This window comes from Bos taurus, chromosome 2 (assembly GCF_002263795.3).
Source record: "Bos taurus isolate L1 Dominette 01449 registration number 42190680 breed Hereford chromosome 2, ARS-UCD2.0, whole genome shotgun sequence".
Taxonomy (NCBI): Eukaryota; Metazoa; Chordata; class Mammalia; order Artiodactyla; family Bovidae; genus Bos; species Bos taurus.
In genome coordinates, this window is record NC_037329.1 from 86,225,296 (window position 1) to 86,369,474 (window position 144,179).

Below are 144,179 nucleotides of genomic sequence, written 5' to 3' on the forward strand. Positions count from 1 at the left end.
TGATTAGCTTCTCAAAATGAAGCTAAATTCTAAGAAAATCTATATGTGTGAATTATATGCATGTATATATATAGAGAAAACGTATGTGTATATGCTTTTTATGTATATACGTGTGTGCATACATACAACCTACATTGCTCTGAAAAAACACATCTAGGTATGCATAATTATAAAAATTCCTTATCCAATAATGCATCATTAATTTTTATTAACAATCCAGGATTTGTTTAGCATCATGTTTAACATTTTGAAAGTCAAAACATTAACTTTTTTTGTTCTCAAGGACAGTACTATTAAAAGAAGACCTCTAATACCAGTAGTTAGTACTTTTTACTTACAGAACGAAAAACTTTGAAATTTCATTGTGGGACTTAAGTCTTTTTACATTTCTAAAACCTGACAGAAATTAATGTACATGGAATTCTCATATGCTAGTATATATTTCATATGGTCATGCTGTCTTCATGAAACCATTTGACTGGCAAGCATATTAATTATGGTTTCAAAAGAAACTCCCTATTTGACTCACCAGGAGAAACTTTAAGGTCCTTGTCTTATTATTTCTGCTGCTGAGCACGGAATATATTTGTAGATGGAATAAGAAAGGAAAACAGATTTATTTGGGTAATGCCAATATTTATGGCTTTACCTTCTTGTCTAAAATTAGGAGGTCAGGGAAAGAATTACAAATGGATTGAAGGTGGTTGTCTTCATACTAAAAATAAATTTTTTTCATACTAAAAATAAAAAAAAATAAAAATAAAAGCACGATTTATTCTATAACTTTTGAATAACAGCTTTTTCTCCTCACTTATTTTCCAATTATATAATAAGAATTGGCTTTATAATTATAATTTAATGTTTTTCTTTGGAGTAGGAAATAGATTTGCTTTTTATGGAAATAATTGTCCTTTTAAGAACACATATATAATTGAAAATATTGGTAAAATGTAAGAAGAGGTCAAAAGATTAAAGCATTAAAAGAGCACCAAAATACAGAAGAATATCAATGTAATAAGATGTCAGAGGTAAGCCCTTCTTTTAATCAAAACAATTCTACTAAGTGATCCATATTATATAAAGTTTGGTACCAAATGGCTTATGTTATAGGGATACTGGAGCATTATCTCAAATGTTAGGAGAAAAAATTTAATATAGTCAAATTAATCACATGAAAAGGCAAAAATACTGATCATGTTGATGGTATTTCTAACGTTTGGAAATGTTTTTAAAAATGCATATAAATACTATTAAAATTCTGAAAACCATGGTAGAAGCAAAATTAAAGAGCAGTAGTAACAAGAAATTAGACAAAAATGACAAAATTGCCAAGCAGTAGAACTGATTCATTAAGATTAACTATATGATAAAAGGCATTAGAATTAGAAATGACTCTTATCCTAAATATTAAAATAAATACCAAAGAACATGAAACATAAACTTCTAAAAGATTGAGAGGAAAAGAAATAACACAAAGCAGAGAAAATGAAAGACACCTCACTATTCCCAATGTGGTTATTATTTATGGAATGGATAAAACACGTTGTAGAAAATGTCACTACAGTTAGATAAACACATTAAAAAATCAACATGCCACATTTACCTAAATAATTTTGTAGAACAGCTGAAAAAGCAAATTTCATCAAATTTAGACAGCTTATAGTGGAATAAATAAGTATGGTGAGGTATTAACTAACCCTAAGTTTCACAATGGGCAGCTTCTAGCCGGTTCATTGAAGCTGGATCTCGGCTACACAAGGATCACTGGATAAGAAATCAGTTGAGCTGGACTAGAGCTGCCCAAATTGTCTTAATAATGAATGCTCCACACTGTCTGTTAAGTAAAGAGAAGGAGAATATAGATCAGAAACCCTGAATGAGGAAAAAAAAAAAAAGATAAGTTAGAACAGATACGTGTAGAACATCCATGAACATTTAATAAATACTCACAGAACATGTGGTACTAATTATACAATAGTGTTTAAGTAGAGATTAGGAGGGGTCAGAACTCAGGAAAGGCCTGCTTCCTGCTCTCTGAGAGCTTACAATCTACTTCACACAATCTTTAGTCTAGCATTATATTAATAGTATAAATGTTTCATATATGAAATGAGAAAGAGGTCAACAGAGAAACAAATGAATTACATTCCTTCTATTTTGAAAATATTATTAGGTAGTTTTAAAAACATATTTTTAAAAAAGGAAGTAGAGGTTGCCAGAAGTCTATTTAGAAAGTTGTCTAAAACCTCCAAAGTACTGTTCAAGTTAGCACTGGTAGAACAGGCACTTAAGATATCTAAGTCATATAACACAGAGTAATTCTGTGTATCTGTGTTATCCTGAGAATGTTTTTGTGTTAATATCAATTTGGGCCAAAGAAACAACCTAGTTCCTACTACCATTTTTTTTTGGCACTTTGAGCAAAAGTCTTTTCTTAATTTAGGGAACCAAGCTGTCCTATGACATATTTCTACATTGTGGATAGGCTCAAGTTTCCATATTCCAATTTCTTTAGAGCAGTACTACCTGACTGAAATTTCTATGTTGATGGAAACATTCTGTATCTACACTGTCAAATATGGTAGTCACTAACCATGTGGGGCTATTTAGCACTTTAAATGTGGTTTCAGCAAGTGGTGCTCGGAAAACTGGACAGGCACATGTAAAACAGTGAGATTAGAACATTACATCACATCACATACAAAAATAAACTCAAAATGGTTTAAAGATCTAAATGTAAAATATGAAACCCTAAAACTTCTGTTAAGAGAACACAGGTGAAACACTCTTTGACATAAATCACAGCAATATTTTCTTGGATCAGTCTTCTAAAGCAAAATCAAAGAAAAAATAAACAAATAAGGTCTAATTAAAGACTTCTGCATAGCAAAGGAAACCATAAACAAAACGAAAAGACAACCTACAGGATGGGAAGAATATATGGGAAGGATATATTTGTAAACACACAGCAGATAAGGGGTTAATATCCAAAATATACAAACAGCTCATATAATTCAACATCAAAAACAATCTAATAAAAACAAGTAGAAGACTTGAACAGACATTTTTACAAAGAAGGCATACAGATGGCTAATATGTACACGAAAAGATGCTCAGCATCACTAATTATTAGAGAAAACCTGTGGTGGATTCATTTTGATATTTGTCAAAACTAATACAATTATGTAAAGTTTAAAAATAAAAAAAAAAAAAAAAAAAAAAAAAAAAAAAAAAAAAAAAAAAAAAAAAACCACAATGAGATATCAACTAACACTTGTCAGTGAATGGTCATTATCAACAAGTCTACAAATAAATGTTGGCAAGGGTGTGCAGAAAAGGGAACCTTCCTACACTGCTGGTGGGTTGTAAACTGGTGCAGCCACTATTGAAAACAGTATGGAAGTTCCTTAGGAAACTAAGACTAGAACTACTACATGATCCAGCAATTCTACTCCTGGGTATGTATCTGGAAAAAAAAAAAGAAGATGCTAATTTGAAAAGATAAATGTACCCCAATGTTCGTAGCAGCACTATTTACAACAGCCGAAAAACAATCCAAATGCCATTCAATAGAAAACCAGATTAATACACACAATGGAATATTATTCAGCCACAAAAAAGAATGAAATATTGCCAGTTGCAGCAACATAGATTGACCTAGAGAATATTATTATGCTTAATGAGATGAGTCAAGACAGAAAAAAGACAAACACAATATAATACCTCTTATATGTGGAATCTAAAAAAAATACAAATGTATATATACAAAACAGAAACAGACCCACAGACACAGAAAACAAACTTGTGGTTACCCAAGGGGTGAGGGAAGGAATGACAAATCAGGGGTATGGAATTAACAGATATGAACTACTATATATAAAATGGATATGCAATAAGGATTTATTGTACAGCACAAGGAATTATAGCTATTATAATAAGCTATAATGGAAAATCTGCAAAAGTACTGAATCAGTATGCTGTATAACCTGAAACTAACACAATACTATAAATTAACTATACCTCAATTAAAAATAGAAATGTGGCTAGTTGCAACTGAGGAACTGAATTTTAAACTTAATTCTAATTATTTAAGATTGAAATTAGAATCTTGTGGCTAGTGGTGACCAGGTTGGGAACAGCATGATTCTAGGGGTTCAAACCTGTCTGGTTTGCTAAACTATAGACAGGCCAGGTTTTCTCTGGCCTGTTCAATAGTGTCTAATACCACTTAATATCATTCACTGCTATATTATCAGTGTCTAGAATATTGGTTAGCACATGAAAGATGCTCAACAAATATTTGGTAAATGAATGAAATATACTGTGGTAATATATAGCTATTCATACCTAAGCTACTACTCATAGCTTACTGGTAATATGTCCTGGTTCTTTCATAAAAAATAGAGAAGTGAAGTTAAACTGTTCTCTGTATATGGAATTGCTTGATTGAAGGCTCAATATGCCTAGAGAGAACAAGAGTGGTGCTAATTCATTACAGCTCAAAGAAAAAATATAAGTAGTTATATATGAATAACATGTTGATTATTATGGGAATATTGAAGGAAGACTGCAATGGCAGGAATTTGGTAAGGATACAGATAAGAGTTGATGAGAATAAAAACAGGGAAAAAACCCACCTCAGATTAAAAAAACTAAATTCAGATTTTATGCATGACTAAAGGATGGAAACTGAAGATAGAGAAGCCTTGAATAAATATACAGTAATCTGGTTAGGCAATAATAGAGCTTAGAAAAGGGATGTGGCAGTGGAAAGAGAAATGAGTATATCATTTTTAGCAAGTTAGTGAACTGAAAAAGGGATACATAACAGTATAAATAGATTGTGTGGCTTAAAACAGGTCAGAAAAATAACAAGCATTGTTTTGATTTCAGGGGATAAGTAAGATGGGCAAGCTAACACAAAAGAGGTGAGGATCCTGAAAATAAAATGTAAGAAATTATATATTCATGATTTTCAGTTTGAGGAGGTAGTGAACATTCATCCAGGTGGTGGTGTTTTAGAGTTAAAATAGGAAAAGAATCAAAGGACTAGGATCAGAGTCACTTAAAAACTACCAAAATGCAGAATAAAATTGAAAACTCCCTTAGAAGACAACTTAGAGGGCAAAGAGAATCATGCCATGATTAGTTGGTAAAGAGGAATATATTTTTTTTTTAAAGAGACACTGAAATATCAAATACAGTGGAAAGAAAGAGAGCCACATATAAGAATGAGTAAAATCTGAGCACAGGCTAGTTGACAGTACTGAATTAGAATCTAAGAGGACAAGAACTACGACAAAATCCTTGAGGTTTGGCTGCTGCTGCTGCTAAGGTGCTTCAGTCGTGTCCGACTCTGTGCATCCCCAGAGACGGCAGCCCACCAGGCTTCTCCATCCCTGGGATTCTCCAGGCAAGAACACTGGAGTGGGTTCAGCAAATCTTGACAGTATATCTTAGATAAGTGCTTTGGCTAGATCTCAGTAATGAAGGAACAGTAATCTCATGAGTGAAAAAGATACCCCTATATTCCTCCTTCATGCCTTTCCAAAACAGACACATTTAAAATATTGTTAGTGAAGTGTGGAATACAAAATCTATTGCTCATTATCCTGTGTCCTCAAAGTAGGGAAAGATGTCATCAAAAAAAGCTCAGGAAACAATTCTGTACTAAGGTTTGATAAATTGAATCTTATGTTATGAAAAGTAAGATGCCCATGTTCTGTTTTTGATGCCATGTTTTACATCTTCATGTTTATCCTTTCACTGTTTAATGTAATTATAAGTTGACTTTTACAATTTTTTGTCTTTTACTCTTAGTACTAGCTTATTTAAGTGGTTACTCCACCGTGTTTAATACATATTTGCCTTTACTGGTGGACTTTTTCTTTCCTATAGATTCTTACTTCTTGTGACCCTTTCCACTTAAAAAAGACCCTTTAACATTCCTTCAAGGTTAGGTTTGCTATTGCTGAATTCTTTTAGTTTTTGGTTGTCTGGAAAATTACATATCTCTTAGCTCAGTTGGTAAAGACTCTGCCTGCAGTGCAGGAAACCTGGGTTTGATCCCTGGGTCAGGAAGATCCCCTGGAAAAGGAAATGGCAATCCACTCCAGTATTCTTGCCTGGAGAATCCCATAGACAGAGGAGCCTGGCAGGCTACAGTCCAAGGGGTCACAAGAGTGGACATGACTTAGCAACTAACCCCTCCTGCAATCCTGCTCCCCTTCTATTCTAAATGATAATCTTGCTTGGTTGAATGTCCTAGGTTGCAGGTTTTCCCCTTTCAGTACTTTGAATGTATTATGCCACTCCTTCTGGCCTGCAAAATTTCTGCAGAGAAATCAGCTGATAGCCTTATGGGGGTTCCCTTGAACTGAATGTTTTATTACTTCCTTTGGAATCATCTCAGTATCTTTGACTTTTGCCATTTTAATTATGATATACCTTGGTGTGGGTCTGTTTAGGTTCATTTTATTTGGGATCCTCTGTGGTTCCTGTACCTGGACATCTGTTTCCTTCTTTAGATTTGTTAAGTTTCCAGCCATAATTTCATGTACTATGTTTTCAACTCCTCTCTCTCATCTCCCTATAATGTTCCCTATAATGTGAATGTTTTCATACTTGATGTTATCCTAGAAGTCCCTTAAACTGTTCTCATTTTTAAAATTTGTTTCTTTTTGCTGTTAAGATCGAAGGATTTCCATTATTCTACCTTCTAGATCACTTAGGCATCACCTAGTCTGCTGTTAATTCCCTCTAGTTGTTTTTCATTTGTCATATTCAGTTCTGATTCTTTTTTATATTTTCTAGTTCTTTGTTAAAACTGGCACTGTGCTAATCAATTCTTTCCTCTAATGCAGTTAGCATTCTTATTACTAATGCTCAAACTCGAATTCTGAGTTTGTCTTCTTAGTGCCAGACTCCAGGGGTGGGGAAACCCAAAATGGGGACTGAACCTCACTCTCCAGGGAGTAAGTCTGTATACTTCCTCTGAGCCTGTGTAATCCCTCTCCTTTTCCATCTTCCCCTCCCAGGTGTGCAGGTCCTGACCTGATCATTTCTCTTCTCTTCCTACCTGATTTCATCTGGATCTTGGATTTTTCTTACAAACTTAGTTGTATTAATATAGCTGTCTTTCTGCCAGATGACTTACAGTTTGTTTTCAGTGAGAACTGCTCCACACGTAGATGTATCTTTGAGGTGTTTGTGGTGGGAGGTGAGCTCCACATTTTCCTACTCCACCATTTTGATCTCTCTTTGGGCTCTTTTAATCCAGAAACTCCTGTCATTAATTTCCTAGGGAATTTTCTTCTATTAATTTTTTTGCTAATTTTCTCCAAGCCATTTTCTCTTTTTCCAGAATTAATATTTGGCTTCTTGAATTATCTTCTGACTTTATTCTTTTCTCTATTGTTACTCGCCTCTGTCTTTAGAAAAATTTATTTACAACTTTTCTATAAATCTGAAATTATCAATATTTCAAAATACAAATCTAAAAAATTAAAAAGACTAAGAGGTTTAGAAAAAAAAGTATTTTCTGGGATGACTATGCATGGACCACATGTCATAAATTTTTCCTTATCTCTGAGAGGATATTATTATGCTTCTTTGATTTTTTTTTTGCTCCCTGAATTATATGTTTCTTCTGAATTCCTTTTTTCCCCCTGTTTTGGTCTCTCATTCTGAAGGCTTTCTTCTTCATTTATTTATTTTTGGCTGTGCTGGGTCTTTGTTGTTGTGTGTGGGCTTTCATAGTTGTGGCTCACCGGCTTAAGATCTGCATGTGGAATCTTTCCTGACCAGGGACTAAACTGGTATCCCCTGCATTAGCAGGCAGATTCTTATCCATTGTACTACCAGGGAAGTCCCTGAATGCTTCCTTCTAATGTGACTGCACATCCATATTTAATAAGGCAGACTAAAATCCTAATGGGAAGTTCTTTGTGAATGATGGGTTTGTCATTGAGCTTCACAGTAGGTATTTCAGAGGGCCAGTCAACTATTTCTCAGTGGTAACAAGCATGCAGTAACAAACAACTTCTAATTCTTTCCACTGTATTAACAGCTTCATATAGTGTTTATTTTTACACTGGCTAGCAGCTACTTCATTATTCCTGTTTTTTAGCTTGTAATTATTGGGAACACGGGATATATTTTTAAAAATTTAATTTCCTCTTATATAATATCCTTTATACATAATACATGTATATATTATTTATCCTTATCTTTGATGCAGTGTCATATTCAAATAGTTTTTCAGTGTGTACTTTACTGTTTCAGTTCAGTTCAGTTCAATCCCTCAATCATGTCCAACTCTTTGCGACCCCATGAATTGCAGCATGGCAGGCCTCCCTGTCTATCACCAACTGCCGGAGTCCACCCAAACCCATGTCCATTGAGTGGGTGATGCCATCCAACCATCTTATCCTCTGTTGTCCCCTTCTCCTCCTGCCCTCTATCGTTCCCAGCATCAGGGTCTTTTCAAGAGTCAGCTCTTCATATCAGGTGGCCAAATCACTGGAGTTTCAGCTTCAACATCAGTCCTTCCAATGAATACCCAGAACTGATCTCCTTTAGGATGGACTGGTTGGATCTCCTTGCAGTCCAAGGGACTCAAAAGAGTCTTCTCCAGCACCACAGTTCAAAAGCATCAATTCTTTGGCGCTCAGCTTTCTTTATAGTCTAACTCACATCCATACATGACCACTGGAAAAACCATAGCCTTGACTAGATGGACCTTTGTTGACAAAATAATGTCTCTGCTTTTGAATATGCTGTCTAGGTTGGTGATAACTTTCCTTCCAAGGAGTTAAGCGTCTTTTAATTTCATGGCTGCAATCACCATCCGCAGTGATTCTGGAGCCCCAAAAAATTAAGTCTGACACTGTTTTTCCATCTATTTCCCATGAAGTGATGGGACCAGATGCCATGATCTTCGTTTTCTGAATGTTGAGCTTTAAGCCAACTTTTTCACTCTCCTCTTTCACTTTCATCAAGAGGCTCTTTAGTTCTTCACTTTCTGCCATAAGGGTGGTGTCATCTGCACATCTGAGGTTATTGATATTTCTCCTTGCAATCCTGATTTCAGCTTGTGCTTCCTCCAGCCCAGCATTTCTCAGGATAAATAAGCAGGGTGACAATATACAGCCTTGACATACTCCTTTCCCTATTTGGAACCAGTCTGTTGTTCCATGTCCAGTTCTAACTGTTGCTTCCTGACCTGTGATCTCTCCATGACAATTCTAAAAATTGGTTTCATGAGTCTTTGATTCCCTTTATTGTTCTCTGTCTCCTTTGAGGCTATCTATAGTTAGACCTATGCACAGTAAACGAAAATTTTTACCCTCCTGTATGTTTGGAGGTGCAAAGCACAGGTTTTTTTATGTTTCTGTCCTCAGAATGCAATACCCCTTTACGACTGTCCTCTTCTACCCTTAGGACCAGCTGAACACGAGGGAATTTCAATCTCTAATTGCTTTATAAAATGTGTTAATGATACTGACATGAGGAAATGGTTAGGAAGAAGATAGCAGTGGAATTTTTCTATAAAGTAGAGACAGTTGTTAATGTTTAGGTGAGTGCACATTATGGGTCTCTGAGCTAGAAACAGGCAGTGGTAGTAAGTAAAATCTCTTTCCAATTTACTTTTGAATCATTTGGTCTTATCAATGGGTAAGGTGAAAGAGGTGTTTTTCATTCAAGCCCAATCAGTGCTTTAATTAGAAGAACTTCCTCATAGCCTGGCAACTGGTTAAATATCATCCTTAATATGAAATGTTTTCATGAATAGGTAGTATACTTCAGAGTTAAATGGAAAAATGTCATAAGGAAATAGAGATACTTTATAATTCTCTACTTATACCCTTATTACCAAGGGATTTGATATTCATATTAAAAGTTTTGAATGCCCAAATAGACAAAGATTTTCTTTTTGTTCCTTTTAAATTTTATTTTTAATTGAAGGATAATTACTTTACAATACTGTGATGGTTTTTGCCATACATCAACATAAATCAATCATAGATATACATATGTTCCCCTTCCTCTTGAAACTTCCTCCCACCTCACTCCCCATCCCACCCTTCTTAAGTTGTCACAGAGCACTGGCTTTGGGTTCCCTGCATCATATAGCAAATTCCCACTGACTATGTTACCTATGGTAATGTATATGTTTCAGTGCTACTCTCTCAAAACATTCCACCCTATCCTTCCCTCACTGTGTGCACAAGTCTGTCCTTTTGTTTGTGTCTCCTTTGCTGCCCCGAAAATAGGTTCATCAGTACCATCTCTAAATTACATATATATGCATTAATATACGGTATCTGTCTTTCTCTTTCTGACTTACTTCACTCAGTATAATAGGCTCTACGTTCATCCACCTCATTAGAACTGATTCAAATGTGTTCTTTTTATAGCTGAGTAATATTCCGTTGTGTATATGTACCACAACTTTATCTATTCATCTGCTGATGGACATCTACATTGCTTCCATGTCCTAGCTATTGTAAATAGTGCTGCAAAGAACACTGGGGTACACTGTCTTTTTTGATTATGATTTCCTCAGGGTATGTGCCCAGTAGCAGGACTGCAGGGTCATATGGTAGTTTTATCCCTAGTTTTTAAAGGAATTTCCATACTGTTCTCCATAGTAGCTGTATCAGTTTGCATTCCTAGTAACAGTGCAAGAGGGTTCCCTTTTCTCCACACCCTTTCTAGTATTTACTGTCTGTTGAGTTTTTGATGATGGCCATTCTGCCTTTTTTTCTTTTATTCTTTTCTAAATTCTGCCTTTTGTTCCTTACTATAGTCTAGTTCAGCGGGATAATTTTGACATTATATGATTTTGTTTTACTGATTTAAACAATTAATTCTGTATAAAAGATGTGACTCTGTTGAATCAGGGAATGATACCCTAATTAATGGGATTCCATGGTTGCTCAGCGGAGAAGGCAATGGCACCCCACTCCAGTACTCTTGCCTGGAAAATCCCATGGACGGAGAAGCCTGGTAGGCTGCAGTCCATGGGGTTGCTAAGAGTCGGGCACAACTGAGCGACTTCACTTTCACTGTTCACTTTCATGCATTGGAGAAGGAAATGGCAACCCACTCCAGTGTTCTTGCCTGGAGAATCCCAGGGACAGAGGAGCCTAGTGGGCTGCCGTCTATGGGGTCACACAGAGTTGGACATGACTGAAGCGATTTAGCAGTAGCAGCATGGTTGCTCAGACAGTAAACAATCTGCCTGCAATGCAGGAGACCCAGGTACAATCCCTAGGTCAGGAAGACCTCATCCCCTGGAGAAGGGAATGGCTACACACTTCAGTACTCCTGCCTGGAGAATTCCAAGGACAGAGGAGCCTGGTGGCTATAGTACTTGGGGTTGCAAAAGAGTTGGACATGACTCGGTGACCAAATAACAACAATTCTAATTAGTACCATATTAACCAACTAGTTTCTATATTGATCTGCTTTAAAATATTTTATTTAATTTGATAGAGTACAGTAACCTGTGGCTTACAGTCAATGAGTAGTTTCTGACAGTCATTTATAATGGTTAGACTTGTGCTCTGAATAAGGTCTGTATTTTATTGATTAGATTTGTTGTTTTAAGACAGCTTTGACATATGAAATTTTATTTTTGTATGTATACAATTAACATCATTAAAATTATAATAATAATTAAGAGTTTTAAAAATGACTTACACTTTTAAAAACAATACATTTAAATTCTTTCAAGGAGTATTTCTGCTTTTCTATATTTTAAGTCAACAAGATTTTTGGTACACCAGGGAAAATTTACATAGGAAGAATAAAGGTTAATCTTGCAGATATCACTATTTTAATATTAGTCTACTTTAATAAATTTTAGGATAAGACTGTCTATTGATTTAACACTTGTGGATTAATATTTCTATAATACAAGTACATTATAAAAAAATGGATAATTTTCCACACAAGTTTCCAGTAAAACTTGTACAGTGAAGTATTTCTACAAAGTTGTATAGTTTTAGAAAACTATAGAATTGGACTTTCTGTTCCTGAATGGGGCACCATTTTCTATTGAGTGCCATCAAATCACCTAAAGAAGAATACTGAGTATAAGATACATAGAACATTCAACCATGAAAGATAAAACAGGATGTACAAAACTATACAAAACCCCCTGTGTTCCAGTTTTGATTCTGAAGTTTATTTAACTGAATTTTCTCTTTTTTTTCCCTTTATCTCTAACAAAAGAGAAATTGTGAGTTTTTTTCTGCCCCTCAACTCAGGCTTCCTATGATCCTGCAGCTCTAAATGAAAAATAAAACTTGCCAGGGACTTTCCTGGTGGTCTAGTGGTTAAGATTCTGTGCTTCCAATGCGGGGGTATGAGTTTGATCCTGGTCAGGGAACTAAGATCCTATGTGTGGCACAGCGAAAGAATAAAAGTAAATAAGTAAATAAAAATAAAACATGCCAAACCTCATTGATTCTGAGATAAACATCTTTTCATATTTCAAAAACCCTGCATCAGGATACAGGGCTTTCTTCTTTCATAGTGATATATAAAATGATAATCCATGATATCTCAGATTTGAGGACATCTAATTACAATTGTGTGAGATGTGGGCTTTGGAGTAAGCTAGTTAACTATAACAGTTCGTAGCTCTTCAATTCTTACCAAGTCCTGAAATCTTAACTTTGCAGTACCAAAATCTTCCCTAGGCTGTATCCCATGTGATAACCAGAATTACTATAAGCCTTAACAAGATGGATTAAGTAAAAATAGAAACAAGTCAGTGATTTTGTTCCCCTTTAGCCTGTGATATAGTAGAGCAAAGATCTATGTCAAAATAGAAAGGGTAAAGTTCCTCTTAGCAGCTCTCTAGTCATGCAACAGGCAGGTTTCTGAATCCAGTTTTATGCTTATATGTAGAAAGTAAGGTATTTATTTATACCTCTGTTCTGATTTATATTCAACATTTATATAATTTTATATAATAAAGAATAAGATAACATTTTCTCTGCACAGTTTCTGCATTTCTTAGTCACACATTTAAGAAAATATAGAAAAGGATACACTCTTCAACTAGAAGAATAAAACTTTAAATCAAGAATATTTAACATTTATATTCTTTAGAAATTTCTTCTTTCTGAATACCATTCTATCCTCTATTGGAATTATTCAACAAGTACAACTTCAATCATTTGTATGTGTATATATATACACCCCCCCCCACATACATATATAATGTGTATGTATGTAATATATAATCTGCAACTGATTATCTAGTATGGCATAGCTATTTTAAGAGAGGTATATCTGGAGAAAGCATCAACACTGTAAGTTTGTTTTAGATAATTTTGATCCTATGATGAACTTCCTATAAATAACATTTACCAACACTTTAGGCTTTGGCATTAGGTCAAAATTATGGTTTTAATTCATGTTTGCAGTGCAGTAGCAATAGCAATCGGAGAAGGCAATGGCACCCCATTCCAGTATTCTTGCCAGGAAAATCCCATGGATGGAGGAGCCTGGAAGGCTGCAGTCCACGGGGTCACTGAGGGTCGGACACGACTGAGTGACTTCACTTTCACTTTTTACTTTCATGCACTGGAGAAGGAAATGGCAACCCACTCCAGTGTTCTTGCCTGGAGAATCCCAGGGACGGGGGAGCCTGGTGGGCTGCCGTCTATGGGGTCGCACAGAGTCGGACATGACTGAAGTGACTTAGCAGCAACAGTAATGAAGAAATGCAGTAAAGGCGAGAGGGGATATGAAAGACTCCTTAAAGTAGACTGAGTTCCAACATATGGGATGGGTCAGAAGCAAAAATATGAGTGTGAAATAGTTAACCTCCATCATTTTATTGTAAAGAATATACTGCAAGCAAGAGTCATATTTCCATCATAACAGTTCAACAGTTCATCTCTTCTTTACTAGAGATATAGTCACATTTCCCGAAAGTGAAGATGCAAGAGTTTCACTAAGAACCTAGGTCACATGGGAAGAAGCAGGATAAGGCAGTTGAAATATACTAAATATATAATGGGATCTAACTACATTACCACTCTTGGCCTGGATCTAATTTAAGATGCATGAGCACAATTCCCAAACTGGAAGAGTAGATCATTAAAACTATTTTCATTTCCCCGTAAATGTTACATGTCACTAACGTAATAAAACGCTGAATATATGGAATATCTAGGTGAATTACAGACAGTAGATTTGAAGTTAACAGGGACTGGGGAGAGAGAACACAAAGTTATTGCTTAATGGGTACAGAGTTTCTATTTGGGGTAATGACAAAGTTTGGAACTAGATATTGGTGACAATGGTTGCATAGCAATGTGGATATAATTAATACCACTTAATTGTATATTTAAAAATGGAAGATCTTAAGTCATATATATTTTACTCTACAGTAAATGAAAACTTTTGACCATGTGTGGTTTATAACTTCTTCAAAACTAACAGAAGTGAAGCGAAGTGAAAGTTGCTCAGTTATGTCCAACTCTTTGTGACCCCCATGGACTGTAGCCTGCCAGGCTCTTTTGTTCATGGAATTCTCTAGGCAAGAATACTAGAGTGGGTAGCTAGTTCCTTCTCTAGGGGATCTTCCCAACCCAGGGATTAAACTCAGACCTGTATTGCAGGTGGATTCTTTATCATCTGAGCCATCAGGGAAGCCCTTTTCATCATCCTAAATAGAAACTCTGTACTGATTAAGCATTAACTTTCTATTCTTCTCTATCCCCAAAACTAATAGAAATTATAGCCAATTTAGAACTGTATTTCCTTCATATGAAAGAATTCATTAATCCTGTACTTCAGATCACAAATGAGATATAAATATCTAAAGCTGTTTCTTTCCAGAAGAGAATTTGGAAACTGTGAAATATGACTTAAGAACAACAACAAAAAAAATCAAAACAAGCTTCTTACTTTAATTGGTTCAGGTTGCATCACTGGTGCAGGCATAGCAATGGCACTTGAAGCATAAACCTGGTGATATGTTGCTTGAACTCCATGATCAGAATAAGGCTAAAAGTAAAAAAAATTTTAAAATATTGCTTTTCATTAATTAAAAATATTTATTCAGTATTACAATTTTCTAGGCATTTTGCTACATAATGGAGAAACACAGATGAGAAACACATTCTCTATCTTTAATTGTAGACTAGTCTGAGACAGACTAGTCAAAATGTATGACATTTTGCATAGAGATGTATGGGGGAAAACAAAGTCCTATGACACATGAATAGGGATGCATGGGGAAAAGAAAACAATTAACATAGCTTTAGAAAGTTGGGGAGGTGGTCAGGGGACATTTTCTAGTGGAGTTTATGCTAGAATTTGAAAAATTAGGGAATGAGGTAGGAGTAGTATATGAAAAGGTAGAGGCAACTAAGAATACCTATCTGTGTATGTTGTTTGGTATGGCTGGAAGGAAGAATATACACTGACTGATAGCTGAAAGGTGAGGCAATAGAGTAATAGACAGGAAAGAGATCATGTAAAAGCAGATTAATGGCTTGTCCAACCGATGGTGGCACCATTCACTGATATATGGAATAAAAGAAAAGCAAGTTTCATGTTGATGTAATTGTGTGGCGGTTAGAAAGAAGTTAAGTTTGTAACACATAAAATCTGAGGTATTTGTAGGACTTCTATTACAGGTATATAGTCAATCAAAAGCTGATGGCTCTAAAGAAGCACTAACAAAAATGTGAACTAAATGTTAATTAAATGTTAATGTTAATTAAAATTGTTAATTAAATTTAAGTTAATTAAAATGTTAATTAAATGTTAATTAATGTTAATTAAAATTGTTAATTAAATGTTAATTAAAATTAAGATAGTATAAACTTCCAGTTATAGCTAAGTAAGTACTAGGGCTGTAATGTACAACACAATAAATATAATTAACATTGCTGGATGTTATACAGGAAAGTTGTCAAGAGAGTAAATCCTAAGACTTCTCATCACATACAAATTTTTTCCTATTTCTTTAATTTTGTATGTGATGATGGATATTCACAAAGCTTGTTGTGATAATCATTTAATGATATGTATGAATCAAATCATTATGCTGTACATCTTAAGCTTACACACTGCTGTATGCCAATTGTATCTCAATAAAACTGAAAGAAAAGTTTCCAGTAGCCATGTTAGAAAAGTAAAAAAAAAAAAAAAAAGTAAAACTAATTTCCAGTAATAGATTTTATTTGAACATATGAAAATATATCAGTGTACTCAACATAAAGTTAGTGATAAATTTTACACTCATTTTTCACACTATGTCATTAAAACTTGGTGTGTATTTTGCACTTAAAACACACCTCAATTCTGACTAGCCACATTTCAATAGCTGCATGTGGTAATGGCTATTGTTGTACTGAACAGTGCAGGTCTAAAATTCAGAAGTGAGGATGGGGCCAGAGACATGAGTATGGATGATAACATCAGAGTGAGTATGTAGGGTGAAAGAATGAAGAATCAAAAAAGAAATCATGGGGAGAAAAAGATCAGCTTACACAGGAAAATAAGAGGAGGTAAAAGGATTGCCAGAAGAGAGCAGGATCATGGAAGCCAAAGGTATGAAGAATTTCAAGGAGTATATCCAATGTCTCTGAGAGGTCAAGTAAGACTGAAAAGAAAAGGAAAATATTTGGCAATTAGGGAGTCACTAAGGACCTTTATCCAAGGTAGCTTCAGCAGAAAGGTAATGAAGCAGACTTTAGCAGGTAAGGGGAGAACAGGTAGTGAGGCAGTGGAAATGTTAAATGTAGACTACTTTTTTCAAGGGCTCCCCAGGTGGCTCAGTGGTAAAGAGTCTGCCTGTCAATGCAGACAACACAGAAGACCTGGGTTCAATCCCTGGGTCAGGATGATCCCTTGGAGGAGGAAATAGAAACCCACTCCAGTATTCTTGCCTAGAAAATTCCATGGACAGAGGAGCCTGGCAGGCTACAGTTCACAGGGTTGCAAAGAGTTGGACACAACTGAGCACACATTTTTCAAGCTTGGCTTTGAAAGGCAGAAGAGGATAAGGGCATTGGTGGGGGCACGTCACAGGATAGTAACTGTCTCCTACCAGGTGTTGGGTACTACAGAAAGAACCTTGTATACAACAATTCTCATCTTTGCATGAATCCTGCAAAATAGATTTTCCTAATGTCTTTATTAATGTAGATATTACGAAAACAACACTGTGAAACAACACTGTGAAGAGTTAATTACTCAAAGTAACATACTAGTAAATACTAGGTAAAGCTCTGGACCAATGGAGAGAAAATGTCTTAAAATACATGAGAAAAGAAGAAATGAGGTGGAATGAGGAATGAGGTCCCTGAGGAAAAGGGAAGTTAAGAGTATCAAGAGTAAAGAGTAGGAATAACCTTGAACAAGACAGGTTACTAAACAAATATAAGAAGCTAAGGATGAGTTACAAGTCAGCTAAGTTTGTATGTTGGGGACTGGAAGCTGAGTTGGTTTCCACAAAATGGTTTCTACTTATTCTGTGAAGTAGAAGGCACTATATTCTAAGAGTGAAGGGGGAAATAGTCATTGAAATAAGTGAGAAATAATTTTAATTTATTTTTATATTTTAGGAGAGCTAACTATCAAACTCATAAGAACAAGTCCTGTGTTTTTTAATTTTAGAGGAAAAAAACTTAAAATATAAACAAACCCCATTCAATTAATTTATATATTAGACATGTAGCTTTTGCCAGAAACAATATTAAAATTAAAATATGCTTAAAACATTCTGTACTGAAATATCGTAAAAATTAATGGCACAAGTTATGTTAACATGTAATATTTCCAGAAAAATCTTACTTGATTTCACTAAACAGTGAAACATAACTTGGTAAGTTATCTGATGTTGACATTAAGACTATGGTTCACCTCCAATTAAAATAAATAAATTTAAATTAGAAAAAAAATTTTTTAATAAATAAAAAATAAAAAATGTGGTAAAAAAAAAAAAGACTATGGTTCAGTGCCAAAAATAGATAAGTTAAAAACATAATATAAAAGCATTCTTAACTCACAGCCACCCTCCTTGAAAATCAGAAAAAAACAAAAAGAATAAAAGAATTTAAAGTGTCATCATCAAGTAAACATGGATGTGCTCATGAATCCCAAATGACAAGGTGGTTTAGTTCAGTCGCTCAGTTGTGTCCGACTCTTTGCAACCCCATGAATCGCAGCATGCCAGGCCTCCTTGTCTATCACCAACTGCCGGAGGCTACCCAAACCCATGTCCATTGAGTCGGTGATGCCATCCAACCATCTCATCCTCTGTCGTTCCCTTCTCCTGCCCTCAATCTTTCCCAGCATCTGGGTCTTTTCAAATGAGTCAGCTCTTATCATCAGGTGGCCAAAGGACTGGAGTTTCAGCTTCAACATCAGTCCTTCCAATGAATACCCAGAACTGATCTCCTTTAGGATGGACTGGTTGGATCTCCTTGCAGTCCAAGGGATTCTCAGCAGTCTTCTCCAACATCACGGTTCAAAAGCATCATTCTTCGGTGCTCAGCTTTCTTTATAGTCCATCTCTCACATCCACACATGACTACTGGAAAAACCATAGCCTTGACTAGATGGACCTTTGTTGACTAAGTAATGTCTCTGCTTTTGAATATGCTATCTAGGTTGGTCATAACTTTCCTTCCAAGGAGTAAGTGTCTTTTAATTTCATGGCTGCAGTCACCATCTGCAGTAATTTTGGAGCCCCCCAAAATTAAGTCAGCCACTGTTTTTCCATCTATTTCCCATGAAGTGATGGGACCAGATGCCATGATCTTCGTTTTCTGAATGTTGAGATTTAAGCCAACTTTTTCACTCTCCTCTTTCACTTTCATCAAGAGGCTCTTTAGTTCTTCTTCCCTTTCTGCCATAAGGGTGGTGTCATCTCCATATCTGAGGTTATTGATATTTCTCCTGGCAATCTTGATTCCAGCTTGTGCTTCCTCCAGCACACTGTTTCTCATGATGTACTCTGAATATGTTAAATAAGCAGGGTGACAATATACAACCTTGATATACTCTTTTTCCTATTTGGAACCAGTCTGTTGTTCCATGTCCAGTTCTAACTTGCTTCCTGACCTGCATACAGATTTCTCAAGAGGCAGGTCAGGTGGTCTGGTATTTTCATACAGTTTATTGTGATCCACACAGTCAAAGGCTTTGGCATAGTCAGTAAAGCAGAAACAGTTTTTCTGGAACTCTCTTGCTTTTTTGATGATCCAGCAGATGTTGGCAATTTGATCTCTGGTTCCTCTGCCTTTTCTAAAACCAGCTTGAACATCTGGAAGTTCACGGTTCACGTATTGCTGAAGCCTGGCTTGGAGAATTTTGAGCATTACTTTACTAGCATGTGAGATGAGTGCTATTGTGCGGTAGTTTGAGCATTCTTTGGCATTGCCTTTCTTTGGGAAAGAAAACTGACCTTTTCCAGTCTTGTAGCCACTGCTGAGTTTTGCAAATTTGCTGACATATTGAGTTCAGCACTTTCACAGCATCATCTTTCAGGATTTGAAATAGCTCAACTGGAATTTGATCACCTCCATTAGCTTTGTTCGTAGTGCAGAATGCCTGCCAAATGCTATGCAATTTGCACCAATATAAGGGTGGATTCTGAAGCCTGAGGAAGGTTTCCCTGAAAGGCCTATTTAAAGACTCTTTAGAGTCTCAAGAGTAGGGGTGTGTCAGACCAAGGCAGAAGCAGGAAAGATCTCCTACAGAGAAGGAGAAATTATATTTTCACTATTTTGTGGTCTACTATTTTGCATTATAGCTGAGGAACATTGCTGGAGATGAAGCAGGGTGAGAGTGGAAAGTGAAGTAACACTTACTACACCTTCATACAGAAAATCTCTGAAAAAAAGAGACTTTGTCAGGAGCTAAATGAACTCCAGAATGCTAAAAACTCAGGGAAGAACATCTCAAGCAGGCAACAAAACAGACTTGGTGGTAGGATGTTTGAGTCAACAGAATGCTTCTCCCGCCTTAAATTTCAGCAAAAACCTGGTCTCATTTAAAGATAAGATGGGAAGGAAAAGGAAGCAACCTTAGGACTCTTCTCATCCTCTCCAACTCTATCAAGGGAAAAGCAAAAAGGGGGAAAAAAGAAAAATATGAGAAATCATCCCAGAAAACAGTAGAAAAGTTCAGATAAATAAAATTCCTTTGATCTTAAAGAAATTATAATAACATGATCACTAAAAAAGAGCTTCAAAAAAACATTTTAAGCCAACAGACAACATTTACAGGCAATGATGTAAGCAAAGTGGCAGTTTGGGATAAAAAGAAGATAAAAGTAAAACAGCAATGAAAGCTTCATTATTATAAGAAAAAATAGACTAAAAACAATGAAAAATATTCATGATTGTCTCAAAAAAGCATATAAAACATTAAGAATTACTATGATAAAAGAAATTATCTCAGAGATGATGGATATGAAAGATAAAAAGAGATCTCAACATATGCATAAATGGTATTCCTGAAGAAGAAGTAAAAGAACTGGAATACAATTTTTTTTTCAAAGTTCTAACAGGAAAAAAGAAGCCCTGAAATAAAAACTAGTCTGAGAATCAAAGGAGCAAACTGTATCCCAGGAAGAATATTATAAAGACTGACAAATTTCAAGATATATCCTGGTAAAGTGAGTTCAAGTTAAGACAGATTTTTCAGACATGCAGGAAGAAAAAGCAAATTACGTATAAGAGAGAAAGTCAGGCTGGCTTCAAACTTTTTTACAACTATACTCAACACCAGAAAAGAGTAGGTTAGAAGTTATAAGAGGAAAAAGCATTGTTATGGGTTGAATTGTGTTCTCTGAAGACTTATGTATTGAAGTCCTAACCACTATGTCAGAGACTGACCTTATTTGGAGAGAGCGTCTTTACAGACGTGAGCAAATTGAAGTATGGTCATTAGGGTGGAACCTAATCCAAAATGACTGGTATCTTTATAAAATTGGGAAACTTGGACACAGAGACAGGAAAGACAATGTGAAGACACAAGGAAAGGATGGTCATCTATAAGCCAAGAAGAAAGGCCTGGATTAGAGCCTTCCCTCAAAGGCCTCAAATGAAACCAACACTCCCAACACCTTGATTTTGGACTTCTAGACTCCAGATGGCACCCCACGCCAGTACTCTTGCTTGGAAAATCCCATGGACAGAGGAGCCTGTTAGGCTGCAATCCATGGGGTCGCTAAGAGTCGGACATGACTGAGTGACTTCACTTTCAGTTTTCACTTTCACGCATTGGAGAAGGAAATGGCAACCCACTCCAGTATTCCTGCCTGGAGAATCCCAGGGATGGGGAAGCCTGGTGGGCTGGCGTCTATGGGGTCGCACAGAGTCGGACACGACTGAAGTGACTTAGCATAGACTCCAGAACCATGAGACAATAAATTTCTCTTTTTAAGCCATCCAGTTCATTTTACTTTGTTCAGGCAGCCTTAGCAGAGTTATACAAGTATGATGCAACTGTTTTATAGTCTTAATTTCTTCCAGATTTATAGACAACAAATACGTTGAACACACAAGCATGTAAGAACTCAAAAGAGTACAGCACATGTAAGCCTTCTTTAACAGAGTGCTTGCAGATTTAGTCAACAAAATGATAAATGAAGGGTGAGATGAAGAATGGAGAAATCATAGTAAAAGTATTGATAGTAAACATTTAAGATTCAAAATTGTGGAAGCTGCTATTTCAGAAAAATTATGTTATAAACTTTAGTAATAATAAAAATAATAATAAATACACTCAAATTGGGAGGTCGTTATTTATTTCCCAGTCTTTCACAACATATTTAAAACATACAATGTACAGTTCCTGGTACATAGATGATAAAGTTATTAGTAATGTTTTGCAAATATAAACACATGGAAGGTAATACTTACAGTTTTTAGTTATAAATTTGATTTATATCTTTGAAGGAAGAATTTTAATTCAAAGATTTTTTTCTTCTTTAATTTCTATATGCTTTTAACTGACAATGTTAGTAATAAGACAGGTAAACCAGAAGAAAGAAAAGCACTTATCTTACTCTTTCAAGGGGATTGAGTCAGGGATAGTTTAGTAAACAGCTGAGTTGAGGAATGATTCAGAAATAGTGAAGAAGTCTAAGATAAAGCATTCTTAGATATAAAAAAGGGGAAGAGATGTGAATAAATCAAAGGAAACATAAGATGTTCAACTTAAATGAGGATCTTGAACAAATATTTTTAGAAAAGGAAAAGAAATAAAATATATTACTTTGTAATATAAAATAAAATAAAATATATTACTTTGAGACTAACACATACCTCTGGAACTGAAGCTTCCATCAGAGACAGCGGAGGAGGAACACATCCACCATCTTGTGCAATTTCCACTGGTTGATAAATGACCTCAGAAGGTTGTAGGTATAAGAATGGAGCAGAAGAGGCAGGAGACTAAAACACAAAATCATGTTTCTAATTAAAATCGGATTAGTTATTTCAATTAAACCAAATGACTTAACCAACACATGAGAGAAATACTGGTTTCACATTTTCACATTTTCCTAAAGTTGTTTTTAGGGACAACACAGAAGTATCTTAACAACAAACTAGGAACTCTAGGATGCTATAAACTCCAATTATGTAGATATTATTAAATCACTTATCACTTGTGAAGTTGCTTCAGTCGTGTCCAACTCTATGCGACCCCAGAGACAGCAGCCCACCAGGCTCCCCCGTCCTTGGGATTCTCCAGGCAAGAACACTGGAGTGGGTTGCCATTTCCTTCTCCAATGCATGAAAGTGAAAACTGAAAGTGAAGTCACTCAGTCATGTCCGACTCTTAGCATCACTTATAAGTACTAAAAAGTTCTTAGCACTTTAGAAGCTCATAAATAAAGACGACCATTAAGATAACTATTAACGGTTGTAACAATATAATCTATGGTATTTAAATTGGCATTAATCTCACATGCTAGCAAAGTAATACTCAAAATTCTCCAACAGGATCAACAGTACGTGAATCGAGAACTTCCAGATGTTTAAGTTGGATTTAGAAAAGGCAGAGGAACCAGAGATCAAATTGCTAGCATCTGTTGGATCATCGAAAAAGCAAGAGAGTTTCAGAAAAACTGTTTTGGCTTTATTGACTATGCCAAGCCTTTGACTGTGTGGATCACAATAAACTGGAAAATTCTGAAGGAGATGGGAATACCAGACCACCTGACCTGCCTCCTGTGAAATCTGTATGCAGGTCAAGAAGCAACAGTTAGAACTGTACATGGAACAACAGACTGGTTCAAAATTGGGAAAGGAGTACATCAAGGTTGTATATTGTCACCCTGCTTATGTAACATATGCAGAGAAAATCATGCAAAATGTTGGGCTGGACAAAGCACAAGCTGGAATCAAGATTGCCAATAACCTCAGATATGCAGATGACACCACCCTTATGGCAGAAAGCGAAGAGGAATGAAAGAGCCTCTTGATGAAGGTAAAAGAGAAGGGTGGAAAAGTTGGCTTAAAACTCAATATTCAGAAAACAAAGATCATGGCATCTGGTCCCATTACTTCATGGCAAATAGATGGGGAAACAATGGAAACAGTATCAGACTTTATTTTCTTGGGCTACAAAATCACTGTGAATGGTGACTGTAGCCATGAAATTAAGACACTTGCTCCTTGGAAGAAAAGCTATGACCAACCTAGATAGCATATTAAAAAGCAGAGACTTTACTTTGCCAACAGAGGTCCATCTAGTCAAATCTATGGTTTTTCTAGTAGTCATGTACGGATGAGAGTTGGACCATAAAGAAGGTTGAGCACCGAAGAATTGATGCTTTTGAACTGTGGTGCTGGAGAAGACTCTTGAGAGTCCCCTGGACTGCAAGGAGATCAAATCAGTCAATCATAAAAGAAATCAATCCTTAATATTCACTGGAGGGACTGATGCTGTAGCTGAAGCTCTACTCCTTTGGCCATCTGATGGGAAGAGCTGACTCACTGGAAAAGACCTTGATGCCAGGAAAGATTGAAGGCAGGAGGAGAACGGAATGACAGAAGATGAGATGGTTCGATGGTATCACCAACTCAATGGGCATGCGTCTAAGCAAGCTCTGGGAAATGGTGAAGGACAGGGAAGCCTGGTGTGCTGCAGTCCACAGAGTTTCAAAGACTAGGACATGACTGAGAGACTGAACAACAACAAATGTCTCTTTTCAGCTTTCTGACTTCCCATGAAGTGGGACTTGTCAAACCAACTTTATGGTGGTATACCATTTGTTATCAAAAGTTGAGAGATGGAATATTCATTTAGAAACATAAATAAAACTGAAGCAAAATCTGAAGTGAAGCTAGAAAATGCTCAGTTTTCTAATATTAATAACATATCACTTATTTATAAAATATTTTTACTTACATGGTCTCATTGTATCTTTACAAAAGTCATGTGAGAAAACTATCCAAGGTATGGTATTATTAATTCCATTTGCAAATGAAAAAGCTGAGAAATATAGTGATTAAATGAACTGCCAAATCAGTTAATAAATCAGTATCACAGTTAATAAATACTAGAGGAAGGTCTCAAATCTAGTCTTCCTGACTTAAATATTCATGTAGTCTTCACAAAAACAGTGAAAAAAGTTAAAAGTTAGTATTTACCTGAGGAACATTCCACTGCCATTGACCTGGTAGACACTGTGCAGGGGCCTAAAATGAAAAAAACAAAAAACAAAAAAAGCCCACCAGATTGTAAACAAGCATTAAAACTGAATATCTACCTGTAAAAGTATGAAGTTGAATCCCTATACTTCAAACCATATACAAAAATTAACCCAACATGGATAAAAGATAGACATGTAAGAGCTGAAACTACAAAACTCTTAGAAGAAAACATAGATGTAAATCTTAGTGACTTTGAACCAGGCAATTAAAAAAATATGACATCAAAAGCACAGGAAACAATAAAGAGAAAAAAGATAAACTGGATTTCACTAACATGAAAAACTTTTGTGGGGCAAAAGATACCATTAAGGAGGTAAAAATAAACCATAAGACTGGAAAAATATTTATAAATTATATATCTGATAAGGAACTTGTATCTAAACAAAGAACCCATATAGCTCAATAATAAAAGGCAAGTAGCCCAATATAAGGGCTTCCCTCATGGCTCAGCTGGTAAAGAATCTGAGTGCAATGCAGGGGACCTGGGTTCGATCCCTCGGTTGGAAAGATCCCCTGGAGAAGGGAAAGGCTACCCACTCCAGTATTCTGGCCTGGAGAATTCCATGGGGGTTGCGAAGAGTCCGATACGACTGAGTGACTTTCACTTAAGAATCACTTAACCCAATATAAAAATTGGTTAAAGATATGAACAGACATTATTGCAAAGAAAATACAAAAAAACCATCAATAAGCATCTAAAAGATATTCAACATCATTTGCCTTGTAATCCTCTTCATAGATCAAAGCCTTGTTGTAGTGAAGGGGCTTGACTAATTCAATCAAACTATGAGCCATGCTGGGCAGGGCCACCCAAGACGGATGGGTCACAGCGAAGAGTTCTGACAAAATGGGATCCACTGGAGGAGGGACGGACAAACCACTCTAGTATTCTTGCTGTAAGAACCCCATGAGCAGTATGAAAAGGCAAAAAGATGTACCACTGGAAAATGAGTCCCCCATGTCTGTAGGTGTCCAATGTGCTACTAGGGAAGAGCAGGGAGATAGTTCCAGAAGAATGAAAAGGTTGGGCCAAAGCAGAAATGACGCCCAGTTGTGGATGTGTCTGGTGGTGAAAAGAAAGTCTAATGCTGTAAAAACAATATCACATAGAAACCTCTGGAATGTTAGATCCATGAATCAAGGTAAACTAGCCATGGTCAAGTAGGAGATGGTAAAAGTTAACATTGACATTTTAGGAATCAGTGAACTAAAATAGATGGGAATGGGCGAATTTGATTGAGATGACTGTTGTATCTACTGCTGTGGGCAAGAATCCCTTAGAAGAAATGGAATAGCCCTCATAGCCAACAAGAGAGTCTGAAATGCACTGCTACTGCTGCTGCCAAGTCGCTTCAGTAGTGTCTGACTCTGTGCGACCCCATGGACGGCAGTCCACCAGGCTCCCCCATCCCTGGGATTCTCCAGGCAAGAACACTGGAGTGGGTTGCCATTTCCTTCTGCAATGCATGAAAGTGAAAAGTCAAAGTGAAGTCGCTCAGTCGTGTCCGACTCTTTGCGACCCCATGGACTGCAGCCCACTAGGCTCCTCCATCCATGGGGTTTTCCAGGCAAGAGTACTGGAGTGGGGTGCACACTGGGCATAGCAAATACCCCTTTCCAACAAAACAAGAGACAACTTTACATATGGGCACTGCCAGATGATCACCGAAATCAGACTGCTTGTACTCTTCGCAGCCAAAGATGGAGAAGCTCTATACAGTCAGCAAAAAAACAAGACCAGCAACAGACTATGGTTCAGATTATCAGCTCCTTACTGCAAAATTCAGGCTTAAATTGAAACAAGTAGGGAAAACCACTAGGCCATTCAGGTATGACCTAAATCCAATCTTTTATGATTATACAGTGGAGGTGATGAATAGATGAAAAGGATCAGATATGGCAGATAAGAGTGCCTGAAGAACTATGGTCAAGGTTTCTAACACTGTACAGGAGGTGGTGACCAAAACTATCCCAAAGAAAAAGAAATGCAAGAAGGCAAAGTGGTGGTCTGATCAGGCTTTTCAAATAGCTGAGGAAAGAAGAGAAGCAAAAAGCAAGCAAGGAAGAAAGGGAAAGATAAACCAAACTGAATGCAGAGTTCCAGAGAATAACAAGGAGAGATAAGAAGATAAGATGGTGATGCCATCCAGCCATCTCATCCTCTGTCATACCCTTCTCCTTCTGCCCCCAATCCCTCCCAGCATCAGAGTCTTTTCCAATGAGTCAACTCTTCGCATGAGGTGGTCAAAGTACTGGAGTTTCAGCTTTAGCATCAGTCCTTCCAATGAACACCCAGGACTGATGATCTTCAGAATGGACTGGTTGGATCTCCTTGCAGTCCAAGGGACTCTCAAGAGTCTTCTCCAACACCACAGTTCAGAAGCATCAATTCTTCGGTGCTCAGCTTTCTTCACAGTCCAATTCTCACATCCATACATGACCACAGGAAAAACCATAGCCTTGACTAGATGGACCTTTGTTGGCAAAGTACTGTCTCTGCTTTTTAATAAGCTATCTAGGTTGGTCATAACTTTCTTTCTAAGGAGTAAGCGTCTTTTTAATTTCACGGCTGCAATCACCATCTGCAGTGATTTTTGAGCCCAGAAAAATAAAGTCTGACACTGTTTCCACTGTTTCCCCATCTATTTCCCATGAAGTGATGGGACTAGATGCCATGATCTTCGTTTTCTGAATTGTGAACTTTAACCCAACTTTTTCACTCTCCTCTTTCACTTTCATCAAGAGGCTTTTTAGTTCCTCTTCACTTTCTGCCATAAGGGTGGTGTCATCTGCATATCTGAGGTTATTGATATTTCTCCTGGCAATCTTGATTCCAGCTTGTGCTTCTTCCAGTCCAGTGTTTCTCATGATGTACTCTGCATAAAAGTGAAATAAACAGGGTGACAATATACAGCCTTGATGTACTCCTTTTCCTATTTGGAACCAATCCGTTGTTCCATGTCCAGTTCTAACTGTTGCTTCCTGACCTGCATGTAGGTTTCTCAAGAGGCAGGTCAGGTAGTCTGGTATTCCCATCTCTTTCAGAATTTTCCAGTTTATTGTGATCCACACAGTCAAAGGCTTTGGCATTGTCAATAAAGCGGAAATAGATGTTTTTCTGGAACTCTCTTGCTTTTTCTATGATCCAGTGGATGTTGGCAATTTGATCTCTGGTTCCTCTGCCTTTTCTAAAACCAGCTTGAACATCTGGAAGTTCACGGTTCACGTATTGCTGAAGCTACTTCATGGCTAATAGAAGGGGGAAAAAGTGGAAGCACTAACAGATATTACTTTCTTGGGCTTCAAAATCACTGTGAATGGTGACTGTAGCCATGAAATTAAGACGCTTGCCCCTTGGAAGAAAAGCTATGACAAACCTAGAGAGCATATGAAAAAGTAAAGACATCACTTTGCCGATAAAGTTCTGTACAGTCAAAGCTACAGTTTTTCCAATAATTGTGTATGGATGTGAGAATTGGGACATAAAGAACGCTGAGCACCAAAGAATTGATGCTTTCGGATTGTGGTGCTGGGGAAGACAATTCAGAGTCCCTTGGACAGCAAGGAGATCAAACCAGCCAATCCTAAAGGAAATCAACCTTAAATATTCGTTGGAAGGACTGATTCTGAATCTGAAGGTGCAATACTTTGGCCACCTGATGCAAAGAGCTGACTCACTAGAAAAGACCCTGACGCTGGGAAAGATTGAAGGCAAAAGGAGATGAGTGGCAGAGGATGAGATAGATAGCATCACTGACTCAATGGACACATGTTTTTGAGCAAACTCTGGGAGATGGTGAAGGACAGGGAAGCATGGAATGCTGCAGTTCATGGGGAAGCAGAGAGTTAGACATTCCTTAGTGACTGAACAGCAACAACAATGGAAATCAAAACTACACTGTGGTATCACTTCACATACACTAGTATGGCTCTAGTAAAAAATGTAGATAATAAGTGTGTGCAAAGATGTGGAGAAACCCTCATAAACTGCTGGTGGGACTGTAAAATGGTGTAGCCTTTTGGAAAGTATGACACATCCTTAAAAGGTTAAATATAGAGATACCATTTGATTTAGCAATTCCATTCCTAGATACAAGACCTAAGAGAAACGAAAACATAAGTCCACAAAAAATCTGTACACAAATGTTCATAACAGCATTATCTGTAAGACAGTAAAGGTGGAAACAACCCAAAAGTCATCAACAAATGAACAGATATAAAAAATGTGGTATAGGCATATAATGTCCATAATAGGCAAATCTATAAAGAAAGTAAGTATTGATATATTACTGGTTCTTAGGACAGGGAGGAGGGGGTAAGAGGAATGACTACTAATGGGTAAAGCTCCCCCGCACCCCATGGTACGGTAGCAACTGTAAATTTAGTAAAAACTACTGTGTTGTAAACTACTCCCCTGGTGGCTCAGACGGTAAAGCGTCTGCCTACAATGCGGGAGACCCGGGTTCAATCCCTGGGTCAGGAAGATCTCCTGGAGAAGGAAATGGCAACCCACTCCAGTATTCTTTCCTGGAAAATCCCAAGGGTGGAGAAGCCTAGGAGGCTACAGTCCATGGCGTTCTCAAAGAATCAAACACGACTGAGCGACTTCACTTTTCACTTTGTTGTACAGCTTCCCAGGTGGCGCTAGAGGTAAAGAACCCGCCTGCCAATGCAGGAGACACAAGAGATGTGGATTTGATCTCTGAGTCAGGAAGATCCCCTGGAGAAGGGCATGGAAATGCACTCCAGTATTCTTGCCTGGAGAATCCCATGGACAGAGGAACCTGGTGGGCTAGCTACAGTCCATAGGGTTGCAAAGAGTCAGACACGGCTGAAGCAACTTAGCACACATTCTGTTGTACTCTCTGAAAAGGTGAATTGTATATGGTATATGAATATCTAAATAAAGCTGTTATATAAATAAAAAAGAGAGTCAAGATTTAAGGTACTTATTGTAAGATGACAATAGTAAAGACAGTCTTTTTATTTCTTAAATCATTTGTATTATTCTTTAATAATAAATGTTTTACCTTATTTTCCACCTTTAATAAAATTTTTTTTAATTGTTAAAGTAAAAAAGACAGTAGATAAGATCCCATGAATCTACTATTGAAATGGTTAATTTCGGGCAGACCACATCAACTGCTAGTGGATGACATCAATATGATAACCAAGTGAGGTGTGTTCTTTATACCATGTTTAAAAAGGCAAGATAATCTCTTAAGAAAATATTTTAATAAAAATCTGAAATAACATGATTAATGTACAGATTTGTTAGATAAATAAAATCACTATCTACTTCTGAAGTGAAATATACAAAAGAAATAAATACTGACTGAACCAGTCATTATCTGATTTGACTAACAGAAACTGATAAAGCTATCAATCTCAGAATTTGTAAAAAGAGCAAGGGAAGAGATTATCAAAGTGGCAGTTTTAAGGGCAGAATGATGATGAATAAATAAATAACTGGAAAGATATGCAAAGTTAAATTATTTTTTACATTGCAAAATATGTTACAAATTGGTACAAAAATCTTTCCCAAGTATATCTAGGTAATATACTTCCAGTTTTGTAATCTGTGTCAAGTGGAAAATCAGAGCCAAAGTATAAAACTAAACTGTATTAGAAACTTTACAGAATACATCTATGTCATGCATGTACATATGTAATCAATTAATGGAGGAGCTGGACTCCACAAAGTGCAAGCAGAAAGCAACTTCAATCTTTCTCACCCCTGGCACTTTAAAAGCACTTTGTTAAAACTAGTGTTTACCAGTGGTGAGAGGGAAGGGGGAGGGAAAAAAAGGGTGGGAGTTAAAAGGTACAAACTATTATGTATAAAATAAATAAGCTGTAAGGATATAATGGCAACCTAGTCCAGTATTCTTGCCTGGAAAATCCCATGGACAGAGGAGCCTGCAGGGCCGCAGTCTGTGGGGTCAGACAGGACTGAGCAACAAGGATACACAGGGTCTGCATGCAGGTTAAGTTGCTTTAGTTGTGTCCAACTCTATGACCCTATGGACTGTAGCCCGCCAAGCTCCTCTGTTCATGGGGTTCTCCAGGCAAGAATACTGGAGTGGGTTGCCATTTCCTCCTCCAAGGGATCTTCTCGAGCCAAGGATCAAACCCACATCTCTTAGCTCTCTTGCACTGGCAGTCAGATTCCTTACCACCAGTGCCACCTGAGAAGCCCACACAGGGAATACAGACATTTAAAAAACAATTTTATTTATTTTTGGCTGTGCTGGGTCTTTGTTGCTATGCTCGGACTTTCTCTAGTTGAGGTGAGTGGGGGCTACTCTCTAGTTGGGGTGTGTGGGCTTCTCACTGAGGTGGCTCCTTTTGATCCTGAGCAAAGGTTCTGAGTGTCTGGGCTTCAGTAGTTGTGGCATGTGGGCTCAGCAGTTGCGGCTTCTTGGCTCTAGAGCACAGACTCAATAGTTGTAGTGCATAGGCTTAGTTGCTCCATGGCATCTGAGAACTTCCCGCATGAGGGACTGAACCCGTGTCTCTTGCACTGACAGGTGAATTCTCCACCGTGAGCCACCAGGGAAGTCCTGGCCAATATTTTATAATAACTATAAAGGGAGTAAAATCAATAAAAATTTTGAATCACTATGATGTACACTGAAGCTAATGTACATCAACTATACTTTACTAAAAAACAAATTTTTCAAAGGGTAAACAGACAAATAAAAATCATTGTGTTGAGCTGGTTTTCCTAGCCTCCAGATAAAAATCAGGAAAAATTATTTTTTGGCATGTTAACAGATTTCACAGTTTATTGTGATCCACACAGTCAAAGGTTTTGGCATAGTCAATAAAGCAGAAATAGATGTTTTTCTGGAACGCTCTTGCTTTTTCGATGATTCAACAGATGTTGGCAATTTGATCTCTGGTTCCTTTGCATTTTCTAAAACCAGCTTGAACATCTGGAAGTTCACGGTTCACGTATGGCTGAAGCCTGGCTTGGAGAATTTTGAGCATTACAGGTCAGGAAGCAACAGTTCGACCTGGACATGGAACAACAGACTGGTTCCAAATAGGAAAAGGAGTACGTCAAGGCTGTATATTGTCACCCTGCTTATTTAATTTATATTCAGAGTACATCATGAGAAATGCTGGACTGGAAGAAGCACAAGCTGGAATCAAGATTGCTGGGAGAAATATCAATAACCTCAGATATGCAGATAACACCACCCTTATGGCAGAAAGTGAAGAGGAACTCAAAAGCCTCTTGATGAAAGTGAAAGAGAGTGAAAAAGTTGGCTTAAAGCTCAACATTCAGAAAATGAAGATCATGGCATCTGGTCCCATCACTTCATGGGAAATAGATGGAGAAACAGTGGAAACAGTGCCAGACTTTATCTTTTTGGGCTCCAAAATCACTGCAGATGGTGACTGCAGCCATGAAATTAAAAGACACTTACTCCTTGGAAGGAAAGTTATAACCAACCTAGATAGCATATTCAAAATCAGAGACATTCATTACTTGCCAACAAAGGTCCGTTTAGTCAAGGCTATGGTTTTTCCAGTGGTCATGTATGGATGCGAGAGTTGGACTGTGAAGAAAGCTGAGCGCCAAAGAATTGATGCTTTTGAACTGTGGTGTTGGGGAAGACTCTTGAGAGTCCCTTGGACTGCAAGAAGACCCAACCAGTCCATTCTGAAGGAGATCAGCCCTGGGTGTTCTTTGGAAGGAATGATGCTAAAGCTGAAACTCCAGTACTTTGGCCACCTCATGCGAAGAGTTGACTCATTGGAAAAGACTCTGATGCTGGGAGGGATTGGGGGCAGGAGGAGAAGGGGACGACAGAGGATGAGATGGCTGGATGGCATCACTGACTCGATGGATGTGAGTCTGAGTGAACTCCGGGAGATGGTGATGGACAGGGAGGCTTGGTGTGCTGAGATTCATGGGGTCGCGAAGAGTCAGACATGACTGAGCAACTGAACTGAACTGAACAGATTCCAAATGCTGACTCTCTTGTCAGGTACTTTTTTCTTTGGTGATGTCCTTGCTGAGAACTCCTGACTACAATTTTAGACCTAGATTCTAGGGGTCTACTTCACATAGATTTTTTTCTCTCCTGGGGTCACTTTATACTTTTTTGGAAAGATTTTCTTCTATGAAGTTCTTATCTTGCTCTTGGGAAAAAAACTTTGCTTGTTGTGAGATGTTCAGCATGTTCCCCCTGTAGCCTTCTTTTCTAGCTCTGCTTCCATAGTCCACATCACCTAGAGGAAGGCATGGCAACCCATTCCAGTATTCTTGCCCGGAGAACCCCATGGATAGAGGAGCCTGGCGGGCTATAGTCCATAGCGTCACAAAGAGTTGGACGTGACTGAAGTGACTTAGCAAGCATGCATGCACAAGTCTAAAAGATTCTATCTCACAAATTCCAGGAGACAAATATTAAACTCTCTTCAGTTCAGTTCAGTTGCTCAGTCGTGTCTGACTCTTCACAACCCCATTAATTGCAGCACGCCAGGCCTCCTTGTCCATCACCAACTCCCGGAGTTCACTCAGACTCACGTCCATCCAGTCAGTGATGCCATCCAGCCATCTCATCCTCTGTCATCCCCTTCTCCTCCTGCCCCCCAATCCCTCCAAGCATCAGGGTCTTTTCCAATGAATCAACTCTTTGCATGAGGTGGCCAAAGTACTGGAGTTTCAGTTTTAGCATCATTCCTAACAAAGAAATCCCAGGGCTGATCTCCTTCAGAATGGACTGGTTGGATCTCCTTGCAGTCCAAGGGACTCTCAAGAGTCTTCTCCAACACCACAGTTCAAAGGCATCAATTCTTCGGCATTCAGCTTTCTTCACAGTCCAACTCTCACATCCATACATGACCACAGGAAAAACCATAGCCTTGACTAGACAGACATTTGTTGGCAAACTAATGTCTCTGCTTTCGAATATGCTATCTAGGTCGGTTATAACTTTCCTTCCAAGGAGTAAGAGTCTAAACTCTCTTAGTCATTCTCTAAGGTCCTCTTCACTTGGTTGAGAATGGGAAATGCCATAGCATTCTAAAACTCTCTTGTTAAAAAAGCCTCATTCGGGGATGATATGGGAGAATGGCATTAAAATATGTATAATATAAGAAAAAAAAAGCCTCATTACCAGTCTTCTTTATTAACCTCATCCTCAAGACGTGGTTAATAATGAGCACTCCTCATGTGCTCAAAATGGGCAATAAGCTAAGGGTCCTAAAACTGGTTTCATGACTATTGGTTTGTCTTGTTAAACAGCCTATTATCTAATGTTGTCTTTGGGACCTCTCAAAATTTTGAATTAGCAATAGTCACGCTACACATGTACTTTAAATAAATGCCATCAAGTTACTTTCATTTTTACTAAGTGAATAAAATACTTTAATTTTATACTTAGCATAGTAACAGAATTAAAGAACAACTCTCCCAAACCTAGTCTAATACTAAAATAATTTCAGTAACCATAATATTTCATATGGGTCTAATAAAGTTCAAAAAGAAAAAAAACCCAGAAACAAAGTCTTCTACTATTTCAAAGGTATAAAAGAATGTGATTTTATTTGCGAATGCTATAGACCAGAAGTGAAAGTGAAGTTGCTCAGCGTGTCTGACTCTTTGTAACCCCATGGACTGTAGTCTACCAGGTTCCTCAGGCCATGGAATTTTCCAGGCAAGAGTACTGGAGTGGGTTGCCATTTCCTTCTCCAGAAGTAGGAAACCATTTTCTGTAAAGGGCTAATGGGTAAATATTTTAAGCTTGCAGGTCATATATCTCTCTTGCAACCACTCAACTCTTCTACTGCAGCACAAAAGCAGCCACAAACAATTATGTAAACAAATATGGCTGTTTTCCAATTACATTTTATTTACAAGACACCAAAATGGTCTGGCATTAGAGTTTACTTACCCTCAACCTCCCATAAGAATTAATGAAAAGAAGAATGTTGATTAACTAAAAGAGACTGTCATAAATCACATTATTTTATTATGATATGTTTATTAAATATAATAACTAGAAACTGACATAATAACAATAACATAAAAAAAAATCAGCCTGTGGTCCAGTATTTTCATAATACCTTGGAAATTATTTCTATGTTAGCCATGGGAGCAAAACCGACCCTATTACATTTGATAAAAATAAGTCCTTTATTGGACAGACTGATGCTGAAGTTCCAATACTTTGGCCACCTGATGCAAAGAGCCAACTAACTGGAAAAGACCCGGATGCTGGGTAAGATTAAAGGCAAAAGAAGGAGAGGGTGGCAGAGGACAAGATGGTTAAATAGCATCACCAACTCAATGGACATGAATTTGAGCAAACTCCAGGAGATAGTGAAGGACAGGGAAGCCTGGCATGCTGCAGTCCATGGGGTGGCAAAGAGTCGGACATGACAACAGCGTAAGTAAACAATCTATCTTCTTATATGACATGTAGATCCCTCATTAAAAAAAAAAGAAAATACCACTGCTATCAAGGCTTAACTACCTCTTTTAAATTACGAGAGTATTTATTTGCAAGAGAAAGACTAAAATGAAAGATATTCAAAAAAGGACTGAAACTATCAAAGATTTGCATTGTAATTTAATGTTTACCTGGTAGTGATATGCAGGTTGTTGATAAACAGGCTGAGCTACCATCACAGGGGAACTAGATATAGAACGTGACTGTTAAGAGCAAAGAAAAGTAGCAAAAATTATTTTAGGCAAAATTCTTTAAAATTGTTTATGACAAAGTTTATCTTACACTGTTACCTAAACCCAGTCAACTTACAGTTTATGACTGGAAATATAATTTTCCCACCTCTTATTGATATTATTGCAACTCCACTTCAAGTTTATTAAAATTATCACAATATTTCTACTTCCATGTGGTTTCATTTCCACAGTAATGTTAAAACCACCCCCAGAAAAGTTGCTTTTATGAATAAATACATTTTCTAAGAGAATATTTCCCTGATGCTGGGAAATATTCTTTCCCTGATGCTGGGAAAGATTGAAGGCAGGAGGAGAAGGGGATGACAGAGAATGAGGCCGTTAGATGGCATCACCGACTCGATGGACATGAGTTTGAGCAAGCTCCAGGAGTTGGTGATAGACAGAGAAGCCTGGCATGCCGCAGTCCATTGGGTTACAAAGAGTTGGACACGACTGAGCGACTGAACTGAAGAGAATATTAGATGAAAACTAGCAGCTGGAGTTAAGGTGACATAGCTTATTTCCATTGCAGAGACAAGCAGTAGATGTTTACACAGCATTTAGAACTGAATGAATAATCATACCTTATTTGCCACTAATTTCCCACTACTTACAAATAATCAACATCCTATTCCTTTGTTATATATTTAATTAAAGCAAGTGCATTATTTATTGAAGAATATTAAACTCTATTTTAAATAAGTCATCTAATAAATTTACAAGTGATTTGTTCGATAAAAGTACATATAACACTTGATTATTCAGAGTAATAGAATAAACCTCAAAATAGATTATTTAAAGCCAGATCATTATAAAACAGGCAAACTGTATTACAAAATAGGTAAAATAGACTTTAACGACAGCAATTAAAATTCAATTTGTATCAATGTATGGCAAAACCAATATTGAAAGTAAAAAAAAAAAAATTCAATTTGTAACATGGGATCTAATTTGCACATTTACCCATCCACCCAAATTGAAGAAAAGTATCATCGTTTTGCATAATTTTCAGACAATTGTGCATTAATAAAATTGTACTACAGATTAACATTTGAAAATAATAATGTAATTTATTATATTAACACATTAAAGAAGAAAAAATGATATTCTCAGCAGACACAGAAACTACACTGTTAAAATTCAATACCCTTTCAGGATAAAAAGTTAGTAAACAGAGTAAAAAAATAACTTTCTTAATTGATTTAGGTCAGTAATTCTCAACCAGGTGGGACACTGCACTCCCAGGAAATATTTGGTAGTATTTTGGTTTTCATAAATGTAGGGAGGCTAGGAATCCACTAAAAATCCTGCAATGTACAGGACAGTTTCTGCAAAAAAGAAACAACCATCTGACCCCAAATGTCAACAGTGCTAAGATGGAGAAAACTTGGTTAAAGTTTAGAGTATCTTAACATATCTATATCTATGTAGGTTTTGAAAGATACTCATATAAACCTTAATGATTAATTACTGAACTTTCATTTTTTTAAGAACAAGATTATGGTGTTAAAACATAAATAATGTGGGAGAGACATTGCCAGTTCGTTTATTCTTATAGCATAAAAATTGGTGCTTCAGGAATTGACACTCTTGGAAAGCATTTTCTGCCTCCTGCTAGTTGTGGAAGTGTTTTTCTACAATAACTTGTCAAGATGCTTGAAGAAGTGGTAGTCCACTGGGGAGAGGTAAGGTGAATATGGTGGATGAGGCAAAACTTTGTAGCCCAATTTGATCAACTTTTGAAGCATTAGTTGTGCAACATGTGGTCAGGTGACGTCATGGAGAACTGGGCTCATTCTGCTGACTATAGGCATTGCAGTTTTTGGTGCATCTCATTGATTTGTTGAGCATACTTGTCAGATGTAATGGTTTTATCAGGATTCAAAAGCTGTACTGGATCACATGAGCAGCAGACCACCAAACAGCGACCATGACCTTTTTTCATTAGATGTGTGGCTTTGGGAAGTGCTCTGGAGCTTCTTCTTAGTCCAGCCACTGAACTGGTGGTCACTGGTTGTCATATAAAATCCACTTTTCGTTGCAGGTCACAATCCGATAAAGAAATGGTTCACTGCTGTTGTGTAGAATAAGAGAAGATGACACTTAAAAACAATTTTTTTTTAAAATTTTTGGTCAGCTCATGAGGCACCCAATTTTTTTCACCTTTCTAGTTTGCGTCAAATGCCAAATGGCCATAGAATGGTCAAAACTGAGTTCTTTAGCAACTTGTGTAGTTTAAGATGATCAGGTTCGATTTTGGCTTTCTGTTGGTCACTGTCAACTTCCAATGGCCGGCCACTACACTCATCTTCAAGGCTCTCATCTCCTCTGCAAAACTTCTTGAAACAGGACCGCACTGTATGTTCATTAGTAGTTCCTGGGACAAATGTGTTATTGATGTTGCAAGCTGTCTCTACTGCTTTAAGATGTATTTTGAACTCAAATAAGAAAACTGCTCAAATTTGTTTTTTCTCTAACATCATTTCCCTAGTCTAAAATAAACAGAAAGTAGTTAAGTCATTAGCAAAAAAACACAAAGCAAGAAATGTCATTAACATTATGTGTAACATAACCACATTTATTTAAAAATGTATTCCAATATCAAACAGCAAAGTTCAACAATGCAAGACCACAATTACTTTTCCAACAACCCAATATGTCTAAACTATTTAAAATTCGGTAAATTTCAGATTTCAGCTTAAATGAGTGAGAGTATTCCTAATTTTTCAAAAAACCTTTAGAGGATATATAAGCAAAAAATTTTGAAGACTACTGTCCTAAACTCTCACATAATATATACAAAACCTAAGTGGTTAATACAGTCCTTTAAAGAAAATTTTTATACTCTATTATTTATTTACCATTATATAACTTTTCTAAATAGGGTAATGCATTATAATAAATAATTGCATTTATTGTATATTACTGTATGTGTGTGTATGCACGCTCATTCTCTTTGTGACTCCATGGACTGGAGCCCAGCAGGCTCCTAAGTCCATGGAATTTTCCAGTCAAGAGTACTGGAGTGGGTTGACATTTACTACACCAGGGGATCTTCCCAACCTAGGGATCAAATTCACATCTTCTCCATTGGCAGGTGGATTCTTTACCACTGTGCCACCTGGGAAGCCCTCCATATATTATAATCATGAGCAATATATTCATTATATTTATAGAACTTTATTCATTTATATATATTTCAATCTCAGATCTGCTAAATGTAGATTTCCAGGTACTATTTCTGTTCAGGAAAAAAAAAAAAATCCTCCACATGTGATTCTCTGAATTTGTGGAATATGATCACAAAACATACCCCAAGAAAGCTCCAAATGGATTACAGAGTTGAATATAAAGTAAAATGAAATCATGGAATAACTAGTAGAAAGTAAATCTGAGTAGTTTTCAGATCCCTAGCGGGGCAACATTGTGTAAGTGATGAAGTAAAATTAAAAAATCAATTCATTTAGTCATAAAACTTTTAAACTTACAAAGAGTGAAAAAGATGAAAATACCATGTAAAATTTATATATAAAATAATAAAGTTTCATTCCATATTAAAGTCTTACAAATTGATTAGAATAAAAATAGGACCTTAATGGCTAAATTAAAAAAAATCACAAGCAGTTTATAAGTAGTATATGTAATTTAAAAATTGCATTGAAAATATTTCATGTAATTAAATTTTTTGTTGTTGATGTATAGTTGATTTACAATGTTGTGTTAATTTCAGGTGCATAGCAAACTGATTTAGTTACACACACGTGTGTATGCACACACACACGCATTTTTTTCAGATTCATTTCCTTATTCATTTCCTTTACAGGTTAGTACAATATATTGAGTACAGTTCCCCCAGTGTAGTCTTGATTGTAGAAAAAACTTAAAATGTCCATTGTGGGGAGCGAGCTCCGCCCCTGGCAAAGGTCATGAGGAAGGAGGCTTGGCATACGCAAAGGCGGGATCAAGCCTCAGGAGTCTCCCTGGAAATTCTCGAGCAATCTACCCCCAAAACCAGAGTCTGCCTACTTTCTGCTTTGTGCTTTCACCTACACCTCTGACTTTACGGGGGGCTGTCCCCCACTACCTCTCTGAAAAAAAAAAGTTAGCTTACAGCTCCAGTTAATAATTCCTGGGTGTGACAGTGTTTAACCTACAAACTCCTTTGGAAATCCTCTAGCCTGCCTGAATAGGTTTTTCCGGCCACATGTGATTGTTCAGAGCCTCCCAACTGTGAGAGGCAGGAGATGTTCTAAACTGTCTAAATACAGATTCCTTTGAGCAGTTAAAAGATTGATTAGAAATTGTATTGGTGAAGGAATTTTCACTTGTTGGGCCAATGTTTGCTGCTAAGTCTCCATATCCCTTACCTGCTGTGTCCCTGGCAGTGTATTGATTAATATAATTGGTGTAAGTAGTAGCTTTAATGTTTGTAACCTGGGACCCTTGAGTTAATTCTTTTTCTTGTTATAGCCCACCATACCTTTGCTCTGTAGGAATGCAACTTTATCTAATGCTTTTGGAGGGTGGCTCCTGACCAATCACCTTTAGAGAAAAATAAGTTTTCTGAAGAAAGGGTCTTAAATTGTTAACAGGCCTCCGGGCCAGAAGATGATGCAAATCATCTAACTTTTGCATATGCTAAGTTTGCAGGAAGAAAGCCTGGCTTGCTGCCTGACTACCCCTTCCCCCATTATCCTCTATGCATAACTTAAGGTATAAAAACTACTTTGGAAAATAAAGTACGGGCCTTGTTCACCGAAACTTGGTCTCACCGTGTCGTTCTTTCTCTTACCTTCAGGCTGAATTATTCAGCCTCTTTTCTCCACTGAATCTTCCTACTGAGCTATCCTCATTCTGTTACTCTTTATATCCTTAATTAACGTTTAATTAAGCAATTGTTTCCTGATCTTCGCCGACGCCGTCCCCGCTTCAAATTCCCTGGATCAGCCGGGGCTGGTCCCCGGCAGTCCATCAATACAGAATATACACTCATACAATGGAAATTAAATAAAAAATTTAAATCAATCAACTAGATGTGCTAGGATCAACATGGTTTAATCTTAAAAAACAATAGTGAATAGAAAAACCAGATTATTTATATAGCATTTAAAAGCTGCCTAAAGCAACACAATATAAAGCTGCCTAAAGCAACACAATATATCTATTTCTTAAGAATACCTACATTTGTAGTATAAACATATAAAATGGATAGGAAAGATACTCTGGTTAACCTTTGAGGAGGAAAAGAGAACAAGATAGTCAAGGCAAGGAGACTTTATTTGAATTTGTCATATTTTATTTTCCCCACTACCTGCCTCCTGAGAAACCTGTATGCAGGTCAAGAAGCAACAGCTAGAATCAGATATGGAACACCAGACTAGTTCCAAATAGGGAAAGGAGTACGTCAAAGCTGTATATTGTCACCCTGCTTATATAACTTATATGCAGAGTACATCATGTGAAATGCTGGGCTGAATGAATCACAAGCTGGAATCAAGACTGCCGGGAGAGATACCAATAACCTCAGATATGCAGATAACCAGCTGCTAAAGAATCAGACTGCAATGCAGGAGACTCAGGTTTGATTCCTGGGTCAGGAAGATCCCCTGGAGAAGCAATAGGCTACCTACTCCAGTATTCGTAGGCTTCACTGGTGGCTCAGTCAGTAAAGAATCCACCTGCAAATGGGGCAGACCTGGGTTCGATCCCTGGGCTGGGAAGATTCCATGGAGGAGGGCTTGGCAAACCAATTCAGTATTCTTGCTTGGAGAATACCCATGGACAGAGGAGCTTGGCAGGCTACAGTCCATAGGGTCACAAAGAGCTGGACATGGCTGAGAGACTAAACACAACACAGCACATGCAGATGACACCACCCTATGAGCCCCAAGAAAAAGAAATACAAAAAGGCAAAATGGTTGTCTGAGGAGATCTTACAAATAGCTGAGAAAAAAGAAAAGCGAAGGAGAAAAGGAAAGATGTATTCATCTTAATGGAGAGCTCCAAAGAACAGCAAGGAAAGATAAGAAAGCCTTCCTAAGTGAACAATGCAAACAAATAGAAGAAAATAACAGAACAGGAAAGACTAGAGATCTCTTCAAGAAAATTAGAGATACCAAGGGAACATTTTATGCAAAAATAAAGGACAGAAATGGTATGAACCTAACAGAAGCAGAGGAGATTAAGAAAAGGTGGTAAGAAAACACAGAACTATACACAAAAAGATCTTAATGACCCAGATAACCACAATGGTGTGATCACTCACCTAGAGCCATACATCCTGGAGTGCGAAATCAAGTGGGCCTTAGGAAGTATCACTACAAACAAAGCTAGTGGAGGTGATCAAATTCCAGCTGAGGCACTTCAAATCCTAAAAGATGATGGTGTTAAAGTGTTGCACTGAATATGCCAGCCAATTTGGAAAACTCAGCAGTGGCCAAAGGACTGGAAAAGGTCAGTTCTCATTCCAATCACAAAGAATGGCAATGCCAAAGAATGTTCAAACTACCGCACAACTGCACTCATTTCACAAGCTAGCAAGGTAATGGTCAAAATCCTTCAAGCTAGGCTTCAACAGGATGTGAACTGAGAACTTCCAGATGTACAAGCTGGATTTAGAAAATGCAGAGGAATCAGAGACCAAACTGCCAACATCCATTGAAACATAAAAAAAGCGAGAATTCCAGAAAAACATCTAATTCTGCTTCACTGACTATGCTAAAGCCTTTGACTGTGTAGATCATAAATGTGGAAAATTCTTAAAGAAATGGGAATACCAGACCACCTTATTTGCCTCCTGAGAAACCTATATGTAGGACAAGAAGCAACAGTTACAACTGGACATGGAACAGACTGGTTCCAAATTGGGAAAGGAGTACGTCAAGGCTGTATATTGTCACTCTTCTTATCTAACATATGCAGTACATCACGCGAAATGCTGGGCTGGATGATGCACAAACTGGAATCAAGATTGCTAGGGAAAATATCAATAACCTCAGATATGCAGATGATACCACTCTTATGGCAGAAAGCAAAGAGGAACCAAAGAGCCTCTTGATGAAAGTGGATGAGGAGTCTGAAATCCTGGCTTAAAACTCAACATTCAAAAAACTATGATCATGGCATCCAGTCTCATTCAGTTCAGTTCAGTCGCTCAGTCATGTCCGACTCTTTGCAACCCCATGAATCGCAGCACGCCAGGCCTCCCTGTCCATCACCATCTTCCAGAGTTCACTCAGACTCACGTCCATCCAGTCAGTGATGCCATCCAGCCATCTCATCCTGTCGTCCCTTTCTCCTCCTGCCCCCAATCCCTCCCAGCATCAGAGTCTTTTCCAATGTGTCAACTCTTTGCATGAGGTGGCCAAAGTACTGGAGTTTCAGCTTTAGCATCATTCCTTCCAAAGAAATCCCAGGGCTCATCTCCTTCAGAATGGACTGGTTGGATCTCCTTGCAGTCCAAGGGACTCTCAAGAGTCTTCTCCAACACCACAGTTCAAAAGCATCAATTCTCCGGCGCTCAGCCTTCTTCACAGTCCAACTCTCACATCCATACATGACCACAGGAAAAACCATAGCCTTGACTAGACAGACCTTTGTTGGCAAAGTAATGTCTCTGCTTTTGAATATGCTATCTAGGTTGGTCATAACTTTCCTTCCAAGGAGTAAGCGTCTTTTAATTTCATGGCTGCAGTCGCCATCTGCAGTGATTTTGGAGCCCCCAAAAGTAAAGTCTGACACTGTTTCCACTGTTTCTCCATCTATTTCCCATGAAGTGATGGGACCGGATGCCATGATCTTTGTTTTCTGAATGTTGAGAGCTTTAAGCCAACTTTTTTACTCTCCACTTTCACTTTCATCAAGAGGCTTTTTAGTTCCTTTCAAGGCAAATAGATGGGAAACAATGGAAACTGGGCCAGACTTGATTTTCTTGGGCTCCAAAATCACTGTGGATGTTGACTTCAGCCATTAATTTAAAAAATGCCTGATCCTTGGAAGAAAAGCTATGAAAAACCTAGACAGCATATTTATCATCTGGTGACCAAAACCATCCCAAAGAAACAGAAATGCAAGAAGGCAAAATGGTTGTCTGAAGAGGCCTTACAAATAGCTGAGAAAAGAAAAAAAGAGAAAGGCAAAGGAGAAAGTGAAAGATATTTTCCAGTGAATGCAGATTTCCAGAGAGTAACAAGGAGAGATAAAAGGCCTTCTTCAATGAACAATGCAAAGAAGTAGAGAGAAACAATAGAATGGGAAAGACTAGAGATCTCTTCAAGAAATCTGGAGATATCAAAGGAACATTTCATCCAAGTATGGGCATGATAAAGGACAGAAATGATGAGGACCTAATACAAGCAGAAGGGATTAAGAAGAGATTGCAAGAATACACAGAAGAACTATATGAAAAAGGTCTTCATGATCAGGGTAACCATGGTGCTGTGGTCACTCACCTAGAGCCAGACATCCTGGAGTGCGAAATCAAGTGTGCCTTAGGAAGTATCACTGCAAACAAAGCTAGTGGAGGTGATGGAATTCCAGCTGAGCTACTTCAAATCCTAAAAGATGACGGTGTTAAAGTGCTGCACTGAATATGCCAGCAAATTTGGAAAACTCAGCAGTGGCCACAGGGTTGGAAAATGTCTGTTTTCATTCCAATCCCAAAGAAGGGCAGTGCTGAAGAATGTTCAAACTACCATACAATTATACTCATTTCACATGCTAGTAAGGATATGTTCAAAATCCTTCAAGTTAGGCCTCAACACTATGTGAATCGAGAATTTCCAGGTGTACACGATGGGTTTAGAAAAGGCAGGGTAAACAGAGGTCAAATTGCCAACATTTGCTGGATCATGGAGAAAGGAAGGGAATTTCAGAAAAACATGTACTTCTGTGGATGTTTGTTTCCACAATAAACTGTAGAAAATTCTTAAAGAGATGAGAATATCAGACCACCTTACCTGTCTCCTAAGAAACATGTATGGGGGTCAAGAAACAACAGTTAGAACTGGACATGGAAACATGGACTGGTTCAAAATTGGGAAAGGAGTATGTCAAGGCTGTATATTGTCACCCTGCTTATTTAACTTATATGCAGAGTATACCATGCGAAAGCCTTGCTGGATGAATCACAAGTTGGAATCAGGACTGCTGGAAGAAATATCAACAACCTCAGATATGCAGATGATACCACTCTAATGGTAGAAAGCAAAGAGGAACTAAAGAACCTCTTGATGAGGGTGAAAGAAGGGAGTGAAAAAGTTGGTTTAAAACTCAACCTTCAAAAAACTAAGATCATGGCATCCAGTTCCATCACATCAAGGCTAACAGAAGGGGGAAAAAGTGGAAGCACTGACACATTTTACTTTCTTGGGCTCCAAAATCACTGTGAATGGTGATTGCAGTCATGAAATTTAAAGGCACTTGCTCCTTGGAAGGAAGGCTATGATAAATCTAGATAGCAAGGCTATGACAAACTTAGACAGCATATTAAAAGAGAGACATCACTTTGCCAGCTAAGGTCTGTTTGTCAAAGCTATGGTTTTTCCAGTAATGTAAGGATGTGCGAGCTGGAGTATAAAGAAGGCTGAGCACTGAAGAATTGATGCTTTTGAATTGCAGTGTTGGAGAAGACTCTTGAGAGTCCCTTGGACAAGAAGGAGATCAAACCAGTCAATCCTAAAGGAAATCAACCTTCAATATTCATTGGAAGGACTGATGCTGAAACTCCAATCCTCTGACCACCTGATGGGAAGAGCCAACTTACTGGAAAAGACCCTGGCGCTTGGAAAAATTGAGGGCAGGAAGAGAATGGGGCAACAGAAAATGATATGGTTGAATGGCACTACAGATTCAATGGACATGAGTTTGAGCAAACTCTGGGAGACAGTGAAAGACAGGGACCTGCTGCAGTTCATGGGGTTGCAAAGAGTCAGACATGACTGAACGACTGAACAACAACAAAATCTTGCCAGCTAAAGAACAGAGTACGGAAAACCATCCTTAAATAGAGACTAATGAAAAAAAATGAGCGGTAGTTACATGGCTGTCACTTTATTATATTTGTCTGTGGCTGAAATATTTCAGAAATAAAAATTTAATAGCAACAGATGAAAACCCTTTTAAAATGAAATTACTTACAGGCCAAGGTGGTGGGACAGAAGTAACCTCTGGAGTATGAAAATAAGCAACACCATTATGATAAGTGTAAGGATATCCAGTTGAAGTTGTTAGATACATTGTTCCAGCTGCTGGCATTATACTGGAACCTAAAACAAAAAGGAAATAGTAATAATTGAAACGTTCAGTTTAACATTTAAAAATGTAATTTCTGAACACTGAAAAATGTTTCTCTTTACACAAATATAGCTATAGTAAAAACTGAGTATTAAAAATTCTTTAAACATCCCATATATTAAAGTATCTTTGAAGCATTTATTTTCAAACTTACTACCCTTAGAGCTTTTGTAGCTTATGGTAAATAAAAAGAAACAAGTTTAATCAGATCAGATCAGATCAGTCGCTCAGTCGTGTCCGACTCTTTGTGACCCCATGAATCGCAGCACGCCAGGCCTCCCTGTTCAACACCAACTTAATTCTGGTTTTAAAGTAGTATAATGAAATAGAGAACTTTACAATTGAGATTATTATCAGCAAAGTACTTATTTTTACAAATATAAACTACATATAATTTAGAGTTACCTAAAGACTACTGACACTGTAGCAAAGTCCCTAAGATCTCAGTAAGACCATCTATTTGTAAAAGCCCAAAGAAGATGGAGGCAGTGAAACTGGACAAAATACTTGTTCTACCTTAAAAATTCTTAGGATCTACTATCAGCAAGTACTCACTTATGCTATGGCTGTATTTTACTCTCTAGTCTACCTTTGCTACAATTGCTGTTGTTGCAAACATGACCACAGACCTTCATGTTGCTAATTCTGGGTCCTCATTTCTTTTCCCAGGTCAAGTTACATATACTCTTCCCCACAAAATAAAAAAAGTCCTTTTTGTCAGGAGAAGACTTTAAAAATTTTATGTGCCAAGTCAGATTTAAGTCCTTGACTAATAGGTTACATAAATTACTGAGGTGGCAATCCTCCTTCCACTATACTGCTGCTGCTGCTGCTAAGTTGCTTTAGTCGTGTCCACCTCTGTGCGATCCCATAGACGGCAGCCCACCAGGCTCCCCCATTCCTGGGATTCTCCAGGCAAGAACACTGGAGTAGGTTGCCATTTCCTTCTCCAATGCATGAAAGTGAAAAGTGAAAGTGAAGTTGCTCAGTCGTGTCCGACTCTTAGCGACCCCATGGACTGCAGCCTACCAGGCCCCTCCGTGCATGGGATTTTCCAGGCAAGAGTACTGGAGTGGGGTGCCATTGCCTTCTCCGTCCTAGTGTGTCTCAAAATTTTAAATTCATTATAACAAGCTAGACAGCTTGTTAAAATACAAACTTCAGGTCCCCATTTCAAGAGATTTTTGATTCAAGAGACCTGGGATGGGGCCTGAGAAACTATATTTTGACAGAGCCCAAGTTAACTATTGGTGGCTGCAAACCACACTGACAGCAGCACTAGCCTTCTACTCTAAGTAGCACTACTACTCAGCTCATATTTTCACGACATTTCATCCAGTATTATTACAGCATATTTTAGTGGTTCTTATTCTCTTGAGAATCTGATGAAAGCCAAAGACCCTTTTCACAAATGTATATATATATATTCAAACAAAATTTTGCATGCAATTTGGAAGGTCCGTGGAATTCCCTCCAAAGATCACCTTTTAGGTACCACAATTAAATAAAGAAATTTTTATTCTTAATTTAAGTACCACAGTTAAATAAAGAAATTTTGAGTGATTATTATTATAATGCATTGGACTAGGCCTTAGTGATAGAGCCAAAAAGAAACAAGAAAAAAATTGAGCATGCTATGGTCTCTGTCTTCACAGAGGTTAGGGTCTGGTAAGGAAGACAGTCATTAGCTAATTACACAACTAATTATATTTTGATAAATACAAAAGGCAGTATAGGTAGTACAGGTTATTATATTGGGTAGTATAGGGTACTGGAGAAGGCAATGGCACCCCACTCCAGTACTCTTGGCTGGAAAATCCCATGGACGGAGGAACCTGGTAGGCTACAGTCCGTGGGGTTGCAAAGAGTCGGACACGACTGAGCGACTTCACTTTCACTTTTCACTTTCATGCACTGGAGAAGGCAATGGCAACCCACTCCAGTGTTCTTGCCTGGAGAATCCCAGGGACGGGGGAGCCTGGTGGGCTGCCGTCTATGGGGTCGCACAGAGTTGGACACAACTGAAGCAACTTGGCAGCAGCAGCAGTACAGGGTACAACACTGAACATTATATATTGTATGTCTAGTAATTGTGAGGAAATTGATATTTGGGCTGAGTTTTAAAGAATGAATGGGATGGCAAAGTCACTGTAGGTGAAGAAAACAGTGCATCAGAAATATGGTTATGTTCTGGAATGAAGGATGGCTAAATGATTAAAGCATGGAAAAGATAAGAACAGCTCAAAATAAGCAGAGAATAACATGATAAGATGGGCATGTTTGAAAGATCACTCTGGCTGCCTTATGTGTGATGGGTGGTAAAGTACTGATAGCAAAACTGGATTCAGAAAGATCAGTTAGGGAGGGAGGAGCCAAGATGGATGAGGAGTAGGACGGGGAGAACACTTTCTCCCCCACAAATTCATCAAAAGAGCATTTAAACGTCGAGTAAATTCCACAAAACAACTTCTGAATGCCGGCAGAGGACATCAGGCACCCAGAAAAGCAACCCAACTCTTCGAAAGGAGGTAGGAAAAAATATTAAAAACAAAAAAAAAAGAGACAAAAGAGGGAGGGACGGAGTTCCGTCCCGGGAAGGGAATCTTAAAAAGAGAGAAGTTTCCAAACATCAGGAAACCTTCTCACTGCCGAATCTGTGCCGAGCTTTGGAAGCACAGAGGGCAACATAACAGGGAGAAAAAATAAATAAACAATTTAAAACTCGCAGATTGCGAGCCCTACGGTAACTCCCCCAGCAGAGAAGCAGCGCAGACGCCTGCATCCGCCATTAGCAAACCGGGGCTGGGCAGGGAGGCGCGGCGCGGGCTGCATCGCTGAGAGTAAGAATCTGGCCTGAATACCCTGAGCGCTATCTGAGCGAAATAATTTGGGCTAGCAAACCAGACTGTGGGATACCTACCACGCGAAAAGCCAGCCCTAACCTAAGACCGCCAGGCCCGCGCACGGAACAAAGGACTGAACAGAGATAGCCGGCTGCAGACCTTCCCCCTCCGGTGACAGGCAGCCAGAGCCGGAAGGGGGCAATCGCAGCCCCAGAGAGACATTATCTATAAAATTGTAAGCAGGCTTCTTTGCTAACTAAAACTTCTTGGGGGTCTGGACGGTCAACATCTGCCTGAGAAGGTGCGCCGGTTTTACATCCAGATGACCGAGCGGCGGGGAGGCGATAAGTCGCAGCATTGGCGCTCGCCTGGGAAGAGCAAATTGGCGCTCGGACCTGGGAAGAGCACAAAACGCAGGCCCAACTGAGTCTGCGCCTCTGAGGACTACCCGAGTGCCTGAACCTGAGCGGCTTGGACCTGGGAGGTGCATGCAGCCCAGGGCCAGCCTCGGACTGTTCCCGGCGGAACAACCTAGAGTCCGAGCAGTGTGGACAGGAAGGCTACACGCGCCGTGAGCTGGGGCAGACCCAGGGTGGCTGAGGCACTGCGAGCCCACGCCAGTGTTATTTGTTTGCAGCATCCCTCCCTCTCTCCCCACAGCGCGACTGAACAAGTAAGCCTAAAAAAAAAAAAAAAAAGTGTCCTCCACCGTGCCCTTTGAGTCAGGGCGGAAACCAGATACTGAAGAGACTAGCAAACAGAAGAAGATGTAACAGAGGGAAACGCCTTGGAAGCTACAGGCAATAGATCAAAACCCTGTGGTTACTACAGACTACATAGGAAGGGGCCTATAGATCTTGAGAAATATAAATCTGACCAAGGAACTAGCCAAAAATGAACTGAACCCACAACACCCACAAAAAAAAAAAAAAAAAAAAAGTCCTAGATATATTTTTATTATTTTTACGATCATTCTTTCTTTTTTTTTAATTAAAAAAAAATAAATTTTAAGTCCTCTATTGTTCCTTTAATTTTCACCTTTATATCCTATTACTTTGCAAAAAAAAAAAAAAAAAAAAGACCCTATTTTTTTCTTCTTCAGCAAACTTCATATATATATATTTTATAATTTTTTGACCTTGTTTTTTTTTGTTTGTTTTTGTTTTTTTCTTCTTTTCTTTAACATTGTATTTTTGAAATTCTAAACTCTACTCTAGATTTTTAATTTTCGCTTTTTGGTATATGTTATCAATTTTGTACCTATAGTTTTTTTTATATAATTTCTGTGACTTTTTTTTTTTTTTTTCCTTCTTCTCTGTTTCTTTCTCTTCTTCTTTTATATAACATTGTATATCTGAAATTCCAAACTTTACTCTAGATTTTTAATTTATGCTTTTTGGTATTTGATATCAATTTTGTACCTGTATTTTCTTTATAATTTTTGTGACATTGTTTGTATTTGTTTGTTTGTTTTCTCTCTTTATTTTTCTTCTTCTTCTTTTTTTTTTTTTTTTAACATTGTATTTTTGAAATTCCAAACTCTACTCTAGATTTTTAATTTTTGCTTTCTGGTATTAGTTATCAATTTTGTACTTGTACTTTCTTTATAATTTTCGCGACCTTGTTTGTTTTTGTTTGTTCGTTTTTTCTCTCTTTCTTTTCCTTCTTCTTTTCTTTAACATCGTATTTTTGAAATTCCAAACTCTACTCTAGATTTTTAATTTTCGCTTTCTGGTATTAGTTATCAATTTTGTACCTGTACTTTCTCTATAATTTTCGCGACCTTGTTTGTTTTTGTTTGTTCGTTCTTTCTCTCTTTCTTTTCCTTCTTCTTTTCTTTAACATCGTATTTTTGAAATTCCAAACTCTACTCTAGATTTTTAATTTTTGCTTTTATGTATTTGTTACCAATTTTGTACCTATAAGGACCCAATCTTCAGGACCCATTTTTCACTAGGGAGTGAGATTACTGGCTTGACTGCTCTCTCTCCCTTTGGACCCTCCTTTTTCTCCACCAGGTCGCCTGTGTCTCCTCCCTAACCCCTCTCTACTCTACCCAACTCTGTGAATTTCTGTGTGTTCCAGACGGTGGAGAACACTTAGGGAACTGATTACTGGCTGGATCTGTCTCCCTCCTTTTCATTCCCCCCTTTTATCCTTCTGGCCACCTCTGTTACCTTCCTCCTTCTTCTCTTCTCTGTATAACCCCGTGAACATCTCTGAGTGGTCCAGTTGTGGAGTGCACATAAGGAAGTGACTACTGGCTAGCCCACTCTCTCCACTATTGATTTACCTCATCTCATTTGGGTCACCTCTAACTCCCTCCTCCCTCTTCTCTTCTCCATGTAACCCTGTGAACCTCTCTGAGTGACCCTCACTGTAGAGAAACTTATCATCTTTAATGTAGATGTTTTATCAATGGTGCTGTATAGAAGGAGAAGTTTTGAAACTACTGTAAAAATAAGACCGATAATCGGAAGCAGGAGACTTAAGTCCAAACCCTGACTCCAGGGAACTCCTGACTCCAAGGAACATTCATTGACAGGAGCTCATCAAATGCCTCCATACCGACACTGAATCCAAGCACCACACAAGGGCCAATAAGTTCCAGGGCAAGACATACCAAGCAAATTCTCCAGCAACAAAGGAACACAGCCCTGAGCTTCAAGATACAGGCTGCCCAAAGTCACCCCAAAACTATAGACATCTCGTAACTCATTACTGGACATTTCATTGCACTCCAGAGAGAAGAAATACAGCTCCACCCACCAGAACACCGACACAAGCTTCCCTAACCAGGAAACCTTGACAAGCCACCTGTACAAACCCACACACAGTGAGGAAATGCCACAATAAAGAGAACTCCACAAACTGCCAGAATACAGAAAGGACACCCCAAACTCAGCAATTTAAACAAGATGAAGAGACAGAGGAATACTCAGCAGATAAAGGAACAGGATAAATGCCCACCAAACCAAACAAAAGAGGAAGAGATAGGGAATCTACCTGATAAAGAATTCCGAATAATGATAGTGTAATTGATCCAAAATCTTGAAACTAAAATGGAATCACAGATAAATAGCCTGGAGACAAGGATTGAGAAGATGCAAGAAAGGTTTAACAAGGACCTAGAAGAAATAAAAAAGAGTCAATATATAACGAATAATGCAATAAGTGAAATTAAAAACACTCTGGAGGCAACAAATAGTAGAATAACAGAGGCAGAAGACAGGATTAGTGAATTAGAAGATAGAATGGTAGAAATAAATGAATCAGAGAGGATAAAAGAAAAACGAATTAAAAGAAATGAGGACAATCTCAGAGACCTCCAGGACAATATTAAACGCTACAACATTCGAATCATAGGGGTTCCAGAAGAAGAAGACAAAAAGAAAGACCATGAGAAAATACTTGAGGAGATAATAGTGGAAAACTTCCCTAAAATGGGGAAGGAAATAATCACCCAAGTCCAAGAAACCCAGAGAGTACCAAACAGGATAAACCCAAGGAGAAACACCCCAAGACACATATTAATCAAATTAACAAAGATCAAACACAAAGAACAAATATTAAAAGCAGCAAGGGAAAAACAACAAATAACACACAAGGGAATTCCCATAAGGATAACAGCTGATCTTTCAATAGAAACTCTTCAAGCCAGGAGGGAATGGCAAGACATACTTAAAATGATGAAAGAAAATAACCTACAGCCCAGATTATTGTACCCAGCAAGGATCTCATTCAAGTATGAAGGAGAAATCAAAAGCTTTTCAGACAAGCAAAAGCTGAGAGAATTCTGCACCACCAAACCAGCTCTCCAACAAATACTAAAGGATATTCTCTAGACAGGAAACACAAAAACGGTGTATAAACTCGAACCCAAAACAATAAAGTAAATGGCAACGGGAACATACTTATCAGTAATTACCTTAAATGTAAATGGGTTGAATGCCCCAACCAAAAGACAAAGACTGGCTGAATGGATACAAAAACAAGACCCCTACATATGTTGTCTACAAGAGACCCACCTCAAAACAGGGGACACATACAGACTGAAAGTGAAGGGCTGGAAAAAGATTTTCCATGCAAATAGGGACCAAAAGAAAGCAGGAGTAGCAATACTCATATCAGATAAAATAGACTTTAAAACAAAGGCTGTGAAAAGAGACAAAGAAGGTCACTACATAATGATCAAAGGATCAATCCAAGAAGAAGAGATAACAATTATAAATATATATGCACCCAACACAGGAGCACCACAGTACGTAAGACAAATGCTAACAAGTATGAAAGGAGAAATTAACAATAACACAATAATAGTGGGAGACTTTAATACCCCACTTACACCTATGGATAGATCAACTAAACAGAAAATTAACAAGGAAACACAAACTTTAAACGATACAATAGACCAGTTAGACCTAATTGATATCTATAGGTCATTTCATCCCAAAACAATGAATTTCACCTTTTTCTCAAGCGCACATGGAACCTTCTCCAGGATAGATCACATCCTGGGCCATAAAGCTAGCCTTGGTAAATTCAAAAAAATAGAAATCATTCCAAGCATTTTTTCTGACCACAATGCAGTAAGATTAGATCTCAATTACAGGAGAAAAACTATTAAAAATTCCAACATATGGAGGCTGAACAACACGCTGCTGAATAACCAACAAATCACAGAAGAAATCAAAAAAGAAATCAAAATTTGCATAGAAACGAATGAAAATGAAAACACAACAACCCAAAACCTGTGGGACACGGTAAAAGCAGTCCTAAGGGGAAAGTTCATAGCAATACAGGCACACCTCAAGAAACAAGAAAAAAGTCAAATAAATAACCTAACTCTACACCTAAAGCAACTAGAAAAGGAAGAAATGAAGAACCCCAGGGTTAGTAGAAGGAAAGAAATCTTAAAAATTAGAGCAGAAATAAATGCAAAAGAAACAAAAGAGACCATAGCAAAAATCAACAAAACCAAAAGCTGGTTCTTTGAAAGGATAAATAAAATTGACAAACCATTAGCCAGACTCATCAAGAAACAAAGGGAGAAAAATCAAATCAACAAAATTAGAAACGAAAATGGAGAGATCACAACAGACAACACAGAAATACAAAGGATCATAAGAGACTACTATCAACAATTATATGCCAATAAAATGGACAACGTGGAAGAAATGGACAAATTCTTAGAAAAGTACAACTTTCCAAAACTGGACCAGGAAGAAATAGAAAATCTTAACAGACCCATCACAACCATGGAAATTGAAACTGTAATCAAAAATCTTCCAGCAAACAAAAGCCCCGGTCCAGACGGCTTCACAGCTGAATTCTACCAAAAATTTAGAGAAGAGCTAACACCTATCCTGCTCAAACTCTTCCAGAAAATTGCAGAGGAAGGTAAACTTCCAAACTCATTCTATGAGGCCACCATCACCCTAATACCAAAACCTGACAAAGATCCCACAAAAAAAGAAAACTACAGGCCAATATCACTGATGAACATAGATGCAAAAATCCTTAACAAAATTCTAGCAATCAGAATCCAACAACACATTAAAAAGATCATACACCATGATCAAGTGGGCTTTATCCCAGGGATGCAAGGATTCTTCAATATCCGCAAATCAATCAATGTAATACACCACATTAACAAATTGAAAAATAAAAACCATATGATTATCTCAATAGATGCAGAGAAAGCCTTTGACAAAATTCAACATCCATTTATGATAAAAACTCTCCAGAAAGCAGGAATAGAAGGAACATACCTCAACATAATAAAAGCTATATATGACAAACCCACAGCGAACATTATCCTCAATGGTGAAAAATTGAAAGCATTTCCTCTAAAGTCAGGAACAAGACAAGGGTGCCCACTTTCACCATTACTATTCAACATAGTATTGGAAGTTTTGGCCACAGCAATCAGAGCAGAAAAAGAAATAAAAGGAATCCAAATTGGAAAAGAAGAAGTAAAACTCTCACTATTTGCAGATGACATGATCCTCTACATAGAAAACCCTAAAGAGTCCACCAGAAAATTACTAGAAATAATCAATGACTACAGTAAAGTTGCAGGATATAAAATCAACACACAGAAATCCCTTGCATTCCTATACACTAATAATGAGAAAACAGAAAGAGAAATTAAGGAAACAATTCCATTCACCATTGCAACGGAAAGAATAAAATACTTAGGAATATATCTACCTAAAGAAACTAAAGACCTATATATAGAAAACTATAAAACACTGGTGAAAGAAATCAAAGAGGACACTAATAGATGGAGAAATATACCATGTTCATGGACTGGAAGAATCAATATAGTGAAAATGAGTATACTACCCAAAGCAATTTATAGATTCAACGCAATCCCTATCAAGCTACCAACAGTATTCTTCACAGAGCTAGAACAAATAATTTCACAATTTATATGGAAATACAAAAAACCTCGAATAGCCAAAGCGATCTTGAGAAAGAAGAATGGAACTGGAGGAATCAACCTACCTGACTTCAGGCTCTACTACAAAGCCACAGTTATCAAGACAGTATGGTACTGGCACAAAGACAGAAATATGGATCAATGGAATAAAATAGAAAGCCCAGAGATAAATCCATGCACATATGGACACCTTATCTTCGACAAAGGAGGCAAGAATATACAATGGATTAAAGACAATCTCTTTAACAAGTGGTGCTGGGAAATCTGGTCAACCACTTGTAAAAGAATGAAACTGGACCACTTTCTAACACCATACACAAAAATAAACTCAAAATGGATTAAAGATCTAAATGTAAGACCAGAAACTATAAAACTCCTAGAGGAGAACATAGGCAAAACACTCTCCGACATATATCACAGCAGGATCCTCTATGACCCACCTCCCAGAATATTGGAAATAAAAGCAAAAATAAACAAATGGGACCTAATTAACCTTAAAAGCTTCTGCACATCAAAGGAAACTATTAGCAAGGTGAAAAGACAGCCTTCAGAATGGGAGAAAATAATAGCAAATGAAGCAACCGACAAACAACTAATCTCAAAAATATACAAGCAACTCCTACAGCTCAACTCCAGAAAAATAAACGACCCAATCAAAAAATGGGCCAAAGAACTAAATAGACATTTCTCCAAAAAAGACATACAGATGGCTAACAAACACATGAAAAGATGCTCAACATCACTCATTATCAGAGAAATGCAAATCAAAACCACTATGAGGTACCATTTCACACCAGTCAGAATGGCTGCGATCCAAAAGTCTACAAATAATAAATGCTGGAGAGGGTGTGAAGAAAAGGGAACCCTCTTACACTGTTGGTGGGAATGCAAACTAGTACAGCCACTATGGAGAACAGTGTGGAGATTCCTTAAAAAACTGGAAATAGAACTGCCTTATGATCCAGCAATCCCACTGCTGGGCATACACACTGAGAAAACCAGAAGGGAAAGAGACACGTGTACCCCAATGTTCATCGCAGCACTGTTTATAATAGCCAAGACATGGAAGCAACCTAGATGTCCATCAGCAGATGAATGGATAAGAAAGCAGTGGTACATATACACAATGGAGTATTACTCAGCCATTAAAAAGAATACATTTGAATCAGTTCTAATGAGGTGGATGAAACTGGAGCCTATTATACAGAGTGAAGTAAGCCAGAAGGAAAAACATAAATACAGTATACTAACGCATATATATGGAATTTAGAAAGATGGTAACAATAACCCGGTGTACGAGACAGCAAAAGAGACAATGATGTATAGAACAGTCTTATGGACTCTGTGGGAGAGGGAGAGGGTGGGAAGATTTGGGAGAATGGCAATGAAACATGTAAAATATCATGTAGGAAACGAGTTGCCAGTCCAGGTTCGATGCATGATGCTGGATGCTTGGGGCTGGTGCACTGGGACGGCCCAGAGGGATGGTATGGGGAGGGAGGAGGGAGGAGGGTTCGGGATGGGGAACACATGTATACCTGTGGCGGATTCATTTTGATATTTGGCAAAACTAATACAATTATGTAAAGTTTAAAAATAAAATAAAATTAGAGGAAAAAAAAAATGAAAAAAAAAAAAAAAAGAAAGATCAGTTAGGAGGCTTTTCAAGTAATTAAGGCAAGCAGAGTGGGTAGCTGGGACTAGAATGTTGGTAACAGAGATGGAAAATAGGTGACAGATTTGAAAAAAAAGGTAATAATCCGTGTACACGCCTAGTTTCTAAAACAATGACTTTGCCTTTATAAGCTGTATTTTCTATTTACAAAATAGAACAATACCTCACAGGTTGCTGTAAAGATTAAATGAAATAATTAAAACCCATAATGTTGACCTTTATGCTAAACAGTTCTTAAGTAACTATTTGTTTGAAAGCATTCAGGATAGTACTGATTTATGTTCTGTTTTTAGCAACCTGTGGGCTGCATAAAACAGGTTTTTATGAACACTCCCAGTTGTTTTTACTGATGGTGATAATGGATTAAGAATTGTTATTATATGCTATAGCTTAACTCTTACAACTAACAGCAGTAGTCTGAAAATATTCAGCATTCTGACATATTTAGTGCATTTCATTTTGGAGTATCAATTTACTAAGGACACGTCAGTTATCTTATAAATTAACAAATACTAGGTCAAAATTAAATTTGATCTCTGTTAACTTCTAAGTCAAAAGCAGAACAGTCCAAATGAGCACAATCTATTAATTTGTTAACAGATGTATAATAACTACATAATGTTTTGAACATCCAAACGGACACATGGACACTAGTTACAAATTTTATGCAAAGTTTCTCCTTCTAGCCAAAGATTCTGTTAGAGATTTTAATACTATAGGTTAAAAGGTAACCATAAAGATGCCTAATTTAATAAACGGGAAGAGTGAGAAAAAAGAATAAAAGTTCAAAGTATTCTGGAAATTTGAGGAAGGCACTTAGCCAATTCCTAAAGCTTTAGGGGTTGTTTCTTCTGATAATTATGATACATATGGTTGGGTTACAGTATATACCATACAACCAGAGTTTCTGATATTTTACATTTTTACTTTTAGTAATTTTATTCTAATTTTAAATTACTGTATTAGAAAAACTTTAAAATAGTAATTACTTCTAATTTCTTTCATAATTTTAAACTATATTTTAACTATACAATTTTTCCTTTAAAGATGTAACTATTTGGAATATAGTTAAACATTATTATTTATATACATTTTCCCTAGCCTCCTCCATCCCACAAGTTAATGTATTTAATTTGCGGAAAGAAATATTCATTTGCCTACCACCTTCGCTAAAATAACTTTATTAAATCAAAGAAACCTGATACTTTAATGAAGTTCTATTAATAGTCTTACATTTTGAAAAAGAACCATGCAAAAATATTGAAAAATATATTAGTTCTCAATACATACGAGGGATCCCTACTTGTTGCTTTCTTATTGCCGGGCCAATGTTCAGTTTCTTATCCTTGTAATTAAGTTTTTCAGCCTAAAATAAGAAAAAGTACATTACTTTATTATCACACCTTGAAAACAGCAAGGCATAGTAGAAAGTGCAAAGCCTTTGGATTAAAATAGATTTGGGTGTGAATCCTGGTTCCAATGTACTGACCCTAATTCCTCATTTGGCAATTTGAGTTGTTACACATGTGGTCCCAGCTGAGGTTAAACAGGGAGACATTTTGTTTTCTTTTTTCAGCTTTTATACTGTAAACAAATGTCCTTTTCATGTTCTATTTACTGTCATGTTTTTCACATTTTTGTGCCTTATGTTAGTATTTTTGCTACTTAAGATGGCTCTCAAGTGTAGTGTTGAAGTGCTGGCTAGTGTTCCCAAGTGCAAAAAGACTGTCATGTGTTTTAGCAGAGAAAGTACGTGTTAGCTGGGTTAATTCACACATGGGTTTAGTGCTGTTGATCATGAGTTCAATGTTAATGAATCAAAAATGTTACATGTAATCTTTAAACAGAAGCACACATAAAACAAAGTTATATATTGATTGGCTGATGAAAATATTGTAAACAGAAGTTCGTGAGAAACTAACCCTGTATTTTCTAGGTGCAGCACACTTCAATATTTGCTAATTCAGTGTTTATGATGATTTTATAGAATACAACCACTATAAATAATGAGAACTGACTGCATATGACTTAATAAAATGTAATTAAAATAAAATTTTTTCCTAAAAAATTAAATGCTACACTTGCCAAACTTAAGAGTTATTATATACTGAACTGCTGGGTTTAGATTTTTTTTCTATGAATGTTCTTTGTTTATAAGTTTTTCATAGGAGGGAAATAATCTCAGATAAGGCACCCCACTCCAGTACTCTTGCCTGGAAAATCCCATGGACGGAGGAGCCTGGTGGGCTACAGTCCATGGGGTCGCTGAGAGTCGGACACGACTGAGCGACTTCACTTTCACTTTTCACTCTTATGCATTGGAGAAGGAAATGGCAACCCACTCCAGTGTTCTTGCCTGGAGAATCCCAGGGACAGGGGAGCCTGGTGGGCTGCAGTCTATGGGGTTGCACACAGTCGGACACGACTGAAGCGACTTAGCAGCAGCAGCAGCAATCTCATTTTAGGAATCTACATTCATAGCATTTTTTAGGAATTCAAAGTGCTATTAACACATCAGAAAAGACACATCCCTAAATTCTCAGTTTAAGAAAATAAAGTGGAAAGTTATAATTTCACAGCCAAACTTATGCAATTATTTGGCATTTGTTTTTCTGTAGATAAATTTATCTTTAATTTTTAATTATTTTTTGGAGACCAATGTTAATCTCAAGATACAAAGAAAATAAACTTTTTTAGCAATCAGTTATTGTACTAGAACCCCACTATTAAATTAATACCTTAAAGCAGGGTTCCCCAACTTCTGGGATCCAATGCCTGATGATCTGGGGTGGAGCTGATGTAATAATAATAAAGTGCACAATAAATGTAACATACTTGAATTATCCTCAAACTATATGCCCCAGGTCTGTGGAACAACTGTTGCCACCAAACTAGTCTCTGGTGCCAAAAAGGTTGGGGACCACTGCCTTAAAGGATTAGTTTCAAAGAAAGAAGTTTCAAAAATTAAGTTAAATACACCAAAGTAAAGAGTTCCAAAAATGAAGTTAAATACACCAAAATATCTTACCTCTTGTAAAATTTTTTGTGCATCTTCTTGTGTTTCAAAAGTGACGAAGCCATACCTAAATAAATCCATTAATTATTATAGTAGAACATTACATTGATATTATACTAAGATTAAATATATATATTTTTAGAATGGGCCACAGTAGGAATGAACATTTTTCTATGGTGTACCAGTATGCAAAACTTAGAGGAGAATTGTTCACAGCTTAACATGGTTATCCTCTTAAAGGGAGAGGCCTAAAAAAAAAATAACAACCCAGGGATCTTAAAACAGTATCAGACCAGAGCTGTATGCAAGGCAGGAAAACATGAGAGATTTGTGTTCTGGTTTACAAATTAGGGTGCAATAAATTTCAGCCCAGAGCAGTAACCTCCTTTTAAAATGACATAAGTTTGCTTTCAATAGAAATCAAAGTATAAAAAGAATCTTTAAAAAATTAAAAATTGAACATGATAAAATATTTTATCTTGGTAAATGAGTACACATATTATTTACTATTGTTAGCATATATAAACTGAGAATGTAACTATTAGTATATTTCCCAAATAAAATAAGTTAAAAATATTATACAACCCAGGTTTTATATCTGCTTTTCATATATAATTGTTATCTTCAGAGTATAAATCATATGATCAAGATACAAATACACAGTATAAGTGAAGTGAAAGTTGCTCAGCTGTTTCCGACTCTTTGAGGCACCCACAGACTTTACAGTCCATGGAATTCTCTGGGCCAGAATATTGGAGTGGGTAGCCATTGCCTTCTCCAGGGGATCTTCCCAATCCAGGAATCGAACCCAGGTCTCCCGCAATGCAGGTGGATTCTTCACCAACTGAGTCACCAGGGAAGCCCAAGAATACTGAAGTGGGTGATCTATCCCTTCTCCAGGGTATCATCCCCACCCAGGAATCAAACCAGGGTCTCCTGCATTGCACATGGATTCTTTAACAGCTGAATTACACAATATATGCCTTGTCCAAAAAGACAAAATAGGTAGATAAAAAGGGATGAAAGAAATAAAAAGTACATCCCCCCCCCCCCCCAATTTAATCTCTATTTGGATAATTTTAGGAAACTCTCTTGAGTAATGCTCAACTTTATTTTCCTCAAATTGTGTATGTACGTTAAGTTCCTCAGTCGTGTCCGACTCTTTGTGACCCCATGGACTGTAGCCTGCCAGCTCTTTTGTCCATGGAATTCTCCAGTTAAGATTATTGGAGTGGGTAGCTGTTCCCTTCTCCAAGGGATTGTTTCAACTTAGGGATCGAACCCAGGTCTTCTGAATTGCAAGCAGATTCTTTACTGTCTAAACCACCAGGGAAGTGCCAATTCATAATTACTAATAAGTAATTATGTATCATGTAATTAATAAACATTTACTATTTTATTCAATTCATAATTACTGTATTGTATATGAATTTCCTTTTTCAACAAACGAATTTCTTTATTTGCTCAAGTATTAAACAAGGGCTAAAGAAGTATTTTTACACTTTTTAGTAGAACACATATACCACCCAGTGGAAAAGGCATAAAATACAGTCTACACTGCTATGTGTTATTTTCAATGATTTAAAAATGGATATTACAAATTCCATTAAGCCAAATATAAGTGGTACAATTTCACTTCATCATATTATTTTTTGTCGGGCTCAGAAGTCTGTTTATATGCAGGATTTGTTTATATTATATGTTTATATCTGTTAATCATCTCTGCAGGATCTCATCTTTTTAGAAGTGTCCACCTATCATATTTACATGTAGTTTCCCACTAATATTTTACCCATCTTATTGGTCCTTTCTTTTATGCCTATGAATATGTATATATTGCCTCTTTTTCAAGAAAATAATCATTCATTGATTTCTTTAACTTTGCAATCAAACTTCTCAAGTGAGTACACTATGTAAACTACCTTTTTCTTCTCTGATATTTGGCTTTTGTAAATACCAATTCACTAAAACAGCTCTAATGTCACCAGACATTACTAGCCAAATCCTAGTGCTTTATTCTTTAATTTTCATTCTCCTTGATTTGTCAATTAAAAATCATTCTCGCTAAGATTATATTTCTTAGATTAGTCCCCTGGTTAGGTCTCTGAGGCACAAGCTACAGACATTCTTTTGTGTCAGCCTTTTCCAAATTAAGTTCTCTCTAGTCTAAAGCAGGTATACAATTCCAAAAGTATCAGATTCCTTTAGTTTCTGGTTCCTTGGCTACAGGACATCAGCTACTCAACATTAAGTGCTTACTACCTAACAATCAATGGTCCCTCAGCCTTTGCAAGAATAACTTTACAACAAATTAAGGAATATTAAAGCATCCTCTTTCCTCTAAAATACCCACGCCCCACTCCCCAACACATGGAGATCAAAAGGAAGGAGAAAGCAGCCATGAAACTCTCTTTTTAAAAATGGAATCAGGACTTCCCTGGTGGTCCAATGGTAAAGAATCCTCCTGCCAATTCAGGGGACATGGGTTCCATCCCTGGTCTGGGAAGATTCCACATGTGGTCAAGCAATTAAGCCTATGCACCACAACTACTGAAGCCTGTGCACCCTAGAGCCCCTGCTTGCTGCAACTAGAGAAAGCCCAGGCACAAAAATGAAGAACCAGTGCAGCCAAAAAAACCCAAAACACAACCAACGCCCCACCTCCCCACCAAAAAACAACAAAACAGCCAAACTTCACTACAACTTCCTTCTTAAAAAAAAAAAAAGGAACCAAAGTAAGGCAGAATACAAAATGTAGCAATCCAATAAAAACACAATTGTTAATTCTGTGTACTACCTATAGTGATACTAACCCTTTGGAAACTCCAGCTCTGTCATTTACAATCTTCACTTCTTTTACAGATCCATACTGGGAAAAAAATTTTCTTAAATCATTTTCATTTGTCTAATGGTATAAAAATAAAACACAAAAAACCCCATTTTAATTGATAAAAGATGAAATAACTTCTGCTTGTTTTGGAGACAGAAAAGGCAACACAAATTAATAGTATGGATATAAGGATGCCTGTCATCATAAAAACTGCATGAAATCACTAGGTTATTAAAATTAATATTAATACTTTGCTTTATGCAGAGTTAATACTATGTTGTTAAATTATTACATAGCAATAAAATATTTTAAGCTGAGTTTTCTAAAACTACAAATAAAGCTTGTTCTCTAGTTAGCTATTTTTTGATAAAACTGTACTAGGCATGCCTATAACTATACTAAGGGCATATTATTATTGGTTCTTGTGATTCAGAGAGGCCTACAGTCATGGCAATGGAACTAGGTTATGCTGGCTTCCACCAGTCACTCTATTTTTATTTTAAAATTTATTTTTAAGGATAATTGCTTTAAAGAATTTTGCTGTTTTATGTCATACAATCACTCTATGTTAATGAGCATAGTCATCAGGAAAGTTAAGGTCTTAGAAAGGAAATATATTTACAAAAGTACCTGAACTCAATTTGTGGTAACAACAGAGAGGCTACAAAACTTTAAGTTTTTAGACATTTTATCTGTAGTCAAAATACATACGGACATTATGATGATAAACAAAAAATATTGAGTCATAACTAGACTATCATGTATAAGATGTCTACAAAGATGGTCTGGCATATCTGGCAATTAAAATAATCTCATAACAGACCCACATCACCTTTCCCTACAGCATTCACTCTAAATTCATTGCAATTTCATTTTCTGGTTCAACTGTGTTTGCCCACAAGAAAAACTTTAAATATTCATAGAAAAAATTTTTCTTTACATATATATCTAGGAAAAGACACGCCTAATGGTAGAGCAATACCTCTTGAGTTCCACAGGTACCTCACTGCTTTAGAAAAAAAATAAATTTTTAGTTGGTAACCTAAAGCTTGCTAAATTGGATGATGGCAAATACTGAGTTAATCTAGGTACAACAGTCTCATTTCAATAAACACAAAATGGAATCAACATCAAAGATTTCTATTAGAGACTTGAAAACAAATTAATTAAACCATTCTCTGATAGAAGAATCACTAGCTCAATTTTACATCTCTATCTCTGTTAAAAACGAGACAGAAAGTCAAGATTATCAAATATTAAAAGGGATGGGCTCTAGGGGTCTAAAAAGAAGAATTTTATGAAGTTTGAGACTGCTTGCTACTGTGTTAAACTACTTCCTTGATGGAAATTATCTATGGTTTTGGGTAAGGTGTAACTCTAAGAGGGAGAACCTTACCAATTAACTTAAAGCTAAGATTGTATTGTAATGGCCCCCAAAGTTTATATTGTAGCTGACAGGCTTCAATAAAAACCGACACTAAACTAATGAGAACCCACTGTATAGCACAGGGAACTCTACTCAATGCTGTGGTGACCTAAATGGGAAAGAAATCTAAAAAACAGGGGATATATGTATATCTATAGCTGGATCACTGTGCTGTACAGTGGAAACTAAAACAACATTGTTAAGCAACTATACGTCAAAAAAGATAAAAAAAAAAACCCTACACTTAACCTAGCCATACAAACTATTATATTGATGGTTTATTTAAAAATATGCTAAGCTAATATAATATAAATTCTGAATAAGAATATTTAACTTGAATATTTATGGTCAGTTATTAATATTTTCCATGGAAACAGGAAATCTTTTTAAAAGTAAGCATTTCATAAGAAATTATTTCCCTTAATTTATTATTAGTGAACCAATCACACACTTGCTTAAGACTCATAATTCTGATAAACACACTGTGACATTCATCTTGAGCAGCAAAGAAGCAATTCCATCCAAATTGTGAGACCCTGATTGTTGGAAAACAGTGAGTGATAACTACTATACCCTAATTGCACAAGCATTTTTTTTTAAGACAACTCTCCCTGAAATTTCCAATATGTAATAAGGAAGCCTGGAAATCCTTCTATATATTCCCTTGGAATAAAGAATGTTCCACTTAAATTATCGATGCCTGCCTTTCCCGTAGGTGTTTACAACTGCCTCCCACATGGGGGTGCTGCAAAACATCTCACAAAACTATGCCTCTCTGAAAGAGTGAAATGGCTGATTATTTAAACATATTACTGTTAAGATGCTTTATTCTGACTAGGACACATGCCTTTTTTGGTAATCAAATTGTAAATTCGGTTACAGAAGCAATTTGCAAAATAGAAGTCTAAGAAGTTACTCAGGAACTGAAAATAAAGTTGGGATAAAGAAACAGGACTTCATAAAACTGTTGTGTTTATTTTCTTTTTCCTTAATTGAGTCATCTTTTGAAAATTTTAATCACTCATTGTTTGGGCTATTGGATTATTATGTAAAAAAAAGTATAATTAGTGTGATATGGTGAAATAATGTGGAGCTATCAGTCAGAAAACTAGGATTCTAGTTTTCACTTTGTCTCTAAGTAGTTAGGTGACTATAGATACGTCAATGAGCCTCAATTTCCTTGTATGTGAAATTAGACAATTATACATACTCTACTATAATAAGACAATTTGAACCCTACTAATCATTACAAAAATATTAAATACATTATTATTTTTATAGTTGCACAAATAAACCATTTCTGAGAAATATAATAAAATACTTCTAACAAAAAAAATTCACTATATTGCATGCATTATTAGGTACCTTAAAGTCAATTCCTCCTACAAAGATGCGATTAGGGATCACTGTTCCATATCTTGGGGCACTCGTTGGGTTATTCAAAGGCACAGGTGACACAGGATTAGGGGATGGAGATAATGAATCTGTTTGCGTCTGATTTGATGTTTGCTGTAAAATAAAATTCTTTTAAACTCAGTACTGGGTATAAGTTTTAATGCAAGATAAAAGCATTTATCCTTCAAAAAGGTAAGTATACTGACAAAATGTAGTATTTTAGACTTTAATTTTATGCTATTATGAAGATTATAGAGCTAATAACTTTTGAAGGCAAGAAAAATATAATAAATACAGAATCTACTCCTCTACAGAGATCTTAAATCTTAAATGTATCATTTAAACATACATATATTAATTACTATTAAATGTACAATTTAAATATTTTAAGTATTAAGAAGGAATATTAAACTCAAAAAGAAGTTTAGGAAAGAGAAAAGTAGGACAGTTAGGACAGTTAGGAGCTGGCCTGGTACAACAACTAGGCCCTGGTGTTGTAAGAGGTGTCCGGGATCTCACAGGTAGGCTGTGGTGTTCTCTTGTTAACACCAACATTGAGCAAGGCTACTATTATTGTGATGAAAGAAAGTGAAAATCGCTCAGTTGTGTCTGACTCTCTGTGACCCTATGGACTATACAGTCCATGGAATTCTCCAGGCCAGAATACTGGAGTGAGTAGCCTTTCCCTTTTCCAGGGGATCTTTCCAATCCAGGGATCGAACCCAGGTCTCCCACATTGCAGGCGGATTCTTTACCAGCTGAGCCACAAGGGAAGCCCAAGAATACTGGAGTGAGTAGCCTATCCCTTCTCCAGGGGATCTTTCCAACCCAGGAACGGAACCAGGGTCTCCTGCATTGCAGGTGGATTCTTTACCAACTGAGCTATCAGGGTAGTGTTACTGTGATGGGTGAAGATAAAAACAAGACCACTCCATATCATACCTACACACTGACAGAAACAAAAGCACTGCCCAAACCATAAGAATGACCAAACATCCTTTTATCCTGCCTGACAAGACTGACTACTCCTTCTTTATCAATCACAAAACTTTAGCTTCAATCTCTTTCTTGTCTTCTAGTTAAGAATTAATGTAGCACTGGTGGTAAAGAACCTGCCTGCCAATGCAGGAGACCTAAGAGACGCTGGTTTGATCCCTGGGTGGGAAAGATCCCCTGGAGAAGGAAATGGCAAACCACTCCAGTATTCTTGCCAGGAGAAACCCATGGACAGAGAAGCCTGGCAGGCTACAGTCCATAGGGTTGCAAAGAGTCGGACATGACTAAAGCGACTTAGCACAATCATAGAATTATTCCCACTTTCTGACAACATGCATTTCAGAGTAAAACCTTCTTTAAACCCACTCTAAAAAGTGCTAATACAAGCCTAAATCCTATAATAAGTTCTAACATCCTCTAGTTCAGAAGGCCCCATGTTCTTCCTTGCTGTAATTCAGAAGAGCCAACTTTATTAAACTATAGGTATATTTGTGGTGGTCTTTGGCTAAAGGGCATTGACAAGTAAATACATTCTGACATTTAAGTTCACTGCTTTTCAACTCTAAAGTCAAATTTTTAAATGCACTTGGCAATTTGAAAAGTAGTCTGATTTTGAAAAAAAAAATTTTTATACCCATAACTCATAGGTATAAATTTTTATACTAAAGTTTTTAATAATATTAATTTTTACTTTATGCTAAAGAACTGAGCTCATATTCATATATTCAGTGTCAGTGTATAATTCTAAGTCAGTGGATCTAATTCAGATTTTAATAAATACATATTAACAAGTAATGGAGAAGAAAATGGCAACCCATGCCAGTATTCTTGCCTGGAAAATACCATGGACAGGGGAGCTTGGTGGTTCATAGTCCATGAGGTTGCAAACCGTTGGACATGACTTAACGACTATAAAAACAATAACAACTAACATATAAGCCTTTGCACAACAGCAAAACAGTAGATAGACTCTTAAGGTACACTGGGAAAAAAACAAGACTTGGGAATAGAATTTTAAAGAGAAACAAATATAAGAACTTGCTATTTTCCTTGTAAGAACACTAAAGAGACTTCTGAGACACTAAAAGAGTTCTTCAAAAAGCTTCAAGTTCACGACTTAAATTCTCTGAAAAACAAACTCATGAAAATTAATTTCCCACTTAGATAACGGAGTTGTTCTTTTTCACACTGCTCTCCTTTCACTTCACTGGCCAATAAACCGTAATCCCTAAAAATTAATCTCTGCAAGATGTACAGAGAAATATCTAGGCCAGTGGTGACTACCAGGCCATAGGCTGGAACTTTTGGGGTCTATTGTCCATCTAGTCTTAAGAGGGAAAAACGCTCCCTAGTAAGGGAGTTTATAAAAATATCTCTTAAACCACAAACTCATCATATTTAATAATTGCTATGTTGTAGCTGCCAGTTAAAACTGGGAACCCAATCTTAACAACATCCTCTCAGGGCATTTGAAAGTTAATTTATAACTTCAGTCACCTGTAAGACATAGTGCCAGACTGGATGATTCTGGGATGTTTCGTTTTACTTTTCGACTGTGGATTTGTATTGCTAGAGATAACTGAACAGCTCTGGCAGATACAATCTACTCTACCTGCCTATTTGTTTAGAGAATGCAGAAATTACTTACCTGCAAAATTAAAAAAAAAATTCATGAAATTCTCTTCTTTAAAGCAAAATGAATTCAATGGATGAACTCTTTTGCTTTCAAATTTAGTTAAATAAAACTCCACTGGTTTTTATTTTTATGAGAGAAAAATGACATGAATGGAAGAGAACAAAGTGCTTTACTTCCAATCTTAAGAAATCCTCAACACGGAGGAAGGAAAAACACGAACTTTGTACATTCTATTCACATCATTCTTCTATTTTTAAGGTTCCTATTCTATTGTGGGTTCCAACTGTTTTTTCTCCTTACCACTAATCACTTTCCAACACACTATGTAATTTATATTACGTTTGTCATCTCTTTCCACTATATTGTAATGTTCAAGAAAAGGGCTTTGCTTGTTTTGTTCACCGCAGTATCTAAGACCATATATAGCAGGTGTTCAATAAACGTTTGTTGAATAAAGAATAAATAATTTCTTCCTGCTCATGATACACCAACCTTTAGGTTGTGGGCTGAAGAATACAACATGAATAAAACCCTAGAAAATATTTTAATCTTGGCAGTAACAAGGCTCAAGTAGAGGCAATCTTTAAGTTCCTTAGAGACAGCGATTTATTGAGTTAATTCAGAATGCCTCAAATTCCGCCAGCAAAATTTTGCAAATGTATGAAAAGCACCTAGCTAGGTGCTGTTTTGGGGCAAGCAGTAAGTAAGGGTCCTTAGCTTAGTAAAACTTCTAGTACTAAAAAGTTTATTTAAAATTTCCTCCAAAGCAATGTGCCCCCACTGCCTCCTCCCCTGGAGAATTAACCTCGAAATTTATCATCTACTCTGCCAATGAAGAGAAGAGGAAAGAGACGGGCTAACCGTCGCAGTGAAGGACTCGGCGCTCCTTCCCCTCCGAGGCCAGCAAGCCGAGGTGCTGGAGGAAATGGCCGCAGCAACAACTTCCTCAGGGTCTCTCAAGTCATCGTGAACTGGAGCACCGATTCGAGGATCCACCCCCTCCCCACCAAAGTGCGGGAGGGAAAAGAAGGCTAGCCAGCGAGAAATTTTGTCCCGCAAACCCGCCAGAAGCAGTGGCGGGAATCCTCAACGGCACAGACCCAGACGCTGGCCTCGTGCGTAGCAGGGCCCCGCGGGCATCTCGTGGCACTCGCTGATTGGCTGCCGGCGGGCACGGGGTGAGGCGCGACGGCACGTTGCCGCAGCCCCTCGGGCCTACTCGGTCTCCCACCCCTCCCCCACCCGGCCCAGACTGGCTTGGGCGCGAGTGTCAAAGTCCGACCTGTGCCCAGGTGCCCCATATAACCCACACTCGCCCTCCCCCAACCCCCACCCCCAGCCAGGTCTCTCAGGACTTCTGGTTTCCACTGACCGGTCGGGAAGAGGAGGGGATGGCCACCTGGTCAACTCCTCATATGGGCGGCTAGGTTGAGTCTGGCTGGAGTGAGCGTCAAAGACGCAGCCGAACCTACTTTCGGCGGGAAAGCTGGTTCTCTAGCCCGAACCCAGCCTGGTGCACAGGACCCGGTCACCCACGCTTCCCGGAACCTCCCAGCCAGTCTACACCAGTCCAGGTCGGGCGTCGCACCTGCCCGACCCCACTACACAACCCGACGGGGCCTATCTTCATGGCGGTCGATGAGGCGCCCTGTCCACGCTTCTTGCTGACCATATAGCGAGCTCTAGACTCGTCCTTCCAGCCCCTCACAGAGGGCGCCCACGTTGCTCCTTCTCCCCGCTATCCCGGGGCCCAGGACTCTGGGCCCTGACCGCCGTACTCACCGCCCCGGACTCGGTCTCCATCTTCCTCTCTGCTCTTCAAAAGCTAGGGGGAAAGGCACAGAAACCTACAGTTCGTAAGCACCTTCACACCCAGGAAGCAACACCACGCTTCCCGACGGAGACTTTCTCCCCCTGGCGGCTACGGCGGCGGTGGCAGCTGCAAGGGCGCAGACTCGAACCCAGGGCCTGAACCTACCACCCGCGGGGATAGGGAGGGGCAGACGACGTAGCCTCGGGAGGCGGGTGGCGGTGCGGGCGGGCGCCGCAAGCCCGGGAGGGGCGCGGGCGGGCAGGTTTCGGTCGTGGCCCGTGGTCGCCGAGCTGGGCCGTCTCAGGGGTAGAGCGTGCAGCAGGTCGGGGCGGGCGTGAGGTGAGCGGATCGAGTGCTCTATTCTCAAGCCACTCTCGTCTGCTTTCGGACGGCTGGGGAAGAGACAGCGAACGGCTATGCAGAACTCCATGCACCACACGCCTTTCCCTCTCCTCCCCTTTGGGGAAAGTTGGCTTCTAGGACTGGTGGGTTTTCGAGAGGTGGCGGTGCGTTTAGAGGCTTTACTAAGGTGCAAGAAGCCGGTTGACGGGCGACTTCGTAAGGCTGGTGCGGGGAGAGGAGGCCAGTTTGCAGAGTTAAAGCCTGACCCCCGGGGCCTGACGCGCCAAACTCGGGGGCTCCGGAGAAGCCGCAGACGCCTCGGCGCACCTGTTGTCGCCGTCACTCATCCCCGCCGAGCGGGCGGGGCGGCGCGGGCCGCTTGGCCGGGAACCGCCGCGCCGCCCCGTCCGAGCTCCGGCGTCAACCTTAGACCCGCGCCCGCTGAGCACAGCCCGGCCGTCGCACAGCCGGCCAGCGATGGATCTACCTGCGCGCTTCCAGGGGTGAGGACTGTGCCACTTGGCTGGAGCGGCTCTATTTCCTTTGAAAGAAGTCTGCTTTGTAAAAAGTCTTTCTGAAAAGTAGCTGCGATTTATGCATCAATACATATGTCATCAACTTCACATACTTTACTTATGTATATAAATATATATAACCAATTTTAAACAATCACAACTCGGTAAACTTTTGTAATGATCATGGTGATTATGGCACTATGATTATGGTTAAGCAATTTGGTCAGGATCTAAAGCGATAGATTTCAGTCTCTGATCGCAGGTCATGATTTAATCACATTGCCATATTTTAAAGAATGAGCAAAAACTGTTAAAAATTACATCAGTAATGACTTTTGTACTATTATAAAAGTTTGACTTTAGTTTACTTTCAAGATAAAGTGTTAAAATTATTATGTATTTAAGTTTTAATCTTTGGTGCAGCAGGAGAGCATTCTTGCCTGGAGAATCCTCATGGACAGAGGAGCTTGGTGGGCTATAGTCCATGGGGTCTCAAAGAGTGGAACACTAGTGAAGCGACTTAGCATGCACTTTGATGCCAGGCCCAGTGCTTTACAATCAGTATCATTTAATCATTTCATTCTCCAGCAGCCCTTCAGTTGGATTCACCTGTTATTTTCTTGTGTGTGTGTGTGTGTGTGTGTGTGTAAAGTCACTCAGTCCTGTCTGACTCTTTGTGACCCTATGGACTGTAGCTTGCTAGGCTCCTCAGTCCATGAGATTCTCCAGGCAAGAATACTGGAGTAGATTGCTATGCCCTCCTCTATCTTCATATTACTGGTGAGCAAATGGAGATTTGGAGGTTAAGCAATTTGGTCAATATCTGAAGTGATGGATTTAACTAGGGGTGTCTCTGATAGCAGGTCATAATTTAACCATATTGACATACTTTAAAGAATTAGCAAAAACTGTTAAAAATTACATCAGTAATGGCTTTTGTCGGAGAAGGCAATGGCACCCCACTCCAGTACTCTTGCCTGGAAAATCCCATGGACAGAGGAGCCTGGTAGGCTGCAGTCCATGGGGTCGCTAAGAGTCAGACACGACTGAGTGACTTCCCTTTCACTTTTCACTTTCATGCATTGGAGATGGAAATGGCAACCCACTCCCGTGTTCTTGCCTGGAGAATCCCAGGGACGGGGCAGCCTGGTGGGCTGCCGTCTATGGGGTTGCACAGAGTCAGACATGACTGAAGCGACTTAGCAGCAGCAATGGCTTTTGTATTGTATATGTATGAAAGTTTGACTTTTGTTTTATTTACTACAAGATAAAGTGTTAAATTATTATGGATTTAAGTTTTAATCTGTTCAGATGTTTAGCTTTTCATATTATTTACCACAAATAAGGCTTCACTGGTGGCTCAGAGGATAAAGCGTCTGCCTGCAATGCAGGAGACCCGGGTTTGATCCCTAGGTTGGGAAGATCCCCTGGAGAAGGAAATTGCAACACACTCCAGTGTTCTTGCCTGGAGAATACCATGGACAGAGGATCCTGGTGGGCTACAGTCCATGGGGTCGCAAAGAGTCGGACACGACTGAGCGACTTCACACACACCACAAATAAAATGGGAAACAATTTTTTTTCATTGACTACAGTTCAGCTACAGCATCCTAAAAGTCATTATATGTTTGTGCATACAATTTAAGCTCATTTTTGCAGGTTTTAGTTTCTGTAGAAACAGAGATTATAAACCTATTAAAAAGTAAAACTCATTCCAGAGCAGAATAATTTTGCTGTTCAATACTGTTAGAACTGATCTTTGGGCATTTTTTCATGGTAGTAATGATGAGTTTAAGTAGATATTACTGCCATCTCTTTTGCCCAAGTCTCTTTTGACTAACAACACATTTTTGAAGACTGTATTCACTGTAATAGGTGTTCAGTCTGTGACATACATTAGGGAACACTGTATTTCAATACCCATGTCAGGTTCTAGGAGAACATACTGAATTTGCAGTATAGTAATTCTTTGTTCTGCTTCTAAGTTGTTTAGTCCTTAGAGCAAAAAGAATATTTTAAAACTTGAATAAAACATACACAATTATACAGGTCAACTTAGTACATATTTATAGAGTTCCTGTATGTTCAAGAACATAAATGACTTAGAAGAACAACAAGATCAAACCTCTGTCCTTGACATACTTTCAATCTAGAAAGAGAGAAAAGACTATTACTATAATTGCAAAAAATTATATCTAATACACTTATAATAAATAGGATAAATACAGAATAGGATAAGTGGTATATGAATTATGATCCAAGGCCTGTGGAAACACAGAGCACAGTGTCCAGAGCTGGGAAGGGGCACCAACAAAGCTGAAATGATGGTCTGAATGGGAAGGTGAAGAAAGCCCCTGTCATGTGTGCAGCACCAAGCAAGGCACGTTATTTTTAAATCTTCTCAGTTACCATGCTTTATCTGGCAGTCTGAGCCTTAGAGACACTCTACATTGCCAGAAAGTGGTGGATGTGGTTTTCAATTTGACTTCATTGCCCATGCACAGTGCACTTTGCCATATTTATACCATAGTGTCAGGGACTTGGGCTTCCCAGGTAGCTCAGTGGTAAAGAATCTGCCTGCCAAGCAGGAGACTCAGGTTCAGTCCCTGGGTCAGAAGATCCCCCAGAGCAGGAAATGGCAACCCACTTTAGTGTTCATGCCTGGAAAATCCTGTGGACAGAGGAACCTGGTGGGCTATAGTCCATGGGTCACAAAAGAGTCAGATATGACTTAAGTGACTAAACAATAATATTGGAGGATAATTGTTTTATACTGTTGTGTTGGTTTCTGCCATACATCAACATGAATCAGCCATAGGTATACATGTGTCTCCTCCTTCTTGAACCTCCCTCCCATCTCCACCCCATCCCACCCCTCTAGATTTTCACAGAGCACTCGGTTGAGCTCCCTGTGTCACATAGCAAATTCCCACTGGCTATCTGTTTAACATATGGTGATTTATTTATCTATTTATTTTAATTTAAAATTTATTTATTTTAATTAGAGGCTAATTACTTTACAATATTGTATTGGTTTTGCCATACATCAACATGAATCTGCCACGGGTGTACACGTGTTCCCAATCCTGAACCCCCCTCCCACCTCCCACCCCATACCATCCCTCTGGGTCGTCCCAGTGCACCAGCCCCAAGCATCCTGTATCCTGCATTGAACCTGGACTGGTGATTCATTTCTTATATGATATTATGCATGTTTCAATGCCATTCTCCCCAATCATCCCCCCCCCTTCTCCTACAGAGTCCAAAAGACTGTTCTATACATCTGTGTTCTATACATCTGCTGTCTCTCATACAGGGTTATTGTTACCATCTTTCTAAATTCCATATATATGTGTCAGTATACTGTATTGGTGTTTTTCTTTCTGGCTTACTTCACTGTATAATACGCTCCAGTTTCATCGACCTCATTAGAACTGATTCAAATGTATTCTTTTTAATGGCTGAGTAATACCCCATTGTGTATATGTACCACAGCTTTCTTATCCATTCATCTGCTGATGGACATCTAGGTTGCTTCCATGTCCTGGCTATTATAAACAGTGCTGTGATGAACATTGGGGTACACGTGTCTCTTTCAATTCTGGTTTCCTCGGTGTGTATGCTCAGCAGTGGGATTGCTGGGTCGTATGGCAGTTCTATTTCCAGTTTTTTAAGGAATCTCCACACTGTTCTCCATAGTGGCTGTACTAGTTTGCATTCCCACCAACAGTGTAAGAGGGTTCCCTTTTCTCCATATCCTCTCCAGCATTTATTGCTTGTAGACTTTTGGATAGCAGCCATTCTGACTGGCGTGAAATGGTACCTCATTGTGGTTTTGATTTGCATTTCTCTGATAATGAGTGATGTTGAGCATCTTTTCATGTGTTTGTTAGCCATCTGTATGTCTTCTTTGGAGAAATATCTATTTAGTTCTTTGGCCCATTTTTTGATTGGGTCATTTATTTTTCTGGAATTGAGCTGCAGGAGTTGCTTGTATATTTTTGAGATTAGTTGTTTGTCAGTTGCTTCATTTGCTATTATTTTCTCCCATTCTGAAGGCTGTCTTTTCATCGTGCTTATAGTTTCCTTTGTTGTGCAGAAGCTTTTAAGTTTAATTAGATCCCATTTATTTTTGCTTTTATTTCCAATATTCTAGGAGGTGGGTCATAGAGGATCCTGCTGTGATTTATGTTGGAGAGTGTTTTGCCTATGTTCTCCTCTAAGAGTTTTATAGTTTCTGGTCTTATGTTTAGGTCTTTAATCCATTTTGAGTTTATTTTGGTGTATAGTGTTAGAAAGTGTTCTAGTTTCATTCTTTTACAAGTGGTTGACCAGTTTTCCCAGCACCACTTAACATATGGTGATTTAAATGTTTCAATGCTATTTTCTTGGTTCGTCCCACCCTTTCCTTCTCCCACTGTGTCGGCAAGGCTGTTTTCTATGTCTGCGTCTCCACTGCTGCTCTGCAAATAGGTTAAGCAGTACCATCTTTCTAGATTCCATATATATGAGTTAATTACAATATTTATCTTTCTCTTTCTGACTTACTTCACTCTGTATAATAGGCTCTAGGGTCATCTACCTCATTAGAACTGAGTGAAATGTGTTCCTTTTTATGGCTGAGTAATATTCCTTTATGTGTATATACCACTATTTCTTTATCCATTCATCTTTCTATGGACATCTAGATTACTACCATGTGCTAGCTATTGTAAATAGTGCTGTAATGAATATTGGGATACATGTCTCTTTTTCAATTATGATTTTCTCAGGGTATATGCCCAGTAGTGGGATTGTTGGTCATTTTAGTCCTAGTTTTTAAATAAATCTCCATACTATTCTCCATAGTGGGCTGTATCCAATTTACCTTCCCACCAACAGTGCAAGAGGGTTCCTTTTCCTCCACACCCTCTCCAATATTTGTTGTTGTTTTGTTGTTTAGTTGCTCAGTCGTGTCTGACTCTTTGTAATCCCATGGACTACAGCACGCCAGCCTTCCTGTCCTTCACCATCCCCCAGAGCTTGCTGAAACTCATGTCCATTGAGTTGGTGATGCCATCCAACCATCTCATCCTCTGTCGTCCCCTTCTTCTCCTGTCTTCAGTCTTTCCCAGCATGAGGGTCTTCTCCAGTGAGTCGGTTCTTTGCATCAGGTGGCCAAAGTATTGGAGCTTCAGCTTCAGCATCAGTCTTTCCAGTGAATATTCAGAGTTGATTTTCTTTAGGATTGACTAGTTTTGTCTCCTTTCAGTCCAAGGGACTCTCAAGAATCTTCTCAAATGCCACAGTCCTCCAATATTTAATTGGAAGATAATTGCTTTACAATATTGTCCCTTTATTTTACCCCCAACCTGCTCTCACTTCCTGACCAGTAACTTTGCTGGTTTTTATCCTCTTTCCATTTTTATGTTATTCTTGGATTTGAACTGTAGGGGAGGAGAAAGTTTTCCTTGACCTTCTTTAGGGTCTTTGGTTGGGTCTGAAAATTAAACTGACAAAGACAAGTTAACAGAAGAAAAACATACACATTTTGTTGAATTTTCACATGTACATAGGAACCTTCAGAAGAGAATGAAGACTAGGAAGTAATGAGAACAGGAAACTTGCATACCTTTTAGACAAACAATAAATTTGTGAGGAATTTACAAGACAAAAGGGTTTGGGCTAGGGAGAGTAAATGGTGAAGAAGAAACTAGGAAGATTAGTTTAACAAAATTTGTTTGCAGATTCTTCTGGGCTGATAGGGGATTTATTTTCTTTCTTTAGGCTTTTTCTACATTTACTGGTTCTTAATTGCTTCCAAATAAAAATTGTATGTCAAAGAGACATATTTTGGGGTGATGTGTTCTGGTTTCCTTCAAATGCATGCAATATTTTCACAACTACAATAATGACACCTCTTAATGCATTTTTCTTACATCGTAAGCATCTTGGCAATATGTCATGTCATATCCCTAGTGTCCTTCTCTCCTTGACATTTCAAACATCTCTGTATTACATTGTTGAATTGTCACTGTTCTACTCTCCTTCACCAACTACATTGGTTTGAGTAACAGGCAGCTGTTGCCTTGGTGCATACCTAAGGCAGACCACCACATACTATTGTGTAGATTCTTCAGTGCATAAGAATTCTGGCCAGAAATGTGAAGAGGCTTGATATACAGCCCTTGTTACTCCTTTCACATCATCAGTTAGCCATAGTGCCCCATCCATTCAATGGGAGAGCTTTTTCCTAATTCATAAAAAAGGTGCTGAGTGGGCCAGTTGCAGCCATGCCTAAACAGAGCTCCTGTATTATAAGATAGTATCAGGAAATGCTGGTTTACGTTCATCATGTTTTACTATCACATTCTCAGACATAAGTAACTGCTTGACATTTGGTAAAATTTTCAGCTAGGTAAGTGATTCAAGTTGAGTTCCTCAGGAAACAGATTCTGAGATTTGCATGCAGATTTTTGGGGACCTGTGCTTGGGAACAGCACCTGAGAAGAGTGAAGGAAACAGAACTGGGCAAAGAAGTTGAATTGTGATGTTGAAACAGAGTCCTCAGCAATCCTAGGATGACTTTCTAAGTTGTCCCCAATGACCAGAATTCCCTCTTAACCCTGTACTCTATTGTCTATAGTCGCTGGATGCAGGCTGCTCCCAGAGTGGACCTGACTGGACATGATGGTTCTCTTCAGCTGAGAGCAGTTTCTGGACAGGGGCATAGTTGAGAACAACCCACACGCACAACACCTGGTGGAACAAAGGGCTCAGTACTGAAGTGGATTTGGCACACCACAGCATATGCTAAAGTGGCTTCATAACCACTGAGTGACTTTTTCTCCACAATGGGATTAATCAGGTTACCACTATTTGCTTTTGGTTGCAGGAACACCTGATAGAAACAGAATGCTGCTGCTGCTGCTAAGTCGCTTCAGTCGTGTCTGACTCTGTGCGACCCCATAGACGGCAGCCCACCAGGCTCCTCTGTCCCTGGGATTCTCCAGGCAAGAACACTGGAGTGGGTTGCCATTTCCTTCTCCATTGGATGAAAGTGAAAAGTGAAAGTGAAGTTGCTCAGTCATGTCCGACTCTTCGCGACCCCATGGACTGTAGCCTACCAGGCTCCTCCGTCCATGGGATTTACCAGGCAAGAGTACTGGAGTGGGTTGCCATTTCCTTTTCCAGATAGAAACAGAATAATCCCAGGAAAAATTCAAGCTTTTTTCTTAGCGCACCTCAGAGATTGCAGTGAATACCAGGAACATAGATCCAGTAAACGAAAATTGTCTGAAAATACAGGTTGCAAGTTGTATTTAATGACTGTAGGTTTGAAAATATAAGTTTGTCCTCTGTTGGTTCCATGTTCAAGAAAATATCTGTATTGGTTATGATGGGGCAACATAATTAAAAAGCAAAACCTTCTTGCAACCCAGAAAACGTTTCCTCAAAGGTGAAATTTACTGAATAAGCATGAAACTTGTGGTACCACATTGGTACCAATGTGTACCAATGGACAGACAATCCACTCATGAGAGACTGCAAAGACAGAAAGTAATCTTACCCCCTTATATAGTCAACAGGTACAACCTGTTACATCACACACAGTTCATCACAGCTTTACCCAATAATTGGAGTGACTATCTTATTGGCTTTATCCAGAAGAAAAGGAAACTGCTTATATCTTTGTAACAGGAGGTACTTTTGCAAACTACAGCAAAGCAACCATCAAACTTGGGCTCTTACCTTACTGAAACTGGGAGATAGTGGAGCTGTAACCCTTGAAATTTGAATTTCCAATTCACAGCTCAGAAATGTACTTGAGGAAACATTTCTGAGTTGTGAGACTGGCAAGAGACTTATTTAGCTATGAAACAGATTTACATATGTTTGGAAAGCATGGAGAAAGAAATTCTGAAAGAAAAAAGGAAAAAGGGAGAAGTCTCTTCCCTAATTTTCAATAAGGAGAGTTAAGCCTCATTTTTATTTTGTATTTGCTATCTCACTATATATGTGGATGTGTTTAAGGCCGGGTCTCCTTAAAATGCTGAAAAATTTTTAGAGACAACAAGAATTCAAAGCCATCTGCATATCAAAATGTCAAAAAGTTTTTTGGGCTGACTTCTTGTCAGATATATGGTCATTGTTTTTAACCTCTTACTATGAGCAATGATGTCCTTGTATTGAACAGGAGAAGGGTGTTCACCAGAATTATCTTTAAGATGCGTTCCAGGAATGTTTTAAGCCACCCATCCATTTTGGGTTAGTTGAACTTAAAACTAAACAATATTATTTTAAAATTTATTTAACTGGATTTATGTACCAGGCAATGAGTTGGCACCGTCAACGTCTCCAAGTTCTGGAACTCCCAGTCATCAGACGTCTTTCACCCACATAAGGATCAAATGATGGTGCCAGTGCAATCTGCACATTAATGTTGGCAAGGCTTGATTTACTTTGTATTTAATTTAGATAAGTATAAGTCCTAGTATTTTCTTCCTACATCCTCAGAGGACCATTGCTCTAATTCAGTAGTTTAAGAAAAATGTATTGAATGCTTGTTTTGTATCATCATAGGGTTAAGTTTGAAACATACAAAAATGAATAAGATGAATTTTGCAGTCTAAAGTAGAAGGCAGACACACTTAAAGACATGTATCAATGCAGGATAGTAGGTGCCAAACATATTAATGGAGGATAAAGTGTAAGTTGTAGGTTTTGGAAAGGCTTCTTGGAAAGGATAAAGTCTGAACTGAATTTTTCAGAAAGAATAATGGTTAGTTTAGTGAAGAGAGATGGAAAAGACTTTTCATGTAACCAAAATGTGACAGTATGAAACACCATGTGGTATCTGGTGGATTTCAAGTAGTCTGATAGTCCTAGAGTATCAACAAAGAGAAGTGGAGTAGGCAGAAAGGAAGCCAGCGATATAGATAGTAGCCATGGCCACACATGCCAAAGAGCCTGGACCCTATTCAGATGGCACTGGAAAGCCAATAAAGCTTCATAGTGGGTAGTCAGGTTTGTACTTTGGGTAATTCCCTCTAGCTACAATATGGAGGGAGTATGGACATGAAAACATACCACAAAGTCATGATAATCAATTTAAACATGGTATTGGATGCCAATCAGAACAGACAACCCAGAAGTAGACTGAAGTACATGTAAGAATTTTATAAATGACAAGAAGGATAATTCAATTCAGTAAGAAAAGGATAGTTAATGAAGAAAATAAAAAGTAGACCATGTTTTATTTTTAAAACCTCATTTAGCTTTGTACACACTTATATACACATATAAACTAAATTTAAAAATACAGAAAGACTGAATACTTAAACATTAAAGAAAAGCAATAAAAATCTTAACCAAAAAATTAGGAGATTACATGTACAATCTAGGTGTTGGAAAGGTCTTCTTAACCAATGCTGAGAAGACACACATTGGTTAAATGAAAATAGCATAATGTATAAGCAAAACTACCATAAACAAAGTCAATAAATAGATAATGTAATAAGGGTAACATCTGTAATATGCTGGTTGGGTTTTCTGAGAAGCATGATGAATTTGAGGTGCAAGAGGTTTATTGGAAAATAACACAGTAGAAGAAAAAAGGAGGATCAGGAGGTAGGTCTACCTCCTATCTGGCAGGAGGAGACCAGATATAGACCTAAAAAAATCTCAACCAGCCATGGGGCAGCTCTGGAGCAATGACTGCCTGTTGGAAGAGTTCTGTCATGGTGAAAATGTCCAGGGCCATCGGCTGGAGATGGCCCAAAGAAAAGAAGCACTTGTCCTCAGCTATCAATGCCTCACTCAGTCATTGGCAAGGGGCTTCCTCAAGAACAAGACCATGGATCAGAAGTTGGTGGACCCTGAGTAACTGGACATCTGAAGGCTATCAGTGAACCACACATTTTGTAGCTGGAAAGTAAGTCCTTTATTGAAGAAGAATCTGAGTGTGGCATCTCTGTTTGACATCTAACTTACACACTGAGAAGAAAAAGGCATTCAATCCAATAGAAAATTAGGCAAAGCACATGTATAGACAGTTCACTAAAGATTAAGTCCACATGGCCAAGAAACATTGAAATGATGTTTAAATATGAAAAGTGCAAATTAAGATAACAATGGAATATAATTTTGTACCATAAGAGGCAGAAATTAATGAGAGCTACAATACCCATTGGAATGGAATATAAAGTGCTGTTATTCTTTGGAAAATCTATCTGACATTATCTATTAACATAATAAAATACATATACCCTTAGACTCAAAATTCTACTCCTGGGAATCTATCTTATGGAAATGAAATGATTAATTCATAAAGACATGGGTACAAAAATGATTGTTACAATGTTGTTTATAGTGATGAAGAATTAGAAACAAATACCCACAAAAGGGCAATGCCTGAATTAATTATGATATATACATACCATGGACAATCTTGCATCTATTTAACAGAATGAATTTGTAGATACTGAGGAAGCAGTGGTAGGATCCTTACAAGGTATTATTGAGTGGGAAAAGGAAATTTCAAATAAGTATGTATAAAAATATCTCCCCTTGCTTTTTTGTGATCCAAAAAATGATAAAATTTATATGTGTATATCTACAAATATGAATGTAAATCCAAGCTGGAAAGATGCATACTAGATTGCTAATTTATCTTGCAAGGAGTGGGAGGATTGGGTAGGTGGAGGAGAAGAGAAATGTGCAAGACAGGTAAAAGAAGATTAAAAAATTGTACCAAAACATTCATAAGATCACATTTATGCTATTATTTCTAAATTTCTTAAGAAAGGCAAAATACAGCTTGCAGGAAAGAAATAAGAATATGTCACAGAAATGGAAATAACAATACAAATTTTATTGAAATATACAACATTTTTTAGTTTTGCAGATTTAATAGATGCCAAGAATGTTTATTTGTTACATAGATCAAACAGTATCGGCCAAATGAGCCAACAGCATGAAAAGAATAGGGCTTTGATAAACTTATGTGTCTGTATCACTCAGGAGTTTAGATTCTACTGTAGTAACAAATGGCCTCCAAATCTGAGGGACTTATGACAAAGGTTGCTTTCTTGCTCATGTTTCATGTTCATTGCAGATTGACTTCAGCTCCTGCTCCATGCCAGTTTCAAGATTCAGCCTTTACTGCTGAACCGCTGGGGAACCTGTGGTAAGTACATACTAGCTATAAAACTTCTATACACAAAGTGTTCTTCTACTCGTCTTTCACTGACCTAAGCAAGTCACATGGCTGAGCCTCCTGTGAATGGGATGAGGCTGTATTAATGCTCCCACAGGGAAGGATCAGTGACCATCTCCCGAAATAGGATGATCTGCTCTATGACAAAGAGTATTAATGAAGTATTTGTATGTGATCATACTAATGAATGTTATTAATGATTGGCGAGTTAAGGGAATTAATGATGAGAAAAAAGAGAAAATATTTTTTATAATTCAGTAGGTGCTTGTTTCTCATCCACAGGTAAGAAACACATCTTTTTATTTTCATTTAGTTTCAATCACAGATCACAGACTATTTTTTATATTTTCAAAACACAAACTAAAATTCTTTTAATTTGTATTGTGCATATAGGAAGAATTAAGGTAGATGGAATGGTAAAATGCTATTTTATACACATATTTTATTTTTCTGAAGTTTAGAATTCACAGCAGTATGTTTATCAAACATTAGAAAAGTATTCCTTTCTTTAGAAACGAGAGTCTGAAAGTAATAGTGTTTCGTACTTTTTGTTCAGAGTTTAAGTATGTACTCATAAAGAATCTTCCAAATAAATTCTCTCTGCAGCTATGAATTTAGTTATTGAAAAATCATTTTGGCTAGGAGAGACTTTAAAGAAAACTCTGTAACCTCTTATTACAGTAATTATAGTATTATACTATGTTTGTTGCTTGTTATCTCATTTTACAGTTTAAATTAAATTTTAGTCCTTTGCTATTGCTCAATATTTCAGGTGATTCTTTTAACATGTTTTCCCCTCTAATCTTTTGAAAACAGTTGTGACATTATCTGAACAGTTTCACCAGTACATTTTATATAGAAGAGAGAATGGCAAAATTCCCAAGTGCAGTGCAACAGCTGTTGCTCCTCCACTGTGGGTTAAGGGTAGAGGTGTTGTATCCATGGTGACCTATGTGAGTCAAAGAGGGTGGGAACTATGAGATTCTCACAGGGGATGATGACAGAGCAAATGCTAGCAATTGAGCTTTCACTAGACATTTGGCTTCAAGCAAATTTTTTTCTTTATTTTTAATTGAAGGTTAATTGCAATGTTGTGTTTGATTCTGGCATATATCAACATGGATCAGCCATAGGTGTACATATATTCTCTCTTTCTCAAGTGGATTTTTAAAAAGCAATGTATTCACATTCTAAGTTCCTCATTTTTATAAAGCACATAAGCTTGTGCTAAACCAAAGAGCTATACACCTGAAAACTTAATTGAAATGAAAATGTTTACAAAAGACAGCATACTTTTACTCTTGTTTTATATTTTAATTTAGAACATGCATTATAACTTTCTGCTTATTTAAATATTGTACTCTGCTTCTTGCTCCCAAAAGATTTGAGGTAGGATATAACAAAGACATAATAAGATTAATAAAATAAGTATAACAGTAATATATCATCAGTTCAGTTCAGTCACTCAGCGGTGTCCAACTCTTTTTGACCCATGGACTGCAGCACACCAGGCTTCCCTGTCCATCACCAACTCCTGGAGTTTACTCAAATTCATGTCCATTGAGTCAGTGATGCCATCCAACCATCTCACCCTCTGTTTTCCCCTTCTCTTCCTGCATTCAATCTTTCCCAGCATCAGGGTCTTTTCAGATGAGTCAGTTGTTCGCATCAGGTGGCTAAAGTATTGAAGCTTCAGCTTCAGCATTAGTCCTTCCAATGAATATTCAGGATTGACTTCATTTAGGACTGACTGGTTTGATTTCTTTGCAGTCCAAGGAACTGTCAAGAGTCTTCTCCAAAACCACAGTTCAAAAGCATTAATTCTTTCGCCCTCAGCTTTCTTTATGGTCCAGCTGTTACATCCATACATGACTACTGGAAAAACCATAGCTTTGGCTAAACGGACCTTTGTCGGGAAACTAATGTCTCTGATTTTAATATGGTGTCTATGTTTGTCATAGCTTTTCTTCCAAGGAGCAAATGTTTTTTAATTTCATGGCTACAGTCACCATTCACAGTGATTTTGGAGCCCAAGAAAATAAATTCTTTCACTGTTTCCATTGTTTCCCCATCTATTTGCCATGAAGTGATGGGACCAGATGCCATGATGATCTTAGTTTTTTGAATGTTGAGTTTTAAGCCAACTTTTTCACTTTCCCCTTTCACTTTCATCAAGAGGGTCTTTAGTTCCTCTTGCTCTCTGTCATAAGGGTGGTATCATCTGCATATCTGAGGTTATTGATATTTCTCCCTGCAATCTTGATTTCAGCTTGTGCTTCATCCATCCTGGCATTTCGCACTATCTATTCTGCATATAAGTTAAATAAGCAAGGTGACAATATACAGCCTTGATGTACTCCTTTCCCAATTTGGAACCAGTCCATTGTTCCACGTCCGGTTCTAACTGTTGCTTCTTGACCTGCATGTAGATTTCTCAGGAGGCAGGTAAGGTGGTCTGGTATTCCCTTCTCTAAGAATTTTCCACAGTTTGTTGTGATTCACACAGTCAAAGGTTTTGGCATAGTCAATAAAACAGAAGTAGCTGTTTTTCTGGAACACTCTTGCTTTTTCTGTGATCCAGTGGATGTTGGCAATTTGATCTCCGCCTTTTCTAAATCCAGCTTGAACATCTGGAAATTCTCGGTTCACATACTATAGAAAATTAGCTTGGAGAATTTTGAGTGTTACTTTGCTAAGGTGTGTGAGATGAGTGCACTTGCGTGGTAGTTTGAACATTCTTTGGCATTGCCTTTCTTTGGGATTGGAATGAAAACTGACTTTTTCCAGTCCGGTGCCCACTGCTGAGTTTTCCAAATTTGCTGGCATATTGAGTGCAGCACTTTCACAGCATCATCTTTTAGGATTTGAAATAGCTCAACTGGAATTCCATCACCTCCACTAGCTTTGTTCATAGTGATTTTTCGTAAGATCCACTTGACTTCACATTCCAGGATGTCTGGCTCTAGGTGAGTGATCACACCATTGTGGTTATCTGGGTCATGATAATCTTTTTTTGTATCGTTCTTCTGTGTATTCTTGCCACCTCTTCTTAATATCTTCTGCTTCTGATAGGTCCATACCATTTCTGTCCTTTATTGTGTCCAAAGGAAAAGAGTATAAAGAAATACGACTCTATATTTTCTTCCAGTGAGTCCTATGATACTAACAAGCTTGAATAAACTTCACATCTTGGTGAAATTGGAGGAAGAACCCCTACCACATGCAAATAAATTAGATTTAGGTGGGAGAGAGAAGAAGCCTACCCTTTGTTCATTCCTACATGGCAAGTGTCAGACATCAGGAGTGTGTTTGATTTGAAGAGGCCTATATTATAAAATCATACATAGAAAAGTCTCAAGTTGTTAAATAAAATAGGTAAAAGAAGAGATACAAGTCTTCCCAGGGGCATCATTGGTGCCATTCTGGTGATAATTTCTGTAAATGCCTTTGTGGCTTCTGTATCAGTAAGGAACATAACTACAACCTGAGCTCCAACTCTAGGATCCATGTCAAAGTAAGTTAATACATAGGAAATAAATCAACACTGTCTATTTTTAAATGACCTCTGCCCTGATCATAGAGGCTGTTCCCAGATGATTGGCCTGTGGCTCCTGATAGTGTACTTTAGCCTCAGAATCTACATGGAGTGATTCCTGAGGGGGTGTGCTATTGGACAAACACCTGGGCATTCTGTTCTCCTGCAGGTAAAAAAGGTTTTCCAACACCTGGATGAAATAGCAGCCATCAGACCCTGAAGAATATTGGCTGTAATTAGTGATGTCTTAAATATTGATATTTATTGCCTTTCAGTACCTGGAAGATTTATTAAACTGGCGAATTTAGACCTATCATAAACAATTTGCAACTGATTTTTTTTTTTCCTGCTGTGAGGCTTGCAGGATCTCAGTTCTGCAACCAGTTGTACCGAGGACCAAGGCAGTGAAAGTGTAGAATACTAACCACTAGGCCACTAGGGAGCTCTCATTTTTGTAGTACTGTTATTATGAAATGGAGTATCCTTGTACTTAGAAATAAAATTAGTTGATTTTTATGTTTTAATTACTAAAATATAAGGGATGAAGGAATGCCTGTCAAGAAAAGGAAAATCTTGAATTTTAAGAGGTTATATTAAGTTTTGATTATCTTTTATTGACTTAGCATGTATTTTGCTGCTGTTATTTAGTTGCTCAGTCATGTCCGACTCTGTGACCCCATGCTGCTGCCGCCGCTGCTGCTGCTAAGTCGCTTCAGTCGTGTCCGACTCTGTGCGACCCCATAAATGCAGCCCACCAGGCTCCCCTGTCCCTGGGATGCTCCAGGCAAGAACACGGGAGTGGGTTGCCATTTCCTTCTCCAGTGCTTGAAAGTGAAAAGTGAAAGTGAAGTCGCTCAGTTGTGTCCGACTCTTAGTGACTCCATGGACTGTAGCTTACCAGGCTCCTCTGTCTATGTTACCTTCAGGCAAGAATACTGGAGTGGGTTGTCATCTCCTTCTCCAGGGGATCTTCCCAAACCAGAGATCGAACCCATATCTCCTGCATTGGCAGGCAGATTCTTTATCACTGAGCCATCTGGAAAACTAATATCTATTTGCTCTACCATAATATTTTCCCTACAAATTACCCTACAAATCGCTTTTTTTCTAACAAATCTAAATGATTAACATGTATTGGGGAATTCTGTAACTGAATATAAAGATATATGTGGCTTATTTGAAAATGTTGTACTTGTATTTCAGTGCATCTTTGTTGTTGTTCAGTCGCTAAGTTGTGCCCGACTCTGCGACCCCATGGACTGCAACATGCCAGGCTTCCCTGTCTTTCACTATCTCCTTGACTTTGCTAAAATTCATTTTCGTTGAATCAGTGATGTCATCCAACCATCTCATCCTCTGTCATCCCCTTCTCCTTTTGCCCTCAATCTTTCCTAGCATCAGGGTCTTTTCCAATGAGTCGACTCTGGAGAAAGGAAAAGATATACCGAACTGAGTGCACTGTTCCAGAGAATAGCAAGGAGAGATAAGAAAGCTTCTTATGTGAACAAGGCAAAGAAATAGAATGGGAAAGACTAGAGATTTTTCCAATAAAATTGGAGATACCAAGGGAATATTTCATGCAAAGATGGGCACAATAAAGGACAGAAACAGTAAGGACCTAACAGAAGCAGAAGAGATTAAGAAGAGGAGGCAAGAATACACAGGGGAACTGTACAAAAAAGGTCTTAATGACCCGGGTAACCATGATGCTGTGGTCACTCACCTAGAGCCAGACATCCTGGAGTGTGAAGTCAAATGGGTCTTAGGAAGCATTACTATGAACAAAGTTAGTAAAGGTGATGAAATTCTAGTTCAGCTATTTAAAATCCTAAAATGCTGATATTAAGAGAAGAGGTAATTGTGCCTAATGTGAGTGGTTCCAGTTTTGAAGGAGTGGTTCTTCAGAATAGGTAAAGTCTCTAGGACCATCACGAGACTTGTATGCTAGGAGACCCTTGTGTAGTAGGAAGAACCACAAGCTTTAAAGTCGTCTGGGACTCCTATCCTGGTTCTGTCACTCTGAGCAAGTGAATTGACTCTTTTGACCCTTAGTTTCCTTATCTGTAGAGTGGAGAGAAGATTTCTTCATTGAGGATTATCTGGTCCATATTAACAGAAAGAAATTATAAGTTCTCCTTCCAAATGTGATTTCTTGGTAATGTATGGAAAGTCTTACTATTCTCACTGGATTTTTCTTAGGCCCACAGTTCTGGAGTGGCTAACCTGAACTAGAAGGACTACCTTGACATATCTGGTCTTTGATTCTGGGCTTGGTATTTTCAGGTTTGCTGGATCTGGCTAGGTTCCCATCAGTTTTTCAGTCCAATTCTCGATTTCATGTTACTCCAGTTTATTCTAATTTTGCCACTGCTTGTTTCGGATCTGCTCTGATTTTTGCCCTAGAATGGAATTCTAGGATCCTTAATGATAAGAAGTTCTTAGTGACAGAGCCATTTTTCTTTATCAGAAGCAGTTGTTTTATTCAGTGAGAGGACTGCAAAGGTGAAGATTCTGTCCACAAGTATTTACTAAACACTTTGTACCAGGCATGGTTCTGGGAGCTAGAAATACAGCGATGAATAAAATAGGTCTTAATGCACATGAAGATTGTATTGTGGGGCAGAGACAGGAGGGCAGCGTGACAGACTATATAGAGAAACAATTCCCTGGACAGGACTGTTTATTTACAGTAATAAAATCTTATGAGAAAACAAAACTGATAATATGCATAACATAGTATGTGTGTGAGATTGAAGGGGCAACTTGAAATTTGTGGTTAGAGAAGGCTTCTCTGAGGTGGTGATGTTTGAATTGACAATTTATGATTCTTATTCACATCCCTTCCGCCATTCCCTCCCACTCAGCTTCCAATTTGCCCATCAAGTGATTGTCACATTACTTGGTGAAAGATTGGATGGCAGGAGTTGTGAGTGATAGTAAAAGTGAGTGATAGTGCAGAGTTTTCTTTTTTTAATGAAGGTGTAGGAATGTGGCTATGGTTGCTGACCTAAACGAACCTGGTTAACCTTTCTCTCAGTCTTGCCAGTGGGGCCACAGAGTAGAATCTGTGCCTGGGTAGGAGCAGGTTCAATGGAGAGTTCTTTTTAGTTTTTAACTGAAAATATGAATATCAGGAGAAGCCTTCTGAGCTTATGCTAGAGGACCACAGAGTGAAATCTGCTAGATCAAGGTCCAACTGTATTCTCACAGCATAATATATAGACAACAGTCTTTATGAACAGATGCTCAGAGCAGAGATTCAGAAGTGTGTGTATGTGCATGTTTGCCTTCACATGAGGCTAAGACAGAATGCTGTTAAGGGAGAAAAGAGATGAGAATAACTGGACATTATCTAGTTGAAACAAGAAAAATTTTGTACACTGCTTGCTGTACTTTCTAGTTTATTTTTTTTGAAGATCACTGACTATAAAAATTAGTAGAGTGACACTAATTTTGATATCAAAAATATTATTAAGGTCATATACACAAATGATTTACATCAGAAATCCCTGGAAATATATTAATATTGTAGAACAAGATAGAGATAACCACAGTTTTACATTTCTCAGGACAACCCCAAAATGGAATTTTTATTAGGGAAACAGAAAGATGAAGCTCTGAAAGCAACTGTAAAAGACTCAAATGAAACATAATAATACTTGAATATCAAAGAAAAACAGTGATAGCTTAAAATAGGGTATATTTGTGAGTATGTCAGTGAAGTTGCTCAGTCGTGTCTGACTCTTTGCAATCCCATGGATTGTAGCCTACCAGGCTCCTCCATCCATGGAATTTTCCAGGTAAGAGTACTGGAGTGGGTTGCCATTTCCTTATTCAGTTTGTGAGTATAGCAAGTAACAATATTTCTTATGAAGGCAAAGGACATGTATGATCATTTTATGAGCTTTCCTGGTAGCTCAGTTGGTAAACAATACTGCCTGCAGTGCAGGAGACTCCGGTTCGATTTTTGGGTCAGGAAGATCCCCTGGAGAAGGAAATGGCAACTCTAGTGTTCTTGCCTGGAAAATCTTATGGCTCGAGGAGCCTGGAGGGCTATAGTCCATGGGGTCACAAGAGTTGGCTACAGCTTAGTGACTAAACCACCACCACCATGATCGTTTTAAATGTGGGTGGCCCTTTTACGTCCTTCCTTTAGTCTGTGGATTATAAGGGCAGTTCAGTTCAGTTGCTCAGTCGTGTCTGACTCTTTGCGACCCCATGGACTGCAGGACACCAGGCTTCCTTGTCCATCACCAACTCCCGGAGCTTACTCAAACTCATGTCTGTCGAGTGAGTGATGCCATCCAACCATCTCATCCTCTTTTGTTCCCTTCTCCTCCTGCCCTCAATCTTTCCCAGCATCAGGGTCTTTTCAAATGAGTCAGTTCTTCGCATCAGGTGGCCAAAGGATTGGAGTTTCAGCTTCAGCATCAGTCCTTCCAATGAATATTCAGGACTGATCTCCTTTAGGATGGACTGGTTTGATTTCCTTGCAGTCCAAGGGACTCTCAAGAGTCTTCTCCAACACCGCAGTTCAAAAGCATCAATTCTTTGGTGCTCAGCTTTCTTTATAGTTCAACTCTCACATCCATACATGGGTTATAAGGGCAGATCGGTTGAAAGGAAACATTGAATTTTCTCTCCTGTATTTTTCATCTGAGAAAAAAAGGAAAAATCCATTGCTTTTATGATGCAGTTCTCAGAATCTCACTAGAGGGTGGTGTTGATCTATAACCAGAGGTTGCTAATCTGGTACATTCATTAGTAGGCTGCATTTATATTTAAAGAAAAGGTAAAATGAAGCCTTCTCAGTCTTCCCTAAAAGTTGGTAAATGTCAAGTCTGAAATCTCCCAAGGGCCTCATCCAGTTCTGGCTTCTTGCAGCCCCAGAGGAGCCAGATAAAGTAGTGAAGAGATTACTGGAGGAGTTAAGTGGCAGGTTCTAATTTCAGCTCCTGCTAACTAGTAGACAAGAAATTAAAGCTTTCTGGGCCTTCTTCTCATTTGGGGGGAAAAAAAAAAAAAAGGCCTGTGCTAGATGATCTCTACATCTCCTTGTATCTCTGAAATTCTGATATTCTAACACATTCTGAGTCTAAAGGCTGCAGAATTTCTCCTGTTCTTGGTCAAAGGAACAAGTAACATCGCAAATTATAAAATTATTAATAATTAAAAATAACAATGTTATAAATGAGATTTAACATAGATTCTAATATTCAGTTCAGTTTAGTTCAGTTGCTCAGTTGTGTCTGACTCTTTGTGACCCCATGAATTGCAGCACGCCAGGCCTCTCTGTCTAACACCAACTGCTGGAGTCCACCCAAACCCATGTCCATTGAGTCAGTGATGCCATACAGCCATCTCATCCTCTGTCATCCCCTTCTCCTCCTGCCCCCAATCTTTCCCAGCATCAGGGTCTTTTCCAGTGAGTCAGCTCTTCTCATCAGGTGGCCAAAGGATTGGAGTTTCAGCTTCAACATCAGTCCTTCCAATGAACACACAGGACTGATCTCCTTTAGGATGAACTGGTTGGATCTCCTTGCAGTCCAAGGGACTCGAAGAGTCTTCTCCAACACCACAGTTCAAAAGCATCAATTCTTCGGTGCTCAGCTTTCTTTATAGTCTAACTCTCACATCCATACATGACCACAGGAAAAACCATAGCCTTGACTAGATGGACCTTTGTTGGCAAAGTAATGTCTCTACTTTTTAATATGCTGTCTAGGTTGGTCATAACTTTTCTTCCAAGGAGTAAGCATCTTTTAATTTCATGGCTGCAGTCACCATCTGCAGTGATCTTGGAGTCCAGAAAAATAGTCAGCCACTGTTTCCACTGTTTCCCCATCTATTTGCCATGAAGTGATGAGACCAGATGCCATGATCTTAGTTTTCTGAGTGTTGAGCTTTAAGCCAACTTTTTCACTCTCCTCTTTCACTTTCATCAACAGGCTCTTTAGTTCTTCTTTGCTTTCTGCCATAAGGGTGGTGTCATCTGCATATCTGAGGTTATTGATATTTTTCCCAGCAATCTTGATTCCAGCTTGTGCTTCTTCCAGCCCAGTGTTTCTCATGATGTACTCTGCATATAAGTTAAATAAGCAGGGTGACAATATATAGCCTTGACGTACTCTTTTTCCTATTTGGAACGAGTCTGTTGTTCCATGTCCAGTTCTAACTGTTGCTTCCTGACCTGCATACAGGTTTCTCAGAAGGCAGGTCAGGTGGTCTGGTATTCCCATCTCTTTCAGAATTTTCCACAGTTAATTGTGATTCACACAGTCAAAAGCTTTGGCATTGTCAATAAAGCAGAAATAGATGTTTTTCTGGAACTCTCTTGCTTTTTTGATGATCCAGCAGATGTTGACAATTTGATCTCTGGTTCCTCTGCCTTTTCTAAAACCAGCTTGAACACCTGGAAGTTCATGGGTCACATATTGCTGAAGCCTGGCTTGGAGAATTTTGAGCATTACTTTACTAGTGTGTGAGATGAGTGCAACTGTGTGGTAGTTTGAGCATTCTTTGGCATTGTCTTTCTTTGGGATTGGAATGAAAACTGACCTTTTCCAGTCCTGTGGCCACTGCTGAGTTTTCCAAATTTGCTGGCATATTGAATGCAGCACTTCCATAGCATCATCTTTCAGGATTTGAAATAGCTCAACTGGAATTCCGTCACCTCCACTAGCTTTGTTTGTAGTGATGCAGAAAGGCTTTTTTTTTTTAAACTTTACAATATTGTATTAGTTTTGCCAAATATTGAAATGAATCCACCACAGGTATACCTGTGTTCCCCATCCTGAACCCTCCTCCCTCCTCCCTCCCCATACCCTCCCTCTGGGTCATCCCAGTGTACCAGCCCCAAGCAGCCAGTATTGTGTATCGAACCTGGACTGGCGACTCGTTTCATACATGATATTATACATGTTTCAATGCCATTCTGCCAAATCTCCCCATCCTCTCCCTCTCCCACAGAGTCCATAAGACTGATCTATACATCAGTGTCTCTTTTGCTGTCTCGTACACAGGGTTATTGTTACCATCTTTCTAAATTCCATATATATGCGTTAGTATACTGTATTGGTGTTTTTCTTTCTGGCTTACTTCACTCTGTATAATAGGTTCCAGTTTCATCCATCTCATTAGAACTGATTCAAATGTATTCTTTTTAATGGCTGAGTAATACTCCACTGTGTATATGTGCCACAGCTTTCTTATCCATTCATCTGCTGATGGGCATCTAGGTTGCTTCCATGTCCTGGCTATTATAAACAGTGCTGCGATGAACATTGGGGTACACGTGTCTCTTTCCCTTCTGGTTTCCTCAGTGTGTATGCCCAGCAGTGGGATTGCTGGATCATAAGGCAGTTCTATTTCCAGTTTTTTAAGGAATCTCCACACTGTTCTCCATAGTGGCTGTACTAGTTTGCATTCCCACCAACAGTGTAAGAGAGTTCCCTTTTCTCCACACCCTCTCCAGCATTTATTGCTTGTAGACTTATACCAAATCTTACTAGGGAATCTCAGAGCCATCCTTTTTTCATCTATCGGAGAATTCTGTGGATAATTTCTGTGCCTTAATGAATCATTCAAGGATATCTCTTGCTTGCTAACTTGCTGGAAATGAGCAAAATATGTTTACATAGGATTTTCTAGAGAGAGGAAGTTGAACCATTCATTATCAAGTGTTTTGGGATAGAGATTAAATCCCTTACCTCACCTTGCACTTAGCCAACATGCATCCTATATGTCTTTTCATACTGCTCATGGGGACGACAGAGGACGAGATGGTTGGGTGGCATCACTGACTCAATGGATATGAATTTGAGCAAGCTCCTGGAAAGGGTGAAGGGCAGTGAAGCTTGGTGTGCTGGAGTCCGTGGGGCCGCAAAGAGTCGGACACCTTTGAGTGACTGAACAATAACAAATCCTGTATTTGGTTTGTGAGGAGTCATTCTTTACATGGATTTAGTTGGTTCTGTTTCCTATTACCCTCATGTTATCTAATTCCCTTTCCTTGTCATTTATTAACAGTGCAGAGTGAACTGAAGATTTTTACATGGAACCTGAAGCAAATTATCCAACAACAGGGTTCCAGTAAACCCTGGTTTATCTCTGCATGGACTTAACTTCTAAAGGTGAGAGTCTGCAGTTAACCCCTGATGGTTTGAACTCACCCCAAAGGCACTGACAGTAACACTCAATACGCCATTTCTTCCAAATTGCTTTGTTTGCAAATGAAGGTTTCTTTTCCCCTCCCCTCTCCCCCACCCCCCGATTTTGTTGCATCTCCAGGGTCGTGTCGAACATCTAAACTTCTCAAAATGTATGCACACGCGAGCGTGCTCTCACACCCCACTCGAGTACACGAGCCCGGCTGGGCCGGCTCCCAGTTAGAGAACACATTCCATTCTTCGCGCTCGGGCACACCCCTCCGCAGTGGGGATTGGTCGGGCCGACCCCCTGTCGGCGAGGCGAGGCTCCTAAGAGGCCCAGACGCCTGCCAATCCCCACGGGCTGTCAAAACAAGTCTTCCCTCCCTGTCACAACAGAGCGGAGTGGAGGTCGCCGCCGCCGCCGCCGCACTTCCTGGGGCCGCTGCATCGCGGTCCCTGGGCAGGTGGCGGGTGCGCCGGGCAGCGGTCGCCGGGCTCCAGCCCTTCTCAGGCCGCACGCGTCCCGGCCTCTGCGGCCGCCCGGCCAGGCGACCGGTGCCTTTTGTCTGGCGCAGAGCGGGCGTGTGCATCACATTTCGGACACCTCCCTCTCCTTGTCGTCTCTCCTCCCTCCTGCTCACATCTTCTCCGCCGTCCTCCCCTCGCCGGACTGCCGGCCTCCTGGACCAAAGCCCGCGGACGTCTCTACTCGAGAGATGCCTCCTCTCCAGAAAGTTACCGCCGCCGCCGCCGCAACCGGGCGGTGAAACAAAGTCTGGCCGGGCCGCCTCCCGGTGCAGGAGCGCACCCGTGCCCAGCGGCTGCACTTCGCTGCCGGGCGTGCCGCCTCCCCGCGGGGAGTCCGAACCGCGCTCGGCCATGGCCGAGGGCGCAGCCAGCAGGGAGGGTTCAGCGCCGCCAGACGCGGCCGGGAGCGAAGACGACCCCCGAGTGGGCCCGGATGCCACCTCCGGGGACTGCGTGGCGGCGGCCCCTGGGGGCCGGTGGAGGGACCGTCGCAGTGGGGTCGCCCTGCCCGGAGCTGCGGGGCCCCCGGCGGACAGTGAGGCCGCCCTCCTGGAGGCTGCGCGGGCGACCCCTCGGCGCAGCAGCATCATCAAGGTAAGCGAGGCCGCGCGGCCCCGGGAGCTTGGCTGTGGGTGGGCGGTGGGTGGGTCGTGGGGCTGGGGCAGGATGTACGGTGTCCGGAGGCATCGCAGGCTTAGCATTGTTTTCTCCAGTGTCCTTCATTACCAAACCTTCCTTCCTTGTCCGGAGGTTCCCAGACTCAGCTCTTGGCTGTGAGAAGCAGAAGTGACTTTTTTTTTTTTTTTTTTCTCACCGCAGAGGAAAAGTTCCATTCTGCGCCTTTGCGTTTTGATGGATGCTTTCCCTCATTTTCTATGAAAGTTTCTCTAAACCATTGATGTAAGGAGGAAGGCAGAACTCAATATAAATGCAGACCTGCGGGAAGGTCGTGCACTGCTCTCCAACGAAAAGTTAGCTTTCTCCGCACAGTTTACCCTCAAGTGGGAAAAAACCCAAAAAACAAAACATACAAATCTTCGAGGCTCAAACTGTCTCGAGATCTCACGAAGCGTGAACCTTCCTCGTAGGCAGGCTTTTTTCAGTGGACCCTGCGGCAAAGTAGGCAAAGTAAAGAGCGAAGGTGGAGCCTAGAGTTGTGCAGATAGTGTAACCGGAAAGCAGTAAATCCACCAAGCATCACCACTGGTCCTCGTGGTTACCACCACATCCAGGAGAACGCTTCCCGACCCTTCAACTACCAGTCACGGTTTCTATTTATCCGTTTGGCTAGCCTCATCCCTCCTCTTGTCTCTTTCTGTCTTCCTTCCACTTGGGGCTTGCTTCCTGTTTGAGATTTCATCTTGGGTTCATGACATCGGTATAAGGTCTCCTGGAATTCAGAACCTTTCCACAGGCTTTGGAAGAGGGCCTTTTAGCATAAATGCGTGAGTACATAATCTTGAGTACATGACATTAAAATTGATCTTGGAAGAACATTCAGTATGAAACTGCTTCCATATAAAAATAAGCCAAAGATGAAAATGAAGGATGGACTTGGAACTATCCATACTTACTATTCAATGTGCTTGTATTAATACCTTCAAAACCCTTGTTCAGGTTGAAGCTGTGTATACATCACACAATACGTTTCTCTTTTTCAAGCTCTAAATTGGAACTCCTAGTGCCAGTGTGGGTAGACTGTTCCCACAGTCCATCCAGCTAGCTCCAAGTATGGTCTAGGCTTTTCCCCAATACTGACACATGGAAGTTTAGAGCCAAACAGGGAAATTTCTATATTAAAAGAAGAGTGGGTGGTAGTTGCAAATGACTTGTAGTAGTTTCTATTATTTTGTGACTTTTAGATTATGTGAAGAGGAGTGTTCTCTTCTGGGTATGAATTTGGAGAAAAAGGAAATGATCCCTGCCCCTGCCCCCTTTAACCCATAGATCAGAAAGCATGTTATTTTGAAACTTAAAAAAGCCCACTGTAGACAGTATACATTTTGAAGCCTAAGATGTAGACACTACATGTGTTGTGTGAAAACAATAGCCACAAGATAGTTTAAAATATACCATCATAAAAAGCATTGGGCTTTTTTTTGTTGTAAAAGAAATGAAAGTAACAGAGTGTAAGGAGTATATAAATTCTTGCAGCTAAATTGGTAAGTTTAAAATTTTTGTATGTGCTGGTTGATATTCCTGGAAGGGTCCTTGCTGAGTAATGGTGCCAGTTTAGTTTTGAAATTTCTTTTTGTGACAAAAAAGGAAGGAGGCAACGGAATAGCAACTTAATCCTTTCCCTATTTAATAGTAAAATAAACATTTAATAATTGCCATTTAAAATTAAAGATACCAGAATATGAAGTGAATTCTTATTATCAGTTAGCTTTATTGAAAAATTATTAATATATGCATATGATAAAAACAAATGTTGCAAAGGAGTTTGAAGGGAAAACTCCCAGCCACTCCCCATTCCCACTTACAAAGTCCACCCCAGTAGCTGTTAACATGTTCTTGTGTACCCTTCCAGAAATATTCCATATATAAGCATGTGTATCTGTATATATCTGTGGTGAGCTACTGATGCTACTGATTTATGTAATAAAATTTGGCTAGAGTTTTTACAGGGTTTATATATTCAGACTTGCGCCAAACATTTTGATGTCTGGAGAGTTGTCTAAGGTCATTGTGATGCATCTGTTAATCTTCAAGGATAACCTGTAGGTCATTGGTCCTTGGGGTCTATTCCCAGAGGCCTTCATTATCTTCCAGTGGGGAAAGGGACAGGTGATGGGTTCTGTTTCACTCCTCCTCTGAGATCAAGGACATCTCAGAATCTGTCATTCCATGGTTTGTGCACTTTAGCACAATAAAAACGAGAGTTTCTGAAAAAGGTCTAGATCATAAGAAGTAAGTAGTACATGCTTCTCTATTGAGAAAAAATTGCTTTCTTTGTTGTTTTTCCAAGAGTTATTTTTATTTGGCATTGAAACATACACAAAAAGAAAGCTTTAGTACATTTTATATTAATCTAACTATTAAATGCTGTTCCAGATAGCCTTAGTACAGTGATAATTGATATTCATGGTCATAACTCTGAGCCACTGAAAGATTGTGAATCATCAAATATCAAATTCTTTTCAGCTCAGTTGAGGGTATTGTTTCTATTCTAATTTGACTGCTAATTTTCTGTAAACTTGAATAGTAGATAAATCAGAATACTGCATTCCTCTAGCATGCCAGAAAACAGACTGTCTTGTATATTAATAGAAGGAATGTTTTCAGTAAATTTGCCCTCCCTAATTTGTGAAAACATGTGTTTAGTTGAGAAAACAATTTCCTTCTGAGCTGATGAAAACAATAGTATTTATCTTTACACATTTTTTGAAAGTCTTTCTACTGAATTATGTTTCTTCCGTTATATGCCCAGTTCTAAATTTTGAAAAATTTAATGTGAGAGTTAAACTATGTTCTCTTTAACCTGTCCATTTTCCCCTGTGTTTTTCTATGTAATTTTTTGTACAGCATTGACATTTATAAATGTTGTATGTTTTTTGGTAAGTGTATTGTTGTATACCACAATATTATATAAACTCCATCTTAATTGCTTCTTTATGACATTGGTTTAAAATGACAAGTTTAGTTAATTGCAGGGTTGAGAATATCTAGTAATTAGGTACTGTTGTACTTTCAAATATACTTCTACCTAAGAAATTAGACCAATAACTATCTGGTATTGATATAAAATTTATGTATTTAAAATATTTAGCTTCTAGATTGTAGTTTATCAGTATTACTCTATAATAGAAATTGTTTGCTCCCTATACTATTGGGTTTGCCAAAAAGTTCATTTGGGTTTGTCCATAAGCTGTAACAAAAAATCTGAACAAACTTCTGGCCACCAAATAGATGATGGGAATTGAGGTACATACATGTTTTAAAAATAGCATATTTTTAAAGCAAGACTTTTAAAATAAGTCTCTCAATAGTTGAGAGACTTCCCTGGTGGTCCAGTGGTGAAGACTCCACATTTCCAGTTCAGGGGGCTTGTATTGGATCCCTGGTCAGGGAACTAAGATCTCACAGACTGCAAAGCCAAGGAAAAAAAAAGCAAATGATTTATCTCCCGTTATATGCAATGTATTGAAGAGTCCTACTTTTTCCCATTTCCTTCTGCTTCTACTTCAGTATGAACTCTTGAGAAGAAATTATCACTTGGATCCCATGGGCATAAGTGTGTGGGTTGAAGACAGAAGTTGGAAATGAGGTGCTGAGATGTTCACTGAAGCAGCTAAAGTAGTGACTTCCATGTTGTCCATGTTTCTTATATCATGGCTGGTCTCATTCTGTCATGTTCATTGTGATTGTGGGGCTGATGTAGTGGGTTTCTGAGCTGCAGCCTCAAAGATGCTTCTTGGGTACCTGCTGACCCATATCAAAATTATGGCTCTCCTCAGAGGAGCAAGGGAAATTTTATTCACTTTTATGAAGTACTGCCTAATGTAAGTCAGGTACTAAACTAGGAGCTTTCATACATTATAATCACTTAATCCTCACAGCAAACTCTCTGAAGTAGAGAAAGGAGGCATGGAGAGCTCCTGATACAATGTGGAGTCAGGATTCATACCCATGTCTGAAAACTTGTGGTCTCATGCTGATTCTCAGATGCAGAAAGAGCCACGATTCATGAACACATTTTAGGTTAGAAGTAACGTGAACATCTAAGAAAGTGGCAAATTCTTGGGCTCCAAGGTTTGTAGGTAAACTCTCTTTTCTCTGCTTCACCTCTCCAATTCAGAACAACTCGAAATGGATGACTCTAGAAAGCTTCCTTTGTGGCTCAGCTAGTAAAGAGTCTGCCTGCAATACAGGAGACCTAGGTTCGATCCCTGTGTTGGGAAGATCCCCTGGAGAAGGGAAAGGCTCCCTACTCCAGTATTCTGGCCTAGAGAATTCCATGGACAGTCCATGGCATCGCAAAGAGTTGGGTATGACTGAGCAACTTTCAGTTGAGTTCAGTCAGAAAGAGATTGCAGACGCTCTTGTCTTTGGTCATTTTGTTAGGCCTGCACTGTGCTTTGAAAGGCAGAGAAGCTTGGCAGATGTTCTACTTGTTGTCAATATATGAAGGTCACACCTGTTCTTTTATGCCTGACCCACTTCTCCCCTTCTCACGCAGCAGTTTGTAAAGGATTGTATTCTCTTTTAGACTCATTATGGGGCATGGTAAAAGTGAAAGTGAAAGTCACTCAGTTGTGTCAGACTCTTTGCGACCCCATGGACTGTACAGTCCATGGAATTCTCCAGGCCAGAATACTGGAGTGGGTAGCCGTTCCCTTCTGCAGGGGATCTTCCCAACCCAGGGATCAAACCTAGATCTCCCGCATTGCAGGCAGATTCTTTACCAGTTGAGCCACAAGGTAAGCCCAACAATACTGGAGTGGGTAGCCTATCTCTTCTCCAGAGGATCCTCCTGACCCAGGAATTGAACCAGAGTCTCCTGCATTGCATGTGGATTCTTTACCAACTGAGCTATGAGGGAAGCCCATGCTATATGGTGCATAGGAGTATGTATTACTCCAGAGGAATAATGAAATAAGGGATCTTGTGTGGGAGCTCTGAAAATATTTTTTTATAGGGACAATTATGAAGGGAATGAAGTATAATTGAGAAATAACTCAAAAATTTTAGAGTTATAAGTTAAATAGGCTTCTGTAACTTGGCATGGGAATTAATCAGCATTTATAGACTCTTTTGCCTGTAGAAATATGTTAAAAGTTCTGAAAAATCAACTTATGGGTAAATGTTAGATAAACAACCTGGCCATAAGTGTGTCCTGGTGGTTTCCATTGTGGATGCCCCTCCTGAGGTATGATTCATAAATGGCATTGAACTTCTTGCGTGGATTTGTTTTGTTGTGCCAGTAACTTCAGTTAGAGTATTAATTTTCCTGAAATTTCCATAGAAACGTTGTCACATTTCACCTTAGAAGTGGTTGTTTCTCATAGTAGTGCCTTTCTGATGTGATTTCTTACAGCATCTCTCAAGAGAATTCAGAATAAAATTTAGATAAAGAACCCTGTATTGTTTTGATGAGAGACTTTTAGAAGTACCTGTTGATTAGTGCTTCCTATTATTATCAGAATTTATAAGAATTTTTTTCCTTCTTGAAACATGTATTAAGGTTTAAAAAGTAGAAGTTAATTGCATAGCCAGTGAGAGGCTAAACATACATTGCAATTAAGACTGAAGAATTGTTTTCTCAGCCTTTCCCCCTTTACAGTAGAGTAAACAGGTAATTAAATTTTGTACAGTAAAATGTCAATTGAACATATATTTCCAAATAAGACCTTAGGCACCACAGGCTATTATGAGATGACATTGGGGACAGCTGATTTTACCTTTGGTACCACAGAACAAACACTCCATTAATGCTTCTAGGTAATGTTGGAGCAACTGGTTGGGCAGTAGGCTGGGGAGTAATTCAAAGAAAGAATTATGGCAGTAATTCCTGCTCCCCCAGTGACTGTTCAGTTTTAATAATGGTGAATGTTAAACATAATTCCATTTTCAGGATCAATATCTAAATTGAGACCTGTATAAAATTGTACATTAAAAAAATTATCAACTTAAAATGACTAAGAGGCAGGAGTAAAATTCCTTTTTGAGTTTTCCATTGGGATTTCACCACTAGTAAATGAACCATTGATTACTAGATGGAGAGAATAATTTGATTGCACTTCCAATCTAGGGTAATAATAAATCAGTAAACCTGTTGCAATGGAACCTGTCAGTTCTACATAATTTCATATTTTGATGTTTTCTAATGATGTAAAAAAAGATATATTTGTAGCTTTTTCAAATCTTATTTATCTTTGCAGGGCTTCCCAGGTGGCACTAATGGTATAGAACCTGCCTGCCAGTACAGGAGACATAAGAGATTAGGGTTTGATCCCTGGGTCGTGAAGATCCCATGGAGGAGGGTATGACAATCCACTCCAGTATTCTTGCCTGGAGAATCCCATGGACAGAGGAGACTAGCAGATTATAGTCCATAGGGTTGCAAAGAGTCAGACATGACTGAAGCAACTTAGTATGTATGCATGCACGTTTATCTTTGCATCCCAGTTCATCTCGGTATCCTACTTACTATGAAGGTTATGATAGACAGAATTTATTGTAATTAATAAATTATAATATACAATAAAAACAATTAGAACTGAATGGTCAAGTTCTATAATGACAACATTCTGTCTTAAGTCTTGGCCAATGTATTGTGTATTTCAGCTAACATTTGACGGCAACAAAATAATAATGTGACAAAATATTGGAATAGTCCCTTGGATTTAAATTAGAACTTGATTTGTAGTTTAATCTGTAGCATTTTATGTGGATGTGTAAGAGAGATATAATCTAGTTTATTTTCCACAGTACCATTATAACTAACCTCACTAATAATTAATCTAGCATTATTTTGGAGAAGGAAATGGCAACCCACTCCAGTGTTCTTGCCTGGAGAATCCCAGGGACGGGGGAGCCTGGTGGGCTGCCGTCTATGGGGTCGCATAGAGTTGGACACGACTGAAGTGACTTAGCAGCATTATTTTGAGACAAGTAGGATTGTATGTGATGAGTAGAAAGTAATCATTATTTATATTATCATTGTCACTCCAGAAAGAAAGGCAAGTTAATTTTGAAAACAATACAGTCCATCCAAAATGAAACAATATATCAACGAAACTATTTTAATAAGTGCACTTAGTTCCCCAAAATTTCTTAATTTGTTTGTGAATTTGTGAAAGTGTATGCCTTTTACTGGAGAAGGCAATGGCAACCCACTCCAGTGTTCTTGCCTGGAGAATCCCAGGGATGGGGAAGCCTGGTGGGCTGCCATCTATGGGGTCGCACAGAGTCGGACACAACTGAAGCGACTTAGCAGCAGCGGCAGCAGCAGCATGCCTTTTACTGGCAAGGATATTATGTTTTTCCTTAACCATACAACTTTGTATTCAAAATACCTTTGAAAGATAATATCTGCTTTCTTAATTCTTTCACACTGACTTGTTCAAAAGTCTTTTAAAATGTGCTAAATCTGTACTAGACTAAGCGTGAAAAGTGAAAGTGTTAGTTGCTCAGTTGTGTCCTACTCTTTATAACTCCATGGACTGTAGCCTGCTAGGCTCCTCTGTCCCTGGAATTCTCTAGGCAAGAATACTGGAGTGGGTTGCCATTCCCTTTTCCAGGGGATCTTCCCGACCCAGGGATCGAAGCTGGGTCTCTGAGCCACCAGAGAAGCCCAGACTAAGCACAGGTGGCATATTTAATTAGGCACACTTGTATCATTGTATGGTACTATGTAATGGGTAGAAACGATGGTGGGATTATATCTCAGAGCACCTTCTCTGTGAGATGTTGAGGAAGGTAAATGCACAAGGAGGGCAAAAAGAGACCGAAAACAAACCCCCTTTACTGTTAGCTGGGACCAAGATTACAAGGCAGAACTCTAGAAAAACTGGACTTGATCATGTTATAGGTACTTCCTTTAAGGCTCAAGTGATTTCAAACCAAAGCAGGCCAAATAGCCTGTGTCCTTAAAATCCACATCTCCCATCTCAGATCTGACACGTGAGAATGAGGGTGGGCTGCCCAGAAGAGCACCCCATTGGGCGAGAGAATAAGTAGTCAGCAGGAGCAGAATGTGTTTACCCTCTATGCCTCTCTAGGCTTAGGCTGGGTTGGGATCTGAGCTCAGGAAAAGGGCATCTATGTGAGAAGAGACAGTGTAAACTGCCTTGCTCTGTTCCCTTCAGGTCAGCCTGTTGTTGGGTGAGGTGATATAGAGGAGACCACGCTGTGTGCACTCTGACCTTTATCTTTGAAAACTTCGCCTCCATAAAACAGAGTCTATCAGCCCTTGAACTTGCAGTCTTGTAATCATTTACTAGTTTTTGGAGGAGATAGTAGGGGCAGAAGTGGCAGAGCGGGGTGGGGTGGGGAATGAAGGTTGGTAGTCTGTGCTCCCCCTGGAGACTGACATACAAGCTTCAAAGACACCTTCAGCATTTGGTGAACTCCTTTTTTGAAATACTTTGGAATTATTGATTCCATGCTGTAATTAAATAGTATATATTTAAATATGTTATTAATAATTAAATGCTTTATTTTTATGTTTAATAGATAAAACACCCAGTACATCTTGCAGAGATTTTCCTATTGAGAAATTTTCTTATAATGACAGCAAATGCTTATTTAAGTTATGAGTCTGGCATTGTTCAGTCAATGTATATTCATTCATTAAATCCTCACAATAACCTTATGTACTTAGTGTTTTTACTTGTTATTTCCCTTTTCACAGTTGGAGAGATACTAAATGACTTGCCCAGGGTTACTTAGCTAGTAAATGGCAGAGCGAAGAAATGGACTCAAATGGTTTAGCTCCATAGGTTGCTTTTAATCTTTATACTATACATCCTGCTAAATAATATTGATTTAAACCTTAGCTAGTAGTCATGAAATAGGAGACATTATATAGCTACCTTAAAAAATAAGTTTAGCTGACAAGTCAAAAAGAAGAAATTCTGAAAACAACTTTGGGAAACTCTATTAAGGACTCTTTGCGTATGATTTTTTTTAGCTTCTTAACCTTTCATGTAAAATGCCCATGACTTTACAGTAATATTGTACTCTGTTCCACTTTTGCTTGAGAGAATGGAATTTCTCTTAGTATATTTTTACTCTTTTTCAGAATAAACATGTTTACCATGAAGCAACAATTTATGATCCAACTTTGCTATAAATTATACAGGCTAAGGATGGACTGTTAATTAATGCAAACTGATATGATTTATTTTATAGTTTGATAGTTTTGTCTTCCAGCATCAATAAATCAAAAAGATGTGCCTGAGTTTTTAATCCAGGGAAGTTGCAATTTTGATAAGTGATAGTGGATATGATGCTGTATGATTCAGATTTCTCCCCAATTACATTTGAGGTAGGTGAGTTCATCACACATATGAGGAATATTTGAGGAATTCCATTAAACTGAAAGTCTGTTTAATCATTTAATTCCTTTTTGAGGGGTGGAAATTTCAAAGTCAATATGTGGGAAATTTAAATATGTGAGTATGTTGTGAAATGACTGTGCTCGTGGCTACTTTATTGTGTTGATGGTAACGAGTCCATTCTGCTATGCAGAGATACAGTACTATGGCCAAATGGTACCCAGAGGTTTATCCCCATCACTTGGAGACTGGCCAGGGTTATAGGCACAGGCTGCTCTTTGTTGAAACACTCCTCATATGTCAGCTTTAATTATCTATCTGTGGTTATGTTAAATTATTGAAAGGGCATAGGACTTTGGCTTTTTCTTTCTCTTCTCTCTCTCTCTCTCCCTCTCTCCCTGTCTTTTCTCTGTTGCAGCATTTGCACAATAAGACATTTGGTCACATTCTCTTAAAGCATTTTTTTTTTTTAAACAATGAGGCTTTCCCCAGACACCTGAAAGTTACAAGAGTTATTTTTCCTAATACCCTCTTATGTTTAATTAGTGTGGAATCAACCTCGTTTTGTGATAAATGCAGTGGTGTGTGTGTACACATTTATGCTAGACACATTGGAAGTCAGAAACCTCAACGGCAGGTGACCTTTTGATCCCCAGCTTTCTGTCCTATGGCTGAGGTGATGGTATTTATCCAATGACACATTTATTATGAAAGTAATTGCATCGGCTATGAGAAGTCAAAAGTATTAGCAGTTAAGTTACACCAGAAGTTGAGATTTCTATGGTTTGGGGAGAAGAGAAAGAGGATCAATGTGTGCTAAAGAGAAAGGAATCAGAAAGGACCATGTTTATAAATGGGCACAGTAATGTTTCAATAAATAGTTCTTTACCTGGATCATTCTGCCAGAAGTTGTACATTTGGAAATACAAAGTTTGGGGATTTTGTTGGCATTTTGGTTCTGGAGAGTCTTTTAACTAACACCTCACTTCATAACAACTAATGGTGAATACTCAGCACAGGGCCCTTGAACCTAGAGATTCCTGGAAAGGATCTAGAAAGAACTGGTCTCGGTTGTTGGGAATGGTTAGCATTAAAGACAAGTTATGTCTGTTTTTTTTTTTTTTTCTGTTTTCCTAGCCCTAGCCCTAGGAAGAATTCGTCAGAGTTCCTCCATCAGCATGACAGGGTCACCAATACAGAGAAATGGCTTCTGGGAAACAAGACATCGTAGAAATTGGTATAACAGAATGGAAATAGTTGTGAGCGCTGGTATTAGCTGTCACAGCTTAAAACAAAAGACTCTATGATTCACAGACGCAGGGGGACTGTGAACTGTTGTGTTCAGACACTCCTAATGGTCTTGCAGAGAGGCAGCCTTCACTGCTGCTCTTGCCCACCCCACTTTCCCAGACTGAACAAGGGGAGGACTTCCAGGGAGGAGGTGACCTTGGAAGGGAGCCTGTTCCTTCTACTTTCCTAATTTTGGGTGGAAGAGCTCATGACTCTTTTGAAGCTGAGAGAGAAAGGACTCAAGAGAATCATTAGTAAAGATTGGGCAGGTAATGGTGGTAGCATCCAACAATTCCCCTCTCCACCAAGTCTCCCTGTAAGCTGGGACTGATGCTCATCTCTTCTCTGGAATGTGCTGAATTGCCAGACCAGCAGAGCTCTTATGCTGTCCGAGTTCCTGAGTGTGGACAAAGGTGACACTGTCAAAGATGGCCAGGATGTTGCTAGTGCCCCACCCAAAGAAGGCATTTGAACAGAGGGACTCTAGTAACAAAAGACTGGGGCAGGGGCTGGGTAAGTGGTGGGAGAAAGAGGTCATGTCCAAGCCAGATCTCTAAAACCAGTATGATGAATGTATAGGAAGAAGAGCACTGTAGAGAACCAACATCTCCACACAGAGTCAGCATTTGGATGCCTGCCTTACAGAGAGAATCAATAGTTCAGTGTTAACCCGGGGAGCAGAGAAACCCAAACCAGTGGGGCCTGCAGCATCCTTATGATGCCATCTTTAGAGAGACCATGGCCTGTCCTATCCATCCTCCAGCCCAACCCTAGAAGGGAAGTATAGGGAGGAAGAGAAAGAGAGAAGTGGGTAGACTAGACCTACCCCCTACTGCAGCAACTACCGCCACTGTTTTCGCTTGCTTTGGGGGTATGGAATGGAAAGAAGACCTTGAAATGAACTTGAGATTGAAGTTTTAAATGAATAGGAATGAGTTTTTTAAGGACTTAAAAAAGTGAAAGTCTCTCAGTGATGTCCAACTCTGCGACCCCATGGACTATTCAGTCAATGGAATTCTCCAGGCCAGAATACTGGAGTAGTTAGCCTTTCCCTTTCCCAGGGGATCTTCCCAACCCAGGGATTGAACCCAGGTCTCCCTCATTGCAGGCAGATTCTTTACCAGTTGAGCCACAAGGGAAGCCCAAGAATACTGGAGTGGGTAGCCTATTCCTTCTCCAGGGGATCTTCCTCACCCAGGAATCCAACCGAGGCCTCCTGCATTGTAGGTGGATTCTTTACCAACTGAGCTATATTGTGAAATCTGAGTGAGGTCAGTTATTAGTAATAACTGGAGTACCCAGGGGCAAGGGGATATGAGATGGCATAGTTGGGAGGGAGCTGTTGTGGGAAAAATAAAGCTCACTGGACTTCCTTGGCTGTCCAGTGCTTCCAATGCAGGGGGCATGGATTCGATCCCTGGTCTGGGAACTAAGACCCTACATGTTATGTGGTGCAGCAAAAACCAAACCAAACCAAACAAACTCATTTGTTTGTACTGCAGAAACTTAAGGCTGCTTAATTATCCAATTACATTATTATAGAATTGGAGAGCTTGAGATCATTCTCTAATTCTACCCCTTCATTTATTAAGCATGGCTGTCCACCATCTCTCTCATTCTTCCAGGGAGCCATTAGAGGTATTGTTTATGGCACCATGGATGGGTTATGGAGGGTTATGGAGGGTTCTTTTTACAATTTCATGGTGTAGAAGCCCCAAAATTGTCAAGATCTTACATTATTTTTTTAATTCTTATAGCAGTTGGAAAAACATGGCTGTGGTTATCATTTCAACCTTACAGATAAGGAAGCCAAAGCTCTGAGAGGTAGAGAAACATGTTCCACGTCTCCCAGATATTAAGTATGTCTGTGTTTGGTAGGGTAGAGGTGGGGGAAGGCAGAATTTTTTCCTCCCTATTTTCTTTATTCCTCAAATTTGCAACCACCAGTAACCCAGGTTTCCAAAAAACAATGAGTTAAGGATATGTTAATCTGGTTGCATGGGGCCAGAGTTAAAGCAAAGTTAAGGTGGTTCAACCTTTCACTATTCTGTGATTAAAGCAACCATCATCAACTGAGCTAGGGACACATATTTAAGTTGAAAGTCAGAAGGATCTAACACACAATGATAGATTTGAGGGGATTGCTTTGGCATACTTTGGAGGTTTGGGTTTCTTACTCTTCAAAAGCTACATTTTAGAAACCCTAAATATTAGTTTTCTATTGTTGCTTTAGCAAATTATCACAGTGTCTTTAAACAGTATATATTTGTTATCTTATAGTTCTAGAAGTCTGCAGCCTGAAATGTGTCTCACTGTGCTAAAATTAAGGTATTGGCAGGGCTGTGTTCCTTTTGGGGTGTCCCTGGTGGCTCAGTGGTAAAGAATCTGCCTGCAGTGCAGGAGACCTGGGTTCCGTTCCTGGTTTGGAGAGACCCCTGGAGAAGGGAATGGCAATCAACTCCAGTATTCTTGCCTGGAGAATTCCATGGACAGAGGAGTCTGGTGGGCTAGGGGAAAATCCATTTTCTTGCCCCTTTCAGCTTCTAGAGTCTGCTACATTCTTTGGATCCTGGCCCCTTCCGTTTTCAAAGACAGCAACAACCAGTGAAGTCTTTCTCACATCATACTACCTTACCCTGCCCCATGCTAACTCTTCTCTCTCTTCCATCTTTAAGTATCTTTGTGATTACATTGGGCTCACCTGCATAATCCAAGATGATCTTCCTATTTTAAAGTCAGTTGATTAGTAATCTTAATTCCATCTGTAATCTTCTTTGTCATGGAACCTAATATGGAACCAAATGGAACCTAATGTGGAACCTGTCATGGAACCAAACCATGAAACCAAATTCTAAGGGATAGTACATAAAAATCTTTGGGGACCATTATTCTATCATATCCTGGTTTCAGAACTAGGTCATTGTTGTTGTGATGATTTTTTCCCATTCTAAATGAACTTTATTAAGATTCTTTAAATATAAATATAGTTTGTTACAATATAACAGTCTACTGGATTAAGATTTAGGATTTTAATAGTAGTTTTAATAAAATAGTTTATGGATCTTAGGAGCATTTAATTTCTAACTAAATCTGCATTTTTACTTTAATATGATATACTTTTTATACTTTAAACTATAGAGCTTTAGTAGACAATTAACTAAAAGAATCCTTACAGTTTACCTCATAATAGTTGAATCTACCTCTTAACAGGTCTGAAAATGGACTTAGAGGGATTATTGATTTCCTTAAATCATAAAGCAAATTGATGGAGAACCAACGTCTTCCAACTTCTTATGACCTGAACTTCATAAGATTTAAAAAGAAGGGGATCCAGATATCTGGATTTTATTCTTAATATATTCTTCATAAGAACTGAAGAATGACTTTCAGGTTCTCACAACATCCTTGTGCCCTTGACTTGACTCTGAGTAGAATGTACTTCTGAAAACTCTCCGGGAAAATTGATTCAACTGATCTGTCTTTGGGGCAGATGTCCTCTATTATCTTCACTGTTAAAAGTTTAAAACTTTATATAAATTATAATGAGGAAGAAGAGGTGATGTTCCAGACTGAGGAAGATTTTTTTTTGTGGTTAAAAATGTAGGTTTTTTTTTTTTTCTTTAAGAAGTTTTTTGATGAGTCCTCATGGCTAGTGTGTAAAATTAGTTATTTAATTTACCTCCTTTTAACTTAACTGAATAAGTTTCAATAAAGGAATTATATTGTAGAAGCTACTCATAAATAGCCATACATAAAACACACCCTTACCTGGGTCAGAGAAAGGGAGTTTCCAGCCTGTATGGCAATGCAAACTGTTAAAATAAGAATAAACCCAGTTTTCTCAGTGGTGCATATATTAAAGAGTAATTTCCAGGCAAGCTCACATCATAGAGAACCAATTGCTGTATGGTTTCATGGACAGTAATATCAGCTTATGCAATGTTTTCCATTGTATAAAGCCTATTAAAAAAGCCATAAGAGAAAAATAGCATTCACCACTGACATTAGGATTAACTGAGAATGGGGTGGCATTAAATAAAATGTAAAAAGATGGAATCAGAATTTAAAAAATCCTGGATCTAGATATTGGATATTTATTTGAACAACATAAAAACTTTGTACTGGATATTTTTGTTGTTCTGAACTCTTTCAAGAAAAGTCTGGAGAAAACCAAACAGTGATTTAAGTCCTTTAACAACCATGTGTAATATGTCATTATCTTTTACAAATCTGCTTTCTTATGAGGAACGAAACATTGTTCTGAGGCTTCTTATGAACGTAAAAGCTCAGCTTTGTGTTTATCTGATTATGTCTTAAATCCTTCTGAACTCTTATTCATGGTTTCAGTTTTGATTTTTAGATTTTACAGTTGAAAATGACTTGAACATTTTAAAGGACAAGTGGATGACTAAGGGAGATTATTTGTCTTATTCCTATAAGGATCTTAGTGCTATGACCCTCAAGGGACTGTCTTTGTAGTTTTCTTCAAATACTCTTCTTTTGTCATTTGGATGTTTTCCTTCATTCTGTTTCGTCTTCTAGAAAGTGTCATTGGTAGTACAAACAAAAGCATTGTTTGCTTTAGTGACTGGCTTGATCTACATCAGAATTTTAAATTTCACTATTAAAAGTCTTTATTGAAAGAGGAATTTAAGTGAGAATATTTATACATGAATCTTTGAGCCTTTGTAATGAGGGAGTTCACGCTCCATATTTATAAACACTTGCATTTATTGGGAAGCTAAGTTGCTCTAGCAAACATATGTTGACTGGAACAATATTAGAAGCTATCTCTAATAAGTAACGTTCTGTAACTAGGCTGGTTCTTCTCAATTAAGTAAGTAACTCTGATCCATAAAGAAGTTCAGGGATCCAGTTTCCTTTTGTCTCCCTTTTGGTCATTCTCTAGGATGGTTTTCTCCCTTTGATTAAACTGGCCCCCCATCACATCCCCCTTCTGTACCATACGAAGAGGGAAAAAGAAAGGAGGGAAACAATTTTATTTTAAGGAAGTTATCAGTAAGTTGCATGTATCACTTCTACTTTTATTCCATTGGTGTATTGGTGATATGGCTACAACCAGCTGGGAAATGTAGTCTCTACCTAGGTAGTTATGTGCTCAGCTTAAAGTTTAGGAGATTCTTATTAGTAAAATGAAGAAAAAGAGACTGTTAGTTTTGTTAAAATAATTAGTCATGAAATATATTCTTAATTGAAGAAGGAATCAAAGTGTTTTGTGATATGAGGGAATTAAACATTACTCTGATCTATTTTGGAGTTCCTATTGTTTGATCTGGTTAGGGCAACTGATAAGAACATGGCTCGTGTACTACTAGGTCTTATTCCAATACCTGTAATGAACCAGTTAACTTCACAATTATTTTTCATACACATGAACTGCACTTTGCATCCTGACTCAAAATTCGTACCACATGTGAAATACAGAGAAACCCCAAACAAGATCCTGAGTAACAACTGTATTTGTGGGAAAGAGTCTGATGGTCTGTCTCAGGTGAGCCTTTGCTGGGTGTCAGGTGCCGTAAAAGCACCAGAATAAGAACCCCTGTGGATGAGGGGATACTGGCCTCCACTCAGCAAGGGGCTCCTTCTCTTACAAAGGAGCCAATTTCATTTTCAGGTTGCTTCTGTTGTTTGAAAAACTTATGTTGAGCCCAAATCAAATTCTTCCATGATGCATTTCTTAGTCCAATTTCTGTCTCAGGAACTGGAAAGAGTAAGTTTAAGTTCTCATGTGACAACTCTTGACATACTTGAAGGGAGTTATATGGAAGTCTCCTCCCACACTCCACTGCGGTAATGACCCCTGATATTTAAGTGCTCACCAGTTTCCAGACACAGTCCTAAGCACTTGATATGTTTTAACTCATGAAATTCTCACTAGGCTTATGAAATGGGTGACGTCTACCCTATTTTCATAGATGAGATTGAGGGACAGATGGGTTAAATCATGTGCTCATATTCACACAGCAAATAAGTGGCATGTTCTGATTTGGCAGTGTTTAATTTAAAATGCCCTTTGACTACAACATTGGTTACTATACTAGGGGCACTGTGGTCCACTATAGTAGAGTGTTTTAGCTCCATTTTTCTGGAGATTATATTTCTATGACTATAATTATCACAGGAATTTTCCTTCTGGAGGTTAAAAAAAAAATAACTCAACATATTTCATTGACAGCAGTTTAGCAAATTGTCCTTGTATTCCACACGCTATGCTTCTGAATTTGGGAGGATCTGATGGGTTGATTGAAGGCAGGCTTGCTGTGGCAGCTGCGTTAAATTTTAAATGATATATAAAGTCATTGTACTTTTCTTAAATAGGGTGATTTTAGTTGATTTAGTCAGTAGTTATTAAAAGAAACCTTCCTCTCTCTACCAGAAAAGTTCTGTAAACCAACCAGCAGAGTTTGTAATTGTTACCATTTTTGCTCCTTCTTGTCAAGACAGTTGCACAGTTTTTTTGCTAGAGGGTCAAGTGTGTGCAAAGATGGATTTCAACTTCCTCAAATTCTAGAATAAAAGAATGAGCTATTCATGAATTTAATGTAGCTCCACTTAGTTTACCAAATGATTTTTACATACTTACTCTGTTATGGCGTAGTGCTATGTGCTCGGCCTCTGCTCTAAAAATCTCATATTAATGAACTTTTTTCTTGCTTCAAGTTGATTGCATTTTAGGAAAAGCTTCCATAGCCCCCACCTTGGCACTTAGCCTGAAGGGACACCTAAAACTTGGTAAAGGCATCTGTTAGAAATAGCTTCCTCATTAATTTAGCTAAATCTTTCACATTTCATTTTCACCTTACAATTCAATGAAATCTTTGCTTTTATTAAACAAAGATCTCTTACAGCTAATTCTGACTTTTTTTTTTCTCCTGGAATTAGGCTCATTTTGGGAAATTCTGTGAATATAAACAAAATGTGAATAAAAACTTGACTAAAAGTATTTAAAAAATCATGTCTGACTCAGACTCAGGTTTTCTGTATGTTTAAGTTTCTGTTTTCCTTGTTAGATTGTAAATTCCTTAAAAGCAAGAACTCATTCAAACTGTTCAGTTTGTGGTCTCTAAAAGAGAGGGTGTAATGCTCTGTAAAAATGCAGGCCTTAAATAAATAATGACCACTCTTATAATAAATCCTTAAAATTTAGAAAAGAAGTTAACCATGAAATTGGCAGCTATTAATTTGTTGTAATAGTATAGTTAAGGGGCAGTGCTATCTATTTCTTTCTTCAGGCTTACAGTCAAGGCTGCTGACACTCTGAGGAGCTTCTTCCTGATCTTCTTTCTTAGGTGTTGTCACCTACCAGGTTCTTATGAGTGAGACGCAGGTCAGTGGGTGGAAGAGGATATAAAGGATATAACATTTTCCACCTCTCTTAATACTCCTTAGATTTAAATCTGTTATTATAATTTTTGGTATCATGTTGTTATGTTTGTTTTTTAAATTGAGATATAATTGACACATAACACTATTCTTGTTTCAGGCTTCCTAGATGGTGCTATTGGTAAAAAATCTGCTTGCCAATGCAGGAGATGCAGGAGACGCGGGTTCTATCCCTGGGTCTCCAGGGAAGATGCCCTGGAGAAGGAATGGCAACCCACTCCAGTATTCTTGCCTGGAAAATTCCACAGACAGAAGACCTTGGTGGGCTATAGCCCATGGGGCCGCAAAGAATAGGATACGACTGAAGAGATTGAGTACACGCTCATTCTTGTTTCAGGTGTATGACATAATTCAATATGTGTGTATACTGTGAAATAATCACCACAAGAAGTTTAGTTAACATCACCATATATAGTTGCATTGTAAGAACTTCAAAGATTTATTCTCTTCAGTTCAGTTCAGTTCAGTCGCTCAGGCATGTCCGACTCTTTGCAACCCCATGAATCGCAGCACTCCAGGCCTCCCTGTCCATCACCAACTCCCGGAGTTCATTCAAACTCACATCCATTGAGTCGGTGATGCCATCCAGCCATCTCATCCTCTGTCATCCCCTTCTCCTCCTGCCCCCAAACCCTCCCAGCATCAGGGTCTTTTCCAGTGAGTCAACTCTTTGTATGAGGTGTCCAAAGTACTGGAGTTTATTCTCTTAGCAACTTTCAAATATACAGTGTTATTAACTATAGTTACTGTTACATCCCCTGGCTTATTTATTTTATAACTTAAAGTTTGTGCCTTTGACTACCTTCATCCATTCCCCTCATTTCACATCTTCACCCTACCCCCACCCCCATCTCTGGCAACCACCAGTCAAACCTGTTCTCTGCATCTGTGAGTTCAGGTTTTTTGTTTGTTTGTTTTATTCCACATATATGTGTGCATACTCAGTCACTCAGTTGTGTTGGAGATTTTGCAACCCTATGGACTGTAGTCCACCAGGCTCCTCTGGCCACTGGATTCTCCAGGCAAGAATACTGGTTGCCATGTCCTCCTCCAAGGGATCTTCCTGGAGGAAGATTGAATCCAGGGTCTGCCGCATGGCAGATGGATTCTTTACTGTCTGAGCCACTAGGGAAGCCCAAGAATATTGGAGTGGGTAGCCTATTCCTTCTCCAGGGGACTTTCCCAACCCAGGGATCAAAGCCTGGTGTCCTTTGTCTTCTGCATTGGCAGGTGTTTCTTTACCACTGAACCACCTGGGAAGCCCACATATAAATGATATCATATGGTATTTGTCTTTCTCTAACTTATTTCACTTAGCATAATACCCTCTAGGTCCATTCATGTTGTCATAAATGGCAGGAATGCCTTTTTTATGGCCAGATAGTATTCTGTGGTATATATACCACAAATTCTCTATCTGTTCCATCGATGGGCACTTAGGTTGTTTCTGTATCTTAGCTACTGTAAATAATGCTGCAATGAACATGGGAGTATAGATATCTTTTTGAGATATTTTTGTTTCCTTCAGATAAAAATACCCAGATGTGGAATTGTTGGATCTGCAGCTTCCTTTATTAAGCACTCTGAAAGAATTGGAAGTTTGCCTGGAATTCTTGTGTAGACCAATCATGGATTTAATCTGAATTAAAGATAATGTATTGCTGCTGAATGACATTGGGTCCAATCCAAGCCGCCACCCCCAGTAAACTTAATTGAGTAGTCCTGTGTTGTTGGATGATGCTGTAAACCTTTTCTGTAGAACATAAAGGAAGTATTCTGCTATGTGTTATATTCTACAAGATTATATCAGCTATAACCTTGATTTCAACAAGAAGGAACTAAATTAGAAAATATGCTGGGAAATGCATCATCCTTTATTTATTCTTTGTTAGTCTCATCTCACCAACTCTGAGAGAGAGACACCACGTATTAGACTTTACTTGTGTTCCTACTAACACTTAGTAGGAACACATAATTTGATTTATTTCTCTCCCAAGATTGAGTCAAGATGACTTTTTTTCTTACATAGTCTCGGAAGAAGCCTTTATCTGAGTTAATGCAGTCTGCTGTTGCTAGGTTTACTTTCCTTAGTAGGAACTTAAATCTTTGGGTGACAGCTTGGGCAGAGAAGGAAATGCAAACTTGAGAATTTGATCTGGGATCCTGGCATCTCGTCTTTGCTGCTTACTAACTGTGTGATCATGAGCAAGTTTTAAAACTTTTCTAAGCCTCAGCTTCTTTGTTGATAAAATGGGATTTAATGGCTGTTTTGCAAATTTGCTATAAGGACTGGTGGTGAGGAATGTAATAACTATATCTATGGATATATTTGAGATATATTTCAAGATATACCTGAAAAAGAGAGGATTTGGCAATCCATTTAACTAGCAGCTCCTCTATTAAAAATTCTGCCTATTGGTCAGTGGTGGAAAGTCTGTAACTACAAAAAATTTAAATACATGGTTTATATGCATTCCTGGTAGCTGTGGTCAGTATTTCCTTCTGAGTGGTTTTTCACCCAGCCTTCCAAGAGCAGTGTACTAGTGTTATAAGAAGCAGTCCTACTGGCTGCCACCATTTCTTCAGCAAACTGTGTATGACATTCATTCAGTCACATTATCTCCTTCTGTTATCTGAGGATACCTTGCCCACAGTTGTTTAGGTTAATGTGTGTGGATGTGGACCATGTGTGGCATCTGAGCTCTGACATCTATGTACAGCCTTATTCTGTGAGCTACAACTAAAATAAAAACAGTGTTAAATCTTTAGGTAATTATATATAAAGAAATTTCTTAGTTATTATAGATTTTGACTTTTTCATTCAAATGAAAACTTGAGTTGATACATAATAATACCACATATGCCAGAGCCGGGAAGGAGGTGGACATGGTATCTCATTATTCAATGTTTTTATATTATTAAATCTTTAGATATATGTTGAATGTCTCTGTTGGAGCCAAGGCCATTGAAATTGGACTCTGCTAATAGCCTTTTGGCAATACTGATCAAATTTTTTTCATGCCATGATATACTTGGCAAACTTATTTTTAATGATTGATTCATTCATCTGCTCATTGATGCTTCTGTTATTTGTGACAAGATTATATTTTGTAATACAGAAATTCAGAAGTGACACAGACGTACTTTATACCCAATGTACTAAAATTATTCCTATTTGGAACAACAGACTAGTTCCAAATAGGAAAAGGAGTACGTCAAGGCTGTATATTGTCACCCTGCTTATTTAACTTATATGCAGAGTACATCATGAGAAACGCTGGGCTGGAAGAAGCACAAGCTGGAATCAAGATTGCTGAGAGAAATATCAATAACCTCAGATATGCAGATGACACCACCCTTATGGCAGAAAGTGAAGAGGAACTAAAAAGCCTCTTGATGAAAGTGAAAGAGGAGAGTGAAAAAGTTGGCTTAAAGCTCAACATTCAGAAAACGAAGACCATGGCATCTAGTCCCATCACTTCATGGCAAATAGATGGGGAAGCAGTGGAAACAGTCTCAGACTTTATTTTTTTGGGCTCCAAAATCACTGCAGATGGTGATTGCAGTCACGAAATTAAAAGACGCTTACTCCTTGGAAGGAAAGTTATGACCAACCTAGACAGCATATTCAAAAGCAGAGACATTACTTTGCCAACAAAGGTCCGTCTAGTCAAGGCTATGGTTTTTCCTGTGGTTATGTATGGATGTGAGAGTTGGACTGTGAAGAAGGCTGAGCGCTAAAGAATTGATGCTTTTGAACTGTGGTGTTGGAGAAGACTCTTTGAGAGTCCCTTGGACTGCAAGGAGATCCAACCAGTCCATTCTGAAGGAGACCAGCCATGGGATTTCTTTGGAAGGAATGATGCTAAAGCTGAAACTCCAGTACTTTGGCCACCTCATGCAAAGAGTTGACTCATTGGAAAAGACTGATGCTGGGAGGGATTGGAGGCAGGAGGAGAAGGGGACGACAGAGGATGAGATGGCTGGATGGCATCACTGACTCAATGGACATGAGTTTGAGTAGACTCCGGGAGTTGGTGATGGACAGGGAGGCCTGGCTTGTTGCAATTCATGGGGTCGCAAAGAGTCGGACATGACTGAGTGACTGAACTGAATTGAAATAAAATAATAATCCCCAATAGAAAGTGGTTGTTATAAGAGGGTTTAGATCTGAGCTAGATGCTTAAAAATGCTTATTGGATAAATGAATGCATCCATGTCTGTATATGTGTTTGCTGAACACTGCCATACCCCCGGCTTTGTCCTTCTCTGTGTTCCTGATCTCATGAATAGCACTACCGTCCCCCTGGTTGTCATTGCTAGTGACCTGGATGTCATCTTTGCTCCCTCCTTCTCTCTCCCATCATATCTGATCTATTACCGTGTTCTCTTGATTCTGTCTCCTGAATAGTTCTCACTGCTATTCTATTAATACTGCTGGCTACTTCTACACTTAGCTTCTATTACCCATGGCATCTTCCTCACTGACTTTCTGCCTCCCACCACTTCTTTTTCCTAATCTGTTATCCAGAAGAGTAGCTAGAATCCTATTTCTAAAAGGCAAATCTATTTGTATCATTTCTGTCCTTAAAACTTTGATGACTTCTCAGTGGCCCACGAGTGAAGTACAAACCCTTTCATTTAACTCAGGAAATTCTGATACAACATAGATCTTCCCTTATCTGTCCAGTTCCATCTCCTACCATTTCCTATGCTCATATTCTGTTCTGTGGTATGCTGTTCTGTGCTTAGTCTCTCAGTCGTGTCTGACTCTTTGCAACCCCACAGACTGTAGCTTGCCAGGCTCCTCTGTCCATGGGGATTCTCCAGGCAAGAATACTGGAGTGAGTTGTGTTGCCCTCCTCATTCCGTTCTATGAGATGACACTATATACACAGCATAGGGCCCTCCTGATAGCTGATGAATATATATTAGCTATTTTTATCTCTCATATGGCTTCTCTGGAAGTGGCATAATTGGAAAAAAAAGTTTTTAGGAGCATTAAACAAGGAGGTGAGAAGGGAGAGAAACTCATATTTGACAAGAGGATATAATAAGTATGGGTAGGTGCTGACAATTAAATGGATAATGAATACCATGATACAGATTAAGAAATTATTAAATCCAGTAAATGCTTGAAAAACCTTTTTGAGGGGTGATTTTTGAAAAATAACTCAAGGTAGCATATGAAAAAGGATTCTGTTGGATCTTAAGTTTGTTGTTTCCTGAGATTATGATCTAGTTCAGAAAAGTTGCCAGATATTCACTCTTTAAGGTTTACATTGTTTTCCAAAGTTCCCCAAATGGCCATGGCACTGTTATTAAGTGTTTAGTTGGCTACAGAATTTCCTTAAATTGTGAGTTTTAGTCAATGGAATATGATGACTCACAGGGAATGTAACTGTTTTCTGTTTTAGCTTACTGATCTTTGTGTGGTCAAAAGTCTACATTTCTACTACTCTGAGATTAAAAAGTATATATAAAGCTAACATTTTGTATCTAGCGTGATAAATATTGTTAATAATTTGAGTTTGAATCATTTAGATCATGCTATAGGGATGAAATAGTGAAAATTTTTCTGCTACTGTTTTTCTGTGGTATTGTTATAATTGTTTGAAGATTTGTTTTCATTCAGTTTAGTCGCTCAGTCATGTCTGACTCTGCGATCCCATGGACCACAGCACGCCAGGCCTCCCTGTCCACCCCCAGCTCCTGGAGCTTATTCAGACTCAACGTCCATTGAGTTGGTGATGCCATCCAACCATCTCATCCTCTGTTGTCCCCTTCTCCTCCCACCTTCAATCTTTCCCAGCATCAGGGTCTTTTCAAATGAGTCAGTTCTTCGCATCAGGTGGCCAAAGTATTGGAGTTTCAGCATCAGGATCAGCCCTTCCAATGAATATTCAGGACTGATTTCCTTTAGGATGGACTTGTTGGATCTCCTTGCTGTCCAAGGGCCTCTCAAGAATTCTTTGGCGCTCAACTTTCTTTATAGTCCAACTCTCACACCCATACATGACTACTGGAAAAGCCATAGCTTTGACTAGATGGACCTTTGTTGGCAAAGTAATGTCTCTGCTTTTTAATATGCTAAAAGTTGGTCATACTTTTCTTCCAAAGAGCAAGTGTCTTTTAATTTCATGGCTGCAGTCACCATCTGCAGTGATTTTGAAGCCCCCCAAAATAAAGCCTTTCACCGTTTCCATTGTTTACCCATCTATTTACCATGAAGCGATGGGACCAGATGCCATGATCTCAGTTTTCTGAATGTTGAGTTTTAAGCCAACTTTTTCACTCTTCTCTTTCACTTTCATCAAGAGGCTCTTTAGTTCTTTTTTGCTTTCTGCCATAAATGTGGTGTCATCTGCATATCTGAGGTTATTGATATTTATCCCGGCAACCTTTATTCCAGCTTGTGCTTCATCCAGTCCAGCATTTCTCATGATGTACTCTGCGTATAAGTTAAATAAACAGGGTGACAATATACAGCCTTGACGTAGTTTTTTCCCATTGTGGAACCAGTCTGTTGTTTCATGTCCGGTTCTACTGTTGCTTCTTGACCTGCATACAGATTTCTCAGGAGGCAGGTCAAGTGGTCTGGTATTCCCATCTCTTGAAGAATTTTCCATAGTTTATTGTGATCCACAGTCAAAGTCTTTGGCATAGTCAATAAAGCATAAGTAGATGTTTTTCTGGAACTCTCTTGCTTTTTTGATGATCCAACAGATGTTGGCAATTTTATCTCTAGTTCCTCTGCCTTTTCTAAATCCAGCTTGAACATCTGAAAGTTCACGGTTCACGTACTGTTGAAGTCTGGCTTGGAGGATTTTGAGCATTACTTTACTAGCGTGTGAGATGAGTGCAACTGTGCGGTAGTTTGAGCATTCTTTGGCACTGCCTATCTTTAGTTTGGAATAGATAGAGTTTTTGAAAATATCAATATTTCAGTGATACTGTGTGAAACTTTGTGCAAGAGATTGGTTGGTTTATCTGATACCTTTTGTTGAATATCTTTGGAATAGTATAAATACTACATAAAGGATTATCTTACATTGTAGAGGTATTTTGATCGTCAAAATTACCTTTGAACTCAAAACTTAAGAAAACTGACAGTAAAAAACAAAATGTACAAAACATTTTATTTAATAGCTTTGAATTTTAAAATTGAATTCAGTGTTTTAATTTTTTCTGGTTCAATGTATGTTTGATTAAGTAGAATTGTTATTTAGCATGCTGCTGCTAAGTTGCTTCAGTCGTGTCTGACTCTGTCCGATCCCATAGACGGCGGCCCACCAGGCTCCCCCGTCCCTGGGATTCTCCAGGCAAGAACACTGGAGTGGGTTGCCATTTCCTTCTCCAATGCATGAAAGTGAAAAGTGAAAAGTGAAGTCGCTCAGTCGTGTCCGACTCTTAGCGACCCCATGGACTGCAGCCTACTAGGCTCCTCCATCCATGGGATTTTCCAGGCAAGAGTACTGGAGTGGAGTGCCATTGAGGATTTAAAAATTCTAATGTCTGGGTGATTATGACTTAATAATCAAGTATGGATTTTGGAAAGACATTCAATAATGGTAATTTAGATGTTTAAAGATACATCTTTTAAATCTTCTCATAGCTTTACCATGTTAAACAAACCTTTGTAAAAGTATCCACAGGGTAATGTGAAATGCACATGTTCGGGCAAAATATTGATTGCTCTGATCACTGTTATAATTATGTACATAAGCCAATAATTGGCTATTCTAATTACTATGATTTGGGTAAAAGAACATACTAAAAGCTGTTATGTTCCTTAAGTAGCGTATCAAGAATAAATGGAAACAGAGTACCTTTACCCTTCTTAAAATAATTCTATAAATATACTGTATACCTTAAACTTATACAGTGATGTATATCAATTATTTTTCAATGAAACTGTAAAAATTCACATAAGCAGCATGTAGTTTTTCATTATAAGTATGTCCTATGCAAAGATTATTCATTGTTTATCTGAAATTCAAATTTAACTGGCATCTTGTATTTGTTAAGTTTGGCAATCCTAGCTGTAGGTGATTGGGTAAAAACATAGGTAACAGTAAGTGGAAGTGAAAGTGGCTCAGTGGTGTCTGACTTTTTGTGACCCCATGGACTGTATAGTCCATGGAATTCTCCAGGCCAGAATACTGGAGTGTGTAGCTTTTCCTTCTCCAGGGGATCTTCCCAACCCAGGGATCAAACCCAGGTCTCCCACATTGCAGGCAGATTCTTTACCAGCTGAGCCACAAGGTAACAGTAAAGGAATATTTTTCTTATGAAACTAATTTTTCTGTAAAATGTCTCCAGAATCAGATAAAGAATATCTTGGTCACCAAGCTGCTAAGTCAGTCTAGAGCTTGTATCTGAACCCAGGGATTAGTCTTAAGAGCTATACTTTATCAATAATTCCCACATACTGGTGTTGGTGTTAGATAAATTAAAAGTACTGTGATTCTAGGGGGTTCCTGGTTGCCTGGTGGTTAGGGTTCTGGGGTTTCACTACTGTGGCCTGGGTTCAATCCTTGGTCAGGGAGCTGAGATCCTGAAGCTATGTAGTACAGTCAAAAAAAAAAATAATTCTTATGTTTTGCATTTTCTATCCTGTAGTATATAATGAGGTTTTGCACTATTAGAGTCATTAAAATACATCTTTTATTTTACCTTTAGAATTTAACTCAGTAAATTGAATTTTTTTCATTTCTAGTTAGGTATTTTGGACTTTCAAATTTTCAAAAACCACATAGATTTTAGCTATCCGATTTTAAATGGTGTTATTAGTTTAACCAAATGTTTTTGTTTGCTGCATGATTAATAATGCTTTGCTTTTAACTTTCTTGTTAAGACTGAATTACTGTGCTTGTACCATGGAGCTGGGAGGCAGCCATGATTTGAACTGCACACTCTTCTGCTTGTTTGTTTAGCTTGGCTGGCCTTTGCCTCTTCTGCAGCAGGCATCCATCATCCAGTGCTCTTTCCATGCTATAGGACACAATTTTTCCCCCATGAATGACGGTAGTTACCCTTTATGACCTAGCCCTCATTAATAATTTGGCAGGTACCACGTATGAGATCTTCATATGATCATTCACATGAATGATCTTCATCCATTCATTCATTTATAAATATAAATGCATAAAATCTGACAGTCACAAAAAACATAAAACCAGAACTATTAAAATATGAATATGAAAAACATTGTAAGCTATACTGGTTAAAATAATTTCTTGAGAATTATTGAAATGACTTAGCTTGATTATTTTATTTTTAATATCTTTTTTGTCTTTTCTGCTCTAATAGAACCTTTCTTTAAAAGGAAACCTGATAGTAATACCAATTTAGAACATTCAAGAATAAAGATATTTTGATAAATAACAGAAACACAGACCAAGAGCTATTATTTAAAAAGATAAGGGCTTATTTACTAATTAATCAATTTAATTAAACATGCTGATGTTGGATTATATTAATAAAGGGACTAATTTTTTTCAGAGTTTTTTCCTTAGTCTACATCTTATATTTTAAAAACAAACTCTATGAAAGAATCTAATGTGATTCTAATGAGTGGTGTAAAATAGTATCAATTACAGTGATATAATATTTGTATTTAAACATGTTTATCATTATTTCAGTATACAACTTCAGATAGTATCTTGAAATCTCTCAAATGACAATCATACAATTGAAATATCCATGATTTAAAAGCCTTCTGAACTCTATATTAAAATCATAGAATTTGTAGGAAACCAACAAAATGGGTATGATGTTGAATGATATTTTCTTTTTGTTGTGGTAAAATATATGTCCTAAGCTGCTTCAGTCCTGTCCAACTCTTTGAGACCCTGTGGATTGTAGCCCGCCAGGCTCATCAGTCCATGAGATTCTCCAGGCAAGATTACTGGAGTGGGTTGCCATTCCTTCCTCCAGGGATCTTCCCAACCCAGGGATGGAACCTGTGTCTCGTACATCTCCTGCATTGGCAAGTGGGTTCTTTACCACTAGTGCCACCAGGGAAGCCCCCTCAAAACATAGATTCACGATTTTAACTATTTTTAAATATACAGTTTATTGGCATTAAGTACTTTCATGTTATTGTGCGGTCATTACCACTGTCCATCATCAGAACTTTTTCATCATTCCAAATTAAAAGTTCTTCCCCATTAAACAGTCACTCCCCATTCTTTTCTCCCTCCCACTTGTGGCAACCACCATTCTACTTTCTGTTTTTGTGAATTTGTGAAGGCTATTTTCAATAGTGCTAAAAATTGATAGTAATATGAGCAGCACAAGAAGGTGGGAAAAATCAGAAATTAGAATCAAACCGTTTCTGTCATTCTCTAACTAGTAATTTAGACCCAATTGTCTAACTTCTGTGAGCATCAATCTCCTTACCTTTAAAATGAAACTAAGCCTTTACTGTGCTTTAGGGAGGATAAGATGAGATAATGTATGTAAAGTATCTGACTTCAGACTATTACTGTATATATGGAATGTTCTGAAAATATTAACTTATTTTTTTCAGCTAGACAGTTTTTAAATGACTTCTGCAGGAGCTAGTAAAAAATAGCTTAACATTAGGGCATTGTAAATTCAAATCTACCTATTACCCACATGGTTTACATGACATTTTTTTTTAACCTGGGAAAATGGAAATTGTAAATTATTGCATTTTACAAACTAAAGTTTTAAACAGTTGTTTTATATATCTACAGAAATAAAAGTTTTAGCTTCTGCTGGTAGAAAACTAAATAGTGCTTAAACTCATGAATTTTATTTTTGTTTTTTTAAAAATCATTCTCTGTTTCACCTATTCAAATTATACTGTTCGTAAACAATCCATGTTTATTTGTCCAACTGACTAATTGTCACTTTCATCTTAGAAAATGTAGAGGAAATAAAAAGAGGTTTAATTTAAGTTTGCCAAAATTTCATTACCTCTGGTAAGGATTTATAAAGCAAGTATGTATTATAGGAATCATAGTGTATTAAAAACAGCCACCCAAATAATCAAGGTGTGCAAATTTAGCCAAATTTTTAAGTTACATATTCAACTATTTTTCATATACCTCTTGACAAGTATTTACTGAGAAATTTCTTATTGTAAAGTATTAAAGACTAGTTTCTATGAGGGATAAAGAGTCTAAATTATGGTTTCTTCCCTCCAAAGAGTTTACAGTAAGTTCCCTTGGAAAGGGTTCCATCTGTGCATTAAGGTTGTAGTTTAGTAAATTCAGGGGCATGGGTTCTAAGAGAAAGATGACAGTTTAGGCTGCAGCCATGTTGTGGCTTCATCTTAGGATGAAGATGAGATATCCTCATTTAAATGAGGCCCTGGGACTCAGACAAAAGACAGGAGAGTTAGCTACATGAAGGGTTTTATGCACAGTAATGAAAAAAGCAGAATATTGACACAATTTGTAAACCTTGTTCCCTAAATAATAAGTATATTTTAAATGTTCAACAAAAGGTTCAAGTTTAATAATAATTTTCAGATGTTATTTCTCTCTGTAGTCTCCACTTGCTTAGCTATTTTCTTTTATTAAAGATAGAAGAACCTGTGTTTGAAGGGCATCAGAAATATATTAAGATTGCACCTCAAGCTCTGTCCACTTCAGGCCACTTATCTTCTCCACTTCTTCCATACAGATGGGCGCCAAAAATCCAATTTGGCTGCATTAAGGGTGGGAGTCAAAGGATAGGTTATGTAGAGCTAGGATTGAGTGGGGCAAATGGAAAGGCTTCTGGCAATGACAGGGGGATGAACCAGTGATGAACATTTAGAGAATAACATTGTTAGCTATGACTAGATTTATGGAAAAAATTTTGGTACTTTCTTCCAAAAGCTGTGTTGGTCCTTAGTGATCATGTTGCAGGAAGGAGGACCCCTTCCAGGGCCTGAAACTGGGCTCTTGTCTAAAACACTCGGAAATGAATTGTCTGAGGAGACACATGTGCTGACAAAGCAAGAGATTTTATTGGGAAAGAGCATCCGGGTGGAGAGCAGCAGGGTAAGGGAACCCAGGAGAACAGCTCTGTCACATGGCTTGCAGTCTCACATTTTTATGGTGATGGGATTAGTTTCCGGATTGTCTTTAGCCAATCATTCTAACTCAAGAGTCCTTCCTGGTGGTGCACACCTTGTTCAGCCAAGATGAATGCCAGAGAGAAGGATTCTGGGAGGTGGTTGGACATGTGGTGTCTCATTTTGACCTTTCCTGAAATCTTCCAGTTCATGGAGGCTTATTAGTTTCGTGTTCCTTACCAGGACCTCCTCTCGTAAAACAACTCATGCAAATGGTGCCTGGCCAGGGTGGGCGGTTTCAATCAGTGTGCTTCCCCTAACAATCATAGGAATCATTTGGTTCATAATGAATGTGGAAGGAAACTGTCATTCTAATTAAAATACTTTGCAATTTAGCATCATCAGGGAAGGAAAACAGAAGCAGTATTTCTGTTTGAAATTGAGGGCTGCTTCTTCCAATTATATTTTTCAAAGAACAAAAAGTCATTCATAAATGGAATTTAGCTATGCATGTAATAATTCTTGTATCCCCAAATTTGTATGTGATGCTTAAGGTTTTCTTTCCTCAGTGGCTGAAATTGGCCCATTAATTAAAGATGAAAATACCTAGCATCTAAACTGCTTAAAGGACCAACATATTTCTGAAGAAGCCCACCACGGGGGATTGTGGATTTGTTTGAGTTATATTGCTTCTCATGATGTTGGCAAATCATCTTTCAGGGTTTGAGTTACCCTTTGGCTCTCTCAAGAGGTCAAATTTGATAAGCTGGCTTTTGCTTTTCTCACTTAGAAAGGAGAACCTGTGTGATTCTACATTTGAAAAGTTTTTAGATTCTCCAAAGAAAAGTACTTAACTAACTAATGAATCATAAAAGTCCTAATACTTTTCATTGTTAGTATTTAAATTTCACTTGGTAGTGGCAGAAAAAGTCTAGACAGTGGCTATTTCCTGTTTTAGTGCTGGGAAAGGAGATTTTTCAGGAAATGAATGACTTTCTAATTTGAGAAACATTAATTACAAAGAACATGATCATGCTCTCAGTTTCTTTTAGGAAAAAACTCAAAAATTAAAAAAGTCTTTAAAAAGCCTGCTGTTTGTACTAGGTACTTCTGTACCATTAGGACCTAAGTCTGGAGACAGTGTTTAAAGACAATATAAACATATGCATCACAGAATGATTGAAATTTGCCTTTCAGGGGATAGGTTGCAATGGAGATTCTGTTTGGTACCCTTCCTGTTTGGTTTTCTAGGGGATACTAGAAGTTGGCAGCAGAGGAACTGACTTGGTTTTACACGGCTGTGTCAGTAATATGAGCCAGAGTTGACCACATCCTGACCCACAGTGGTTTAGTTGTAATTGACCCATGAATGATTTTCTCCCTGATTCATCTAAAGGGACCACTTTGAGAATTCTCTTAGTAACTGAAGAAACGGAATTATGACAACTAGTAAAACTGTAAAGATAAACAGTCCGTTGTTTTGTTGCATATGCATTCAAGTGGAAGACTACTCAGTGCAAAAGGTATTGAATCCCTAATGGCTGTTGTCAATTTTTATAAAAGAAAAATTTAGTATCATATTATTTCTTCTTGTATCACTGTTTGAATAGCAGTTGTTCTCAACACTACTGTAAATACTTTAAAAGAAAAGCATTTTACTAACACAAGATTTATTAATATCTCTCTGTCAACTGTGTACAGGGTAGTTTTATAGAAAACTTTGAAAACAACCTTTAGAAATAGTCCAGACTCATATTTCATGTCAAATAAACTTATATTCTAAATAATTCTAACAAGCCACATTAATATGAAATGCAAGAATATGGTGTAATACAAAGTAAAATGAAGTTTAAAGAAACAAGTTTTATATTTCATTACTCTAGGGAGTCCTTAAAGCCAGTTAGACTATTCAGAGAAATTGCTGATGTACTATTAAAAATCATTGCATTAGTATGTCCCAAAACTGCATTTTCATTTCTTTTGTCATTTTAACCTTTGGAGAGTATAGCTAGAAATGCCTGTTAGAGGTGAAATCTAGGAAAATAAATGGAAAGAGAAGCTCAGTTCAGTTCAGTCGCTCAGTCGTGTCCAACTCTTTGTGATCCCATGAACTGTACCATGCCAGGCCTCCCTGTCCATCACCAGCTGCCAGAGTCTACCCAAACCCATGTCCATTGAGTTGGTGATGCCATCCAACCATCTCATCCTCTGTCGTCCCCTTCTCCTCTTGCCCTCAATCTTTCCCAGCATCAGGTCTTTTCCAATGAGTCAGCTGTTCGCATCAGGTGGCCAAAGGATTGGAGTTTGTTTCAACATCAGTCCTTCCAATGAACACCGAGGACTGATCTCCTTTAGGATGGACTGGTTGGATCTCCTTGCAGTCCAAGGGACTCTCAAGAGTCTTCTCCAACACCACAGTTCAAAAGCATCAATTCTTCTGTGCTCAGCTTTCTTTATAGTCCAACTCTCACATCCATCCATGACTACTGGAAAAATCATAGCCTTGACTAGACGAACCTTTGTTGACAAAGTAATGTCTCTGCTTTTTAATATTCTATCTAGGTTGGTCATAACTTTCCTTCCAAGGAGTAAGTGTCTTTTAATTTCATGGCTGCAGTCATCATCTTCAGTGATTTTGAAGCCCCCTAAAATAAAGTCAGCCACTGTTTTTCCATCTATTTCCCATGAAATGATGGGACCAGATGCCATGATCTTCGTTTTCTGAATGTTGAGCTTTAACCCAACTTTTTCACTCTCCTCTTTCACTTTCATCAAGAGGCTTTTTAGTTCTTCTTCACTTTCTGCCATAAGGGTGGTGTCATCTGCATATATGAGGTTATTGATATTTCTTTCAGCAATCTTGATTCCAGCTTTTGCTTCCTCCAGCTCAGCGTTTCTAATGATGTACTCTGCATATAAGTTAAATAAGCAGGGTGACAAGAGAAACTCAGGCTGAGTTTATTTTTCTTCTCTACAAGAACTGTTTAAAACCTGGCAATCAAAGACTATTTTCTTGTCTACAAAATATTATAGTAGAAAATGCAAGGTCACCTCTAAGTACAAAATACTGAATTTCTAAGAGAAGAGCATATTTTAAGAAGGGTCAGTGAAATAGTTAGCTAGAGGGGATGGAGATTTCCTTGTTTCACCCTGAAACTCAGTAGCATTTCTGAAGCAGCTTGAAACATTGAGGGGAATTAAAGATAGCTTGGATCACCTTCTTTGAAGGCTCTTTGCACCCAATTTATTTTCCCCTCGTGGCCTCAGTAAGGTGCTTCATCTTCAAAGATTTTGCAAAACTTTGCTGGCTGATTAAAATGCAAATAGTAACCTTTTGGTAAGAAAGTAATTTCAATTTTGTCAGTTTTGGAGATCTGTCTGCATACTCTGCAAGTAAGATAAAATATGTTCTCAAATCTGAGTTTTTATGTAGGTTTATTTATTAACTTACGTTTGCTAACTGAAATCTACTCTTTCAAGCTACTTTGTGTATTGTGGGGAGACTGAAGATGAGTAAATAAGAGATTTTGGCCGAGCTCAAGCTGCTCAATTTTTTTCTTTTCAACTTTTTACTTTGTATTGGCATATAGCTGATTAACGATATTGTGATAGTTTCAGGTGGATAGTGAAGGGACTCAGCCATGCATATACATGTGTCCATTCTCCTCCAAGCTCCCCTCCCATCCAGGCTGCCACAGAACTTTGAGCAGAGTTTCATGTGCTATGCAGTAGGGCCTTGTTGGTCATCCATATTAAATATAGCAGTGTATACCTGTCTATCCCAAACTCCCTAACTATCCCACCCCCCTAGCCTTCCCTCCCATCAACCATAAATTCAGTTTCTAAGTCTGTGAATCTCTTTGTTTTGTAAGTTAATTTGTATTTCTTTTTTAAGATTCCACATATAAAGGATATCATAGGAATGTCTCCTCTGTCTGACTTATGCAATATAACAATCTTTAGGTCCATCCATGTTGCTGCAAATGGCATTGTATCATTCTTTTTAACGGCTGACTAATATTCCCTTGTATATATGTACCACATCTTTATCCATTCTTTGTTAATGGACGTTTAGGTTGCTTCTATGTTTTGGAGAAGCTGCCCAATTAAACAAGTCCTGATGCAAAGGAAGAGTCCCACTGTCAACACCATCTTCTGTAGAAAAAGGAAAATAAACTCTTCTAAAATGTATGCAAAGTATATTCTAGAGGCCTCTGGATCCAGAGAGATATATACCTATCTCCAGATTATCTACCTACCTATTTGTCCATTTATCTCTACAGATCTAGGTCTCTCTCTATCTGTACAATTCAGCTCAAGACAGGCTTTAAGTGGGTGAGTGTTTTGATACTGTGTTATATAGGCTATAGTAGATTAATAAGCTATCCAATCTTATTGCTGTGGTTTTAGGTTTGAATCATTTAATATTTGTAGCACTTCCATAAGATGAAAATCAAGATGTAGGGGAAAAATGAAATAAGAGCTCTGAATTCCTGCCTTTGAGGAACAACATATAATATTGTCAAGAGAATGATGAATATGAATAAAGATGGAGTCTGCTAGACCTCAAGAAGCTGACAATTAAATCTAGTAAAGAGCTGAAGATAGTTGGGATAAAAAATAAAATATTTTGTGATGGATGAGTGCCCAGCAATTTACAAAATAATTGTTTCCTAATTTGATTTGACATAGGTAAGAAAGAAGTAGTACAGATATTTAGGGTAAGCAAGTTGTACAAACGGACTGCAGTGGCAAGGCAGAGCTGTATACAGATGATAGACCCTCAAGGATGTTCTGTGGGTTTAATATATTGACAGTGAATAATAGGTCTTGCTCTTTAGGAAGGATCTAGGGAGTTGTTTAGTTGTATTGCTGGTATGAGATTTATGGCGTCTTTTCCACATTTTATAACTATGAAGTAGTGGGCTGGGCCATTGAGCAAATATGTTCTTTGGTTTGCATGAATGGTATGTACTTTGAATTCTCAAAATAGAACTCCAGTTTATTTTTTCAGTAGTCCCAGTGAAAAAAGTTATATTTCTTAAATATGGTCAGAAAGCACTTGGGCAAGGAGTGTTTACTGTAGGAACCTGGGATTGTCTGCCGGCACCAGCATAAATATGTTTCCATTCCTGAGCCCAGGGGGATAATTTGATTATCAAACCTGGGCAACATGCAAGTAGGTTTATTTCTTCAAGCTTGTTTTAGTATTGTAAAAGCAACATGTGAACATGGAAAGAAGTTCAACAGTAAAATAGAGTATGTAATGAATAGCAAGCCTCAGATCCCCAGCATCCCAGGAGCAACCACTATTAGCAGTTTCTAGTGGTCTTTCACACAATGGATGTTTTATTTTTGTGGTGAGAATGGTTTTTATTTTACCTCTGGAGGGCATAAAGGTAACCATAGTTCCCTAGCAATGCAGTCAGCAAATTATCTTTAATTTCTCTTTCCAAGCAACTTTGAAACATCAGTTTTGAAGTGAGATTAAGCACTCTCTCCTGAGACATAGATATTTGGATTTTTGTGAAGACATGCCCCCAGTGATTCTGACATTTAGAGCTGGAATTGATAACATTTCTCCTGCTAAAACATGGGAATTGAAAGGTTTAGCTCTAATTATGCATTTGTGTTTTATTCTGATGATGCCAGGGGAAATATTCAAACAGTTTAGACCATCAAAACACTTCTCCTACTCTCAAGGTTGTCTCCCCACTGTGTGTGTGCTGAAATGACAAGCTGTGTTTAAGATGGTGGAAAAGTTGGCAGTATCTGTCTTAGAATAAGCTTTCACATGCAGCTTCTAACACCTTTGTGGTTTGGGTTGTATTTTGACAGTTGCTAGGTAGCTTGAATCAGAGAGTACAGCTGTGCAATTTAATATGATGTTTCCTATTCCAGTCTCTAAAGAGAGCTAAGTGAAATAAAAACGTAATCAGACTTCTAAAGTGTTAAATTTGGCCAAACTATTTAGAACCCACACAATAGAACAAGATAGTTGAATTTAGACTGAAACACACACACACACACACACACACAAATATGTATTATTTATTTTTAATTGGAGAATAATTGCTTTACAATGTCGTGTTGGTTTCTGCTATATAACAACATGAAATAGCCATAAGTATGTATATATCCCATACTCTTGAGCCTCCCTCCCACACCACCCCCACCCCACCTCTCTAGGTCACTGTAGAGCACCTCACTGAGCTCCTTGTGTGAAACACATATATATTAAAATATACTGGTGAATTTAAGTCAGATGAAACTAGTTGGTCCTAGTGTAAACAGAGAACTTCTGAAGTTTCTGAACTGTTTTGTTGAAAGGAAAACACTGGTTTTGGGAGCAGGCAGCTTCTTGGCACAGGTGAGTGTTTGGCACTCATGAACCACTGAATTCCTACATGAGCATGCTGTTTATGATAGAGAGTCAGAGGGAGACTAAGATTTCTGAAAGGAAAGGGTAGAAGAAAATGTAGAAATTCACCTTGCCTGGTTAAGTGGGAACACCTAGGATTTCAAATTTAGAAATAGGTTCTTATAAAAGGAGGAAGTGTTTCTTGTGGGTTTTCCTGGAGACAAGGACTGGATTGAAGTATGTTTGACGTCCATATGGACAACCATTTGTTCCAGACTGTAATGGACTGCTGTCAGAGAGCAGTGTTCACAAAAGAAGCAGGGAAAGAATATTAGCTAAGAACTTTGTGGAAAGCTGTGCAACGCAGATCTTGGAGAAGGGCCGATTGGGGTTAGATGGCTTTGGAGATAGACAAAGTCATGATTTTTCTGGGGCTGTGGGACAGTCAAACCAGCTACACAGTGCAGTGCTGCTGCCTGGTTTGGGCCTGATCCCTGTGATGGTGTCTGGAAACCCAGACCTTTACCTGCAGAAATATGGGGCCGTGGAGATGGGAGACGAATGGCTGCCTGTGGGGATAGAAGAGGAAATCAGAGAAGGAAAATTCCTTTCTTGAACTAGAGGGAACAGTTCCTGTAGCCAGCCTGTATACTTACAGCTCTGCATGTCTCTGTGATCTAATACATCACAGAGTATTTCTTATGCTCTAGGTGCTTGATTGAGTTGATGCTGAAGATTTGGTATTGAGGGAATTAAGTGGGCAGGGCTCTGTTCCCAAGGCCACAGTCTACCCAGTATAAGCTTCCTCCCTGCCTCCTCTAATCCCTGGATGCTGGTAACAGGCAAGAGAAAAGCAAATGCAATGAATGGTAGGTTTGCAGTACCATTGGCATTCTGCCGTACATGTAATTTAAAAACCATAAAAAATAATCATAGAGAACAAAATAGACTTTTTAAAGGAGGGGATCGTTCTTAAGCTTTGCCTTGAATTTTAAAGGAACCCATCTGCATGATAAAACTAATTAGGAGAGGCCCAGTTGATGCAGAATGATGGAAATTTAAAAATATATCAGTGTTGCCTTTTTTAAATTAAAAAAGTAATATAGGCACAAAGCAAGAAATTTGTAGAAATTTAAAAGTAAATGAGTTGTATTTTAAAGTAAAATATTCTCTTAGAATGTTCGATGGTGGGGTGGGGTGGGATGAGGGGAAGAAACTTATCAAACACTGAAGCAATCAAAAAGGCTTGGAGAGGTACAAAGGAGATAGGACACATCTACTTTAAGATGTGTGGGACTTGCCTTAAGGCAGTTGGATCAAATACAGAAATAAATATCAAAGAATGATCTCTCTGGAGAGATCATTAAAACGAGAATAGATGATCATTTGAGAGATTGATTTCAGTTCACTCAAGTGCTCCTGAAGTGGCACTGTCTGTTGAAACGTGTATTTGAAACTGCCTTCATACCCAAATTTTCATTGCTTTCATTAAACTTGAATGTGCGTGCATGCTCAGGGAAACACACACACACACACACACACACACTTAGCAGCCAGAAAGCCTGGCCTGCTTACCAGGTCCTAGCATGCCCTTGGGCAAATAATTTAATCTTTCTAAGGTTTAGCAGGTCCTTCATTAGTGGCATGACAGGATAGAATCAGATTTTCTCCAAGGTTCTCTTCAGTTCTAACACTTTTGTTCTAAGGCATTGATCTTGTCCTCTCTCTGCCTCACTTCACCATTTCCTCTTGCTTTCAAGGTAATTAAACTATTCCTAGTTCAGACAGTGAGCTAAGTGCCTTTATGAGCTTATGAACTCAAGGAATGCAGGAATGGGATAAGAAAGTGTAACTCCTGCCTAGAATTCAGAAAATGTGATTGTCAAATTGTCTTAATAGATGTGTGTGTTTGTGTTAGAAAACACATACAGGAGATGTGAGCAAATGGGCAAACTTAAAATTTTTAGTAATATTTGGAATGAGAAAAATTAGGATTGTGCAGTACTTGGTAAGATTATGGGTTTCATAAAGGGAATAAACCTGAAGGCCATTACACCTTAGGAGAGTTATTGCTTATATCTTTTTCTCACTTCTGATCTTGAAGAAGACAGGCCAGATTGTCTATGTAGCAACTATACCCAGCTACTCAAGATCTTCATTTTCTGTTGCATGTGAATGTAATTTTTGTCATGTGGAGATAGGATTTCAGGAAATTTCAGACTTTGGGAGCAGTTCTGTGTCTGGAAAAACATAGAACAAATGAAATAAAAGCTCAGTACAGATGTTTTTGGTGAAGTGACTTATGAATGTCAAGGAACTACCGGCCTAGAACCCAAAGGTTTTTTTCTACTGCATAGTGATTAAAGTATTGATTAGCTAGCTGCAAAGGAAAGCAGGGCTATGCTTGACTGCAGGGGTCTTTATTTGAAGAAACATGAGGTAATTGCTGTTTCAGAGATGTCGTGATGCCTGAAATACCATGTTTAGTGTTATTGTTCTGGGAAATGTTTTCCATGAGCCAACAGTTCTTTTGGCTCAAAAGAACGACTTTTCTAATGGTACAGAAAACCTGGGTACAAGTGAGAAGAGAGAAAAACTAGGGGAAGTGGGAAAAGCCTCAGAGACAGAAGGGGAGAAAAGACAGTGGCTCCAAGGGGAGTGAATTCACTTTTCATACCCTCACCTACAGGTCCTGGTGCAGGAAGAGGCATGGCGGAAGAGACCAGAATGTTGGGAGGGTATAGTTTTGAACCAAGTTCAAGAGGCCTTTAAACCCACACAAGGTGAAAAGGAAGGAGAACTGGCTCTGTTCACCTGACTGCCTTTCCCCCAGGCTCTGATAATTATATATTAAGATGGAATTGCTGCACTAGTGTGAGGCCACATGAAAATTCGCTCATGGCCTGGCATTTGGATTTGCCATTAGGAGTGAAAGGTGAATGTAGAATGATTTCCAAATGACATTCTTCTCGTGTATAAACGAGCATAGTCGGCATTTGATTTTGCCATGTATTGGAAAGCTGCAGCAAATCCAGTGAATTAATTCAATGATAGGCTTTAGCCATGTTTTTGATGTACTGGGTGGTGATAGTTGGAGGTAGGAGGGACATAACAGCATGTAGAATGAGGTCAAAAATGTCATTCAGGGCAACGTGCCTTTCAGTTCCTGGCAACCCTTGCTGCACAGCTGCAATGTGGCAGGGTGGGGGAGGGAGCAGGGGGGATGACAGGGAGATGGTACCACTATGAGCAGCAGCAGCCTGCCCTGGCCAGCCACACTGTGACAGTCAGCTGGAGAGTACCAGTCTTGGCTCTTGATTGTCGTCTGGTTACATATTACTTTACATGTTTGTAGCTGTTAGCTGTTTACTGTGCCTTTTGAATAAATCTTTATGCACGTAGTGATTAAAAGATAGGCAGCACTTAATATGCTCATTCACCTGCATTTATGGTAGGTTAAAGAGGAGATGAAAGTCTGTAACTGTCCTTTTAAATAATTCTGCATTCGGAATTAATGCATCACATTGCATCTTTACATTTAAAATTTGTCTTTGCACTGATTGAGTTTTCTTCAATATTCAGATATGTACACATATGTTAATAGGTGCCAGTCACTGATGATTAATATGATTCTAAGGTAGTGGGATTCAGTTCATATGACATTTTGAAAAAGGCAAAGCTACCTCATGTGAAGAGTTGACTCATTAGAAAAGACTCATTAGAAAAGACTCTGATGCTGGGAGGGATTGGGGGCAGGAAGAGAAGGGGACGACGGAGGATGAGATGGCTGGATGGCATCACCGAATCGATGGACGTGAGTTTGAGTGAACTCTGGGAGTTGGTGATGGACAGGGAGGCCTGGCGTGCTGCAATTCATGGGGTCGCAAAGAGTCGGACATGACTGAGTGACTGAACTGAACTGACTGAAGGTAGTGGGATTGTTGGAGTTTTGGACAAAACTCTTTAAGCCTCTCCTATTTTGGCGCTTAGAATGAAACTGTTCTCTCTAGGAAACAGAGCTGGGCTTGAATCCAATGCAGCCACTGGGACAAATATATATATATATTTTTATTGTGGTAAAATATGTGTAACAGAATTTGTCATTTTTAAATGTATAATTCTGTGACATTAAGTACATTCACATTATGGTATAACCATTACCTCCTCCGTCTAACTCCAGAAATTTTTCATCTTTCCCAACTGGACCTTTATACCCATTAAACAATAGCTCTCCATTCTTCCCCATCTCCCCCCCAGTTCCTAACAACCACTTTCTAACTGTGTATCTCTATGAGTTTAACTGGACTTCCCTGGTGGCTCAGAGGGTAAAGCGTCTGCTTACAATGCTGGATACCCGGGTTCAATCCCTGGGTCGGGAAGATCTCCTGGAGAAGGAAATGGCAACCCACTTCAGTATTCTTGCCTGGAAAATCCCATGGATGAATTTAACTACTCTTTACCTCATATAGAGCTTCCTAGGAGGTGTTATGGTAAAGAGCTTGCCTGCCAATGCAGGAGACATAAGAGACGCTGATTTGATCCCTGGGTTGGGAAGATCCCTGGAGGAAGGCATGGCGTCCACTCCAGTATTCTTGCCTGAAGAATCCCATGACCAGAGGAACCTGGCAGGTTATCGTCCATAGAATCACAAAAAGTTGGAAGTAACTGAAGTGACTTAGCACACATGCATACCTCATATATGTGGAATCATACAATATTTGTCTTATTGTGACTGGGTCACTTCACTTAGCATAATATCTTCAGAGTTCATCCACAAACTCTTACCTATAGGACTTGCTGAGAGGCTGCCTTCCCAAGGAAATTGTCCTGCTTCTCCCCAAGGTATGTTACATGCCCCCTTTTATGCTTTTATGGCATCTCTACTTCTGCACCTACCATACTGTTTGGTGATTATCTCTTCACTTCATCTCTTATTTGTAGTTCATTCAGTACATACATACCGAAATATTGACTATATGTTCAGCATTGGGGATTCAGTGGTGACACAACACACGTAGAATCTATCTGCAGAGAACTCTATCTGGACCAGTTTCTCAGGGTGTGATCTGTAAGACCATCTGTGTCAGAATCACTTGGGAGCTTTGATGACCCACTCTAGGCTCAGGCATCTGAATTGGTAGGCTTCACCTTGGGTGGTTCTTGTGCATATTGATCTGTGAGTCCGGAGATTCCGTGAGGATGGGCAGCATCTCATTCTTAGCTCTGAGCATAATTCCTGGCACAGATAGCCATGCAGGAAATATTTACTGCAGAAGCAGGGTACTCTGAGCTGAAGTGAGTTTGGATGGCATGCTATTTATGGGTCCTCTGGTAGGCCTGGCCAGGACTAGTATGAGGTGAGGATTAACTCTACCTTTTCCCAACATGGGAAGTACAAGTCATTTCAGTGCTTCTAAACATTTATTGATTTTTTTTTTTTTCTAACTGGGGCTTCTCTGCCTCAACTTCATCTCTAGGAAATTTCCTAAAGGAAAAAGATGGGCCATTTTTACCTCAAATTACTTCAGATTCATGCTAGTCTTTTAAATGCTAAACGTTCTTTTAGGGGTAAAATTTTTTTGAATTAGCTTTCATTAAGGATTATAGTGCTTGAAAAGCTGTATCATGCAAGAATTTGAAATCAAGTTTTCTGGATGACATAATTTATACTTTTATATATGCCCAAAAAGTTTATATGCACATAATATAAACTTGTTTACCAGGATGACACTTGCACACCAGGATTTGTAGACTATGTTTCTTTGCTGAAGTGATGTTTATTTTTGATTATAAGTGTGAAGGAGAACAAGTAGGTAGATTTGAATTATTTAAGGGTCTTATAGTTACTAGCAGTCTTGATCTACTTGAGTTAATTATGGAGTGGCTCAATTGGATGGCTGGTTACTTTTTTTGATATTAATAAAATGTCACACTTTCCTCCCTCTTTGGCTTTTTGGTTTAGAGCTTAAGTTAAATATCATTCTGAAGATTACTTGTGTTTAAGGTAAAGAGAGAGTTTTTGCAGTCAGTCGTGTGGTCACTGTGAATATTCTTTTGGATAGCTGAATTGGTCAGGCACTAGGATGAATATCCCTATGGTTGCTGAGGCCTCTTTCAGCTAATATTCCAGAGGCAAATAACTTAATAAAAACTCATAACTGTTCACGTCAGTAAACTCATTAAGTTCAAGGAAGATGCAGAAGTAATTTTGATAAACTGAGCATTGGGCTAACAGAATAACATCTTTCCTTGCATCAATGCTTGTGATTAGCACGTAGCATTAGTTTCTCTTTATCTGAAATGCTTACCCCTTCTTTTCCATCCTAACTAAATCCACTCTTCATTTTAGCTTTGTCTTCTTTCCCACCACTCTATTTTTTTCGAAGCTGAAACCACTTCATCTCCACACGTGGGTTCTGTCCTATTTTAGGTTTTGGTAACAATCCTTTTTTTTAATGATAGACTTTTCTCTTGTTCTTTGTGATCAGACTTCCACCTTGACTGGTATCCCAGTTATTCTGGGTCTGGGCTCCTACTTGGCCTCTGTAGTCTCCCTTGAAACAGCCTGGTTGGGTTATAATTTACCTGCTGCTATGTCTTCCTAATTCCAAGAGCTTAGTTATTCAGACTTTTATCTAATTCTACTGGTTGTCTACATATTCTCACCCACTTGATGTCCCTCATTTGTCTCAAAAATTTCCCCATTTCAGTGAGTGTATCTTTCATCTTTGTGCCTTAGTCTTCCTTAATATGGCCAATCCTGCTAGCCAAGGATTTGGAGAACCAAAGCCCAATTCAGTGGCCACATTATCAACAATTGTGCTTTTGATTGCTGAAAGATGAACGCCCTGGTTAACCTCTGTCTCAAGCAGCTGTTTAAATGTGCCATATGAGCACAGTAAAATATGATGTTTCAAAATGTTACTCAATAAGGGCATCTGTTTTAGCTTGGCTGCCTCTTTTTGACCTAAAACAAAATTCAGTCGTATATAAGCAAGGGTCATTACCAATTTTCTCCCCATTACATAAGCTTTATTTTCTAAGGTGATTCTGAACTGACCTTTAAAAGCAAAGCAGGCAATTTTGATTTGCTTGTTTAGTTGTGCTTTTCATTTTTTTTTTTGATCCTAGAGAAAACACACATATGCACAATGCTTTGTATATGAATACAGGAGTTCATGGACCCCTAGTAGGTCCACAGGCCCATAGGCCGTAGTTAACACTGTGTTGGAACTCTGCCCTTCCTCTTGTGGTGATTATGTAAACCACATAAAGACAACCTTTAAATGAGATGGAAGTGGAGTTTCCTGATTAAAGGTATCTTGGGTGAAAAAAATGAGATGGAAGTTGAAATAATTTCTTTAGCATCTTAGGTTCTTAGATTTATGCTTAGATCCTATGCTTAGATGATATGTTGGCTTGCTGTTACTACAGTGATAGTTTTATAAATGTTACTTTAAAAACACAATCTATCAAAACCTGCATATGCATGGAATGAATGTGAAAATTAAGAAAAGTATTTGTTTTGAACAGAATGTTATTGTCAAAACATTTTTTTGTAATTTTATTTTATTTTTAAACTTTACATAATTGTATTAGTTTTGCCAAATATAAAAATGAATCCACCATAGGTATACATGTGTTCCCCATCCTGAACCCTCCTCCCTCCTCCCTCCCCATACCATCCCTCTGGGTCATCCCAGTGCACTAACCCCAAGCATCCAGTATCGTGCATCAAACCTGGATTGGCATCTCGTTTCATACATGATGTTTTACATGTTTCAATGCCATTCTCCCAAATCTTCCCACCCTCTCCCTCTCCCACAGAGTCCATAAGACTGTTCTATACATTATAGTCTCTTTTGCTGTCTCGTATGTATGCACAGTTACAAATGACATAAAAATAAATTTGTTAGCAACCAAATACCATGTTTTATTTGAATCATTTGAAATTTTATTAAAATTCAAACTGGATATATTTTAATTGGAATTTTAAGAATTACAACTAGTCTGATGGTTTATGTCATGCTTAGTTATTTAGTTAGTGAAGTCACTCAGTCGTGTCTGACTCTTTGCGACCCCATGGACTGTAGCCTACCCGGCTCCTCTGTCCATGGGATTTTCTGGGCAAGAGTACTGGAGTGGGTTGCCATTTCCTTCTCCAGAGGATCTTCCTGACCCAGGAATCAAACCCGGGTCTCCCACATTATAGGCAGACGCTTTACTGTCTGAGCCACCAGGGATATGAAAACCACTTTAAAGGACATTTCACTGATTTGACAAGTTTCAATAACCAATGTATAGATAAAGATGAAATGAGCCCTTATTTTGCCATTTCTTGCAATATTTGTGACATAGCATTTACCATCTACATTATTTTGTTTAAACTACTTTTTAAATACATTTTGATGGGGCTATTTGAAGTTTTTTTGAAGTGGTCGAACTTTGAGAAGATTGTATGTAGTATTTAGAATTCTCATACTTTTAAAAATATTTGTTGAGAACTGAATACTTTTAAAAAAATAACTTTGATAGGGATAAAGGATAAAGTCAGTAGATTTATAGAACTTTATAGCTGAAGGGACCAGAAAGGTCACCCAGGCCAACTGTTCAGATGGACACCCAGAGATGATATGTGGTTAGCTGAGGTCTCTGATCCCTTCTTGCATTTTTCCCACTATACCTGGTTGCCTAGTATGCTTTTAAACCACCACCAGTACAACCTCTGGAGCTTCAAGTTATTTTCCCCAGCAACTTAATTATTTCCCAAGGTTAAACCTTATACAGAAAGTTTGTTCTCTGATAGAAATAGGTACATTGAATAAGCTACTGCAGTACCCTTGATCAGGATTTATGACCTTGAAACCCAGCTGCAAAACAAATGATCAGCCAGTTGGATCAGCTCAGTGATGTGAAAAGCTAGAAATTCCTTGAACACTAACAGCCTGTGAAATGTTAAATGAGAAGAAATCTGGTTTCCATGTAGTAATGATTCACCTGTTTTTTAGTGTAGGTCATTTGAAAGGAGAGACCAGTAATGAATATAGCTGAGCATAAAAGCATTAGAAATTATTAAAATCTGACTGCTTATTCTGCATAGGCACATAGTAGATAAATATTCTGCAAGCACGAACTTAGCTATGTGCTTGTAGGAACTTGATGTAAAGACACCAGGTACAAGGAGACCAGGCCAGAGAATAAACAGAAAAATGCTATAGCAAGGAGACATGTAGGAGAGCAAGATAGCTGTACTCAGTTTTTGGAATACTATAACTTTGTCCATGAGAAAGTTGGTACGTAGAAAGTGGGATCCTGAAAGAAAGGAAGCCAAACCCTTATGTTCATTGCACCAGTATGTACAGTAACCATGACATGGAAATAATCTAAATGTCCATTGACAGATGAATGGATAAAGAATATGTGGTACATATATACAATGGAATACTATTCAGCCATAAAAAGAATGAAATAATGCCTTTTACAGCAACATGGATGGACCTAGAGATTATCATATTAATTGAAAGAGAAAGACAAATACCATATGATATCACTTATATGTGGAATCTAAAATATGACACAAAATGAACTTATCTATGAAGCAGAAACAGACTCATAGACATAGAGAACAGATTTGTGGCTGCCAAAGGGGAAGTGGGTTTGGGGAGGGATGGGATTGGGATTAGCAGATGCAAACTATTATATAGAGAATGGAAGAACGACAAGGTCCTACTGTATAGCAGAAAGAACTATGTTCAATATCCTCTGATAAACCATCCAGTTCAGTTCAGTCACTCAGTCGTGTCCAACTTTTTGCGACCCCGTGAATCGCAGCATGCCAGGCCTCCCTGTCCATCACCAACTCCTGGAGTTCACTCAGACTCATGTCCATCGAGTTGGTGATGCCATCCAGCCATTTCATCCTCTGTCGTCCCCTTCTCCTCCTGCCCCCAATCCCTCCCAGCATCAGGGTTTTGAAAAAGAATGTATATATATGTATAACTGAATCACTGCTGTACAGTGAAAATTAATAGAATATTATAAATAAACTATAATAAAATAAATTTTAAAAAGAAAGGAAGCTGAAAGAATCCCTGATTTAGGGCAATCAGTTCGCACTTTCTTCATTTACTCAGAGAAATGGACAGGAAGCCAAGTCCTCTTGCTCCTGCTTCATAGGGCTATTGAGCAACATGAGAAATGTTTAGATGGCCTCTTTTTAGAGAACTCCATTTTCATGGGGATACATTTGGGGATATTGTAGTAGAGGTGTTTTCAATTAATATAAAATTTGGTATGGAGTAGATCACAAGGTAAAAATGAAAACATAAGAGCATGTGTTTTAAAAACAAAGGAATCTGAGCTCAGATTCTAGCTCTTTAGCTCACCACTCTTGTGCTTTAAGACAAGTGATAGCCACTCAGAGTTGTAGCTCCTCTTTGTAAAAAGGAGTAGTAATGTTAACTGTTGAAGTAAATTTCCTATGAAGTTAATGAAGCTTAGTTAATGAAACCTCCTGGGAAGGGCTGTAGCCATGTATTCCCATGCCATATGTTTCTATTAAGTTTTTTTCCATTCTGTTTCTTTCCTGTCACTTCCTTTGTGTGAGGTGGCACTGGAGTGGCCATGGACATTTTTTCCCTGTGCCCATTCCATATTTATTTGAATATTTGTTTGTTTAAAACAATTTTTTTTTGTATTGGAGTATAGCTGATTATCAATGTTGTCATAGTTTCAGGTGGACAGCAAAGAGACTCAGCCATATATATACATGTATCCATTCTCCCCAAACTTTCCTTCTATCCAGGCTGCCATATAACATTAAGCAGAATTCCCTGTGCTATACAATAGGTCCTTGTTGGTTGTCCATTTTAAATATAGCAGTGTGTACCTGTCTATCCCAAACTTCTTTTTTTTTTTTCCAGGTTTTAAAACTTTTTATTTGCATATTAAAAAAAATTTGTGCATTCCAATAATTAAAATCATTTGAACAACAACAACAAAAAATGGCACTCTGATATTACAAACTTCTTAACTATCCCTTCCCTCTGTCCTTCCACCCAGCAGCCCATTTTTGGGTTTATTGTTATGTATTTATGCTCTTCGTAACTTTGAATTATTTTCTTATTTTTATATTATGTATACCATTTTTTTCCCCCTAAGAACTCCCCAAATTGTACAAACTTTATGCCTCACAAAAACTGGGTCTGCCCTGGTTAACTTCATAGGATTCTTACTAAGGTGAAGTGAAATAACCATGTAAAATACTATCTTGGTTCTTTATTGCTAAAAACAACCCATCCTCCAAATTTAGTGGCTTCAAACAAGATTATTTCCTCACAATTCTGTTGACCAGCACTTTGGTCTGAGCTCAGTTTGTGGTTCTTCTGCTGATCTCTCCTGGGCTCCCTCTAACAGTACAGTCTGTTGGTACACTGGCAGGGACCAGATGGTCTAAGATGGCCTCATACAAATGTGTGGTAGTTGTCAGGCTGTTGGCTCCCTCAGTGGGCCAGTTCAGATCACATGGCACAGCACCTCTAGAGGGAGAGACTGAAAGCTGCGAGGCTTACAACTTCTACAGTGCCCCTTGTGCTGCTTTCTATTTGTGAAAGCAAGTTGCAAGATTAGCTCAGATTTAAGAAGTGTGGAAATAGACTCCACTCTTGATAGAGGGAGTTGCAAAGAATTTGTGGCCATTTTTAATCTACCACAAACTTTGCCTGAAATAGAAGATGCTGATATACGTTTGCTTTCTTCTCTTCTTCCTCTTCTCGCCTTGCTTCTTATTTCTGCTGAAATTAAATAAATATGGAGAGAAAAAAGGCTTCTATAGAAGAGAAAAATAAATGAGAATTCCACTGATGTGTCTGATGTTTGATTTTTTAAAATTAATTAAAAATTAATTTAAAATTGATCTTAATTGGAGGATAATTTCTTTACAATATTGTGGTGGTTTTTGCCATACATCGACATGAATCACCCATGGGTGCACATGTGTTTCCCCATCCTGAATCTCCCTCCTACCTCCCTCCCCACCCCATCTCTCTGGGTTGTCCCAGAGAACTGGCTTTGAGTGCCCTGCTTGATATTTGATCTTGTAAATTCTTTTTTCCCCCCAATTTAATGAGATAGACTTGACATACAGCACCGTGTAAGTTTAGGGTATGCAGTATTAATGATTTGACTTAAACATATTGTGAAATGATTACAACAGTAAGTTTAGTTAACATCAGTCAACTCATATAGAGTATATGTATATATTTCTTTTTTCCTAGTGATGAAAACTTTTAGGATTTGCTTTCTTAACAACTTTCATAAATATCATATAGCAATGTTAACTATAGTCATAATGTTGTACATTGTATCTATGGTACTTATTTATCTTGTAACTGAAAGTTTGTGTTTTTTCATCATCTTTATCCAGTTCCCCTCCCTGGTAAACTCTTAATCTGTAATTTTAATTAGATTGCATTTTTAATCCATTCTTACCTTTATAAAAAATAAATGCTTAGAATTTTTATGGTATTTTAATAAAATATATATAAAGCATTAAATTTCTTACCTTTATTCAGTTTATATCAGATAGAGAATTTACTGAAGACAATTTGATTTGTGATAAAAGGGAATTAATAATTTAAAATATAGAAAAATATATTTAGCAGTTTATTAATAAAGGCTGTGACACTTCTTTTACTAGTTTAGTGGAATTGTATACATGACATTTGGACAACTCAATAAAGCAGACTTATAGAATTTTCCCCTTTAAGTGATAGCTCTGTGTGTGTTAGCCGCTCAGTTGTGTCTGACTCTTCGCGACCCCATGGACTGTAGCCTGCTAGACTCCTCATCCATAGAATTCTCCAGGTAAGAATACTGGAGTGGGTTGCCATTTCCTTCTCCAGGGTATCTTCCTGACCCAGGGATTGAACCCAGGTCTCCTGCATTGCAGGCAGATTCTTTTACCACTGAGCCACCAGGAAAGCAATGGTCTGCTTATTGAGTAATTAAGTCAATCAGTCTAATGATAGGTGAGTTA

The 144,179-nt window shown here is 38.4% G+C and overlaps 2 protein-coding genes across 4 annotated transcripts in view; one reads left to right on the forward strand and one right to left on the reverse strand.

Moving 5' to 3' along the window:
• Positions 1–1,022: 1,022 nt before the first annotated feature.
• BOLL (boule homolog, RNA binding protein) lies at positions 1,023–69,884 on the reverse strand (the record flags this gene model as incomplete). 2 transcript variants are annotated; one of them, NM_001168704.1, is given in 11 exon segments in its annotated part: positions 1,023–1,834; positions 14,935–15,033; positions 22,317–22,445; positions 24,651–24,698; positions 35,314–35,385; positions 45,553–45,680; positions 57,962–58,037; positions 59,700–59,754; positions 62,501–62,556; positions 65,309–65,452; positions 69,753–69,884. In NM_001168704.1, coding segments are annotated over 11 exon segments (852 nt in total). In that variant the 3' UTR covers positions 1,023–1,810.
• Positions 69,885–93,888: 24,004 nt separating this feature from the next.
• Positions 93,889–144,179, forward strand: part of PLCL1 (phospholipase C like 1 (inactive)) — a 368,258-nt gene continuing 317,967 nt past the window's right edge. The window contains exon 1 of one of the 2 annotated variants that reach the window (XM_059875834.1): positions 93,889–94,644. In XM_059875834.1, coding sequence (XP_059731817.1) covers positions 94,402–94,644 — 243 coding nt within the window. In that variant the 5' untranslated portion in view covers positions 93,889–94,401. The remainder of the gene's footprint in view (positions 94,645–144,179) is intronic. The other variant, NM_001191279.2, reaches the window with a different exon arrangement.